Here is a 144,179-nt window from a genome sequence, read left to right on the forward strand (position 1 = left end):
TAATTAGCTTCCATGCGCTTAGACAGAGGTTAGCTTCGCATTAATGCTAACATTTCAAACTTTTTCAAGAATTATACAAAGAGTAAGAGCAAATCTGATGCTACTGTGCTTGTAGCAAGGCTAGGTTAGCTTTCATGCTACGTCAAGCAGGCTATTTAATAGCTGCTAACAAGCAAAATGTTATTTTGCCATTTTCTTGCGCTTGGAGAGTTAGCTTAGCTCTAATACTAATATGCAACGCTTTTTCAAGGATTACATGAAATAACTAGCTCTTGTTAACACTAGCAAGGCTAGATTAGCTTGTATGCCACATTGCCAAGCTTTTAAATGGCTAATAACAAGAAAAATGCATTAATCAGGGTTTTCTTGCACTTGGAGAGAGATTATCTTAGCTCTAATGATAAAAGGTCAATCTTTTTCAAGGATTAGCCATTGCTAAATTTCTAAGAGCGGACAAGATAACTTACCTTTCATATACACTACAAAACCTGCTAATTAGCTCTTGTTGCACTTGTAGAGAAGTAAGCTAAACTGCTAAATGCTCGGATCACAAATGTTTTCAAGGATTACACAGAGCTCTTGTTGCGCATATAGCAAGGCTAGGTTAGCTTTTATGCGATGTATCTAATCTTTTTCAGTTAATACAAAGAGAGGCTAACTTAGCTTTAACACGTAAAGAAATTGTTGATTAGCTCTTCTTCTGTGTTTAGTTTCTATGCTAAAATATCAAGCTTTATAACGAATTACATAATGTGTTGATTGGCTCTTGCAAGCTTGTAGATAGCCTAATGTTAGCCTTTATGCTAAGTCACCAAACAGGCTTATCTAAACAACCTTCTTGGCTTCTATAATTAAATAATTAAATTATATGACCAGAATTTACACTTAAGAGGTTATTAACAAAATATACAACCGAAAAATAATGATAATCAGACAAGCTAACATAACCTTTATGTTACAAACCACTGGACACAGGTTTCCTTTTAAAACCGATTTATTAAACTGGTCAAATGTCCACTTGCTAAATATAGAACAACAAAATGCCCGCGACCCTAGTGAGGAAAAGCGGCTCAGAAAATGGATGGATGGATGGAGAACAACAAAATGACAAACAATTTCTGGACGGGGCTTGACAACCACTGGCAAAATTTTAAAATAATTGTAATAAGGCATCTAATTTGTCCTTGAAAAATATGAATCACAATCTCTCTTTAGTACATTGGTTGAGAAATAAAGAGAAAAAGATGAGCTTTTGCATTCTTCTCCTTCTTGGCATCTTTTTATTTTTTATTTTAAATGGCACACTCTTCTTGACACATTCAATTTCATTCAAAAATTACTTTCCAGAGTAAGAATTACTCAGTTTGCATATGTTTTAAAAAAACACACAAAAAGGATGACACATAAAAAGGCTTTGGAAGCTAACGTTAGCCGGCCTGGTGTCGTGCAGTCGTGGCGCCGGCCGTAAATCCGTAAGAGCCACAGGGCACATTTGCAGAGTGGATGGCACAGTGATGGCAGACGCCCGCTAAGTGCTCCTGGGGCAATGACACAATTCCACGAAGGAATTAATGTTGGACGGAGGGGAGACACGTGAGCGGCAGAGCTCGGTGTCGTTCCGTGTCAAAAAGGGAACGGGAGAAAAAGGGCAACTGGGTTGTGCGGAAGGGTGGGGGAGGGAAGCAGGGATGCCAGGGTGTCTGTGCTGTCTGAGCTGGAATTTGAATTTGCAACACTCGTTTTTTTTTGCATCATCACACTTAATGAAAAAAAGAAACCCATCACGTGAGTATACGCGTCAGTTTTTTTTCAAACTGAATATTTTTCGGCTTGAAAAAAAACGACGTAGATTCTTTTGTTTTTAAAGTTTGAATTTCAATCTCTAACATCAAAATTAAAAAAAATTTACATCTACAAAATATTCAACATCAGCATCAATTCAGCAACAAACAATTCGATATCGAGATACATGTAAAAAAATCTGCTATCAAAATCCAGTTTGAATTTCTAACAGATTTTTTTTAGCGTCAAAATCAAACTTTTAATTTTAAAAAGCATCAAAAACTCAGTTTTAAAAAATGGACATAAATTAAACCTAATAAAATTCCAATTTGAAATTCTGCACTTGATGCAAATTTATACCCAGTTTTTCTAGCTGTCCAATGTTGTTGTTTTTTTAAACGAGATTCAAAGTTTGATTTTGGTGCTGAAAAATGTCAACGTTCCAAATTCCAACTCAGATGTGCCGTACTAGCGTCATCAGGTGGGGCCGTGGTGTTTGCTCACTTGAAGCAAGATCGCACTTGGCGGCCTTTGAGCGGCTGTGGGGGCCGGTAGTTGTCCACCATGCAGCACTCAGGCTCGCCCTCGGCCGAGAACAGCAGGCCGCGGAATTTGTCCATCTGCGGAGAGAAGAGACGGCCCAAACGTTGGCGTTTGCCTCGTGAAGATGACGACGGCAACGACGAGTGTGGTCCAACACGCATCATATACTGTTGTTTTTGCACAAATGCTGGTATTTACAGGTACGTGTCAATACATTACAATTGTGTCAAAAGCTTAATTTAGTTAGGTAGTGCAACTGAAAAAGTGAAACTCAAATCTATAGAGATGCATTACACTTAATGTAGTGAAATAGTTCATATTTTTTAATACTTACAGAAAACAAACAAAAACAAATGACCATCTCTATAAACTACAATATTACGTAACAAACAATCAAGAAACTATGAAAATGTTTTTTAAGGGAGAAATTAGGCAGAAATTTGCCCTCTGAAAAGTATTTTCCCAAGTATTTAATGAATCTATATCATGCATGAGTACTGAAATAAATGAACTTTTCGTAGCATATTCTAATTTAGTGAGATGTACCCGTGCTCAACTGCAGACGGGGGAGGCATTTTGGGAATACTAGCATTTTTTTAAAATGGGATTTTACATGATATAAGCGCTGTTGAGTTGAGTGCTTCAGTGTAGTACCACATTGTGCCACAACATGCCGGGCAGCACTGAGCTCTACCAAAAGAGATGAGATGCAGCAGAGTAAAGAGCAACATAAAAAGGCAGAGAAGGTCTCCTAGAAAGTAATAGTTGTTGTTTCCGCAGAGCAGAGAGAACATTCTGGCTGCTTGCGAGTACTGTTGTCTGCTCTGTTTGTATGTGTTGCTGCACCACGTGCGTTAAAGGAGCAGTGGTTTCAAGGTTTACAATTACTGTAACATTTACGCTAGTTTCCGTGAGCCTGTTTATGGCATTTGGTTGGAGCATCTGCCTCACAGTTCTGAGGAGCGGGGTTCAATCCCCGGCCCCGCCTGTGTGGAGTTTGCATGTTCTCCCCGTGCCTGCGTGGGTTTTCTCCGCGTACTCCGGTTTCCTCCCACTTCCCAAAAACATGCATGAATTGGAGACTCTAAATTGCCCGTAGGCATGACTGTGAGTGCCAATGGTTGTTTGTTTGTATGTGCCCTGCGATTGGCTGGCAACCAGTTCAGGGTGTACCCCGCCTCCTGCCCGATGACAGCTGGGATAGGCTCCAGCCAATCGCAGGGCACATAGAAACAAACAACCATTCGCACTCACAGTCATGCCTACGGGCAATTTAGAATCTCCAATTAATGCATGTTTTTGGGATGTGGGAGGAAACCAGAGTGCCCGGAGAAAACCCACGTAGGCACGGGGAGAACATGCAAACTCTACACAGGCGGGGCCGGGGATTGAACCCGGGTCCTCAGAACTGTGAGGCTGACGCTCTAACCAGTCCTCCACCGTGCCGCTGGAACATATTAGAAAGTTGAATTCTCTTTTGTTTGGTTTCAGTTTTACAGTAAACTAAGCTTGAAGCAAGCACACTTTGTCTTTTATTTGGATGACTGAGCGAGCGAGTCTTCTTTTGGCTTTCTCAAAGTTATGTTATATGATAGTCTCCCATTTCTTGACAGCAAGAGAGCGAGAACAGGTGCTAGAGAATACTTTGAAAAATTGTCTTTTTTAAAGTCTGTTTTCATAGCATGCGTGAGGGGTAAAACTGAAATTTTTATAACACAGGAAAGCTGGCAAAATCAATCGCATTATTTCTAGTATTTCCCACAACGTCTGGCTTCTGTGTTTAGCGAATGGCCGCTCTTTCTTCTGTGCGCAACTGAACTCAACAACGAGGCGTTAATGCGGCGCACCTGAGCCGAGCTGACGCCAATGGGGTCCTTGCACACGATCCAGGTGACGCTCTCCAGCAGAGGGGGCGTGGTCAGGGAGCCCTCGTACGTCCAGTAGTCCAGGCGGGCGGGCAGCAGGCTGCTCGGGTCGAAGCCCGTGAACGTCGTCTGCTTGCCCTAATTAAAAAATAAAATAAAATAAAAGCAAGCCATTAACACTGTTTGACGCCAAACCACGTGTGGAAAACGCGGTCGCCTGGGGAACATACTTTGGTCTTGATGGCACCAAAGGTGTCCAGAACCTTCTGGAGGCTGGCGTTTTCATTTCCAATCTAAGAGAAAACGCAACAACTGCTCATGATGTGATTTTGGAAGCTGTGTTGCCACTTTTCTTACCAACCTGCAGGAAAACGCCCACCACGGCCAGTCCGTTGGGTTTGCTGGCGGCCTCGCCGAAGTTGGCGTATTTGGTGTTCCAGTGAACCAGATGCAGCTGCAAACGGCCAAAGAAATGAAAATCAGCAATTATTATCAGCTTACACCAGAAAGACAAAACTTTGACAAAATTCAATAAACAACCAGGTGGACGAGTAGGTATAAAAAATACTAAAGGAATTTTGCTCGCCGTATAACTGCATGAAAAGACACGTTATGCCAGGTGGCGCTAGTTCCAAGTGTTTATATTTTGTAATTTATGTGTTATATCGTTCAATAAATGGCTGCCAGTGCATCTGTGAGTCGATTGTCGCTCTCCTTCTTTTTCACTTCATTTGCACAGCGGCGTAGCTGAATCTGGCTCGGAACTCAAATTTTGGCTCGCAACACAAGGCAAAAAAACAAACAAATTGAGCGAGTGATGGCTCGTAACTGGAAAAAACTCGGAAGCTGGTGCCCCGTTAAGTGGGGCGCGAATGCCACGCTCCTCACCTCGGCGGGGTACTTGTTCCCGGCCACCGTGTGCTCCGAGCCCTTGTCGTCGGAAGCCCCCCAGTGGAAGTGGAACTGCTTGAGCCGGTACACCCCCGACACCGGCCCGCCGCTCAGAACTGCGCACGGAAAGACACAGAGAGGGGGGGGGTGAGCGCCGGGCGAGAACGACGGCGAATCCTGGCGTTTTAGTGGACCAATCAAGAGATTGTAATCTATGATGTGATGAAAATCGACCTTGCATGTCCTGAAATGTGTAACTATTTGGAAGTTTGAATGTTTGCAGAAATTGCGAAGGAGTAAAATGTCTAAAACTGGGGATGTTAGTGTAACATGTAATAATGGCAGCTCCTCTTTTGGGATGTGTCATACTTCTATTTCAATTTGGCCCACGGGATGCATGACTAAAGGCCACAAAGCAAACCCAAAGGTGGAAAAAGGCACAATGAAAGATTGGAAATGAGAACGTTTATATTTGCGCCACAGCATCTGGCTGCGGCAGATTACGTAACCCTAATCTCAATTGGAAAACACACGCGTAATCTGGATGAAAAGAGCTCAAAAAGAACAATTTAAATCATCGATTTGGAGCTGCACTGAAAACAACAAATATTCTTGTGATAGTCTGAATTTTGGACTGTAAATTTGCAACCTTGTCATTTAAAAAAATCAAATTCACTACATTTTATGTTACGAAGTTGTCACTTTACAAAAATAAAGTTGACAATTGTAGCTTTATCCTTAATATATTATTATTATCTTTTTTTTCTGGTAAAATGATGACTCTCGCATTACAGCCTTTTACTGGCAATATTATGACACATAACATTACAACTTTATTAGTTATAAAAACGTTTTCTGTAAAAACTACAAGTTGATCACCAGAAATGTTTCTTTAGGCCGTTTTTTTTGTCATAATATAAAAACATAGTTTTTACTTTGTTTTTGTAACAGTAAAACCTAATTCTATAAAAACAACTTTATTCTTGCAATAACATCTTATTTTTGTAAAATTTTCCACAATGTACAATTTCTTTGAATATAAAGTATATATATATATATATATATATATATATATATATATATATATATATATATACTTGTAAAACGTAGTGAGAAAATAAGTCCTAATAATGTCTGAATTTCTTTGGAATTTTACGAGTTGTTATTTTCAGCAAATAAAAGCATAAAGTCCGCGTATTTAACGGTCCATGCAGCAGGAAGGAGATCTTATTGTACACCGAATTTCTCCGCACGTCCCCCCAAAAATATATATAGGGAGTTGATGACGTCATAGGCCCTAAAATAACAGCTAAAATGTGTGCAGGCGTACCGGAGCTGTCCTGGTCGTCCAGGAAGGTGACCTGGAAGGAGTGTCCGTTGTTGAGGATCTCCAAGCAGGTGCCGGGGTCGTACTTGAGGCTCAGCGGCTTGAGCGAGCCGTCGAACGACGCCAGGCCCGGCTCGATGTCGATGGGCGACTGCCGAGGACCGTCGGCGATGGGAAAACTGGCGGACCACTTGTCCGGACCTACAATTGCAAACACAAATGCAACATCTGCGCGTGCAATTGATGATGCCGGATGATGATGATGACGACGGATTAGGATGAAGGTGACGCTCACCGTTCTCGGCGGCGTAACCCCACGCGTGAGACATTTGGTCACCTTCTTTCCTTCTTTCTTTCTTTCTTTCTTTTCTGCAGATTGAGCGCTGCTGATGCCCGCCGCCACCTGACAGCTGCAAGTCGCCTTATATATAGATGCACGCGGACACCCCACCCCACTCCTCCTCCTCCTCCTGCACCGGCTTTCCAGACGACAGCGTCCGCTTCTTCTCTTTCTCTCTCTCTCTCTCTCTCTCTCTCTCTCTCTCTCTCTTTCTCTCTCTCTCTCGGTGCACGTGATCTAACCCAACGGGGCTACCCGAGCCGAGGCCGACGCGTGGGTCGGTCCGGGTTTCGGTAATTCCATGCACGTCCTCGTGCGCTCCATTCCAAGAAAAAGAAAAGTGTCTTTCATTTCAACGCCCTCTTTATGACGCCTCGCCTCCATCCACGTATACGTCAAAGCGGGGCCGCGATAATCAGGAGAAGAAGAATGATGACAATTATAATAACAGAAGCCGCCAAAGTATCATTTCAGAACCGAGCCGAGATAAGGAGAAGTAAAAGTCCAAACTCGGAATAACAAGGCGCTGCCAAGGCCTGACCTTCAGCATAGACTGACAAATTGCAGGGTTCGTGCAAAGCAATGCCGAGCGTGCCGTTAACCCGTTACGAGGCGTCGCTGCGCTGCAACAGCACCGCCTGCAGGCAGACGATGAAAACGCAGGCTTAGAGGAACGCCAACGCATAAACACATACGAGTAGGTGGATTGTCACGTGAATGACAGAAGGCCGAACATTTTTTATTCCATCCCATCCATTATCTGAGCCGCTTCTCCTCACTAGGGTCGCGGGCGTGCTGGAGCCTATCCCAGCTGTCATCGGGCAGGAGGCGGGGTACACCCTGAACTGGTTGCCAGCCAATCGCAGGGCACATTGAAACAAACAACCATTCGCACTCACAGTCATGCCTACGGGCAATTTAGAGTCTCCATTTAATGCATGTTTTTGGGATGTGGGAGGAAACCGGAGTGCCCGGAGAAAACCCACGCAGGCACGGGGAGAACATGCAAACTCCACACAGGCGGGGACGGGGATTGAACCCCGCACCTCAGAACTGTGAGGCTGACGCTCTAACCAGTCGGCCACCGTGCCGCAACATTTTTTATTATTTTTTTCAAAACAACCGGAAATCCTAGTTCCTCTTCCTGAGCGAAGTACTATTCCAACTTTATGCAAATTCAAGGGACGACACACACGTTTTTTTCTTCTAAATTGTCAATCATTTACCATTGCTTCAGAAAATACAAAGCGAAGATTAAACGAAGCAGATCATTTAAAATCTGAATAAAAGACGAGCAGCCGTATTTGCCTCGTGTTTTTATAATGTCCGTGTAACGTGTTCCCTTAATAATGCAGTGACGTCACATGTCATTCCTTGTGTCTGCTGAAAGTGAAACAAAAGCCAGCTGGCAGCCAGCCTTAGTTAATTTTCAGATGTAAAGACTAGAAAGCCAGGCGTCGGCGCGGCTCGTGTTGATGGCGTCATCAAGAATGGACTCCAAGCGCTCGGTAAAAACACCAAACAACGTGTACCCACACGGTGCGTCCTATTTTCTTTCTTTTTCTTTTTTTAATGATTAATTAATTCAAAAGGAACACGCGAAGTAGATCGCGACACTCTTTCTTTTCAGCGTCAGCTTCGTTCGATAAAACCATGGATAACATGTAGAATACGTGCACTTTGAGCATGTAGCATTAGCCCCCCGGGAGAACACAAGTCATAATATATCATCTATATGACAAAGCAAAATAATTGAATAACCCTTTACAATGCGTAACACAAGACCACAGCAATTGTATGAATTACAATGCAACATGTTGTTATCTGACTGTTTTTTGTATGTTATTAATCATGAATGATAATTGGTTTTCTTTTTGTGTTTCTTAGCAGGTCACATGGGTAAAAAAAAACAAAAAGGCAAAAAACAGACAAATGTCTTCCAAGTGGCAGCAAACAAGCACTTGAAGGCCAAAAACAAAGCCAAACCCATCCGGACAAAGCTTAAGCACGTAAGGTCAAGTTTGCCTCCTTTTTAAAAATCACTATACTAAATCTACTCTTCTTATCCTCTTGACAGATCAACGCCATGAAGAATGAGAAGGTGGAGAAACTGAACCAGATCTTCTGGGAAGTGCAGGGGGACGTGAGCGGCGTTTCCAAACGTGTCGCCTCGCAAGCAGAGAAACCGCAGCAGCAGGTGAAATCCAGCGGCCATTGAGTTATCCACATCACATTCATAAATGTCATCACCTTTTGCCCTCTTTAGATTGTCAAAGAGCCGCCAAAGGAGGCGGTAAATGTTGACAATGCTGCTCAGCTCTTCTCTCAGCTCTGATGGATTTTCATCATCATCATGTGAGCAATAACATCTTGAACATAATAAAACATTCACTAGACTGTAAATAACCATAACAGTTGTTGCTAGAATATTATTTAAGAGCGGTCGGTCAGTTGTTTCTTGCTTTCTTGCTTTCATAAAAGCTGCAATGCCAAACCTAGCCGCTTTCAATCATGTTCAAACCAATAAATGTAAGGACCGCAATTCAAGCAAAAACAGAGCTTCCCAGGTGCTTAAATTTTGTAAAATGTTTTTTTGTGTGTGTGTTGTATGCTTGGAAAATAGCATGCAATTGCTGAACCATTTATGATTAAATACTATATGCTCAAATCTGGGCTGTATAAATTGCGATTTCCAACTATCTCACCTCATTCTGCGAATAAACAATTGTTTGGGGGCATTTTTAATTTTTCTTTCTGCTCTGTCAAAATCTTCAGTTTGTTTACAGTTTAGGTGACGCGAAAGCTTGAAATGTGAACCAACAATGCATCGAAATAAAGATCTACCTTCTTATATGCAACACCAATTGATTTCAAAAGAGCTTGAATTTTGACTGAAGTGGTTAAAGTTATAGAACAAAATTCAGCTTTCTGAACAGTTCGATTTCTGGTGAAATTAGTCAAACAGATGCAAGGTGCAGAAAAAGCTTGACAATTAGCATAAAAGAAAAAATGGTGGCCTAGGATGTTATTTATTCACCCCGCAGATAACACTGATGATGGTGTATTCATATCAATGAAAAAATAAATGCAGTCAAGCCCCGTTTCTCGTGGGGGATATGATACGGTCCAGACTCACCCGCGATATTCTGTTATGATCAACATGTTCTCCGAGTATCACGGTCTAAGTCCAAGTGGCAGCAGGGGCTGCATTTTTCAAGAAATGTATCCCTTTTCATGGGATTCACAATGGATCTTGTATGCAACACAACTTTATTTTTAAAATCGAAAACTTCCTCGGGCGCTTCTTGAGGCTGCTCGGGATAGAAATTCAATTATGGAGCGACTCCTGAGGGCATGAAGGGGAACTCACGCCCACTCTGCAAGTGTGAGCGCGAGACGCTGTGTGATGCATCAAGAGCAGTGATGTTTTGGGGCTGTCGCTGGGAAACGCAGACTTTCAACTCTCTCCAAAGATTTTCGATGGGCTTGAGATCTGGGCTTGCCGACTAGGCCACACCAGGACCTTGAAATGCTTCTTACAAAGCCACTCCTCCGTTGCCCGGGCGGTGTGTTTGGGATCATTGTCATGCTGAAAGACCCAGCCACGTTTCATCTTCAAGGCCCTTGCTGATGGATGGAGGTTTTCACTCAAAATCTCACCATACATAGCCCCATTCATTGTTTCCTTTCCACGGATCAGTCGTCCTGGTCCCTTTGCAGAAAAACAGCCCCAAACCATGATGTTTCCACCCCCGTGCTTCACAGTAGGGATTGTGTTCTTTGGATGGAACTCAGCATTCTTTCTCCTCCAAACACAACAAGTTGAGGTTTTAGCAAAAAGTTCTATTTTGGTTTCACTGACCGTATGACATTCTCGCAATCCTCTTCTGGATCATCCAAATGCGCTCGAGCAAACTTCAGACGGGCCTGGACATGTACTGGCTTAAGCAGGGGGACACATCTCCCACTGCATGATTTGAGTCCCTGCATGGCAGCATAGTGTGTTACTGAAGGCAGCCTTTGTTACTTTGGTCCCAGCTCTCTGCAGGTCATTCACTTGTCTCTCTCTTCTTGGTGAAATACGTTTTTGCCCCACTGCATGGGTCTCACGTAAGTATGCACAGCAAAAAACACGGCAGAGTATATTTGCACCAGATGCATTTAATAAAAAAATTGTAAAACAAATGTTGGTAATTTCAATAAGCTCCCAAGTAGTAGTGGGCAAGTGAAGCCTCATGAAGCAATTGTCCCGAAAAAGCTTCAAGACGTCAGTCATCTGGTGACATCTGGTGGACAACTGAAGCCATAGCAACCGCTAAAGAGCACAACTGACGCACTGGCACAGTTTCTTTCCCATGACAGCAATAAAAGTTCAGAAAAGTCTGTATGGTCATTCAAGTGTTTTGTTCATTCATACCAAATAATGATAATATCGTCATTACAATAAAATATGCAGATGCTCTCCTCCATACTCTTAACACAGCGGTCCCCGGTCCGTGGACCGGTACCGAGCCGCGAGGCATTTGTTACCAGGCTGCAGAGAAAAAATGAGCGGTAGCCCATTCTTTTACGCTGCAGTAACAACTGGGTATTTACCCAGTAACTAGATTTAGCCACAGCCAGTCTGTGAGGGGAAAAAAAATGCCTACTCTAAACCGGTCCGCGGTGCAAAAAAGGTTGGGGAACACTGCTCTAAAACACATTCCAGATGAATCCAAAGAATAAATGCAAATTATATTAAGGGTTAAATGTTGGTTAAGGGTTTATTTTGAGCTTTATTTAAAAATGTACTAAAAGCCCCTAACAGGATTAGAGATCCTTCCTACTTTGCAAATGACCATGGTGTTGGAATTCAGAAACAGTTTTCTCAAGGAAAATCTTTAAATATAATGGTTTGTCATTTGGGGACTTGTATGGTTGACTTGGAATGATTATTCAATTATGGAAACATAAAATGTATGCCATAAACTGCATTAAACCTTATTTGGTGGTATGAGATCAAAATGATCCCAAACTTTAGTACGTCGCTTATTGGTGGTACTCGCCATGAAACTTGCCAAAATTCTCTGACTCTCCGAATCTCTTATCTCCTCACAACCCAATTTTGAAGCATCATGATGCATTTTATATCGCTAGTATGGCGCCAAACCACTCAAATCTGTCAAACCTGTCAAGCTGTCATTGGCTCACAATGCGTTGAAACGCCCTGAGCAAATGACACACGCTGAAAGACTGCGAACCAATGAAAAGCTTGGAAACATTTTGAAGAAATGAAGTGCGAAGCAAAACATTGACGACATTGAAGCGTCGAACGTCATCGGTAACGTGACACCGGCGTTTCCAATCACTCCGCTTGAGGAAGACTGAGACACAAGCTCCAAATCCTTGGTATCATTTGCCCATCACTACTTCCAAGTAAAAAAAAAAAAAAAAAAGCATGACTTTGCTCTTTTTTTTGGATTGAAAAAAATAGAAGCATTGAACCAAATCATAAATGTTGTGCATTGTTGCACCTCTACTGAAGAGCTCTCCTTTAGAAAAAGTATGATGCATCTCTCATTCCCATGAGCGTGTAGCTCAGGGTGACCATTGTCCGAACTCAGTGTTATGAACATGGCAATCTGAAAGGGCAGAAACCACGAGGTCGGGATCAGAACACAGCAGACACATTCAAGATCAGAGTAATCGCAGGATAGACTGCAATCACAACGCTTGGACCGAAGGAATAAAGAAGAGCTCGAGATCAAAGGAAAGGTATCTCCGATGAACACCTTGACCGCCGTGGACGTTTCTTGTTCGTCAACTGGAATCCAACGCACTGCTGCTTCAGCACCCTGAGTCCAGCCCGTGTGTGTGTGTCATGAGTGCTTTGCAGGGTTGACGTCCCGCACCTTGTCCTCCGAATTACGCCTGACTGCTCTTAAGACGCTGTGGGACTCCAACTCGTTGCCGGACTATCAACGCTCTACGTCGAGTTCGTAGCCTAACCACCTTGCCTAACTTTTTGCTTCCCGAAGACCTCGTGAGTTTATCTCTACCGCATTCTTGTTCTTCGTCCCCAGTCTGCGATATGCCCTCGGTCCCTGCAAACCGGTGATCACCTCTTGCGGCCCACCGACAACCCGGACTCCTACCCTGCCTCGTTGCAACCCTGCCAATCCCGGATTTAGTTCTCAGAGTTCCGTTGTTCGCTTCCGAGCTGCAATAAACTTTTGTTCACAAAGTCACCTCCCTGTCCTCTCTTCATCTGAGTCCAACTTGCAACCTGAATCCTGACACGTTATCTGGCGCCGACACACAGACGGTGACCGCGGGTCCTTAAAAAGTCTGACATATTTTTTTCAAATAAAAGGCCTTTTAAAAGTAGTAAATTCAGATCAGATGGGTCTTAAACGTGCTTTAGTCACTGTGAGAATATCAGGTAAACAGAATAAACTATTCTCATCAAATCCCATCCTGTGCCGCCATTTAGATTGTGTGATGCAAGGAGTTTGCTGGGAAATCCATTGTCGTCATTTGACATTCGCACAGCTTGTGACGCTCCGGCAACGCTTGGAGCAGAAGTGATCTGGGTGCTGAGGCCGGTGACGAGCCGTCATTCGTGCAGATCAAATGAGGGAATAGAGGACGTGTTCGAGGCCATGTATCCAGACTCCGTGTTCGTACAGGCATTTTTACATGTGGATCAGTCAAAACTAGGTACGTGGGCAAATGTGGATGGGCCATGCGTATTAAAAAACAACTCATAGCTGAAGTCAACAGGGGCCCATTTGGGATCGTGTTTGACGAGACACTGAACCAAACGACAAAACGCAAACAGTTTGACCTGCATGCGTGATATTGGTTCAATGGGCACGTTCGCTCAAGATACTGCGGCTCACAGGTCATGGGCCACGCCACTGCTTCAACATTTGAAGGTAAGTTATCAGTCTATTGATTAACTCTTGTGTAGTTTACATCAGCGAATCATATATATTCTGTATATTTGCAGGTGTGGGATGATAATTCATCACCTGACGGGATCTGACAAGAACGGGACCTCACTGCTTGTGTCTATAGCAACTGGAATGTTTTAGCAAGTTACTTTATGGTTACGCTGAGTAAAGCTCACACACGCACAAGCTCAAGTATAACAGTTGTGGAATATGCATAATCCAAGGAGAACATACCATGTGAAATGGTGCTCCACCACCCACCCATACCGTGACAGAAATGGCAACACGTTGAAAGTCGGGCACGTTTAGGCACCTCCTACTCGAACAGAGGGTGTATACGTGTGTATGGTATAAGGCAAGCAGAGTATGAGTCGACGTATGTAGTAGTATGTGTGTGTCGCAAAGATGATGCAGTTCATGGAGTGAATGGTATATCATATATATGGTGGGACTCATCAATTCTAGTGCTGGAACGAACACTCAAATGTTCAGAGTACTTTGAAAACAAAAATGCCAGAGGCCTCGGGGATCCGCTTGTTAAATTTATTCACTGCCAGCCTTTAGTTCGATCGAGTTTGTTACTGTACCTGTAATTATGTGTGTACGGGCGTGGGTGAGTAGTGTGACTTGAGCGTAAGGAAAAAGTCAGTCTGGGAAGATGGTGTTAGCATGTGTTGTGGCAGACAGCAGATCGTACGTTTGTGATGTTCTTGTGTTGCCGCAAGTTTAATAGTGCGCCTGAAAGTATAATGGCAACTCCCTCCTTGACCACTTCTGCGGGCACGACAATACCGTTGGCATATAGAGTAGCTGCCTGTTAATGGCAGGAAAGAGTTCATTGTCAAGCTGAGACAAGCACCCTGAACACGTTATCACACGTTATAGTTGCGCACACTGTTGTTGTATATTGTAGTCAGTGTATTTAGATTTTATCTGCAAGTGGCTACATTTTCAGTCGAAGTACTGTAGGTGAGGAAAAAAAATTGCGGGTAGCAAAGTTTGTGAAAAAATTTATTTAGGTAGTCTCCATTTTCGTTGAGGTAGTTAGCACCTCTGCCTCACAGTTGTGGGGACCGCGGTTCAAATCCCGGCCCCGCCCGTGTTGAGTTTGCATGTTCTCCCCGTGCCTGCGTGGCTTTTCTCCGGGTACTCCGCTTTCCTCCCACATCCCCAAAAACGTGTGTGCAAGGTCAATTGAAGACTCTAAATTGTCCGGTAGGTATGAATGTGAGTGCGCATGGTTGTTTCTATGTGCCCTGCGATTGGCTGGCGACCAGTTCAGGGTGTAACCTGTTATTTGGCTGAATTGAAATATCCGCACAAATAGTTGTATTTATTTTTTTTTCACCTCATCCTTAACAAGTGTGCGGCCAGTGTCCTGAAAAACAGGCAGCCGTGTCGCATTGCCCAGAAAACGTACAGGATTTGGGAATCTGGACGACTTGGGCCACGCCTTGGGCACAGCCCAGCGTGACGGCGACTGCATCTCCTCTAAAAGCTCCCACACCATTTGGACTTTTTTCCAGCCGGGACACAGCACGACAGCTAGCGGCCGCTGCAGTAACACACAACGCAAGCTGCTTTTTACACTCATTTCTGTGACCAAATGTGCGATGTTTGCAATGTGCGCTCACTCTGGGCAAGGGGATTTCAGCAATTGGTTGAGGAGGGGGGCCAGGTAGAATCGGGGCTGGATGCCGGCTTTTGAGATGATCAAGGCGTTTCCTCGAGTCGCGGCGCGCCAGCTGTAAGGGTCTGCGGAGGACAGGCCCAAGTTCTTCCCCGGCAAAAACTGGACAAAAAGCAGAAAGAAAAAAACGGCCTCTTAAATCATCATATGTGATACGACTACAGCATTAGTATTTAGTTTTTTTTTCCCCTTGAAAAGCCAGATGCTGACCCCCGGCATCACCACTCAGGAACATTCTGGACACTTTGTCAGGAACATTTGTCCGTTTCATTGATTGATGAGTTGCCGATTCATTGTTGCATAACTATCTATCTATATGTACAGTATACATATTAGTGGTGTGACTTTAAAGCATCAATTTAAAGCATCATTAAAAACTTGTCGGCTGTCTGCTCTATTAACAATCGCAGTTGGCCATCGTCTACCTGGCGGACGTCGGCAGCGATGGGGGCGTCATTCTCGGGAGGCACCTGACAACAAACTAACGGCACCTTCTTATCCTGACGAGCCTTTCATCATGCGAATGCCCGGTAAACATACGGTACACTGGATTACCGGGAGTGCCAGCTCAAAAAGGGACCTAGATCCAGGTGGCGCTGACACTGTTGAGGGTCACATGACATGAGATAAATGGCATCATCCTTCCATCAAAATACACAGTGAAAGTGTTCCTCAAAAATCAGACAAGTTTAGCTCCTAAAAAGTACTTTGCGTAGGATTGGAAGCCTCTGTAACATTATGCAGTTTGAAAATTAATGCTGCGCTTAATAAAAATGTATGGCACATAACATTTCAGTAGCACTTGTATCTAAGTAAAAGTTAAAAAAATAAGTTCTTATCGGGACACTGTGTCATGAGCTGCTCTGCAGTACTGTTGGAGCTTGGGTGGCGTTGTGTGGCCTCTCGTTTGGATGCAATACACAATGTCAACGCTAGCTGGGAGGAATACCTACACAGTGTCCCTTTCAGAAGGACTGATTGCAAATGTATTGTACTAAAAAGGTCAATGCAACGGAACTGTACTTAGGCAGTGATTCTTGTGCATACCACAAGAGGGAGCCTGCGCATCACTGCCATAGATTATTCCAGAAGAAGCTGAACGTGTTTTTACCTGAAAAAGACCTAAGCCAGGCAGCTCTCCCGGGGCGGTCCAATGGTGCCTGGCGAAGGACAGCATCACCCTTCACACAAATCTGAAAATGAAAATCATAATGTGTGAAATCATGGCCAACAGCGTTACCTGCATGAACTTCTGAAAATAATGGCATCAAAATGTTCCGTGGTGGGCGGGGCGGGGGTGGAACGTGTGTGCACCGCACTGCTACTGGCAGTCGGATTTCATGTGGCGTGCTTAAGACACTTGAGGGGAATGACTGCCCCCAGTGGACAGGTGTAAAGCAACACGTACACGTTCTATACGCTGAATTTTTGCGTTTGTGCGAGGTGACCTGGACGCCCTTGAAGTTCACACATAGCTCAATGACGTCGGAGTCGTCGTTCTCTCGCACGGCCGTCGTCCGCGAACTCCATCCTTCGACGTGAGAAGAACGTGAGTGACCGAGACTTCCGAGCGTGTGAACGTGCGTGCCTGCGTGTCAGGATGAGGCTCACTCTTGAGAAATTCACGCAAGTCCGTCGAGTCCGTATCTGCATTTTTTACAGGACCTTCCTGTACAAAATGATGGCAGTAATGACTGTGGTATATTCATGTTAATGGTAAGTGAAAGCTTGACTCGAAGGCAAAAACATGTCCAACAGTGATTTATATTCCAAACATGCAGCTATACCTTTCCTTCACTGGCGTAAGACTCATCAGCTTCGTGATGTCATGCATGGAAAGAAAATCAGGTTTTGATGTATTTGCACATTTCGCAGTACTCCTGGTATACTGTCACGGGGGTTCCATTTGATTTGACAGGTGTAAGTATGGCCGTCAGCAATGGTGTAGCGGTCCACTTGCCTGACTTTGGTGCGGGCAGCGTGGGTTCAGTTCCCACTCAGTGACGGTGCGAATGTGAGTTTGAGTCTAAATGTGCACTGCTACCAGTTCAGGGTGTAGTCCGCCTTTCGCCCAAAGTCAGCTGGGATAGGCTCCGGTGCCCTGTGACCCTAACCAGGATAAGCGCTGTTGAAAATGGATGGCTGCAGGTGCAAGTATGATGCTACTACGCGTATATCACCATAACATGTTTCATTTGCCTTTCATTATTCCAGCCCCTTTGAAGCCCTTATGTTTGTTGATTTTGGGGGGGGGGGGGGGGTGGTCTTCTCACGCATGCAGTTTAAGGATGTATAATCTCATTTGTCTGTTCTTAATTTGTGGGCTTGGTACAATCCTTTTTGTAGCCTACTGAAATTGTATTGCACGCATCTGCCACATCTGTCTAGGTGGTGGTGCACAATCCTATTGGAGAACCTGGAGATTGAAGGGTACTGGTCTCTTAAACATTGAAGATCTATTAGGACGATGGGGCAGCATGTTTTGTAAATGTTTGAAATGAATCTTTGCAGTTACGGTCGCGGATTTGCGCATTATACCAACGAAGGCGCCCAGATGGCCAGCGGATCTCTGCGACCAATCTTCCGCATCTCCAGGAAGAGGAAATTTGAGATTGACATGGTAAGAGTTATGGATAATATTTCACAGACCCTAATTAAGTTTGTCTGGGGCTGGCAAGTTGTCATTGTTGTACATACATGTCCAAAATGTAATCTCCGTCCCATTCACTTGAAGGAACCTCAGATCTCTTTGATGCAGGCCAGTCAAGGTGCGGTCAAGTCCCATCTTTCAGGCACGCATCAATATTTCATTGTCGTAAAGTTATGGAAGTGAAGCACATTTATGAGCTGATGACAAACACGCACTGGCTAGTCATCAGACAAATCTACATGGAGTGCCCACTTGACACTGTTCCATCGCTTACTAATTTGTGATTACTCTAGTGTTTTTTTGTGAATTTAAGACTTATGAAAGCCCTACAATGATCAAAGCATTTTTAGTGTTAAAATGAGACCTTATACCCAGAAAAAAATTCACAGAAATTCCTATTTCGCAGGTGGTTCTGGCACGAAACCAGCATCAAGTAGGAGGTATCGCTGTATACTGTACATGTATACAGTGTGTGTGTGTGTATATATATGATTTTTTGCATACTATTGTATCACTATCAAACTTTCTGATATTTGTAAAACAAAAACATGGTTTTTCATATATAAACAATCAGGAAATGTGATTTTGTTAATGAAGACTTCAAAATGCTTTGTATTTGTAAAAATAAATTGAAATTAAATCTTTATCATCCCATTTTATTTGATTAATTTGAGTATAATTTAATATAATTATTTGTCAATTTATTTTATCAACTATGTTTATTATTATTAGACTTAATTTTGTAAATGGATGGCTGCAGACTCTATTGGAGACTCTAAATTGCCCGTAGGCATGACTGTGAGTGCGAATGGTTGTTTGTTTGTATGTGCCCTGCGATTGGCTGGCAACCAGTTCAGGGTGTACCCCGCCTCCTGCCCGATGACAGCTGGGATAGGCTCCAGCACGCCCGCGACCCTAGTGAGGAGAAGCGGCTCAGAAAATGGATGGATGGATATAATTGAGATGTTTGGACCGAGTAAATAACAAAGAAGGCGATTTAATTAAACGTGACACAAACTTTATTGACCTCATAGGAACACAATGAGTTTAATATATATACACAATAAACAACAATAAACCTCATTTCCGTACAGCAATTTTCCTATATATACTGTACCATTATTTTTTCCCTCTCCTTTTCATAGATAAAAAGAAAATGCAAAGTACAGTAATCATGCCTTTTGATAAAAATATTTCTCCCAAAAAATGTAAATGTTTTCTGTACAACAGTTGAGGCCCATCGACAACAAACGGTCATTGAACTACTGTTGCCATGGTAACCACTACTCCCAGGCAATCAAAAAATGGACTAATGTAAGAAACAATTGTTAAAAGCCTTTTTTTTTTGTCTTATTCTTGATTGGATTTGAGTTTGTGTTGCTGCTCTGTGATTTAAAGGGCCAGCGCACACAAATCAACAACAGGGCACCACTTTGGAGTTATTTACCTCCACCAAGGACAATTCCTTTGTTATTTTTTTGGGGGAAAGGAAGGAAATGTTACACTTTGATGCTGATCTGGATAAAAAAAATATTTTTCAGCATTTTTGAAATGAAGTTTAATGACCAAAATTAGAGACCGAGTCCTGACACGAATAGCAAAAAAACAAGCATCATTGACAACCCCAATAACCGTTATAATTGCCAATAGTAATGGTTGAAACCAGAAATAAACCACAAACTATGATAATATTATTTCAAACTTATCTTACCACATGACCCTGAAAATAAACTGCTTGCAGATAATTAAATTTTGACGAAATGCACCAGAAATGCGCATGTTGTACGTGTCAATTCTGCAGTAAACTTAAAAAAAAAAAAAAAACAACAACTTGAAGCAAGCACACTCTGTCTCTTATTTGGAGAACTGGCAGCGAGTCTCTTTCTTTCTTTCCTTCCTTCAAGTGATCTTGTCCAAATGAGTCTCTCTTTTTTGTGACAGCGAGAGAGTGAGAAGAGGTGCTCAGGAATACTTGGTAAAATGTGTCTTTTGAAATGTTGGTGTGTTTTAAAATGCTGGTTGTTAAAGTGATCAATAAAGTTAAGTTGAATGTTTTAATCTTTTAATTTAATGTTTTGTAAAGCATGTGGGAGGGGTAAAAAATAAAAAATTAAAAACACGGGTGGTGTAGAATGTATCGCCACCGTGATTCATTGTACTTTTGTGAACTTGTTGGGGGGCGAATGTGAGTGCCGTGACCCTTGAAAGAGCAGCGCTCAGTTCAAAATCCAGCAAGGCCTGCAATGCAAATGGAGAGAGAAGAGCCATAAAGCCAAGAAGGTGATGATGATGATGATTAGGTCTCCGACGAGTGCTGGAATGAGTCGGATGAAGTCCGTCTGATCAGATCGCGTTTATGTCTCGAATGAGAAGCAGACCACGATGTTTCTTCTTGTCCATTTTGGCCAACAAAAGACACGTCAGCATTTGAAAGTGGAATTTGATTAGATTAGATCTGGGATTCCTCACTTGTGGCACCCGAATTAAAATGTAAATCTCAAGTAATAATGACATGTTGACATTTGTTTATTTTGACCGTTTAGCATAAACTGAATATTATCAGCATGCTGAATTACAGCTTCATCAGCACTTTTTGGGCACCCTGAGAGCGCAACTATTTTTTTAATCAATACACAAAATTTAAAGAAATAGAAGGATTATGAATAAATAAGTATTCTTGTAAAATAAGAACATTTTAACTATTAGGCTCACATGGTGCCATCTACAACCATACAGACCGTTTTTCACCTTTCATGTTGGAAAATATTGATTAAAAGTGAAATTTATATCCAATGCAGCATATTTTTATTATCCTAGCAGACCATGAATTGTCGTCCCTCCACCCCTCCCCCCCAAAAAAGCATTAGGAGATTCCATTTTGGGTGCAAAATGGACGACGAAAGACGTCCAAATCCAAAGTGGATCGGTGTACAGTCGAATGCACAACAGAAACTTTGCAAGTGCACAGGACCGTTGGCCTCTTGCTTGGGGGGCGGCAAATCGCCCCCTTGTTTTTTTGTTGTTGTTAGTTTTGTTTACATACTGTACATCACGTTTTGATCCAGCGTCTCTTCCAGTCCCGACTAGTCGTCCGTTCCCGCCTGCCGAAGAATTCCTCGGCGTCCTCGTCCTGCAGTCGTCAAGAGCGAGCTCGTTTAGCTAGATGACAATAAGTGGTGCTAAATTGTGGCTAACGGACAGCACCTAACCTCAAGTCCCCCCGCTATGTTCCGGATTTTCAAGCCATTCTTTTCTCAGTGTCTAACTGACCTTTTCGATTTTTTATTCTTGAAAAACGAGGCTTCAAAGTGTGTCATGCCACTCCCGCTTGAGTTGTGCCAGGATAATTTTTTTTTTTTACAGATTTACCTGTATTTTTCCTTGGGTCCCCTTCAAATGCTGCTTTTGTATTTGTTATTATTATGATTCCTATTATTTATTTATTATTTTATTCCTTTTCTATTTACTTTGTTGTTTTCTCTTTTTTTTGGTGTAATTGTGAATATTGTTAATTTCCCGGCGGCACGGTGGCCGACTGGTTAGAGCGTCAGCCTCACAGTTCTGAGGACCCAGGTTCAATCCCCGGCCCCGCCTGTGTGGAGTTTGCATGTTCTCCCCGTGCCTGCGTGGGTTTCCTCCGGGCACTCCGGTTTCCTCCCACATCCCAAAAACATGCATGAATTGGAGATGCTAAATTGCCCGTAGGCATGACTGAGAGTGCGAATGGTTGTTTGTTCCTATGTGCCCTGCGATTGGCTGGCAACCAGTTCAGGGTGTACCCCGCCTCCTGCCCGATGACAGCTGGGATAGGCTCCAGCACGCCCGCGACCCTAGTGAGGAGAAGCGGCTCAGAAAATGGATGGATGGATGTTAATTTCCCTCACAAGATGAATCTCTTAAAAAAAAAAGAAGCTAGCTTAATGCTAACAGACATGAACAATTGCTAACAGGGCTAACAAGTAGCATCGATGGTCAAGGTGTTATAACCGCTTTAAACAACTATATTTGAACACAAAAGGTACAACACATGTAGACAGACAATATAACATGACTCTCACGCGTATTTTCTTTATCCTTTGCAAAAAATGACGAATATTACAGCAGCTTAGAGTCAATTACAGTAGTTGTGAAACTCTTCTTCATTTGTGTCTACATGACTGCATTATACTTCCTCGGTGGTCAAGTCTCACACACCAGAAGGAATCGCAATGAATTAATCATGATGCAAAAAGTGCTTAATTATTTACATTCTATTTAATTATATCATTACTATACGTTTCACAAAGCACAATATTATATATTAATATAACATTACAAACATTTTGCTGGCTTTTTTCAGGAGGCTGGAATGGATTCATGGCATTTCCATTAGCTTCAATGGAGAGAGATGATCTGAGATGTGAGTGTTTTGAGTTACAAGTGTGGTCTCAGAATGAATTAAACTCGTATCTCAAGGCAGCACTGTACAGGCAAGTTTGCATTTGGAGTCATGCGCCTTCAATGTAAGTCACTGATGGTGTAGTGGTACACTCGCCTGACTTTGGTGCAGGCAGCGTGGGTTCAGTTCCCACTCAGTGACGGTGCGAATGTGAGTGCGAATGGTCGTCTGTGTCTATATGTGCCCTGCGACTGACTGGCGACCAGTTCAGGGTGTAGTCCGCCTTTCGCCCGAAGTCAGCTGGGATAGGCTCCAGCATCCCGCGACCCTAACCAGGATAAGCGGTGTTGAAAATGGACGAAATGGACGCCTTCAATGTAGTGCCAAAGCGTGCCGGGTGGCAGCACTGAGCACCACTGGAAGCGATGCCACAATTGATAGAAAAGAAGAGATGAAAAGCGCTTACCTCAGTTGTCGATGTCGGAAACATGGTTCTCCATCTGCAATGCAGAGGCGACCGGTTAAAAGCAGGAAGTTGTTTCACACAGAAACAATCCATCAAAACCACCTTCAGGGAATAAATAAACAAATGTGTGTAAAGTATGTCCCTCATTAGCGTCGGTGAGCGGTTCATGGCAAATAAATATTGCGCTAGGGTGGCACTGTGATGTCTTCTTTTGATAAACAGACTAAAACCGAAAAAAACTGTAAAACACAAAACCACAGAGGATTACAACCAGGGAAAACACTGGCACAGCCCTCTCCTGGTCTAAATCCTACCTCAATAATAGACGGAAATTAATCCACATCAAAAAATGCACTTCCTCTGTGCCGCACCTCTTTCCCATGGTGTCCACCAGGGTTTTACGCTGGGCCCTCTCCTTTTCACCTCTCCACCAACACAGTCTGAACTTACAACCCCAATTCCAATGAAGTTGGGACGTTTTGTTAAACATAAATAAATACAGAATACAATGATTAGCAAATCATGTTCAACCTATATTTAATTGAATACACTACAAAGCTATTTCATGTTCAAATTGATCAACTTGATTGTTTTTAGCAAATAATCATTAACTTAAAATTTCATGGCTGCAACACGTTCCAAAAAAGCTGGGACAGGTTATTGTTTATCACTGTGTTACATCACCTTTTCTTTTAACAACATTCAATAAATGTTTGGGAACTGAGGACACTAATTGATGAAGCTTTGTAGATGGAATTCTTTCCCATTCTTGCTTGATGTACAACTTCAGTTGTTCAACAGTCCGGGGTCTCCGCTGTCGTATTTTACGCTCCATAATGCGCCACACATTTTCAATGGGAGACAGGTCTGGACTGTGTAGTACCTGCAGTCTTTTACTACAAACCCAAGCTGTTGGAACACGTGCAGAATGTGGTTTGGCATTGTCTTGCTGAAATAAGCAGGTGCGTCCATGAAAAAGACATCGCTTGGATGGCAGCATATGTTTCTCCAAAACCTGTATGTACCTTTCAGCATTAATGGTGCCTTCACTGATGTGTAAGTTACCCATGCCATTGGCACTAACACAGCCCCATACCATCACAGATGCTGGGGTTTGAACTTTGCGTCCATAACAGTCCGGATGGTTCTTGTCGTCTTTGGCCCGGAGGACACGACGTCCACAATTTCCAAAAAGAATTTGAAATGTGGACTCGTCGGACCGCAGAACACTTTTCCACTTTTCATCTTAGATGAGCTCGGGCCCAGATAAGCCGGCGACATTTCTGGGTGTTGTTGATAAATGGGTTTTGCTTTGCATAGTAGAGTTTCAAGTTGCACTTACGGATGTAGCGCCGAACTGTATTTACTGACATTGGGTTTCTGAAGTGTTCCTAAGCCCATGCGGGGATATCCTTTACACATTGATGTCAGTTTTTGATGCAGTGCCGCCTGAGGGATCGAAGGTCACCTGCATGTAATGTTGGTTTTTCGGCCTTGGCGCTTACATGCAGTGATTTCTCCAGATTCTCTGAACCTTTTGATGATGAAATCCCTAAATTCCTTGCAATTGTACATTGAGGAACATTGTCCTTAAACTGTTCGACTATTTTCTCACGCACTTGTTCACAAAGAGGTGAACCTCGCCCCATCTTTGCTTGTGAATGACTGAGCAATTCAGGGAAGCTCCTTTATACCCAATCATGGCACCCACCTGTTCCCGATTAGCCTGTTCACCTGTGGGATATTCCAAACAGGTGTTTGATGAGCATTCCTCAGACTTTCTCAGTCTTTTTTTCCACCTGTCCCAGCTTTTTTGGAACATGTTGCAGCCATAAAATTCTAAGTTCATGATTATTTGCTAAAAACAATCAAGTTGATCAGTTTGAACATTAAATATCTTGTCTTTGTAGTGTATTCAATTAAATATAGGTTGAACATGATTTGCATATCATTGCATGCATGGTAGGTTAATTGACAACTCTAAATTGCCCGTAGGTGTGAATGTGAGTGCAAATGGTTGTTTGTTTGTATGTGCCCTGCGATTGGCTGGCAACCAGTTCAGGGTGTACCCCGCCTCTTGCCCGATGATAGCTGGGATGGGCTCCAGCACGCCCGCGACCTGCGTGAGGAGAAGCGGCTCAGAAAATGGATGGATGTATTCTGTTTTTATTTATGTTTAACACAACGTCCCAACTTAAATGGAATTGGGGTTGTACACTATTACGCTGACGACAATGCTAACATATAAACGCCATTGAGCCCGTCAATGACAGTTATTAGCATAGATTTTAGAGTCATTCGAAACCTTCAAACACATGCTACTTGAACACACGTGGAGCAGCAACACATACAAACAGACCATAACAGTTTAATTATCTATCTTTTGACGCCTGATTATTACTATTACCATAAATGAATTTTAAAAAAAGACGTAATTAACCAATTATAAGAAAAATAGCTAAACACAAATAAAGGACAGGATAATATAAATGTTTGGTGGGCCGGATTAAAGAACAGAGTGGACCGAATGTGCCTTGTACGCAATAGCCGACTCAATACGAGCTGGATTCATTCATCCATTAAGCATTCAAAGCCACAAAGTTTTTTGAGTGGCGCGTGAGTCACTGGGACCAGCGCATTAAATATGCGGAACAGCGGAAATTGATGACAGTTAGAGCTAGTTTCAATGGAACGTTTGGGAATATTTGTGTGCTGTGGGTCTTCCCGACGAAAGTTTATCAAAAGTCAAACTTGAGCCTCTTCGACTTCCATCGCAATCACCCCTCTGCCCCGCCGTTTTCTTTGACCCTGCGCTTCAATCGCAGCCTCCAATTGCACGTGCGGCTCCGTTTGATGCGAGCGTCAGTCCGGGCGCCCTTGCTCTCAGATGTGCGGCCGTGATTCCGCTACCTTTAACTTGAGGAGGAGACAAAGAGCTCCTCATTTTTTTTGTTTTTACCAGATGATGGGCACTCTCTTCCTCCTCGTACTCGCCCTCACCGCCGTCGCTCATCTCACCGGCCTCGCCGGCCATCAGCACACCGTCGCCGTCCTCCTCGCCGGAGTTGTCCGCCGCGGACTCGTTGTGCAGCGAGTCGCTGTTGTCCTCGTACTTCCTATGAGCCTCTGAGCACGCGAAGCGCAAAAAAAGAAAAGAAAAGCTAATTGAAAACACGACAAAATAATAGTCATTTTAGGATATCAAACATTTGGGCATATCATAGCATCAAAGCAAATAAATAGATGAGCTCACTGGAGCTAAGTCCAGAAGTTGTGATCATGCAGCCATGCCAGGACATCGCTTTTCTAGCCACCATTTTGTCTTTGGCAAAAAAAAAAAAGTATAGGTGTTTCCAAAATACTAGCGAATCACGCTAATTGTTGAGGAATAGCAAGCAACAGTAGTAGTCATCAATCTCACAGAGCAGAGAGAATATATGTGCCAGTGAGTAAAGCTGTGCCATATAACAATATACGTATATCGTAGTACCATATAAAACCGTCTATCATACGATATCATCCTCTATTGTTTATATCGTTAGATTTACCTTGACGCTACTGAGGGAATCCTGCAATTTATTTTCCTCCGCTTTGTAATGCGTTCACTGGATAAATGTTGGCCATACTTAAATGTTACTTGAAGCAGTAATTTGCACTTTGCACTTTACTGCATTCTTTGAAAACCGGTTGTAGCACCAGATATTTTGAATTTTATTTATTTGGCCATTGGATAGTTGTGTTTTATTTTATTAATCGTGTCTTCATTTAATGGTGTGGTCTATACAAAATGTGTATTTTATAAATACGTTGAGGAAAGATTACAGAAAAATTGCCATTTTGTGTAATTTTAAGGACAAATATTATGTCAGGATATATATCATTATAGGGATTTAAAATGTGGTCCATACCACAAAGCTCTAGCAGTGAGTATGTTAGTTCGATCTCTTTGCATGTGTTGCGTGTGTGTTCAAGTAGCAGTTGTTTGAAGTGTCTACATTATTGTAACCGCTATATAATGTATAATGTTTCTCATTATATGTTAGCATTAAGCTAGCAGACATTTGTCAGGCGAAATTATATGGTTTGGTTAAACATTTTGGTGTATAAAAATATGGATCTATTTTTTGTTTTATGTGGCCAATTTTGCCTCTTATTTGGAGAACTGTGAGCGTTTTCTCATTTTCGTTTCAAGTGATGTTATACGATAGTCTCCCATTTCTTGGCAGTGAAGGAGAAAATGAGAACAGGCGTTAAGGAATACTTTAAAAAGTGTCTTCAAATCAGTGTAAATGTGTAAAAAGCCAGTGGAATGGGTAAAACAAATTTCAAAATGTTTTTATCTGTTCTGTGTATACTGCAGATTTTCACCCATCGCAGGTGCATGCGTGCGCCTCCCCTTCCCGACGCAGGACTTCCCCTTCCCCTTCCTCACCGGACTCGGCTCGCTGCTGCATCTCAATCTTGTCCAGGCGTCCCAGCAGGGAGTCGATCTTGGTCTTGATTTGCGTCAGCTCCCTCTTGATGATCTGCAGCTGCTCCGTCTTCACTGCTGAGGGGCGCAACCGTGACGAGACGTCACGTACAAGTAGTAGCGCAATCGCCGGAAGCTAGGCTACATGCTAAGCTGGACTCTATTTCCTTCACGATCAATTTATCATTGGATTGTTGGTAATTAGCATCTTACTATCTTATGGATAAACCATAAAATTATACTTAGAGCAACCTAAGCAAGGCCAGTGCATTTAAAATAGCGGCTAGTTGGCTAGCTACATTTGGTTGACTCTCTTTCCTTAATGATCAATTTATTGTTGGATTGTGAGTAATTATTCTTTTAGTATCTTACTGATAAGGCATAAAAGTGATACTTGGCACAAGATAAACTTGGCCAGTATGTTTAAAAAGGCAGCTAGCTAGCTAGCTCTGGGTGAAGCTAACATGTGACAGGGTGAACAAGAAAAGAGTCAGACAACAAAACACGCATTTTGAGCATTTTCAGGATGTAAAGTTCCACAACAATAGGACGGAACACTTAGCATTTCCGAAGAATACTTAATTTGTCTGCATTTTTTGCTTGAGAAGTGTGGTTCCAAACCTCAACTGAGTTCTTGAGAGAGTGAGACCAGGCGCTAAGCAAAACTTTCAAGTGTTTTAGGAATGCAATAAAGATGACTTTAATAATCAATTAAACTGTCTATTTTTTTTTCGATGATTCATTCATTCATTCATTTTCCGTAGCGCTTATCGTCACTCGGGTCGCCGGCGTGCTGGAGCCTATCCCAGCTAGCTTCGGCCGAGAGGTGGGGTACGCCAGCCAATCGCAGGGCACATAGAAACAAACAACCATTCCCACCTACGGGCAATTTAGAGTCGTCAATGAACCTACTATGCATGTTTTTGAGATGTGGGAGGAAAGCGGGGTGCCCGGAGAAAACCCACGCAGGCACGGGGAGAACATGCAAACTCCACACGGGCGGGGACAGATTTGAACCCACAACCTCACAACTGTGAGGCAGACGTGCTCAGCAGTCGGCCATCATGCTGCCTTTTTTTCCCGATGATTAAAAAAATTAATTTCCATCCCTTTATTAAAAAACAAGACATTTCAAATTGAAATTGAAAACGCACAAACATAAAATTATTATGATTCATTTCAAGTGTAAAGAAAATTCATAGGATTTGCACAATTCTAAATTAAAAAATGTCTCTCAATGATAATCTTAATAATAATAATTTCTCTTAAGCGATAATCAGTAGTTGTCAATTAATTTGATATATGATTAGTTTGATTAATTGTTGCAAGTGTGTTTGAATAAGATTAAATGTGTTTAAATTGTGCTTAAAGTCTGTTAGGGGAAAAATAATAAAAATACGCTGGCGTCGGAAGGAAACCTTGCATCTCCAAAAGCGCCACTTTTCAGGAACCCCGAAAACGTCGGGCCGTTCACATTGCCACGTTAAACAGAGAAAGCCATTTTCAACGCTTGATATTGCTCGAGCATTTGGAAAAGAACATACCCACGTGGGCATTGACCAATACAATGGATTTGTGGAAAAAAATACGAAATGAACCAGATTTGGACAGACTGTACATGTTTTGGGCGTGACGCCAGTGATGTGTTTTTTCGACTGTACGGTATTTTGTATGCGTATTTTCACCCATCGCGGAAGGGTCTGCAACATATTTCCTGCGACAAATGGGGTTGACTGCATACATTTTTGTCACGTGTTATAAATAAAAGCCTCTTCTGGCATTCTATCCGGCGACGTTTGCTTGATGAAAGCGTTCGTCTCGCGGGACATTTCCCCTCGTTCAGATTTGGGCCTCCTCGCTGCGTCTGTTTACCGCTTCTCGCTCTTCTTTTTCATGACACCGAACTTAAGTTTTAGGGGGTGAAAAAACAAAACCCCCAAGAAGAAGCGGGAGATGTCGGACCCCCTCAGCAGATCACACACTTATGGACTATAAATAAATAACACAGTCTTTTTCTTCTCCTCACGCGACCCAGCGTCGTCTCGCAGACGCGCGGCTGAGCCCAAAAGACGATACGCTCCTTGACAGCCGTCGGATTATGACAGCGCTGCGGAGAAGACGCTTGAGCGCTCGGTAAACAAAACCAAAGGGTTTTCCAGGCCAAGGAGATGTGCTCGGAATCCAAACGTCCTTTTTCGCCGTTATTCATACCTCGCGAGCGTGTGTGCGATGAATAAAACATATTACACGCTCTCTGGCGAGGACTTTTTAATCCCTCACCAGAGTTTATTGGAGGTAAAAAACAACCTCAGCCGCACAGGCAGGAAGCGGCAAAAAATGGGCAGCCGTACGATTCACCTGCCGCTCGGGGCGGGAAAGCGCTAATTGACACTTTCTTGTTTCCACGTTATCAGCACTCGCCGAGGGACACTTACCACGATGATAAGAAGAAAGCGTTTATCGGGACAAAAAGGCGGCGAGCTGCCGTTTCATCCGAAATCGTTTTAAAATCGTGAGAAGTAATCGACTACAACTACACGACTGACAGATGAGCCGTGCCTGTTGAGGAGGAGCTAAGTTTAGCCTGGGTTGTTCGTGGAGTTTTTGTCGCATGCGCAACTACATGCGCAGGGAGGGTGCATTTTCAAGAAATCAAATCACTGCCAACCTATTTTTAAGAGGAGTTTGAAATATTAAGAACTGTTTGTACTGAAACATTTACTGAAATATAATTTGTATTGAACTTATATCTACAGTACATTTTTAAAATGTTTTATGTCACAGCGGCTTACAAAAATATGAATTATGCTTCCAGGAATAAAAGCTCTGTTTTGTTTTTGACGAGCATTATTTTAATGTTGGTCATGACGGCGATACTTGAATTATTTTTGGAGCCACTGATATCGGCAATTCCAAACATTTTGCGCTTTTCTACTATCCGTGCACAATTCACTGTACATTTGGAAGTCCATCTGGTACACTTGGGACCGTGTGTATAGTTGGAGAGTTGACTTTGACAGGTGACCAAAAAGTCCACGGTACAAATGATGCTATCACAAAGATTGATGTCACGCAATATGAATTTTTGCTCTTTTAGCTCACGTGGTGACCGCTCTTTGGAATGTCTTTTCTATTTGGGCCCAAGTGATTTGTCAAACATACCAAACAAATGGAGCACACGATTCATCGTCTGGAAGCCCGTCTCCAAAAAGCGTTTTATTTTATTTTTTTTGTCTTTCCGCTCGCCCGAGCGGAGATAACAGCGGGGCCGAGACGAACGCTGTGACCAATTACGGCGGCGAGACGGCAAAAGAAGCCATGTGCACGCGGCGGACACGGACCCAATGGCGCGTGAATGACTTACTGATGCTGTGGCACTTAATCACCGCCAGATGGATCCTGCTGCTCGCTTGACGAGGATTAGACTTAGATTTCCTGTAGATTTCCTAGTCGGAGCCACTGGAGCGCATTAACGCTTTTGAACTTTTTGTATCAAATTTGACCCATTGTAGACAACAAGAAAATAACAGAAATGTCATTCGTTCACTTCTGAAATTTGATGACATTTCTCAAAATGGGCCAAAATACACAAAAAGGAAAATTTACCAAATTCCCTTCTGTAACAGTTAAAATATAATAATAATAATAACAATAATAATGATATACTGTAGTGATCAATAAATAACCTTTTTATTGTAAAAATGAAGGGTTGTCGCCAAAGACAACATTCAGCTCGTGTTTCTCTCAACCTTCATCCTCGCTTGCAATCCTCTTCCTTCGTCCACTGCGCCCCCCCCCCCAAGTCATTCATCCAATCACAAATCGGACATCTTCACGGGCTCACAGACAACCGGATCTTATAAAACTCTCACTATCCCTGTAACATTACTGCAGATTTGCTATCGTACTTTTTTACAAATCATTCCTTCCTCCTGAAATGTTTTCAAAGTACTTATATACTATTATTTTCTATACTGTAGGCAACAGCGACCCTGCAGTTGTGTTACATGTTTTCCGAGGTCTTGAAGGGATCTGCATGCGATTGGATGAGCGCGTGTCTGAATCTGATTGGACAGTGCACGGCGAGCTGATGACCGCAAAAGAAAATGTTAATGGCATCGTCCGTGAGTCGACAATCGGTAGACAACTCTGAAGTGGTTTAACCTCTCGTGTGTAAATGGAAGAAAATCTGTGAGTCTATGAGACTGCACATATTTTTGATGGGTTATGTGTTAACAGTGTTCAAGAGGTAGTCTTGAGAACTGTCTGCATTTCCACCACATTTGCTTGCACAGGTTCACGTGCTTGTTGGTCTATGAGGAGTCATGGCGGAATCTCCAAAAAATAAAAGAGTACAACTACATAAGAATGATCATACATACTAAACACTAAAAACTACTGATCCTCGATGTTGTTATCCAAAAACCAGCATTGTAAAACAAAAATACACTTCTTCCTTTCCTCTGAAACATTAAGGATTAATCGTCCATCCATCCATTTTCCGTACCGCTTATCCTCATCATTTAGAACTGTCAGAAAGGCTATTCATACATTTTGAAATGATCTGTACTTCATAATTAGATATCAGCAATTATTATGAGGGTGTTCAAAATCGGACAGGAACACACTACAAATGCATTGAAAATTAAAAGTACGGAATGGTTACGAGGCTTTTCTTTCTCCCGCTCGCCCTCTCCGACAAGACAAGTTTTGGAGATTTGCATTCAGCCTTCAGCTTTTCAAAAGCACAAAAATTCCATTTGCGGCGGACAGAATAAAGCAAGAAAGCGTCAGGCCGTACGTACGTTTGACGGCGGGTGAGGAGGAGGAGGAGGCGGGCGGTCTGGAGGACGAGGACGACGAGGACGAGGACGTCTTGGCGGGGAAGGAGGTCTTGAGGCGGCGGGACGAGGCCGCCGCCACCCTGGAGCGCTTCGGGGGGACCGCGGCTCGCGGCGGCACAGCCGCCGCCGCTCGGCCGTGGTAGTCGAAAAGCCTCAAAATGAAAAGATTCAAAACCATTCAATTAGGCCTGGGAGATTATCGGAAAAGTCATGACTGATATTGAAATCAAATTTAGTATGTATTTAACTACCACAACTCAACTTTAATAATAACTTAATAAAACCAGAAAATTAATTAGTAATAAGTACAACAATAACAGAAAGAAAAGAAAGAAAGAAAAACAAATAAAAAAAAGAAAGAAAGAAAAACAAATAAATACAGCAATGACTCAAAATATTGGCATGCCTGACTATATTGTCAATCATATATATTTGTAAAAAAATAAATCCTTCTCTGGCATTTAGCAAATAGAAATAATGTTGGCAATCTAGACCTAAAACGGGAAAAAAGCTTTTGTGTCAGCGGCAGTTCGGTGATGAAGTGCTGCTTCCAAGAGTGAAAACACAATCCATGTTGCCTTTGCGGGGGGCTTGTGTGCGCTTCGCAGTTGGCACTCACACATCTCTAGTGGCCATGGTAACAAAATCTGTACTCGCCATTGGCCCATCAGTACAGTATATGAGGGCACGGTGAGCAGTGGCTAATTTCAGCAAGACAAGAAATAAGGTGAAAAGTATGCTGTAATTATGGATTTTGCCTGATTGTGACATAACAGTGCAGATACTTTACAGCACATGAAGCACACAGACTTTCTCCGCCTATGACTTGGTGGCTAGGCTGGGTGAAGATCCGCCATTTTAAAGTCGGCTACACTGAAGCACGACAATGTCAAAGCCAAAAGTGTGTTTAGCTTCTGATAAGCGGCACGGACCGGAAAAGCTGTCTACGTGGGAGCAAGGGATGCGTCACTTTTGTGTTTGCCGACGTGTAAGTGGAAAGCCGCACTCGGCGTTGGCCCAGCAGTAGAGGGTGGCGGGGTGCGCCGTGGCTCCAAACGCGGGTGTAACAAGTGCCTACTCAGTGGGCGGTAATTCTTCATCCTTTGTGTATTTTCACTGCAGAACATAAGGAAGCTTTTACAAAGACACGGGAACTGCTTTAAATTGTGAACAAAGAAGCACCATAATATGTCTGTCTCCTTTAAGGCACCTTGAGTGCAGATTTCCAGTGGTCGCTTAGCAACAGTCAACATTTGCATTCAAACCAATGTTTTCCAAATTGGACGCACTTGCTTTAAGATACCGCAAACCCTCTCTGTATTGGAACAGGGGGTTGGGGGGGGGCATCGTTCGTCCACAAGATACAGTATATAACAAGATAACAAGATCAGTTGTTCTTTGTAGAGGATAAAGAATACCTTGTGGCTTCATGGTTTTATTCAAGTTTGGTTTTCAAATATAAAAAGTTTAATTCTCTTTTGTTTTGAAGCAGGCACTCTTTGCTTCTTATTTGGACAGCTGCTCCAGTGACAGAGTGAGGACAGGCGCTAAGGAATACTTGGAAAAAGTGTGTTTCAATAAGTTTAAATGTGTTGAACGCTTGTGGGAGGGGGAGAAACTATATACAAAAAATAATTTAAAAAACAAACAAAAAAAGTTCTTTATTCTTCACCGATCGCGGGTGGGTCACTGGATAGCAGCTGTATTGAGATGCGATAGCATCAAAGCTAACAGCGAGCTGAAACGTACCTGGTGTAGAAGTCATCTCTGTAGTACTCGTAGTCAAACTCGTAACCACTGAGAGAGAGAGAGAGAGAGAGAGAGAGAGAGAGAGAGAGAGAGAGAGAGAGAGAGAAATAAGATGGCTCTTTATTGCGAGGATTCCATTCCGGAGCGAAGCGGCTCAAACCGGGGTGGCCGAGAGGAGGTTACGCAGCGAGTCGCACACATGATAGCGCGTCAAGAAATAAAGTCAGCCGGAGCGGAGGGGAGACATCGTGGGGGGGGGTTGGGAAATCTAAATCAATGCTGAGCACAAGCTGCTTTAAAATGCGCAGAATAAAATAGAAAGCTTGGAAGGAGCCCATGTTTGCGACCCTCACAAGAATTCTCATTAACAATTTCAATTTAGAGTTGTGGGGAATTCTCATAACATATCCCACATGCTCTCCCCGCGGCAATAAAATGCAAATGAGACTTTGTAATGAAAACAACCTATAAATGAATAAATTAGGTAAGTAAGAGCTTTGCAGAGATTTAGCCCTGTGAGGCTCAACTGGAGCAAACGAGCACCGCGCTCATCGGACTGGGATCTTCGCTTGCATGCCCAGAGTGCGTCTTTAAAAAATCATATCACTGAAAAAAATTAATTACCTCATTATTTAATGAGATACATGTTTTATAATACAATTATGCCAAAAATGGCCATGAGATCAAATGTAAAAACCATTATTTTATTTGTAATTTAATTTGTAATTATTTTATCATTAATAATTAATTTATTTATAATAAACAAAAATAAATGTATTAGTATTTTGTATTGAATTGTTTACAACAAATCAATTAACACATTATTTAATGATTAAAGTGATAGAAAATTAATTTAAAAAAATAGTTTGATTTAACAAATTTTAAACAACCAATGTATGCTAAATAAATATTGCAGCCATCTTGACAATGTCAATGCTCGGTGGGCCAGATTAAAGAACAAGGTGGGCCAAAATTTACATAATACACAATATGTAGGACAGAATGAGAGAATAATGACAAACATAGTGCACATTAATGGTAATGAATATACAAAAGGGCGGCACGGTGGAGGACTGGTTAGAGCGTCAGCCTCACAGTTCTGAGGAACCGGGTTCAATCCCCGGCCCCGCCTGTGTGGAGTTTGCATGTTCTCCCCCTGCCTGCGTGGGTTTTCTCCGGGCACTCCGGTTTCCTCCCACATCCCAAAAACATGCATTAATTGGAGACTCTAAAATTGCCTGTAGGTGTGACTGTGAGTGCGAATGGTTGTTTGTTTGTATGTGCCTTGCGATTGGCTGGCAACCAGTTCAGGGTGTACCCCGCCTCCTGCCCGATGACAGCTGGGATAGAGGAGCGGCTCAGAAAGTGGATGGATGGATGGATGAATATACAAAAGATGAATGAATATGGATACCTGTAGACCGCTGAGAGAGGCCTCTTGGAGACTTTGGGCCTGTATGGTTTCGGCTCACCGGCCATGTTTATGTCTGGAAACACACAATCAACAATCACATCACATATTTGACATCGATCCATTCATCGTGTCAGCTGATCGACGGTTCTTCTCGACTTCGGCGCGTCTCAACTCACGAGGGTTATTCCTGGGTCAACGAAAAGCTGGAAGCTTTTTTTTCTCCTATTTTAGTTTGAAACCAAGCTCAATTTTGAAAAAAATAATCCCTTCATTACCAGTAGGTGTCACTGGCTCACGTTTGAACCGGATGTATGCTCCGTAAACAAACACAGAGCAGCTCAGCCTCTTGACTCATTCAAAACGGCAACTGTTACTGTTGCGCTCGTCTCCATCCTTCATTTCCTAAAAACAAGACAAACTATTGATGTCGCACTTGCAGAGAAAATGATTTGATTGTGGACATTATTTGGTTGATTTGAGAATCTGGTAATTAATGCAGGCAGTTTGTCTTTCATTTAATTTGTGGCCACAAAGTAGGTAAAATTTGAGCACAAAGTACAAATGAATTCTATTCGTATCATACCTGGACACGTAGGTAAGTAAATCAAGCGCACCTTCTCTAGAAACGGGAAGGTATAGTAATCCGTTATCAACCCGAATTGCAGTTTCAAGCCCAGGTGCACTCCATTTGCTTAGCCAGATGTCCAAGTTGTTCATCAGAATGATATCAAATCCACAAATTGTATTTTGCGCGCGCGTTAGGTTCGTAATGTATTGAAACATATTGGAGTCATCAAGTCATGAAGACGCACTCCAAAAACACCCACGACTTGATGAGGCCCATGAATAATTCAGTTGTGAAAAACAAATATTCCTGACACTGAAGTGCAACAAGAAAGTAACTTTGTATCGAAAACAATGCTAATAACGCTCCGACGGAGCGCCGCTTGGCGATGCGGCGACGGGACGCCATCGGGGCTCAAAGCGGCAAGCATAAAAAGAGCAAAACATCTGACGCTCTCTGAAGCCTTTTCACTGCGAAAGGTCACGCGACCACCCAGTGATTCCAGTGATGCGGAATTGCTTCCGGCAAAGGTCGTCGCGAGGTCCTCCCGCTTTGAGGCTCCTGGGACGCGGGCGGCCGGGGCCAAATCGACTCACTCAAACTTTAAGCCCTTGGTCGAACTTTTGACACCATGCTCTGCCCACATTTCACGGCATACACCAAAAAAGCCAAGGCAAATTTATCCATGTAGCGCATTTCATACACGAGGTAACTCAATGTGCTTTACGTGATTCAAACATTTCAAAACATTCATGAGCTTCTTCCATTTGTGTGCAGCATAACAGCCATGATCTGACTGGGCTTATATGCCATTCGCCATCCTTTCATGTATTCAGGACCTAAAGCAACCATCGCATCGCCTGTGTGTCTACGATAGCTGCTTCCACTTTGGGAGACTTCCTCGTCCTGCCTGGAATTCACATTTTTGCGGTCAATCATGACGGACGCGTTCATGCCTCACCCGCGATATCTAAAAATCTACCAGATACAGACAATATAAAACAATTATGAAAAATTTTGCAAGTATTCCTTAGCGCCTGTTCTCACTCTCTTGTCTAAAAAGGAGGATTGCATAAGAGGAAACCAAGATCCTTCTCCAAATGAATAAAAGGCAAACCGTGCTTGCTGCAAGTTGTTCATTTGCCACTCCCAGTTGAAATCTGGAACAACACAACAATGTGGACAAATTGAGTATTTTTGTTCCCGGAAATATTAGTACTTTTTTCAATCATCTGATCAAAGCACTTACTAAGTGTCCAATTCCACTGTTCTGCCACATTATATACTGAAAAAGTGTGTTCATTTTGTTGCCTGTGTGTTTCCCCGTCCAGCCTGTTGCATGTTAGCATTAGCAATAGCTAGCCAGCTAGCCGCCCTTTTAAACATACTGGCCTATAGCTTGTGTTGCAACAAAAATGAACATTTCGCTCGAACGTTTACTGTGAAAGTGACACAGAAAACAAGAGAGAATTAAACATTGCATATTTAAACACCAAACTATTCAAGCAAACCATATCATTTTGTCGAACAAAAGTCAGCTTGCGTAATGCTAAACTTGAATGCAAAATGCCACACACAGAGCAGTAACGCATACAAAGATGCTCACAGGCATTTTTTCTCTCTGCTCTGTGGGAACAATGACTATTACTGGAGCTTAGTCGGGGACCTTCCCTGTCTCTCAGTCTTGCTGTTAATTATGCTGCATGTCTTCAAGTAGAGCTCAGTGCTGCCCGGCATGCTGTGACACATCGTGGTACTGCACTAAAGCTGCATTACTCTAAATGGACTTGCCTGTATACTGTAAAAAACAAACAAAAAAACAATCGCTTAAAGGTCCCGTATTTCCATCGAGTGACTCTCTAACATGGACTTGGTATAAAAGTGTCAATATCATTTCAAACAACACCTTGGTTTTGTCATCCGAGCATCCAGAAACGGCTCCTATGACAGTGACTTCTGTTTGACCCAGTTTTGTATCAGCTTTGTCCATATTTGGCTAAGACCGCCCCGTTTCCATGATTGGTTGTGAGGGCACACGTGTTTGTTACACCGACACCGGTAGCTCGGGAGCAGAGAAGTAGGCAGGGATCTTTGCTAATAAGGGTCGATAAATTCGAGAAATTCCGATGAGCTGATTTCAGGCCTCTTGGCACAAAAACATCTGCAACTCAGGAACGCGGGGACCATTTGAATTCAGATTTCTCATGTGTACTGCGGCACCATAGAGACAATGTAACATCTCAAATACTAGAAAATATGGTAAAATATGAGATCTTTAAACATTGAAATGCATATCTGTTGTTGACCAATACTGGCCACTCATGCCAGAGTAGCATCTGCTCCATTTGCACACTGATTGAGGAGTATCTGCAACATTTGCATAACCAACATTGTTCCAGATTATCCCACTACTCGTCACTTTAAACCGCATACACTCCTTGAAGTCTCGGCGCCCTTTGCACAATGGTCATTGCACCAGACTATTGCAATATTAGTCCTAGAGGACTCTGCATCTTTTTACACAATTGTCAAAAAAAATAAAATAAATAAATGTACCGGCATTACCAGATAACTAGCAACCCTTTACTGCTCAGTGACTGTTTTTTTTTTTTTTGTCAATGTCTTTATGTCTCAATTGACTGTCTGTTGTCGTACTAGAGCAGCTCCAACTACCGGAGACAAATTCCTTGTGTGTTTTTTGGACATACTTGGCAAATAAAGATAATTCTGATCTATCTGGGGACCTTGATGTACCAAGGTTCGCTGTCCTGCTGTGCGTCTGCCGCAGGTTGACTCTCAGTTTGCGAGAGAAACACTCAAGCAGGCCAGCTGTCATAGCGAATTCTCCCATTAATTACCAAGGAAAAACAACTCGCGGTGGCTCCCGGTGAGCGACTTATCGGAAGCTTGGCGACTGTTGCACGCCGGCGAGACTGTGTCGACATTATTCCACCGCACCTCGCGCGGGACCCGATCGATCGTGGGCATCGGGACCCGTCTTCTGACGTCGACTGAATAAAAACGGCGTCTCTGCCTCCCTGATCTTTGACTGACCCGGCCCCCCTCCGCTGCCGCAGCTCGGGCTGTCGGCTCATCGATTGCTGTGCCGTCCGCCCTGAACGAGACGCAGCGTGTTTGGAATCCTTCTCACAAGAACCCTCCCGACCCCCCCATCCCCCTTGTCCTTGTGCTTTTTGTTGATTTTCACCAGAGCGCTGTGACAGCACTGCCCTCGAATCGCCTGCAATATGTCGCCATGCGCAGCGGCTTCCAGACTGGATTTATTCAAAGCCTCCTCGGCCGTCGAGTTTCGCCAGCGTTAGAGCTGAAATGAATTTGAGATGCCAACGCACGGGTGGGCAACGTACGGCCTGGGGGCCACATACGGAGAATTCTGTAATATTTGTTGTATTGATTTAGACGATCGTTCAATATAGATGTATTTTTTCATCCATCCAATTTCTTTTGTGTTTATCGCAGGGCACGTAAAAAAAACAACCGTGCATACTCAACAAGTGGGGGGAATGGGTGTCAAGCTTCCTGTCATTTTTAAGAGTCACCTGGAAACTGTGACCAAAATAAATCCATAATATGTCTCAATTAAAAGCTTTTTAATAATAATAATATGAGATCGATCAGCTCAATATTGCAACTGTCCGAAGGTTGTAAAACCTGTTGGATTTTAGCCGGAACGGTGACAGATAATGTTAATGGCAAGGCCGGCAGCGCACAAAATAGCGAACTCGCTTTCATCTCATCTAGGTTTTTTTTTTTTTTGCACCTTCAGTGTAGTACCAATTTGTGCCACAAAATGCTGGGCAGCACTGAGCTCTACTGGAAGAGAGGCAGAGAAGGTCCCCTACTAAGCTCCAGTAATAGTTATTGTTCCCACAAAGCAGAGAGAATTATTGCCTGTGAGTACTGTTGTACGCTTTGGTTGTCTGTGTTGCTGCCCCATGTGTGTAATGCAGCAATTGTTTGAAGGTTTACAATATTCTTTAACCTCAATGCTAATTTCCCTGAGTCTATTTTTGGAATTGTGCAATATATGTTAGCATTGAGCTAGCTGTAACATGGTCACAGGGACCATGACTTGCATTCCACAGCCAAAAAAGGTTCGAAATGAGTTTAATGCTCAGTGAGCCAATTCACTGGGCATTTATACTTATTTTACACAGTTTTCCGGATGCTAAACTAGAGCAAATCTCTCTCAAAAAAAATTTGTTGTTAATATATTTGGGTGTTGTGAATGGATGAATTGGATTTAAATAGTTTCCTAAGGTAAATATTGCTTTAGATGGATGGATGGATTTTAGTCAGACTTTATGGAATGGACTAATCATGAAAAGCAAGATTTGACAGCACAATGACAAATTGTCTTTTGCTTTATGTGCCAGTTTTACAGCCAGCTTCAACTGGGCGTGACAAACAAAGCGCGAAGCACGTTTCATTTCCTCAAAGTGATTGAAGTTCATGTCTGACATGAGAACTCTTCAGAATCAAGAAGGATTAAGTCCACTTTCAAGATGGGAAACATCTCGCTCATCCATTTATTCAAGTTCTTCTCTGACGGATAAAATGTGGCCAGATTTGGGAGGAAAACAATTACTTGTCTTGTTATGCTAATAGTATCACATTGTTTGCTACGGTAACCTAGCAACAACTACAGGTCATCCGGAAAGCATTCACAGCGCTTCCATTTTTAATCTACATTTGATTATATCACTACAGCGGTTCTCAAAAACGTTTTTTCAATGCCTCTGTAACATCATGGACAGTTTGAACATTAACATTGTGCTTAAAGATAGGGACACACACACACACACACACACACACACACACACACACACACACTATTAATTGATTTAATTAAAATACAAAAGTATCTTGACCATGAGATCAACAAAAATGTTTCAAACAAACAGTTAAAGATTAAATGCAAATGCATTACATTTGAAAGTTGAACACAACTGAACTGCATTTAAGAAGTGAGTTATTTTGCATTCCATTAGAGGGCGCCTGCGTAACACTTTGAGAATCACGATCTTACACCTTTACTCCGAAATTGATTCAATCTATTCACCCCCAGTCACTGATGGTGTAGTGGTACACTCGCCTGACTTTGGTGCAGGCCACTCAGTGACGGTGTGAAAGTGAGTGCGAATGGTTGTCCGTGTCTATATGTGCCCTGCGACTGACTGGCGACCAGTTCAGGGTGTAGTCCGCCTTTCGCCCGAAGTCAGCTGGGATAGGCTCCAGCGTCCCGCGACCCTAACCAGGATAAGCGGTGTTGAAAATGGATGGATGGATCTATTCACCCCCCCCTCCCACCCTCAAAATTATAAAAACAAGATGCAATTGGTTGTGTGTTTCTATGTGCCCTGCGATTGGCTGGCAAACAGTTCAGGGTGTACCCCGCCGCCTACCCGATGATTGCTGGGATAGGCTCCAGCACTCCCGCGACCCTTGTGAGGATAAGCGTCTCAGAAAATGCATGGATATTTACAATGGTTCACTTATTTTTATATTTGTATGACAGCTAATATACAAAGACAATATATGTTTTTTTTTGTTTTGATAACAGTGTATGACAGTTAATATTTAAAAACAGATGCAATTACCAGTTTGACATTAACAGTGGTGCACTTAATTATACACTTTCATGACAGTTAAAACATGAGATGCGTTTAATGTTTTAAAAAATTTCACTTAATGTTTGAATATGAACAGTATAGCAGTTTTCTTATTTTCACAATTGTACACCCGACCCAAATGCAATTTCCATTTCGACATTCACTTATTTTTACACTTACATGACCGTTATCAAAATAACAAGCTACGTTTCACATTTTAATATTAACAATGGTGTTGTCGTTTTCCCACTTATATGACAGTTACAGTTATGATTAAAACTGACGTCACCGCACATCCCAGGTGATTGACAGCTCCACGCTGGCACGCGTTCATTATCTCGCGCAAACGCCTCAAAAACAAAAAAATCGAAATCAAAATCAATCAATCTCACTCACAGCGATGGTTGCGACGCTTGCACTTGTACATGGTCATTTTGTAGCAGTCCGGCGTGCCTCGGCTCCGCTCGGTAAGTCGAATTACTGTCCGTTCGGACGGAGGAAAAGAGAAAAGCAAGAAAAGGGAAGGAGAGAAATGGAGCAGACTCGTCTGGCTCCTCTCGCACGAAGAAGTGGAGCCGCTTCTTTTTGGAGCATACCAAGCGCCGGGAGGCGAAGGGGGTGGGGCGAGGAGCGCCCTTGTCTCAACATATGCCACTTAGAGGGCAAATACTGCATTATGAGGGAAACGGAACATCTATTCACTGAGTTTTATGCCTGGAAAGATGTTAAAGCCAGTCAAAGGATGCATTTAAAGCAGAGTGGAATCTACCACCACAGAGGCAACTGCAAGCTTCCTCCTCGCCTTTTCAACCGCCCAAAAGAAAACAACATCTCTAAATAAACTAATAAAGCAGAGACGTTGTTTAACTTTGCCACACCTTTTTACATCTAGAAAAATGAGCTGTACAAAAATAAAATAACTGTCGGTGATAATATTGGATTTAATGCTCACAGACCGTGACCGTCTGTCCAGCTTATGCTAACATGCTAGCAACATACATGCTAGCATAGCCGTTGTTAAGACTGTAAATGATCCATTCTTATATTTTTTTTGCCTGTATTGCATTTCTATTATAGTCTTCTGAAATGTTTATTATTTATACATTTGTGGATAGTCTAGTTATGGAACACCCAAATTCTTTTCTGTCTGCAGAAAGTTAGCTGTGGCTAATTGCTGAGCCACCAACAACTTGAGTTACCGGATGGTAATCTGTCCTCCAAACATATTGTCTGATTATTATCTCTCATTGGGGTTGTATATTAAAAAGCGGGCAAGCGGTTTACAGTTCCTAAATTGACAAGTACCCTCACGCTCCTGAATTGCAAGACCGTTGTGTGAGCTTCCGAACAACACTTACCACAAAGAGGTCAGAGCGTATTACTCCAATTCTAAAGTCTTTACACTGGCTTCCAGTCAGCTTTAGAATAGATTTCTGCTACTGGTCTATAAATCACTAAACGGTTTAAGTCCTGAATACATGAATGAAATGGAATCTAAATCCAGTAGGGCTCTGAGATCGACAGACTCAGGTCAAATAGTGGAGTCCAAAGCAAACATGCTGAAGCAGCATGTGGCGCGGTGATGCTGCACACAAACGGAAGAAGTTGCCAACACAAGTGACATCAGCCCTAAGTGTGCATGTTTTGAAGTCCAGGTTGAAAACTCTTCTTTTTCCCCGTGCTTTTTAGAGCAGTTCCACTTTTAAATGATATTTCTTGCACTGTGTGCTGTTTTATTTGTACTTTTTATTGTATTTTATTTTTTCTCTTTGTTTTACATGTTTATAAGATGTTTTTTCTTTGTTCTTAAATGCTTTTAATCATGTAAAGCACATTGAGTTACCTTGTGTATGAAATGCACTATATAAATAAATTTGCTTTGCTTAATTTTGGGCAACAACGAATTGTGAGATGGCTTATAGAACATTTTGCAATGTCTGTGAACAACAGGCACCTGGAAAAGTGATTGACGGCCACTCACCAGAACTGAAAAAAACAAACGTTTTTTTCAATTATTGTTGAATATTTTGGATTTTTTTTTCTATTTGGAGGATTGGAATGATTTTTGAAAAATGCATGTTCAGGTGTTTGATTTGAAATCATTACAATATGAAGTGTGTTGCACTACTACTGTATTGCATGCAAGCTGTTGCCTTCATTTCGTGTGGCCCCCATTTAGCGTATAAGAGCGCCCTCTGCAGTCCGCGGTGGAGTAACACAACAAAACGCAACACTCCAGATTGGCGCATGACCGTCAAAAAAGAAAAAGAAAAAGGCAAATTAGTTGATGTAAATCCATTAATTTTAATTTACGTCATCTCGTGATTTGGTATACATGAAAATTAAAGTATAAGGGAATTTAATTTTTTTTAAAGTTAAACACTAATAGTAAGTACAGTATTATAAATAAAAGCATAGAGTGGAAATTTGTAAAATTCTGACCTCTAGCGCAGCAAGTAAAGCAGTACAAGAATGGATGCTTCAACTTAAAAAAAGAATGTTGACAGGATGCATAAATAGCTGTAAATAAATAAAAAAATAAATGGATAATTTTTCTTTTGACTTTAATCTCCACTTGAAATTCTCTTCTCCTCCAGCATCGCATCAGGACATATCGGCATGCATGAACTATGATGGCTATTCCCCAGAAAATGGAAAGGCCAAGGTTTGAGACATCCAATCGATCGATGATAACGTCTGCGGGAAGTCGTGGAGCCACAAACGGCACCTGGAAATGGAATTCAAGCAGAGGCGGCCGGGATGGATAACTGTTGCAAAAGAGTCGCTCTGTGCGACATAAAAAGGCCGAACAACAGCATTTGAATATAATAGAAATATAAAAGCAACGCTACAAACTGTTTTACAGGCGCATGCCGCTATTTGTGACATGAATGGAGACTTTAAGCAGTATAAAACAAAGTATAGCGAAGCTGTTCATGGCCGGGATACGTTCCCGACCGACCCACGAGGTGAAAATCTGCTTCAAACACATTTCAGCTGATTAAAACACACTTTTTCTAGTTTTCCTTTGCACCTGTTTTCACTCTTGCTCGCACTGTTCTCCAAATAAGAGGCACAGTGTGCTTGCTTCAAGCAGTTTTTTTTGCCACTCCTAGTTGCAGTTTAGCGGCACGGTGGCCGACTGGTTAGAGCGTCAGCCTCACAGTTCTGAGGACCCGGGTTCAATCCCCGGCCCCGCCTGTGTGGAGTTTGCATGTTCTCCCCGTGCCTGCGTGGGTTTTCTCCGGGCACTCCGGTTTCCTCCCACATCCCAAAAACATGCATTAATTGGAGACTCTAAATTGCCCGTAGGCATGACTGTGAGTGCGAATGGTTGTTTGTTTCTATGTGCACTGTGATTGGCTGGCAACCAGTTCAGGGTGTACCCCGCCTCTTGCCCGATGACAGCTGGGATAGGCTCCAGCACGTCCGCGACCCTAGTGAGGAGAAGCGGCTCAGAAAATGGATGGATGGATAGTTGCAGTTTACTCATTGACACATAAAACAAAAGAAAAGGAAATATTGTACATTTAAACACTGAAATGTTCAACCAAACCATATAGTTTAGTTGACCAAAAGTATGCTCGCTTAATGCTAACCGATGATGTGAACCTCCATATACAAGCTGAAGGAAATTAGCGTAGATGTTGCGTGAAGTATAAACCTTGAAACAGGTGCTACTTAAATAGGCATGGAGCAGCAGCACCTACAAAAAGAGCGTACAGTGATACTCATATACGCTCCCTGCCCTGCAGGAACTAACGACTATTGCCGGGGCTTAGTCGGGGACCTTCTCTGCCTGTTGTTCTTGCTGTTAACGACGTTGCATGTCTTCCAGTAGAGCTCAGTGCTGCCAAGCACGTTGTGGTAAAACCTGGTACTACAGCGAAGGTGCGCAACTCTCATTTCAGACTTGTTGCCCGTAAACTGTAAAGTCTCATTGTAAAACGAGAATCTGCAATCTAGCGGGCTGCCGACCGGATTTGTACTATTTGCGTGCGGCCCCGAGGAAATGAGCACAGATGTCGGAGCGACAGGCCTGTCGTCATGTAGGGCCGAGCTCGCGGGTTTCTTGGGGATTGGGACGACGGCGGCGGAGGCCTGCCGGGAAAATGCATGATAAAATGAAGTGTACATTTGTTTTAATCAAGCAAAATGTCCTGCACATTGATATGATTGCATATTTAATAAATACAATTTATTAAATCCCTTTGGCCGTGTGAAAATAACATTTGTTGCCTGCCCCTGGTTCCTAAAATGAGACTTTTCAATGAACTATATTCCTTTAAATTCTTTGTTGTTGACTTATTTGTGTTAGTCCTCATCTCAACTGCACTTTTTGGTTGCCGCGTTTCAAACGCAGTCCTGTTAGCTCCTCCTACAGGAAGTTGCGTCATGCAGCTTCCTCCACGGGAAGGCTCCAAAGGAAGTTCATGTAGTTTCCCGTATACTGTATATAAATCTCAGCACAGTTGTGTTGGCTAAATGATTTTTTTATGATTATTTTTAAAAGATTTTTGGGGTTGAATCACTGTAATGCTTAGTGTCAACATGCTATTATTACTGTCATAAGGTAGTACGCAAATCTTGCACACACGATGCAGTGGACAAACTACAATCACAATAAACGTGTTGTTGAATTCACAGCACAGTATCATCGAGCTTTAGAACCTTAAAGCAGAATTTTCTGATTGGAGCGCATGAGAAGTGTACCTAATGAAATGTCCCTTGCCTTGTAACAACCCCCCACATCCACTAGGTGGCAGCCGATGATCACAGAGTCGCCACGTTCAACTCCCATTTCCGGCACATCCGCATGAAGATGTGACAGAGGCGAGCGTGACGTCATTAGCATCCCAATGAAGGCTCGCCAGATTTATTCTTCATTGTCCTCCCCATCCATCTTGAGTGCGACGGAAAGTCCACATGCAGCTTAAGGTCCAGTACGCTTTTCGTCTTCACCCACAAAACAATTCAGCACATTACGATGTTTTTCCACTACTAGTGCCACTTTTTGCTTACTAGTACACATCTAAACCTTACTAGTAAACTATGTGCTACACTACTAACACTACTCGGCCCAACTAGCAGCCATGTTTCACGCACTAGTAGCCCCCTGAACACTACTAGTAGAACTAAAAGGCCCACTAGTAGTTTTACCTGACTGAGTAGTGTAAAATCTCCTACTAGTATGCCAAAGTTATCGTAATAGTGTGCAGAAATGTCATACAGTGGTGGCAAAATAGAAATGTTACTAGTATGACATTCTACTGTACTCGTGCACTCAATTGCTTTACTAGTGCGGCCAAAGAGTGTACTAGTACATGGACATGAAGATGGATGCCGTCTATGATTCAGGCCAAGAAGTCCTTGTCATTTTTCAAAAGGTTTCTTGTAGTTTTGAGACAAGAATGGAGGTCCGAAATGTCCGATCTCCCAGCTGGCAATGCCCGATATCCAAACTGAGGCCCGGGGCCCGTTTGCAGCCCGACCTTCATTTTTAAGCGGCCCACAACATACACTAAGAATGAACTTTCACACGGCCCGCAAAACTATTAAAAAAAAGAAAAAACTGCAACAGAAATGTGTGTGTCGAAAAAGCGGGGAAATTGCGATACCCGTGTCCCCCATGGGTGTGACGCCAAAAAAACAACAATGGTCTTGTACTTATAATAATCATGAATTGGTTTGACATCAAGCCTTTCTAGATATGCAAATAAACTATTTACATTTAAAACAGTTACACAATTTCTCTTCATAATGTTTAATAAAGACAATTCAGAAGTTTCTGAGGCAAAAGCGGTTTGGCCCACACTCTGCTCTGTGTCAATGTATGATTTGTGAACAGATCACATTTAAGATCCGCAAGTAACTGCTTTAAAAGTTGTCATCTTACTACGGATTGCTTTAATTTTGCTTATGAATACAGAGACCTGCATAGTGCAGGGGCAGATCTAGTCTCGTGGGATTCAGGGCGGTGGAACACCCCAAATTTGTCTTACAAACGTTAACAGAAAGCTGTGTCGTAGCAGTTTTTCAAAAATAGACACTGTACAACTGCTGAAAGTTAAAAAATTTGAAATTGGTCCTTGCATCCTTTGATTCTTCTGTACACAGCCATCGGAGGGAAAAGTTTGGATTCTCCTGTCGTATACGAATACGGGGGAGGTCATTTTAGCTTTTCAAGGCTATTTTTACAAAAAATTTATATATTTTTGGGACACAAAAGAGTCGATTCTTTTTTTGCAGGAGAAAATGCTTCTAGTTTTTCTCACTGGAGATCAGAAATGTCAAATTTTTAAAGAGTACACAAGTAAGGGGAGGCCATTTTTGCCTGATTCTTGTATTTACCACTAGACATAAGAAGAGCTGATTCTTTTCTGTGGGAAACAAGATTTCTCTTAGCTTTTCTCATTGGAGCTCAGAAATGTCCAATTTCACCGTTTTTTAGTATATAAGTAACATGGGCCAGTTTAGCTTGACCAATTTGGCACTTTTGAGCAATAGCAATTGATTGCTTGATTCAGTGAGCGGAGAAATGTGGTGTCCTCATCAAATCAAGCGCGAGGTCCCCAAAGGCCACGGCCGTCACCTTTCAGGAAGCGGGGAGACGGTCCATACGTCCCGAGCAGTGCGGACGGCGGAAAAAAGGCCGTCCGAGGCGACGTGACGCCGACCTTCTGGGGCCGAGGCTCCTGCGCGGCATGGGCGCCGATGCGGCAGCCTAGAGCGAGGCGGCGTAATTGGCCACGCGGGATGGGCGACACCGAACGCGGCCCGCGGCCAGCTGCCGGGCTCTTTTTAACACTCTTTGATTAATTCATTCCGTCCAGCTTCACTCAAGTGCCGTGTCGTACGCATTTCAAATTTGCGCACTAAGCAGGAGAGACAGCGGCGGGGTCGCGGAAGAGCATCCGAGGGCGCGAGCCATTAGCGCCACGTTGCGAATCAGCACGAATCGAAGCATTGTGCTGCTTTTTCCTTTTTTTGCTCACAAGTCAAAGCAGTCGGGTCACTTCTACCTCAAGGCGTGTGTACTTTTTGTACTTTGGCTTCAGTACAGAATTTGAATCAGTGCTTTGACTTTTGCAAGAATCTGTACTTCTCCTTCAGCCCAGCGAACCAGTACTTTTGCCACCTGGCATTCCGTCATGCCGGTGTTTGGCTTCGGGGGCTCATGCGAGCGGTCGCGTCACTTCCAAACGAAGTTTGATTCCTAGCATGTTGGATAACTTTTCATGGAATAACTGTAAATGTACTCTCGATCAGTTTTGAAGGGGCAAAAACCTTGATCGTTCCCTCTGCCCACCTCATTACATTTTGCGAACACTCCACAAAATGCTGAAAAATTCTGGCTCCGCCCCTGCCAGTGGATGTAGAGTAATGGGCCATTGCAGTATACGTATATGTTAGACGGACCATCGTCTTTTTTTATTTGGACTAAGGATGGTTATCATTGTACGATAAACAATGACATCCAAGTCATTTGCCGCAAAACATTAGAAAGGAAGCGGCCTGCCTATTTGGTCAAATGCTATTGGCCAGACGGGCTTCCAATTCTTCAGGTCATAAATGATTGTGCGCCAAGACTCATCGTCGACTCAATAGCAACTAACTGCTTTGGTGAAGTAACTTCCAGGCTACATTACTTGTTAGTCAAAATGGCGGCCACTTTGGAGTAACGCGTTACTGGGCATTGTATGTAAAATCCCGCTCGGCGGCGTCGATTCCAAATTCCCCGTAAGGTGGAACGATGCCGGTCGGACTGCGGCGCCAACTGCTGGGTGGAGGCAGACGCGAGCATATGTGAACGGCCCCACGTACACACGCGCACACACACACCGAGAGCTCGGCGGACGCCCGCTGAGCATGGGGGCGCGCCGGCCGATTCACGCCTCGGCGTTTCTCGGCGTCTGAACTGCGGCTTTCTAATCCGAGAATTAGCTGCACTTGTATGCTGCCAACATGCCCGCTGCCCATGCGCGCTGTCGTCCGTCTTACTTTGTCCACATTGTGCCTCGTGCCCGCTGAGGCACTCACAGGGGGCAAGGGGGAGGGAGAAAGACGCAAAGAGACCCTGGCAGCAGAAGGATTGGGGGCTTTGGGGGGTTCCCTGATGTCCTTTTTAGCTTTAACCTTTACATATTGTTCATTTTACATGCACACATGAGCCAAGAATATCCTCATAATAATTGCCTGCATCTAATTATGGACTGGAGTGGACCCCCACTATTCAGGACCACGAATAGCGATAATCTGTGGATAATTGATGCTTATTACAATTGATTAGAATATATATACACACACACACACACATACATATATATATATATACACACACAAATTAGCCATGTGCTCGTTCTCTGGCTTGCTGCTCTCTTAAAAAAAAGGACTTCAAACCTCAGCTGGAGGAGGTAAGTTTAGATATGCTTTTCAAAAATTGTCAAGCTTTTTTAATATTTATTTACAGGTATTGTATTAGGCCACAAAAAAGTATAAATCGCGGCACTCCTTGGGGATTTTGTAAGTCAAGGTAGCGTTACATACTGGTTTAATTTTGTTATTAGATAATATTCAGTATCAGTGTGTAAATCAACCCTAGTACGAGTTTATAGTAGAAAATATGAATGATCGGTAATTAAGAGCAGAAGAAGGGTGGCCCCACAATGGAATTTTGCTCAGGGCCCCAGGGAGGCGTGCACGTGAAACGCCAAGCACGAGTCAACACGAGCAGGACGGCCGTGTTGTGTGTTCACTTGACCCTCCTACGCAACAGCTTGTAGGAATTGTTTTTGAAAAAAGCCCAACTTTGACTGTCCTTCCCCAACAGCGGCTGCCAATGGCGCACATCTGCTGCCTCCAGAAGCGAAAAACACGCTCGCCTCGCCGTGTCACGTCAGGACGCCGCCGCTCAAAGCGCTTGCTCTCACCGGAGATGAGGAGTAAAAAAAGAAGAAAAAGAGGGGAGGGCAAGAATGACATGCTCCCAAGCTGTCAGGGCAACTACATCATCTTATGTAAACCCCCCCACAGAAAAGCCCCTAAAAGCGGCGGTTTGGATTTTAAACGGCTGCAATTTGTACGCAGCAAATGTGGAGTCAACATTGTCAATCACGAGCGGAACAACTGCCAAAGCTGGAGCGTCGAGCGTATGGCGCGCGCAATGAAAAAAAACCAAAAAAAAAGACGAACATGCAACGAAAAGCATGTAGAAAAGGGCAAAAATCAGAGCGCAGGAAGCATCAAAGGAAATGTCATGAGTAGCATAAACAATGCAGCATGTAGTATGAAGTGAAAAGCTTGTAGCATGTAGAATGAAATATGAACCATAAAGCATGCAGAAGCTAGCAATCATTTCATTTCGCTTCTCTCGTGGGATAAATTAACGATCTACGCCACGAATGAAGCTCGTAGCTATGCAGTATTTTTTATTATTTTTTTTACTTTAAGTACAGTACAGTTCAGTTGTATTGAACTTTTAAATGAATTTGCATTTAATGTTTAACTGTTTAATTAATGTTTAACTGTTTAATTATTATTTAAGTGCATTTTTTAAATTGAACTTAGAGTGTTAATGTTCAAACTGTGCATATTGTTCCAGTTGATTACAATAATATTAAATATGCTTTTTAGGATAAAACCGCTTTCTCATTTGTAAAGAACACTTTGCTGTTACTATATTTTAATGTTAGTCATTATGGTGGTACTTGGAAGAGGAAGTATTTTTTTTTCCCAGCACAGATCTACAGCAAGTACGTAGCCAGTGTTGGGAAGATGACTTCGGAAATGTACTCGGTTACAATTACAAGCTACCCTGTTGAAAATGAAATTGTGCAACTATTTGTCATAGATTGACCCACAAAGTGGCGCTTCCAGGTCAGATTTGGAAAAAAATGTCACGTTTGAGACAGAATTGCAGAATGGCACATGAGAGAGCCAATCACAAGCGTCAGCTTTAGGAGGAGGTAGTGATATGAAAACAATAGTTTTTCAAATGTAACTTCAATTGTAATTATGGGAAACTGTAATGGATGTAAATGTAAACATTTTCTCTCAGTAATGTAATAGGTTAGAAGTAGATACATTTTGTAATTAAATGACATCATCTCGTTACATGTAGTTAGTTACTCCCCAACACTGAAGAACAAACCATAAAGCATGCGGCATTAAGAATAAAGCGTTTTGCATAACGTATGACCCACAAAGCGTGTAGCATATTATCTTAATAAAGTCATATTTATGACATCTCATGTCATTCGATGGCGCAGGTGTACGTAATGTTGTGCCCGCGTGAGCTGGAGATCTGGAGGCGAAAGCCAGAAAAAAGACCTCGGAGGACACCGATCGGAGCTTCGCGAACGCCGCCACGTCACCATCAACATCGTCACCCGCCGAGACGACAGAGCGCGAGACGTCTGCTCCTTACGCACAGGCTGGCGCCGGTGAGCGCCACACATTTCGGGGTTAACGGGACAACAAAGGTCAAGAACGGAAAGCTGGGCAGATCTCAGCACCAAAAGTGACGCCAAGGTTTATATGTTCCACAACGATGCCAATCTGCGATATGGAGACCACTGAGAAAGTCCATTTGTGACGACGTCCTCATGATTTCAGTATATCATACTGCGCGTATGCTGAAATATGTGCCACGGCTCCATCGCAAAACCCGACTTTAGAAGGAGGCCGCGGCGCTGAACTCGCCGCATCGCCGCACAGCCCCATTACAATAATTGATCGGCTCGCAGAGCGGGCGAAGGCTGGACTGGCAACTTTTTCCATTTTCGACTTCAATGGCACCGCCGACCTCGCAAATTATAAAACGTGTCCGACATTGGTGAGTTCCAACCTCACTCCTGGGCAAACGTTCCCGGGTGCACACGCTGCCGGATGGTCGTGTGTTACTTTTTGAAGACAATGAATGTGTCTGACTTACTTTTGGCCACAATGTGAAAATGGACAGGTGTCCCATAGTCTCTGTTCACATGGTGAAAAAGTCATATTCCGTTTGTTGGCCAAGAAAATGGACATGTCTCATTACTGTTGACCACATAAGAAAGTGGCCGTGTGCGCTGCCGTCCTTTATTGATAAGCTCGTGGTGGGAGTCAATAATCAGACCAGAAACAAAGTGAAATTTTGCATTAAGCAAATGAACAAAGTCACACACCAAACTCATATTTGTCTATCTGTCTTCTCAACATTTCAAACTCTTTTGATCTGTTTTTCAAGTGTGGGGAAATTCCAGCTTTTATCTCTGGAACATTTGGCCCTGGCTTCAATTGGCATTATAAAATCATTCAAACAACCTTTCAGTCAGGAAGTGTGAGCGCTATTGCTTGACACATTTTAAAAAGTTGAGATCTTTGGTGTGCAATGAAGCATCATTAAGTGTACCTCAAGCCGTGTTTAAAAGAATGGTAAAATAATTTTAGTCTCCAACGTGAAAATTGACCTTTGTCCAATTTCTTTTGGTCACATGTCCCACAATATTTGTCCACATAATGAAAACTGCTGTGTGTCTAATGACTTATGACCACAGGAGGTCTCGTTATTGCGTAACGTGACGCGAGCCGCGTCCTTAATTGACAATTAAGAGCAGCCAGGTCCCGGCGATCCTGAGCTGATGCTTTTCCAATTAGCGCGTAGACGAAGACGAACGAGCCACGGGACGATTCGGAGTTGAAGAGCCGACCTCTGCCGCAGGTCGCGACTCGCTCTCCCGAAACGTTTTATTAAAGCGGCGTTATTATCTCAACTGTCACATCTGCACACACGCTCATGTTGCTTTGGAGGATTATGAATCAAGTACGCATGATGAATACTCGTACTTGGGGTTCAGGAGCAAATATGGGCTTTAATTCACCCCTTAATTGATTTATTGATCAATTCAAAAGTGTGTCCCAATACTTTTGTCCATATTGTGTGCATCATACAAGTAAAAATCCTAAAAATGAAAGGTAGACTTAATGAGAGATACTCCAGTGAACCCCCACGCTTGCTGTTCGGAACCTGCGGATTTACCTATCCGCCGATTTTTATTCCCACTTTTTCAAGACTTTTTTGGGGTAAAAAAAAGTGTTTTTTAAATTTCAATGCACTTAAAATGGGTGTCAATTATCCGCAGATTTTGGCTATTCGGGGTCCGGCCCGGTCGCTCTGCTCCGCAAACAGGGGCGTCCGCTGTACAGCCTACACATAATAATATCAAGACTTCACTACCTATAATCCTTCAGTGTCACACGCCACCAATCAACGCTACAACGCAATTATTGACAACTTTTGTCCACATAGTGAAAAAGAACGGAGGCGCGTCCCATTATTTTTGTCCACGCATCCCACAGCATCAGTTAGCTTAGCAACACAGCGCACACACGCGGCGGCACGGCACGTTTGGCGTAAAAAGCGACGAAAAGCAGCGGACTCACCGAGAGGCTGTCCGGCGATGACCCGGGCGTACTCGCCCGCCACGGCCGCCCGGGCGTTGCGCTCGTTGACGTACTGCACGAAGGCGTAGCCCTTGTGCACGGAGCAGCCCACGATCTTGCCGTACTTGGCAAAGATCACCTCGATGTCCGTCTTCTTGACGATGGCCGTGTTGAGGTTGCCGATGAAGACGCGCGAGTTGAGCGAGCGAGGGTCATTCTTGTTGGTCACGTTGCTAGTCTGCGTTTTGCCAGTCATCCTCCACCACGCGCGCTCCTGACACACACACGCACACAACAACAACACAGTCACATGAAAGACACGGATGTACGCGTTAGCTACCATTTTACAAAACGTGTATGTACACTTGAAGTACCATTAACACTTGATATCATAACTCTCACATGAAAACCACTTTTGTACACTTTATGTACCATATTGTACCGTCCACAATCTGAAGAAAAACTATGTATGTACACTTGATGTACATTTTTTCTGATCTAACCATCAACACTCTCTGATGACAACCACATTTGTACATTTCATCACGTATGTACTATTTTGTACCGTCAACTCCAGCTATCATACCTCTCACATGAAAACCACGTTTGGACACTTTAGCTACCATTTTTGTCAATCATGTATGGACTCTTTATGTGCCATTTTGTGCTATTCACACACTCCAAAGAAAAGTATGTACACACATGCAACACAGTTGCATGAAAAAAATGTATGTAAACCTTTGCTACCATTTATCAAAACAATAAAAACAGTAATTTTCTATCTAAAAAATTGGTTGTATCATTTAGGGTGGGACGTCCCATGTACCACAAAAACAAAACCAACACCATAGTAGCCAAAGTTGCTACGTAACAACTTATCGAATCTTATAACCAATGTGGGTGTGCCTTTCTGCTGAGTTCTCACTAAAAGGGTTGGTGTCTTTTTTCTTCACTGACCAGCAAGCGTTTTCAGAATCTACACATCTGCTCCCGCTCCGTTATCAGACTTTTGCTCACCTTCCCTATTTGAGTACTCAGCTGAAATGACTCTTTTACAGTGTGTTAAATGAACCCACGTGTTTCTTTCTGCTATTTTTTTTTTTTTAGGGCTGTAAAGTGTCAATCTATCTGTGCCACCATCCCTCCGGTTGAGACATGTGACACAGCATGGGTCCCAGTCCTTTGTTGCGCATAGTTCCGGCACAATTATCACAAGATTGTATTATTCCATTAATGAACGCTACTGTACCAACTGAGAGGTGTAAATCATGGGATCCTATATATCCCGTAACAAAAGCAGATAAACACAAACCGATGTTTTCTACTTTAGTAGCACCAAATAATTTCACTTGTATAAACATGATTAGTAAAGGAAAAAAATTAGGACCACTGATCGACACACAGTGTAAAGTAACCTTAAAGGTCGGACCAAATTTTGTGCCAGTATCACGGAGCGACATCTGGTGGTGGTGCGGAGATGATACCCTTGAGGACTTGCACGCTGCCAGAACTAAGACAAGGGCGTGCAAAATCCTCTCGGACCCTCCCCACCCCGGTCACCAGCTCTTCCAGCTCCTTCCCTCAGGTAGGCGCTACCAATCAATGCAAACTAGAACTAGTAGACATTCCAACAGCTTCTTCCCTCTTGCAATCAACTTCTTAAACAGCTAATTTATAATTCCATTACAACAAGCTGGCAATTTTTTGACTTGAGTTCGTTGTCACATTTCTGTGGGGCCAATTATGTATTACTCGTGCACTCGCTGTAGTTGTCTCGCCATGCTGCACTATTTGCATATACTGGCCACTCATGCCAGAGTAGCATCTGCTCCATTTGCACACTGATTGAGGAGTATCTGTAACATTTGCACAACCATTGTCCCAGATTATCGCACTACTCGTCAATTTAAACCGCATACACTCCTTGAAGTCTCAGCGCCCTTTGCACAACGGTCATTGCACCGGACTATTGCGATATTAGTCATTCGAACTGCTCTAAGTGCTAGAGGACTCTGCATCTTTTTGCACAATTGTTTTTTGTCAATGTCTTTACGTCTCCAAAGTGTTCTGTAAATTGACTGTCTGTTGTACTAGAGCGGCTCCAACTACCGGAGACAAATTCCTTGTGTGTTTTGGACATACTTGGCAAATAAAGATGATTCTGATTCTGATAGACTGTTTGATAGATTACCTAAAGATATAGCTGGATTGTGCGCTATTATCACTTTGATATTGCATGTGTCAGTATACCCTATGCCTGTTCAAGATTTAATGGAAAGGGCACCAATGTTTTTGTCCAATCTAGAACATAGACAAAAAAGAGATTTATCCTGGCAGAGGCAAAATTATCCAACATAAAACATACATCGACGCCATAGGTGTTCCTTGTGGGGTACCTAATCAATACAAATTAGCTGACCAAGTTGCAGGAGGATTTGAATACTTCATATGCTGTTGGTGTACGATTAATAAAAATGTTGATGGGATAAACTATATCCACTTCAATGTACAGAGATTAGGAAATTGGACTCAGAGTGGGTTGGAAGCTGTGCATGAGCAGCTCAAGGACGTTCCAAGACCGCATAGCTGTCGACATGCTCCTCGCAAGAGAGGGAGGTGTTTGCGGTATGTTTGGAGAACAAACAATACTGCTTCAGATGGCAGCTTGACCAGAGCCATCGATGGTCTACGGACCCTCAATCAACACTCCTTGTGAGACAGCTGGATGGACGTTTTTGGTAAATACAAAACCCTAATTTCACCAATATTGATATCAATTGCTGTTTTTGCAGCCATTCTGACATTGTGTGGATGTTATTTTACCCCATGCATTCGGGCTTTAATCAGTAGATTAATCACCACAGCAATTACCCACATGGAACCGTATGGAACATATGTATCCTTTATTGGAGGTTTATAATAATGACGATGATGATGATGATGATGTTGTTTTACCTGATTTTTTTCCTGATCCAGGTGATTACGATGTTTAAAGTACAACATTCATGTATGACAAGTTTACTCTGAGTGTAAATGTATTTGTTTCATAAAAATGATTCTACAGTTAACAAAAAGCGAAATGAAGTGACTGTAAAATGATATGAGAATTTGTGCAAATACATGATAAACAGGAGGGAAATGTTAAATATATTGTAGAAGTTATCATTTATTTGCTTAGCTTGCATTAGTATTATGGACGATTTTGAGAAAGGGAGATGTCTCGCCTTCAAGAAGATGACTCAGCAGGAATCATCAGAGAGAAGGACGTGGCCGGGACGTGGCCGGTGTTGGTCCCATGTTTTGACCTTGAAACCCTATCCTTAGTGTGTTGTGTCTTGTAGCTTAGTATGTTATGTCTTGTAAACTTAGAAACCTCCCTATTTTCAAATAAATGCAGGAGCGACAGGAGAGATTGTTTAGAGCGTGTTGAGAGGCTGTGATCTGAACAATCTCCCATACGCCCTCCTCATGAGAAAAATAAACCAGCGTCTTCATTCCTTTTGTGTCTATTTTTTATAATGTTGGGTAAGATAAATCCAACAGTATCAAAACATGACTCTGATGAAAATCATGTACAGCATGTACACGTTATGTACAATTTTGTATTGTCCACACTCTCTGAAGAGAAACATAAAAAACACAGACAAAACAGTCACATGAAAAACATGTCGAGTATGTGCACTCTCTCTACCATTTTGGAAACAATGCATGTAGCATTATCTACAATCCACAGTGCATATGAATGTATGTGCACTTCATACACCATTTACAATGCATTTGTGGTGTGTGTTTACAACACAATGTGCAGTAACGGGACATAGCAGCTTTTCCGAAATTCAGCACGACAGACTTTGTTTTCAAAAGCTTGCACTCCCGCTTGAGGTTTCACCTCAGGCACGTTCCAGCGCGGCTGCTCGAATGCTAATAGCAGACGGGCGGGTGCGTGGGAGATTTTGGGGCGCGTGTCACGAGAGTTTTGCCGGAGCTTAGCGACCGCACTAACTGTCAGCGGGAGCACTTTGTTGTCCCGCTTAGCCGCATCGTCGCGTGCCTAATGGCCCGGGGCCCGCCGGCCCGTCTCATTTGCTCGCTGCTTTTTATTCAGACTTTATGCCTGCTATTAAGTCGTCGCACGCCACACACGCACACTCCCATACGCTAACATTTGCATAACCTACAAAAAAAAAAACTTGTTGGTTGTGAGGGGGGCGGCACGGTGGACGACTGGTTAGAGCGTCAGCCTCACAGTTCTGAGGACCGGGGTTCAATCCCGACCCCGCCTGTGTGGAGTTTGCATGCTCTCCCCGTGCCTGCGTGGGTTTTCTCCGGGTACTCCGGTTTCCCCCCACATCCCAAAAACATGTATTAATTGGTGACTCTAAATTGCCCGTAGGTGTGAATGTGAGTGCGAATGGTTGGTTGTTTGTATGTGCCCTGCGATTGGCTGGCAACCAGTTCAGGGTGTACCCCGCCTCTTGCCCGATGACAGCTGGGATAGGCTCCAGCACGCCCGCGACCCTAGTGAGGAGAAGCGGCTCAGAAAATGGATGGATGGTTGTGAGGGGAAACCATCAAAAGCTGAGTGGAAGGAAATGGATTTCCTGAGCACATTTAAAAACAACCGGGCTAACCAAAGTTGATTCACTACCAAGATGACGCCTACCAGTGTGGTCGCCTCGGTTACGCGCTCTCTAGTATTGTTTTTGTTTTTGTGTTTTTCGTTTGTCTTTGGAGACATTACACGACTCACTTACACAAGGGGAGACTTGCTAACCATCAAGGAGGCTACTCCGGACTTTCTTTCACCAACTTTCGCAAATCCGCTCAGTAACCCCCCCCGCCCCCCCGCCGGGTTACTTACCGGAGCGGCGTCCGCGGTTTTCGGCGCATGGAGGCGGAGGGGACGCCATAGAGGGAAGCGAGCCGGCATCCAGGTGAAACTTCGCAAGAGAGGACACAGATTGGCGTTCCCGTCGATCCACCTCGCGAATGTACGCTCCCTACCCAACAAAATGGACGAGCTTCATCTTCTGTTAAAGACCAGTAAAGACTTCGGACATTCCGCCGCCATGTGCTTTACGGAGACCTGGCTTTGCGACGCTGTACCCGATGCGCAATAACGAGACCTGCTGGGCTCGTCTGATCACTGCTTAATTCACTTAATACCGACGTACAGGCAAGAACTTAAATGCGCGAAGCCTACAGTGAAAACAGTGAAAAAGTGGACCAATGAAGCAAAGATGGAACTTCAAAGCTGTTTAGACTGCACAGCCCTGTATAATCGAGCTAGAAACCAGCTGACTAAAGAAATTAACATTGCAAAGAGGAACTATGCAGCAAAGTTGGAAAAACAGTAGTGCTAACGACTCCAAATGAGTCTGGCGTGCATTCCATTCTCTGACAAATTACAAGCGACGATTCCCCCCAAGATGAGAACAATAGCACACTAGCCAACGACTTGAATACCTTCTACTGCAGATTTGAAAAGGACACTTTCACACCCCACACCCATCCGGCCGCACCCCCGCCCACAATCACACCTCTGACCTCTGTGTTTACCATCCACGAACAGGATGTGAGACGCATCTTCAAACAACAAAAGATTAACAAAGCGGCAGGCCCAGACCATGTGTACCCATACTGCCTCAAAGTCTGCACGGACCAGCTCGCGCCAGTCTTCACTCAGATCTTCAATAGATCTCTGGAACTGTGCGAAGTACCATCCTGTTTCAAACGCTCCCCCATCATTCCAGTCCCCAAGAAACCTGCAATCTCGGGTCTAAATGACTACAGGCCTGTCGCCTTGACATCTGTGGTCATGAAGTCCTTTGAATGTCTCGTGCTGGACCACCTCAAGAGCGTCACAGGTCCCCTGCTGGACCCGCTGCAGGTTGCCTACCTTGCGAACAGGTCTGCGGATGATGCAGTCAACATAGAACTGCACTTCATCCTAGAACACCTCGACAGGTCAGGGACCTACGCGAGGATCCTGTTCGTGGACTTCAGCTCAGCGTTCAACACCATCATCCCTGAACTCCTTTCATCCAAGCTTTTCCAGCTCAGCGTCTCACTTGGCATCTGCCAGTGGATTTACAGGTTTCTGACGGGCAGGACACAGCAGGTCAGGCTGGGGGAGGCCACCTCATCCACACGCAGCATCAGCACTGGGGCGCCCCAAGGTTGTGTCCTCTCTCCGCTGCTCTTCTCTCTCTACACGAAAAACTGCACCTCAGCGCACCCGACTGTCAAACTCCTGAAGTTTGCAGATGACACCACTGTCATCGGCCTCATCAAGGACGGTGACGAGTCTGCATATCGACAGGAAGTGGAGCGGCTGGAGCTGTGGTGCGGCCGACACAACCTGGAGCTGAACACGCTCAAGACTGTAGAGATGATCGTGGACTTCGCCACAGCTGCCCCTCACGTTGTCCAGCTGCCTTGTGTCAACCGTCGAGACCTTCAAGTTCCTGGGAATTACAGTCTCTCAGGACCTGAAGTGGGCGACCAACATCAACTCCGTCCTCAAAAAGGCGCAGCAGAGGATGTACTTCCTGCTTCTGAGAAAGCACGGCCTGCCACAGGAGCTGCTGAGGCAGTTCTACACAGCGGTCATCGAATCAGTCCTGTGTTCTTCCATCACAGTCTGGTTTGGTGCTGCTACAAAAAAGGACAAACTCCGACTGCAACGGACAATCAAAATTGCTGAAAGGATTGTCGGTACCCCCCTACCCACCCTTGAGGACTTGGACGCTGTCAAAACTAAGACAAGAGCGTGCAAAATCCTCTCGGACCCTCCGCATCCCGGTCACCAGCTCTTCCGGCTCCTTCCCTCACGTAGGCGCTACCAATCAATACAAACTAGAACTAGCAGACATTCTAACAGCTTCTTCCCTCTTGCAATCAACTTCTTAAACACCTAACCTAGAATTCCATTAGAACATGCTGGCAATTTTTTGACTTGAGTTTGTTGTCACATTTCTGTGGGGCCAATTATATACCTTACTAGTGCACTCACTGTAGTTGTCTCGCCACGCTGCACTATTTGCATATCTGTTTTTGACCAATACTGGCCACTCTTGCCAGAGTAGCATCTGCTCCATTTGCACACTGATTGAGGAGTATCTGCAACATTTGCACAATCAACATTGTCCCAGATTATCGCACTACTTGTAACTTTAAACCGCATACACTCCTTGAAGTCTCGGCGCCCTTTGCACAATGGTCATTGCACCGGACTATTGCAATATTAGTCATTCGAACTGCTCTAAGTGCTAGAAAACTCTGCATCTTTTTGCACAATTGTCAATAAAAAAAGAAAAAATGTACCGGCATTACCAGATAACTAGCAACCCTTTACTGCTCAGTTTTTTTTGTCAATGTCTTTATGTCTCAAAAGTGTTCTCTGTCAATTGACTGTCTGTTGTCGTACTAGAGCGGCTCCAACTACGGGAAACAAATTCCTTGTGTGTTTTTTGGACATACTTGGCAAATAAAGATGATTCTGATTCTGATTTAAAAAAACACATACAAGATATCAAACTGAGACACATTTACAGAAGATAAAAACAATAAAACATTTTTGGGAGGACTTAATTCATTCCTGCTGTCACGAGCAGCGAGCTGTTAGTGAGCTAACACCGTAGGCTACCAATAACTTAATGACGTTGTAATAAATTGCAGATGATTATTTTTTTTGCTTATTAAATTAACAAATGAACATGATTTTGGTGTTTAATGTTGGCGGCAACAGTATATGATGGTAATACAAACTTCGGTCAGGACAGTTTCCCGGTAAAAAGTCAAAGTCACAACAAGGTTTATACTATGCACCAAGCTAACAATGCCTAACAAGGCATTAATGTCCAATGTATTATTGGTGCTGCTATTGTTTTTTGGGGGGAAGGCTGGAATGGATTAACAGAATTTTCTATCACTTCAATGGGGAACGATGTTTTGAGATGCAAGTATTCTTAGTTGTGAGCATGTTTCTTCTTTTCCTTTCGGCTTGTCCCGTTAGGGGTCGCCACAGCGCGTCATCCTTTTCCATGAGAGCCTATCTCCTGCATCCTCCTCTCGAATACCAACTGCCATCATGTCTTCCCTCACGACATCCATCAACCTTCTCTTTGGTCTTCCTCTAGCTCTCTTGCCTGGCAGCTCCATCCTCATCATCCTTCTACCAATATACTCACTCTCTCTCCTCTGGACGTGTCCAAACCATTGAAGTCTGCTCTCTCTAACTTTGTCTCCAAAACATCGAACCTTGGCTGTCCCTCTGATGAGCTCATTTCTAATTTTATCCAACCTGGTCACTCCGAGAGCGAACCTCAACATCTTCATTTCCGCCACCTCCAGCTCTGCTTCCTGTTTTCTCTTCAGTGCCACTGTCTCTAATCCATACATCATGGCTGGCCATCACCACTGTTTTATAAACTTTGCCCTTCATCCTAGCAGAGACTCTTCTGTCACATGTTTAAGGAAGAAATTAAACTTGTATCTCAAGGCAACACTGCATAAGAAATTTCCGCTTGGGACCACACGAGAAGAACGTGTGTGTGTGTGCTTGCGTGGCCTTAACATTTATCCGCAGCGTTGACAATTACATACACACGCCAGCTAATTGCAAAGCCACATTGGGAATTGATGATGTTCACAGTGTCCAATGAGAGGTGAACTTTGTGTGTGCGTGCGTGTCACGTCGTCCTCACATTTGCGTTTTTCCCCTTCTTTTCGTTTAATTCCTTCCGTCCTGGTCTGGTTTATTTCCAGCCTCCAGTGAGCTGGGAAATCTTCTGCAAATGACGAGCGCCCGAGTGTCTCATTTGCAGGAAAATTTCACATTGTTAGTTGGAAAAGAAAAAAAGAAGCTTGAGTTTAAGAATGCAAACTGCTTTTAGAGGTAAAAATTTAAATCTGGTACGAAGAAACTGCTATTTTTATATTTGTTTTTGCTGTTTCTTTAGATAAGGCCCCATTTTCACTTGCAAGAATCGATGTTGATATCTCGCTGAGTTTTCATTCTGGATTGCAAAAATCAAAACAAAACAAAAAAACCTTGGAACTGCATGGCGGTAGGTAGACAACCACAACGATCATTTAAAAAAAAAAAAAAAAAAAACGATGCTTGTGATTGGCTTTTTCTGTTCATGTGCCATTCCGCTGGAGTCTCAAACATGACATATTTTTTTCCAAAATATGACCTCGAAGCGTCAATTGTTATTATTTTATTTTATTATTTTGTCTGAGAATATGAAAAGGTTTGACTCAACGTGGAACTTTTGAACAAAAAAACCTGACTTTTAAACAGTTTCATCTTTATCATTTTGGAGGTTTTTTTTTCTATGGAACAGACAATTATCAGAATCATAATCAGAATTATTGCCAAGTATGTCCAAAAAACACACAAGGAATTTGTCTCCGGTAGTTGGAGCCGCTCTAGGACGACAACAGACAGTCAATTGACAGAGAACACTTGAGACATAAAGACATTGACAAAAAAACTGAGCAATAAAGGGTTGCTAGTTATCTGATAACGGCGGTATATTTTTTTTGACAATTGTGCAAAAAGATGCAGAGTCCTCTAGCACTTAGAGCAGTTCGAATGACAGTTTGAAAGACTAATATTGCAATAGTCCGGTGCAATGACCATTGTGCAAAGGTCGCCGAGACTTCAAGGAGTGTATGCAGTTTAATGTGACAAGTGCAATAATCTGGGACAATGTTGATTGTGCAAATGTTTCAGATACTTCGCAGTCGGTGTGCAAATGGAGCAGATGCTACTCTGGCATGAGGGTCAGTATTGGTCAACAACAGATATGCAAATAGTGCAGCGTGGCAAGACTACTACAGTGAGTGCACGAGTAACATATAATTGACCCCACAGAAATGTGACAACAAACTCAAGACAAAAAATTGCCAGCATGTTGTAATGAAATTGTAGGTTAGGTATTTAAGAAGTTGATTGCAAGAGGGAAGAAGCTGTTAGAATGTCTGCTAGTTCTAGTTTGCATTGATCGTTAGCGCCTACCTGAGGGAAGGAGCTGGAAGAGACGGTGACCGGGATGTGGAGGGTCCGAGAGGATTTTGCACGCTCTTGTCTTAGTTCTGGCAGCGTGCAAGTCCTCAAGGGTGGGTAGTGGGGTACCGACCATCCTTTCAGCAGTTTTGATTGTCTGTTGCAGTCGCAGTTTGTCCTTTTTTGTAGCAGCACCAAACCAGACTGTGATGGAAGAACACAGGACTGATTCGATGACCGCTGTGTAGAACTGCCTCAGCAGCTCTTGTGGCAGGCCGTGCTTTCTCAGAAGCCGCAGGAAGTACATCCTCTGCTGGGCCTTTTTGAGGACGGAGTTGATGTTGGTCGCCCACTTCAGGTACTGAGAGACTAATTCCCAGGAACTTGAAGGTCTCAACAGTTGACACAAGGCAGCTGGATAGTGTGAGGGGCAGCTGTGGTGAAGGATGCCTCCTGAAGTCCACGATCATCTCTATAGTCAGCGTGTTCAGCTCCAGGTCGTGTCGGGCGCACACAGCTCCAGCCGCTCCACTTCCTGTCGATATGCAGACTCGTCAACGTTCTTGATGAGGCCGATGACAGTGGTGTCATCTGCAAACTTCTGGAGTTTGACAGCCGGGTGGGCTGAGGTGCAGTCGTTCGTGTAGAGAGAGAAGAGCAGCGGAGAGAGGACACAACCTTGGGGCGCCCCAGTGCTGATGTTGCGTGTGGATGAGGTGGCCTCCCTGCCCGTCAGGAAGCTGTAAATCCACTGGCAGATGGCAGGTGAGACGGTGAGCTGGAGAAGCTTGGATGAAAGGAGTTCAGGGATGATGGTGTTGAACGCTGAGCTGAAGTCCACGAACAGGATCCTCGCGTAGGTCCCTGCACTGTTGAGGTGTTCTAGGATGAAGTGCAGTCCCATGATGACTGCATCATCCGCAGACCTGTAGGCAAACTGCAAGGGGTCCAGCAGGGGACCTGTGACGCTCTTGAGGTGCTCCAGCACGAGACGTTCAAAGGACTTCATGACCAAAGATGTCAAGGCGACAGGCCTGTAGTCATTTAGACCCGAGATTGCAGATTTCGTGGGGACTGGAATGATGGTGGAGCGTTTGAAACAGGATGGTACTTCGCACAGTTCCAGAGATCTATTGAAGATCTGTGTGAAGACTGGAGCGAACTGGTCCGCGCAGACTTTGAGGCAGGATGGGACAAGATTGTTAATCTTTTGTTGTTTGAAGATGCGTCTCACATCCTGTTCGTGGATGGTAAACGCAGAAGTCGGTGGTGTGATAGTGGTTGGTGGTGCGCCCGGGTGGTTGTGGGGTGTGAAAGTGTCCTTTTCAAATCTGCAGTAGAAGGTGTTCAAGTCGTTGGCTAGTGTGCTATTGTTCTCATCTTGGGGGGAATCGTCGCTTGTAATTTGTCAGAGAATGGAATGCACGCCAGACTCATTTGGAGTCGTTAGCACTACTGTTTTTCCAACTTTGCTGCATAGTTCCTCTTTGCAATGTTAATTTCAATGGGCAGCCGTGGCCCAATGGTTAAGATCATCGCCTGCCACCGTGGGGGAGCTAGGTTCCCGACCCCGACCCCGACTGGACCATCTGCCAACATCCCCCAGACTCACGGCTGTGGTGTCCTCGAGCAAGACACTGATACCCCAAAATGCTCCCCGGGCGCTTCAGCTGCCCCCTGCTCCAGTGTGTTCCACTAATGTGTATGTGTTCACTGTGATGGGTTTAATGCAGAGAACAAATTTCGTGTACATGCATGCATGTTCATGTCAATAAAAGACGATTCTTCTTCTTCTTCTTTAGTCAGCTGGGTTCTAGCGCAATTATGCAGGGCCCTGTCCCCGCTTCGATATGCGTGGTTGGCGAAGCTGCTTAAGTTTGGCAGTGAACCACGGCTTGTTGTTGTTGAATGTGCGAAATGACTTTGTTGGTACACATACCTCTTCACAGAAACTGATATAGGATGTGACAGTATATTCATCCAGGCTGCCAGCTGACTTTTCAAAGACACTCCTGTCTGTGCAGTCTAAACAGCTTTGAAGTTCCATCTTTGCTTCATTGGTCCACTTTTTCACTGTTTTCACCATAGGCTTCGCAGATTTAAGTTCTCGCCTATATGTTGGTATTAAGTGAATTAAGCAGTGATTAGACGAGCCCAGGGCTGCACGAGGTATAGCACGGTATGCGTTTTTTAGCGTAGTATAGCAGTGGTCCAAAATGTGATTTTCCCTGGTGGAAGATTCAACGTGCTGCTTGTATTTAGGGAGTTCGTGGTTGAGTTTAGCTTTGTTAAAGTCCCCTAGAATAATGAGGGATGAGTCCGGGTGTATTTTTTCAATTTCGTTGACTTGTTCGGCGAGCGTTAGCAGTGCGGCGTTCGTGTTAGCTTGAGGCGGGATGTACTCGCGAGCCAAGATGAATGATGCAAATTCATGCGGCGAGTAGAATGGCTTACAGTTCAAAAACAGCGACTCCAAATGCGGGCTGCAGTGTGTGCTGAGCTCCGTGACGTTCGTACACCATTTTTCGTTGATATAGAAGCATATCCGTCGCCTTTTGTTTTCCCCGATAACGCCGTGATGCGGTCTGCTCGGTGAAGATGAAAACCCGGAAGCATGACGGCGCCATCGGGTACAGCCTCACAAAGCCAAGTCTCGGTAAAGCACATGGCGGCGGAACGTCCGAAGTCTTTACTGGTCTTCATCAGAAGATGAAGCTCATCCATTTTGTTGGGTAGGGAGCGTACATTCGCGAGGTGAATGGACAGAAACGGCAATCTGTATCCTCTCTTGCGGGGTTTTGACCGAAGGGTCACTGGTTCGACTCCCCGGCTGTCGAAGTGGGCAAGACAAATTTGTTCCTAGTGGGCCTGGCAGCGCTTGGATGGCAGCAGCCGCCCATCGGTGTTCGAATTTGTGTGCGAATGGGTGAATGTGAGGCTTTGTCCTGTAATCGTGGAGCTTAAGTACACTCCATTTACCATTTAAACTAAACATATTATATACTAAGCCAAACATACACGTACTACTACACGCACACACACACACACACACACACACACACACACACACACAATAGTAATAAACATACTACTTCACGATACATTCAACATGAAACATATTAGCACACTAAACATAAGCCTTGTTTACATGGAGCCTTGTATTCCGATTAGAATCGGGTTGGAAGCCCAAACATTCTCCATATATCGAAATGAAAAACTCGAGTTGCAAACTGGACGTGACTTTTGCCAAAAGGAGAGCGAGCGGTCACGTGAGCGGCGAACGTTCAAAACGTTCTGCTGACGTCTTGCGTGGAATTGTAAAGCGTTGTCGAGCCCCTTGAAAAGCATTATATAAGTTGAATGCATGATTACTATCATCTTCATCAACGCCACAGCCTCCCTTGGTCCGGCTTCCCACAAACAGAGCACACCTCTGCTCGTGTGGCGATGCCGGGTTGCCGTGGTGATGACACACACGGCCTCGTCCCCGTGATCGTGTCTGATATAAAAGCTGCGTTTGAAGTCGCTCTCCGCAAAACTGTGGGCGCTGTTGGAATGCGCCGTGACGAGAGGTTCTCCCCATAACTCGGCCTCAACCTATCTCAAAAAGTAGTCAACGACGATGCTCGCTTGAAAATGAAAAATATCCCATGATGCACTGAGCCAGTTTCACTTTAATTTGATATTCCATTAATTGTTGCAGCTCCACACTCAACCTTAAGTATTGAAAAGTATCTGTATATATATTTACTTGGTATCAGATCGAAAACAAATCTTACAGTTTCGCACGCCAAGCGGTCCATCTCGAAATCTTCTCTGTACAACTATTTATGACATCCACTCAATTTATCGTCCTCACCCACAGGCTCGGCTGGATTCATTTCGATGCTTTTAAGGAAATGGAAAAAAAATCCAAAACCTTTTGGGGTATATCTGGCGGGCAAAACCCCAAACGTTTTTGTCCTGGTTTCAGGTGAAGACAAGTACAAGTACTCCCCCCGCATCCCTTACCTATTGTTTAAAACGTTACGAAAAGGTCACTTTGGTCAGCAGCTCGGCCATTAGCTGAAATGTAAATGAGGGCACCGAAAAGCGGCGGCGTGCGTGCGGTGGCGAGTTGGCACTTCTACGGCAGGAATTCTGCGCTTCAACGGCGCTGACAGGATTTCATCAATTCTTCATGCAGCTGCACGTAGAAGACCGAACTCATCTGGTCAAACAGCGCAGAATACATCAATCCCTCGCGGCTCTTAATCCAATTTGATCAGCGAGGATAGCGGCAGGTGTGTGCTGGCGTCGGCCGGCTCCGCGTGATTGTTGTGAACGCGTCGTCCTCTCCGCCGTTGAATCCCCGCTCCACTTAAAAAGCTCTCGCCGCACACGCCGCACGAGGAGGAAACAAATCATCTTCGGGGATAATGTCGAGACGGCGCCTCACGCCTCACCTGTGTCCCAAGTGGCGCCGGATGAAAAAAACACTCCAGGGTTGCGGGGAATACTTCACATGCTGGTTACTATAGCGATGACTCACATTTTGATGGATTATTTTCACTCTCTCCAGTGTCAACAAAAATGGCAGGCAGTAAGAAGGAATGAGATCATCAGGAATGATAACAATCGAAAATCCAGTCAAATCGTGCGATTGATTACTACAAATTTCCTTTGGCTAACTGCAAAATACAGCACATTTTGTCCACCATTAAATCTACAAAATTGTATCCTGACAACTCTTGTAAAGACCTCTCAAGTGAATTCAGAGATTTGTTTCTAAATACATTGTGCATGATTAAAGATAATTGCCAAAAACGTGCAAAGGCTTAGAACTATGCAGCATTAAATTCTGGAGATACACTGTAGCGTTATACTGCTTTTCACCATTTCAGTTTTCCAGATTTTTGGGCCTGTGGCTAAAACGGTGCCTGATCCAGTAACCAGCACTTGAAGTGATGAAAGACGAGAGCAACGACAACGAACCAACAGGAACTGAAAGAAGACAGGGAACTAAATACAAACAAATCCATGAGACAACAAGGCACACCTGGACAAGACACGAGTGGGTGCGGAGCTGACTGGTTAACTCCAGGAACAGGGCAGACGAGAACAGGTGGAAAAGAAAACTAGTGGACCAGACATGTACAAGAGACAGAAAAACATGGCAGAAGATGTAACAAAACTAAATCTACTCCCAACAAAGTCAACAATAAAAATGGATCATGACAGAAACAAACGAAGCTTGTGATGCTGTTTCACTTTGACGGCGAGCGCGTCACGCGATGACGTCATTTAGCGGGCGCTTCATGACAGGCAAAAGTTACACAAACTAATCCGAAAAGGCAAATGAAGCAAAAGGAAGCCAATTGACGCTTGGCCGAGTGGCCGCTCCTGTTTGTTGACTTAATGTGTCCCTAAATCACAAGAGCGCACTTGCTAATGGCGCTAAAGTCCACTTACCTTCTTCCGCCTCTGGCAGCCACTCATACTTTGAATCAAATTTCATTTCTGGAACTAGGTCTATGTTTGCGATACTAGGTCTTTAACAACCCACAGAAATATTCAATAACCATTGACCGTTGATGTAAAGTTTAAAGTCTCAGTGCTGTTGAACTGTTTATCGTCACTCATGGAATGACTCTTGTCCAATCAAATTGCTTGGTCCAAACTAACTGTTCTGTAATGCTGTATCATGTTTTTGCCACTATGAAATTCTCTGAACCTTGTGCTTCTTTTAACTAGAGAGAAGAGACTAGAATGCGTTTTGTTTGTTTGGTTGTACGGCAAGTCTGAAAAAATGACCACCACACGACGGTTAGCATCCAAATGGAGGCTTAAACTATTACAAAATACCAATTTTCCAAACATGCTCTCAGGGAATACTCAGGTGGCCTCGTTATCCCGGGAAGCACCACAGTGTTCTGTCAGGAGACATTTAATTTCATCTTGTTCCAAGCCAGCCGCAATTAGCAGTTTAGTAGGCCGCCGACGGGTCTCCTTTTTTAATTTATGTGCGCGCCTCGCTCCATTGTCGGAGAATGACAGACAATTTTTGCGGCTTCAAAAGCTTGGCGAGTGGCTCGGCGGGAATTTAAAGGCGGAACTCACGACCTTGTTTAACGGTATCCTTGTGCCGAGCGACGAAGCAGCGGGGACATTACTGGCGTCGTGTCGCCAAAACAGAACGCTTTCTTCAAAGCCTGGCCGCCAGCGCGAGGCCATCGCGCCTGGACAAGATCACGTTTGTTGGTCGAGAGGTAAGCAATTGGATAACTAGGTCAGTAGGCAGAAAGAAGGAAGAAAGAAAGGTTGGCAGATAGGTAATTAGGTCGGTGGGTTGGTAGGTAAGTAAGTCGGTCGGTAGGTAGGTGGATCGCTTGGTCAATGGATAGGGACGTAGATCAGTAGACAAGTTGGTCGGTCCGAAGGCTGGTCGGTCGGTACAGTAAGTAGGTTAGTCGCTCAGTAGGGTTGTCGTTGGTGGCTTGGTCAGTCGGTAGGGTGGTAAATCGCTCAGTTGGTTGGTTGATAGGCAGGTAGGTATGTCAGTTGGTTGGCAGGTAGTTGCTAGGTGAGTAGGTAAAGGTGTAGGCGGTACAGTATGTTGGTTGAAGTGAAAGTTGGTCAAAGCCTTGATTTGACCCAGCAGCCAAGAAAATGTTGGCTGCGACTCGTTTACAAGGCCACCGGCCTTCCGTGAGGTTCCCGTTTCATTCCAAAATCCGCAACAGGCCCTCAGCTAAACGTCCCCCCGTGTTGCCGCAGTCACTGGCAGAAATCACAGGCAGCTTTCTGCTTTATTTTTTGTTTGTTTTGCTTTGTGGCGGATGTTGCTGCCCTTTGAAAGCTCCTGTTTTTATGGTAACCACGGCAACCGAGTCACCACGCTTTGCGCCGCAAAATGTGACCAAGTGCGTGGGCGGAAAATAGCCGCGCGGGAATATTTGGCAATACTTTTTCAGTGCAGGTGGAAAAGAAACATTCACTCTTAAAAAGACATACAGTATATTACATATTACATATTAATACATACATTATTATTATTACATATATTTACAGTGCAGTTACATATGATCCTACTAGTGGCAAAGGTAAAATATTTCCACAAAATGCAGACAGAGGTGTTTACTAGAAAGGCCTATATTTTCTTGGTAAATAAAAATATTTAACAATAATGCATTTTTTTAAAATCCACATTAAATAGATAATACATGCAATACAACAACACACAATATAATAATAATGATAATAATAATACAAATAAAATACATAATTACATTATGTATTGTAATATATTTTTTAAATTGATAATTTCTTGTTTGGCCAATGTTGATATTTTTGCACTTTACCTTACTTTCTCTTTAAACTCCATTATTAACATCAGCTTTACAGATGCCACGTCTGGCTGCAGATGTTGTTTCTTGTGGTATTGACTAAGTAATTGACAGTGACGCACATTAGTCTTTAAATCTTATGTACTTCAAATTAATAAGGCAAGATGATGTATTTAAACCCCCAATCCTTTTTAAAAAAAAAAAAAACTACAAACTTAATTTAAAAAAAAACATGATGAATTGGGATAATAGATAATATATGAAGAATGTTTCTTTCTTCCATATGCATACAAGATGTGTTTAACTGAGGTAAGGGGTTATTGTTTCCACATGTCGAGGAAGAATACGCTGTTTTGTTTGAGTAAGACTTTTATTGAACTTTTGAATTTAAGAAGGCTCCTTATCATCTGCAGGGTGCGCGTTTAAGGGGAGGCGCGTTATACTCATGAGCCTTTTTCATATTCGCCTACTGAATTTCTAAGAGAAGACAAATATTAGCGCCAAGGTAAATGAGGAGAGATAATCTTTTATTGCCATTACTAACTCCTATTTGGCCTTTTAATGGCAGGAGGCTTTACTGCCAAAGCGCAATGTCACATTTAATTTGTCTTCAATTGCACGGAGCGATGTGATATTAAAGGAGAATTAAAAGAGTCTCAATATTTGCTTGAAATCGAAATCATTTACAAGAGCATGAACATCCATCCATCCATTCATTTTCTTATCCTGGCTAAGGTCGCGGGACGATGGAGCCTATCCCAGCTGACTTCGGGCGAAAGGCGGACTCCACCCTGAACTGGTCGCCTGTCAGTCGCAGGGCACATATAGACACGGACAACCATCCGCACTCACATTCACACCGTCACTGAGTGGGAACTGAACCCACGCTGCCTGCACCAAAGTCAGGCGAGTGTACCACTACACCATCAGTGATTGCAGATGAACAATCGGACTCAAATGACAAAAAAAGGAGCGTATTTTTCCCTCTCCGTCAGCAGGTCGTAATTGTAATTGTAGCTCAGCCAACATCCCGAAAATGCATCTCCCCTGCGGATAGTCCGCTGGCGTGGCCGCTTTAGAGCTCCTCGTTGTCAGCCATGAGTGTGCGCATGTCACGCAGAAATAGGTGGGAGAACAAGGAGGGAGAAAAAATAAAGTCGGATTTGACAGCCAACGTGTGGACCGATGCATCCGGCTGGTGTGGCCACTTTAGAGCGCCTCATTGTCAGCCATGAGTGTGCTCATGTCACGCAGAAACAGGCAGGAGAGCAAGGAGGGGGAAAAAATAAAAAGTCAGATTTGACAGCCAACGTGTAACTGATGCGTCCGGCTGGTGTGGCCACTTTAGAGCGCCTTGTTGTTGCGGAGTGGGAAAGCCATGCCACGACTTCCCGGCTCAAATATGTACTTAATTTATGTATAAGTAGAGGAAAGATGATAGATGAAATAGCATCCATTATCCAGGTTGTCGTATTGGTATTTGATTGACAGTTTACAGTCGCGTGGTCTAAATTTTTTTTTTTTTTTTTTTTTTTAAATCAGAGCAGTATTTTTTTTTGTACTTGATTTATATATGAAAAAAACAATTTAGGGTGACATTTAATTTTTTATTATTTTTCTTACCTTAATTTGTGGCTTCTCAATAAAGCATAAAGGGCACATTTTTGTAAAAATAGATAATAAAAAAAGCTCCTTGACATATCAAAAACTGCAGAGACGTTTTTAACAAACAAATAACAAAACTCAATCTACGCCGTTGACAACGTGACCTCCTTGGCAGCGGTAACAAAAAGTAAAAATAGTGCCATCAGTGATTTGAAAAAGATCCGTCAAATGCTAACCAGCGTGTGGGGTGAAGCAGTTTTCCATCTTTTGATGGCACATCTGAGCGACACGATGCGGGAAAGGCAAAAGGGTTGCCAGGAGATCAAAGCCTCGGCGTCGAAGCGCTGACAGACGAGGCGACGTCAGCCCTTCTAATCGGCGCATAAACAGCTTTTCCTGTTCATTTGCAAAGTATTAATCATAAGCTTTCCCTCTCGTGCAGTGTAATCACCTGAAACTAAAACCCTGCTTATTTGAAAGTTCGGCCTTTACTTTAATACAATTACGAGCGCCGCCGTGCCATAATCGAAGCCCCTTTCGCTTCGGGCTCCCTTCACGGGATAACCTCAGTGCCTCGGGCTCGCTCGCCCGTGTTCCCCTCCCTCACCTTTGCGCACCATCCATCATGGACGCCATTTGCCACGGTGACATCCGTCATCCAACATCCAGCACCTTTACCATAGGCGCATCCATCAAGCCGCCGTCCGCATTAGTTATCATCAGCCCTGCACAGACGACCACTGCGCGAGTTCACGGAAGACTGTTCAGTGACTTACAACACTGCCACTCAATTAGCGTTGTCTCAGGAGTCTCAATATGGACGCGATAACAAATACATTTGAAGGTCATGCATTGAAGCATAAATCAACATTTAACGTTAGGCCAATGTTATTTTCCTTACTTGTACAATGGTATTATTTAGTATGTAGTCGACTTTACACCGATTTTATCGGGCTGATCGGGATCGGCTGATAGTTAGCATTTTATGCTGATCGGCTGATCGGCTTTAATGTCATAATTCGCTACTACTGGGTGTCTGTTTCTTCGCTCCTGTGTGGCTGTATGCTAATTTTTGTGAATTTAGATTTTTAGCATTTAGCAGGCATTAAAGGCCTTTCCTTGACATGGAACCCCTTTCCTAAATTAGCATAGCCTTAGCAGTCTGAGTATGTGATTTAAAAAAAAAGAGGAAAAATAAATATAACAAAGATTGAAGCATAAATTATTTTTCAGCACATGCTAAGAAGTTAGCAATAGTTTGTGTCTCACAAGAGGACAACCACTTGAGTTTCTTTAGTTGTACTGAACTATTTATTATTTAAATACTTCATGTCATAATCTGAACTAAATTACACGATTAGTTTTGTTCGTACTAGTAAGTGTCTGTAGTTTCACTCCTGTGTGGCTGCTTGCTCATTTCGTTAGCTTTTTAGCACTTAGCTGGCATGACAGGCCATTGTCTGACCGACGATGGTGACACAACACTGCTGCTACATGAACATTGTCAGAATAAATAAAAGTCAACGGTAGATTTCTGCCGTTTCACTTTTTGCACATGCTAAGGCAGTTAACGGCTCAGAAAAGAGGCCAATATTATTTTCTTGATATCGTACTGCTATTTATTATCTGTATACTTCAGGTGCCATTCTGTGTGACTGTATGCTAATTTGGTTCAGGCTTTCAAGTTAGGGTTTCAAGCCTGGGTTTGGCTTTGTAGCCAGCGGTAAACTATTAAACAAGGGTGAAGGTTTCAAATGAGGTTTCCAAGGCCAGTGTTCGTGTATTTCCTTCCCTTCCTATATAATTGAATTAAGAAGTGTATGGCAACCTTTGGCCCAGCCGGTCTATATTAAGCATCCCTTTGGAAGCCAGCGGCAGCATAAAAAGTAGTTCATTCATGTTTTTTTTAGTTTTTTTTTTACTGTAATCGCACATGATTTGCCTAACACGATGAGGCATCACCTGGGAAAACTTCCAGTGTGACAAAGATGTCTCGTCAGCGTGATGAAGAGTGGCACGCTCGCTTCCACGCCGGGCGGCACACGGGAAAAAAAGGACGACGCGGCATTTCATCACAAGCCTTTCCGTCCTCCGCCAGCGGTCGTATGCCCGCGGGGACGGGGGGTAGCGCTTATTGGTTACTAACTAATCATTTAATGAGATAAATGAATACAAAAAAAGGAATAAATACATTTGAACTTACCAATTTTGGGTGAAAAACCGGTCAGTATTCTGTGATGATGAGGATGGTGGTGCACGGTGAGTTAGTAACCTCCTGGGAACGTGCGGCCTTTGCGGGGAGAAACGGCCCGCCTGCGAAAACGTCCGCCTTATGAATTTTAAAAGCATTTTGATGTCTCGCCACACCAACCTGCCACTGCAGGTTTTTCAAAAGGCTGCCGAGAACAAGGAGAATAACGGCTGCTTTCGAGTGAGACAAAATGAACCATTTGCGGGACACTTCATTAGGAACACTTCCACCGAAAACATCTCACAAAAGTGCACATTTTTTGGTTAATATTTCATTACATCTATTTATGGGGCAAGACTGAAGAAATGAAGACATAGGACATTTTCACTTGGGGTGTACTCACTTTTGTTGCCAGCGGTTTAGATATTAATGGCTGAGTGTTATTTTGATTGAACAATAAATTAACATTGTTCGATGAGGTGTACACTGACGATTTTACATTACAGGCAAAGTTTCACTTCTTCAGTGTTTTTCCATGAAACAATAAATAAAATGTTTCCCAAATGGCTGTACTCTTTTTTTTGCGATTTGTAATAAGACAGAGCTGATAAAAAATAAAGTCTGCCTCTAAGCAAAGAAAAAGACAACATTGCGTTGTCTTGATTGACACTGTCAGCATTATGTTATACTGGCAGCCGGTCCTAATATTTTGACCATTTTTGTCGAAGTGTGAAAAGAAGAATCCGTCGGGCGCTCATGAAATATTGATGTCGGCGGGCAAACAACAGGACATGTAATTATCATCAAATGGCAGCGTACGCAATCAAGCTCCTGGTGTCTTGGCGTCTGCGAGTCCGCCCATCGCCAAAAGGTCCTATGCCGCTAATTCCAGCCTGGAAGCCTCACCAAAATCTCTAAATAAGATAACCAATTTGGTCCTGAATTGAGGCAGCAACCTTTTTTATTCTGGTTTTGTACAGTATACTTACTGTAATGCCCTCGCAGGTGGGAAAGGACAGCCATAGTCACTGGTGCGCTTTTCTGCTGTTTATTGAACATCGGGAGAAAAGTAAAACACACATACATAATAGGCACGCTCATGCAGGAGCTGCTGTTGCCCACCATTCACAGCTAGACACTCACACACAGACTTTCTGATGTCACATCACAGCGGACCAGGCCACGCCTTTTAAAGGCATATGCACGGACACTTTTTCTTTGTATTTCGAATACATTTCCTGTACTTTGTGTTTAAAAAGTGTGTTTTAACGAGTTTAAAAACACTACTCACAACTTTCAGTTTCAATTTCAAGATGAACCTAACATGCACAACAACATTTACAGGCCAACTTCATTTGACTTTCCCAAAACCTTTCAGTGCACATGTCCAGCTGTTTAATATTGAACAAGTTTTTGTACAACTTATTGTTCTCCAAGGCCCGCCCGGCGCACACCGGCCGAACGAGATTGAAGTGGACCATCGCGAAAAAAATTACCGTCGGCGACTCTTCGCCGAACATCAAGCGATTGAGCGCCGCACATCTACTGGCACGCTGCAATGGAAAACTCCGACCCCTTATCGGGTTTTGAGGCTCCGCATACAATACACGATACTACAGATGATTCTTGTTTTTAATTGAACCTGAAAAACATGAGGCAATTGTCAAAAAAAAAATAGATTTTTTTTTTTATTGATTTACTTAAAAAAAGAATCGTGCCACTTACCAGTTAGCTGCTTCTAACTTTTTGTTGCTATTTGTTTTTAAATTACACTTGCATTGGTGTAAATTTTGAAATGACGACATACGTATATATAAAAAAAAAGTTCACTTATCGGTGGTTCAGGCCATAGCAGATTTTTTCATCGTACGGTAGGTACAGTACAGTATAGTTACTAAACTGCACGTCTCCAGTAAAGTAAACGTCAGTAGCTAATTGAATATAGTCTACCACTGCTAGTTAGAACGATTTGTAATCCATAACAGGTGGTTTGGATCGAGGGAGGACTGAAACAGCGGTTGGCATTCTTTCAATTGCTTTATTGAACAAACGGCAACAAAATACAATAAATACAAGCATATTCTTGGTCGACCTGCCGAATGCCTTAACTGACGCCGTCACTGTGCACCACAGTGGGACTGCCAGGAAATAGTACGTCCACATATGTTTACTTCCTCGGCACTCAACAGAGTAGACCTGTCTTTAAAAGGTATACACACATTCACCGTCATAGTCACCATGGTGTAGAATGCGTGGATGGAAAACCCAAGTGGACAAAAAGAATACCAGCACTTCAAATGCATATTTTGTATTGCTATGCAGAAGGCTTCAAAATGCAAATAGTAAATAAATAAATGTTTGCTACGTCAGAGATTCCGTCGATCGCAGTGGTGGTCAGAAATGTGACGCCCGCAATAGACGAGGGATTACTGTTGCCCTAGATAATTAGAAATTTGTTGTTTGAGAAGTGTGTATCAAAGTGCTGGCCCGTCGCATTAATCTGTAGCCAAGAATTAGCGCTCCCTTTCAAAAAGCTTGCCACGATAAACGGGGTTTACTGTAACGCTGAGCTGTATTTTCAATCTTTTCTTTTGATTTGTTTGTGTGCCGGTCCGTCAAAATATTATTTTACGTGAAAGCGGCCTGTGGTCCAAAAAAAGGGTCGGGGCGCGCCGGCCTATCACGACAGGTCTCAAAATAACCAGCTTGTGTGACTGCGAGGCTCGCGAATCAAAGGAAGCAAAGAGTGAGGCGACGCGGAGTGTTTACACGTTTTGATTTCCCCGATGATGCGGCTGACGTGGCTCAGTGGCACTTTTTGCATTCGGGGCCCTTTAAGAGGCGCTTTGTCGGGGAAATGAGCTATCGCCGGCGAAACAAACGAGGACTGCGTACAATTGCCATCTCTAATCACAAGAGGGCTGCTGCAATGAACACGCTTCAGCGCACAGACGAGCAGCGCTCGCTCCGTTTGGGGGACTTATATAAGACAACAAAGAAACTTTTTATGTGGAGCACCCATAAAAAAGAAAGAAAATCCCTTCAATGCTGAGTTACAAGTCTGCGACATTCCTAATTACTCCCTATGAGCAGTGGAAGGAAGTAACCAGATACAAAATACTTTGTTACTGCACTTGATGCTTACCTACTGTTGGTTTGCTATGCACACGCAATATCTTCCGGGACAAGAATATTCTCATATTCATTGCTGAAATCAAATTATGAACTACTGATCTTTTCAAAATGTATGAAAGTCTGTCTGACATTGATGGATTGAGAGCAAAGGTAAAGTATATTTTTTAATGTTTTGGGCTAAAACCAAAAAACAGATCACCTATCAAACAACATGAGGTCGTGTCCAATATATGCGCACAGGAAACGGGTGAAAGCACTTCCTTCCGGCTCAGAACAGCGGGAGACCGCGACAAAGCACACGTCGGACCTCGAAAAATCTACAATGTCCTTTGTTTCACACAAGATGTCACCACAGAGCCACCAAAGATGACAACAGGCAGTGTTAAAGCTTCCTTCCCGTTTAAATACAGTACATCATATATCATATCATATTTGTAGACATAAATGACATACATGAATTTAACGTTTGTCCGAAAAAAGCAAAATTGGAGTTAAGTTGGGCTTCAAACCATCACGTACGTCATCAAATTGTAGTCACGCTGGTTAGCACAGCACGCCGTACACAGGAAGTCTGCTCACCTGTTTTCCGGGACGTTCCGCCTATGTTTTAATTTTATGTTTTACAAAATAGAATCATCTTGAAAACATAAACAAGACACTTTAGTTTCCATTTTACATCATTTTCCAAAATTGGAAATGTATCAAATTTAACTGAAGTACATTTCAGAGTCTTTACTTTTTCAGTCCTTCTGTTTTTACCAGCGTTTAACAATATCTGTACTTATACTTAAGTGCGAGTGTGTATATGTGAGTACTTTTGCCACCTCTGCCAACAAGAAGCGCAGAGTGAAAGGCATGATGTCATCTTAGACTGCAAATGACAGCCATAATGTCTCCACTTTCAAAGGGCTCTTGATTTTACCAGCCGGCAGGAAATAATAGCCTGGGTGAGTAATGAAAAGGAAATATGGAATTAATCTACTCGCCGTGGGACATTTTTACGGTAAAATTAACGCTGATGGAACAATCATCTTGTTCAAGTTTTGCGATGATTGGAATTGAGATGAGACAGAAATAAAAAAATGAAATAAGAGGAGGAAAGTCAAAAGACGTTGAAAACTAGAGTGTCGGCAGATTGACGTCTCGGCGCAACTGTGCCTTATAATTTCCCCTTTTTTGACATTATGAAATTTTGCCCCAACAAATCGATTACCAGCGTCAGGGTTTAAGTGAAGGTGCAAATATGGGAAGTCATATATTACAACGTCACAATCTTTTTTTATCCTTTCGGATATTATGAAATTTTGCTTTGATGGGACATGATCAAATTTCAAGAAGCCATTCCATTTCCTGAGAATCCTGATAAAATTCGAACTATAATTATAACATTTTGGCCAAGTGAAAAAAAATATTTTGACTTTGTGAGCGTTCAAGTAAAGGTGCGATTCAAGGAATTCATATATTAAAAGTTTTTATTTCATATACATTATACCATTTTGCTTTTTATTAGACTTTATGGAATTTTGCCCCAAAAAGACCCATTAAATTTTGGGGGGAATTTTGTGAGGGTTCAGGTGAAGGTGTGAATATGGGGATTCATATATTAAGAGTTTACAAATTTTGGGGATAGCACAAAACTTTATATTTTAGAAATCATGAAATGTAGGTTTTAAAAAAAATAATTCTTACAAATTATGCAATTTGGCCCAGAAATAATGTGTTGAATTTCTTCCCTTTGAAGGTGTTTTTAAGGTGTGTTTCCATATTTGAAAATGCTACTTTTCTTGAACATTATGAAAAGTTTTTTTTTCCCCCGGTATTACCTTAGTGGAGAATAAAGCCTTTTTGTTCACTTTAGTCCACGTTTGATTGCTCAAACAGATTGAAAACATCCAAATAAAAAAAAAACCCAAAAAACATCTCAAGATGAAGGAAAATGGAGTGAAAGTGTTAGGAGCGTATATACAGTGGCTTTGCTTTCCAGCTTGTGCAAAGTGCTTTGCGTACAAGTGTTCTTTTAATCCTCCCAATAGCAACGCTGCTCACAAACACACGGCGTCGAAATATTCCAAATATTCACGTCTCTGGTTTCATGGAGGATTTGCTCTTTCAGGCCGTGTCCTCGCCCAATTCCTTTCCTCCTCTCAGCGGCCAATGAAAGGGGAACCCAAATTGCTTCGGAAATTCTTTGAACGCGCGGTGGCGGCGGAGCTAATTAGCAGCGCGATTACGCTCGCTGGGGCCAGATCCGCCCGACCAAATGGAAGCGCTAATTTGACAGAATATTCCGGAAGCGTGTCCGCAATTTGCGTGCGTAATTTACTTTTGGATTCCCAGACACCACGCCCGGAAACACAAAAGGAGCGACACTTTTTTTCATTTTTGATTATTGCCGCATTGCATTGTATTTTGTTTTTGTAACTTTAATCATCGGCACGGTGGCCAACTGGTTAGTCGTAATTTTAATCATCAAGTCAAACATGTTAAAGTCAAGTTTTACATTCATAAAATCATTTTGTGTTTCTTAAAAAGAAACACCATCTGTATATAAGATACTAGTTGCACAAACAATTTGGTTTAAATTTAGTAAGATTTGTTGAACCAAGAAACAATTCTTACAATTTGTGTGTATTGTACACCCCATTTTTTAAATGATCCTTATTCTGCTTACTTTTTGGACATAGTATTGTTTCAAAAGATAAGCAAAATTCAGGCCATATTACGATTGATTTCCCTTATTCACCAAAAGAACACATTTTCAAAACACAAAAAAAAGACACAAAATGTAAACGTGTCATTATTCCACATCTTCAATGACAACATTGCCATTCATCCATCCATCCATTTTCTACCGCTTATCCGGGTCGGGTCACGGGGGCAGTAGCTTTAGCAGGGACGCCCAGACTTCCCTCTCCCCAGCCACTTCATCCCGGGAGGCATCCGAATCAGATGCCCCAGCCACCTCATCTGGCTCCTCTCGATGTGGAGGAGCAGCGACTCTACTTTGAGATCCTCCCGGATGACCAAGCTTCTCACCCTCTCTCTAAGAGCCCGGACACCCTACGGAGGAAACTCATTTCGGCCGCTTGTATCCTGGATCTTGTTCTTTCGCTCGTGACCATAGGTGAGGGTAGGAACGTATATCGATCGGTAAATCGAGAGCTTCGCCTTTCGGCTTAGCTCCTTCTTTACCACAACGGACCGATACAAAGTCCGCATCACTGCAGACGCTGCACCGATCCGCCTGTCGATCTCCCGTTCCATTCTTCCCTCACTCGTGAACAAGACCCCAAGATACTTGAACTCCTCCACTTGGGGCAGGATCTCATCCCTGACCTGGAGAGGGCATGCCACCGTTTTCCGATTGAGGACCATGGTCTCAGATTTGGAGGTGCCGATTCTCATCCCACCCGCTTCACACTCGGCTGCGAACTGCTCCAGTGAGAGTTGGAGGTCACGGCTTGATGAAGCCAACAGAACCACATCATCTACAAAAAGCAGAGATACAATACTGAGGCCACCAAACCGGCCCCCTCTATGCCTCGGCTGCGCCTAGAAATTGTGTCCATAAAAGTTATGAACAGAATCGGTGACAAAGGGCAGCCTTGGCAGAGTCCAACCCTCACCGGGAACGAGTCCGACTTACTGCCAGATGCCAATTTTTTTATTTTCAAGCATAATGTTTTTCAGTAAGATGAGTTTGAAATGATGTAAACGTTGGTAGAGCTTAATTTATTAATACGGTAACCCCCCTGCATATTTACAGTTCACTCATCACATATTTGTTTTTTCTGAAATGCTCAAAGATGCCACAAGACACCCTGTCTAAATAGTAATTGGTACCAAGGAAGTATGTCAACTTTTTGTATGTTGGGGAGGGTCTAGTTTAGCCCGGGTTTTTAGTGGGAGTTGGTCTTTGCCACATTTGCATGAAATGCGCACTTCCGGGCAGGGCAATTTTTTCAAAATCAAATCTTTTGCAAGCCTTTTATTTTTAAGGGTAAATATTGTAAGATGAGTTTGAACTCATAGAAAAGTATTTTATTCGTTCCGTGACCAAGCTGGAGGCTCAATTTACTCAAGGGAATTTTCACCATTATACAGTAACGAATTGAAAAGCAATTCATCCATTCCCTCCTGTTTTCATGTGAAAAGTGTGATTTGTTGAATGATTTGATGTACTTGTTGAGATATGTCTTCTTCTCTATGTTTTAAGTCACCTGCCAAGGGACGAACAATGTCAATCAGCAGCATGCTAACTCGGGCACATTTACAGTACAAGTATTGTAGTGGGGTTCATTAATGTCTGAACTGTCCCTTTTAAATAAATAAATACATACATAGATACATAAATGTACACTCCATAACTAGATCTAATTTCTTTTCTTAATTCTATGAATCTTTTTTTACACTTGAGTTTGAAACAATTGAATTGAATGTTAAAAACAAGATTCATCCTCAGATGTCAAAACTGGAAGGAAAAAAGGGTGAGAAAAAATATCAATAGCGAGGATGAAGCAACGAGTGAATTATTTTTTTCTGGCCGCGAGACGTCAACAAGCTTATTGGATGTCGCGGGTGCAAACTGCGTCTAATTGTCGCCGTAAAACATTAGCAGGCTTCTACTTTAGTGAGGCAGATTTTTTTTTTTGTCCTTAAACTCGGATTAAGCTGAGAGGCCCGCTAAACATCAACACGCAGACACGCAATCACGCACACACGAAAGCATCACGGGATGGACAGGGAAAGTGTTCCGCTCGCTCACTGTGGGACTGCAAATTTGTTCCAGACATCATCGTCCTTGCCAAATGTTTTTGAAGGGGAACATGTTTTTGCCCCGGGGAGGTGCGCGCGGCCGCGGCTGGCTCGCCGGCTAGCCACGGCTCGCCAGCTGCACCTGAGCCTTCCTTCACAAAACATCAAAACAGTCACGCGAATGTGTCCCAATACATTTGTCCATGCAGCTTCAGAAGGACCAGTTTGCAGGACGCTGGCACTGCCAGCTGCTGGCGAGCAGCTGATCCCCGTGGGGTGGTTTGAGCAGGCCACCCGCAGCACCTCGCCGCGTTCCCCTTCACGAGTCTTTTGTTTTGTTTTTCCAGCTCCAACGCTGTGCCGACACGCTCGGGCACTCTTTTGTCCCCGATCAAAATTAATTAGAGCAAAGTCTTCTATATGTTCAGGCACTTTATACGTGGATGTCAATGCACCACACTGCAGTCAACATGAGTATGAACACTGACTATTGCGCAGATCTTTTGGTGTTTTTTTTTTATTTTGGGTTTACAGGCAACTTACGAATTTAAGTTGCGTGCCTTCAGTGTAGTACCACTTTGTGCCACAACATTCAGGGCAGCAATAAGCTCCACTGGAAGACAGGCAGCATAATTAAGAGGAAGAAGAAGAGGCAGAGAAGATCTCCAACTAATCTCCTGTAATGGTCGTCCACATGGAGCAGTTTGAAGAAATGCTTGTGACTATTGTTATCTGCTTTGCATGCGTTGCTGCTCCAAGTGTGTTCAATTAGCAGTTTGGTTTAGAATTATTGTGAGAGCTACCCGACAATGGCTTTTCCCATTAACTGTTAGCATTTAGCTAGCGGACTATTGTTCGACGAAATGATACTGTTTGGTGTTTAAATACGTTTCATATTCTTATGTTGTATGCTGTTTGTATTTGTTGCTGCTCCGTATGTGAAAAAGTAGAAGTTGTTTGAAGGTTTAGATTTATCATAATATCAAGGATAATTTCCATTAGCCTGTCTGTTAGCATTAAGCTAGAGAAATTATATGGTTTATTTCAACGTTTGTGTGTTTAAATATCCATTGTTTAGTTCTCTCTTGTTTTAATTGTCTCCGTTTTACAGTAAAGTTCAAGTGGGAGTGACATATAAATAGCTTGCAGCAAGCACACTCAACCTCTTATTTGGAGGACTGGGCGAGCAAGTCTTCTTTTCATTTCCTCAAAGTGATGTTATATGAAAGTCTAGAATTTCTTGAGCACGAGAGTGAGAACAGGCCCTAACAAATATTTTAAAATGTTTCAATGTCTTTAAAGCGTACAAGGGTATGAAACTAGAAAAAAATGCTTTTTTATGTCGTCAATCCATATTGCAGATTTTCACCTATCGCGGGTGGAACACAACAAACGGCAGCTCACTGTATTTGCTTTAATAGTGCCTCTGTATTAGCATTTAATTGAGCAGTGAGCACAAATGAGGTTCTTTGGGCGTAATAAGTCTAAGATAATATCACACACCCGATCCAATTTGGTGTGAAAATGAAACGACTTGCTGTGATTCAATAAATTGTCTAAGAAAACAGTCAACTGTTGTGTTTTGCTGATTTTCGTCTGGCAGTTCAACTTTAACGATGCCACTCAGCTCACTCACGCACGCAGACGCAGACTAGCGTGGAAAAGAAAAAGCCTCAAATGTGAATGATTCCGGTTCAAGCGCGACGAACGGACACAATGGAAATGGAGATGCAGGGATCAATAGGTGGCGTGGAAAACTCATTTGTGGCGTTTTTTTTACGGCGCTACTCGACATAATGTGATGAACGTCGCAATTAGACGCATGCAATGAATAAATTAAGGCCGCCTCGTGGCCCCGTTGCAGCGAGCTGTCAGCTCGGCGCCATCGGTTATACGCGCGGACCCGCTGAACCCGGCCGGCGCGGCGTAGGAATCCGCCAAATGGGCAAAGGTTTTGGGACAGCCACAGGAAGTGACCACACCCGCTTTCGAGTTCATCCTTGAGGTCTTTGACAAGCTTGGGTGAGGCTACGGCCAAGTTCGTCTACACTGCACTCATCCAAACGTTCCGAAGCGGAAGCAGTGCACCCAAGACAAATGAATACATATATTAATTAGACTTCAGCTTGTAAATACAGTTTAGGCTTTGCTGTCCTTGACCGCCCACAACTGGTTATTTCCTGGTCACAGCTCGGCCGGAGTCCATTTTCAAAGAAAATTCCTTCCCTGACGGCTCTTTAAACGTCGGCAACAGATTCCCGAAGACATCTGAGCTGATGTTTGGGCTTCAAATAGCTGCCACGTATTTGACGAAGGGGATCGCCCACAAGATTTATACGACGGCCGTTTGGAGGCCACGGCGCCGTCGACTGAGGCAAAATGCTCGCAGCTCGTGTCGCAGGAACTTTGTAACGTTCTCAACTGCTCCCTTGAACTAACATCACTTCTTGTCTTCAGTATAAAATACCCATTCGTCTTTTAACCCTTCAAATTCCAGTTTGTTTACACAATGCGCAGGTTGGAAAACAACCTCAAAAAAGACTCTTACGTACTCTCCCCAATACGTTTTTTTTTTTTAATATTGCTGATAGTAGATTCCATGGTCATCAGTGGTTATTTCCTTTTCTTAAAATCTAAATTGTGTCATTTATTTGCTCCATTGGAGAGCAGGAAGGCATTAAACACCATCTTCGGAAATGAAGACTATTACATGAAATTGGCGCCACCTACAGAGATCTGTTAGTCATTATGGTGGTTTACAAACCTTCAGTTCACAGAATAATGTATCTGACATAAGTGGCTGTAAACAGTTGGATTCCAGTTGACGAATAGAAAATCCCACGTCAGGGAATGAGTAAATTGTGTGTAAAAAAATAAAAATAAAAGCGAAAATGAAATGTGTGAGTCACGATGTTGTTGTAACGCCAAGCGTCCTGGTTGCAGCAGAGCATTGTCGGCGCACGGCAGCAGCGCAGAGTCAAGGCGCAACTAGCGCAACAAGCTGCTCTCTCCGCATGTTTTATTCATGCACGCGGGGAAAGCACCACTATCTCTTATTTCTCCCGACCGGCGCCGGGCTCGGCCCAGATAACGAGGAAGCGGCCCGAAAGGAGCAGAAGTGGGCTGGGGGTTGGGGGGAGTGGTACAAGTGATCACCACACTTCGAGGGAGTGCGGGGGTGGGAGAGGTGTCCAGAAACGACGAAATTTGAGGGGTTTTTACCCGACGCCAGCGATATGCTCGTATTGTCTATTTTGTTCTATGTGCTGCTATGGTTTGGTTAAACATGTTGGTGATTAAATATATGTTTAATTGTTGTTGGTTTTAAGTGTCACTTTTACAGTAAACTTCAACGGGGAGTGACAAATAAACAGCTTCAAGCAAGCACGCTCGGTCTCTTATTTGGTTTGAGTGAGTCGTCTTTTTGTTTGCTATACCATTTATTGATAGAGTGAGAACAGGCGCTAAAATTGAGTTTTAAAGTTTAAAACGTGTTTAAAGCATGTTAGAGGAGTAAAACGATGAACAAATATTTTATTTACATTGTCTCTATATCGCAGATTTTGAGTAAATGTTGACATTTTTTGTCCCATTTTTGCTGGATGGTGTCCTCTGACATTCTTCTAATGCCTGGATCAGACTACAAGACAAATTTTGTCTTTCCTGATTGCGCTATATAAGACGACTGCCGTGAAATCTTGCCGTATCTCGGTCAAACAGTGGTAATAATACACGACGTGTATTCCGATACCGCCGCATCCCGTCTTTTACGATCAATGGGCTTTATCTTGTCAAATCAAATACTGTCGGAGAGGCGGAACCAGAAAATGGGTCACGGGTCAAGGTGACCGGATAAACCCGTTACCATGGCGACAACAACAACAATGGATTGCACCCATGTATTGTGTGGGTAAAAAAAAAAAAAACGAAATGAGGAAAAACGTGTGGTGGTCGTCACCGTTGCTCGGGAGAGGACGTTCATTCAAGGACTGCTTGAGGTATGCTCACGTACTTTTAATAGGATATGGCTCGCAAGCAGGCAACAAAACGTTATGTAGCCTAGCAAGCTAGCGCTAGCACTAACAGTTGTACATACGTAAACATGCCGGCGTGCTGTCGAACCCTGCTCTAAATCTTCGCGAAACATTGGTTTGTGCGCATGAATAAATGTTGACAACGGCAAGCACGGGAGGCAAAGCGTCGGTCACAATACGCAATCCTATTGGCCGACGTCAAGGTGCGCTGTCGGAGAGTTGTCACTGATATGTCAGACTACACGGAAGATATCCCAAAAAATCTAAACATGCCAGACCTTTCATTCTGGCGTCGTAGGACTATCGTAGGGCCAATTTGTTGGTCGTGGATTATGTCACATTGCAAGAAATGTTGTCGTTCCCGACAAAATATGTCAGCCCCGACCTGGGAAATCACCCGCGATAGCGAATCGGCCCAATATCGGGGCTAAAATCCTGTAGCCTATCTAGGCATAGTAAAATATCTTCCTTGGCCCAATAAAAAAATAAATAAAAAACACTGTTCTAGGCGATACAGTGAAATAAAAATCATATGACACTAAGTGAGTTTTTTATAAATACAGAGAGAGTCCAGTCGATGACTCACAACAGAGTCGCGACACCTGCTGGTCATCCATCTTGCCAAACCACAACAAAAAAACGAAGACGTACGATCCAGAACATCTGCCGTTCAAACAGAATCAGACTTCAGCAGCAGGTTGGCGCTGCAGCTGATTAAACAAGGCTGGCGTCACCCCAGACGCACCCCCCGCCAAAAAAGAAGAAAAAGGAGAAACATTCCCGTCACGGCTCACGGAGCCAAACTGAAGCAAGACGAGATTCATCTGTAGCCACTCAGGTTTTCATATTTGCTTTGTATTTTTAAGTTGCGCTTCAGATAGAACATTACCGGAAGACTTATGGCGAGAGAAGCGGGGCGCACCCTCGAATGGTTGCCAATCGATCAAAGAATAGATATCCATTTTCTATATTTTGGCATTTGTTTTCTTCTTCACTGTCCTCATTTGGATCATGCGTGAAGTGGAGAACAGCTCTCAATGTTGGTGACAGAAGTAGGGCACACTGCATGTCACATGCGAAGCGGGGTCTATCCTTGCCGTTGTTTCGCGAGAAACACCCTGAAATGGTCACCAGCCAATCCCAAACAACGTACAAACAAGGATCCGCACTCACAACTGTTGGAAATTTCGATTCGTCCAGTTTCTATCGCTCTCGACGTCAATACTTTCGCGAGTACGTTACGAAGCCGACCCCGGCTGACATTTGGCGAGAAGAGCTGGGTACGCCCTGGACTGATCGAAGCTCACACGCCTATTTTGGGGATGTGGGCGAAGGGAAAACGAGTGTTGCCTGACCCCGTCACGTGATCAGAAAGCGGCGTCGATTTTGCAGCGGATCGAAAAAGGGCTGAAAAAGATCCCATTTTTTTATTTTCTCTTATTTCTGAAGTCAAGACTAAAATGTTATTTGTTGACTTGATTTGAACCACTGCTGAGTTGTAGTCACATGAAAAAGTGGATCATGTTGGGATTCCTTTATTCAAATAATTGACAATTTGGATGCGCTTTTTTTTCTACTTCAGGCTTCACAGATGTTTCGGATAGGGATTCGCTATTGGCAGATACTCAAAATCAAGTGACTTGGACTCGGTCTTGGGTGTAAATAAAAGCGATCGGGACGTCCAGAAAGAAAACCCACGCAAGCGCGGGGAGGACACGCAAACTCCAGCTGGGCTGAGATCGAACCCACAATCTCTTGAATGTGAGGCAAATGTGATAACCACTGAACACTGTGCTGCTGTCCAATATTCAGATTATATCCCAAAAAATGCCAACAACACAAAATACTTTGGCATCTGGGCCACAAGGCCAACCTATTTCCTAATATTTTGGTCCTCTTATGAAGGGGCAAATATTACAAAGTACAACCACAACGGCAAATATATTAAAACAAAAGTGGGCATAATTATCTTTGTTAAAGTCACGATGTTTGTACTGCGTGTCATCAGGTGTACCAAATGACGTGTCCATTTGTGCTGATCCCGACGTTGACACGCTTGAAGCCGTCAATGGTTTCTGTCAGGTGAACTTCCTGTCACATTTCCAAAATAAAAGCCGGCCCGCACTTTGCACTTCAAAATAAAAGCCAACGGTGCTTTTTCTTGTATTTGCGCCACCTCCTTCTCTTATTTGGCCAAATATTAATGTCGGATACCTGCAGGGGGAGAGGGGGGGTCTGTTCATCCGTGTTGACGCGGAAAAGAAAAACATCATGCCCAGCATCAAATAATCCAAAAATAGCTTAGTAAAAATAAAAATAAAAATACAAAACAAGACAAAAGAGAAACAACAAACCTGCGAGCTCGGTTGCAAGAAAATTCACCAAACGTCCCCCGAAAAAAAAAAAAAAAAGACTCCAAAGAAGTCGAAGCACTCCACTGCACAACAGAAGCAAAAGAGAGACAAAGAAATCAAAACAAAGACAGAAAAATACAAAAACAGGAAAGGAAAAACGTCCTCCCTTTCCCCCCCAAAAAAACAAAAAAAGAAAACAACACTAGACACTAAAAACGTCTGCAGGCTGTCAAGCCTGGAAAGCAAAGTGCGGCGTGCACGAGGCAGCAGAACAAGTGCATGCTGGAAACTTGAAAAAAAAGAAAAGAAAAAAGCACCACCACTAGAATGTCAACGCTCCATTCACACAGCAGCAGAAGGATGAAAAAAAAAGACAAGGAAAAAAACGTACTCACCGAGCGTCGGGAGTAAAAGCTGGCAGCGGAAAAAGCAGCTGAAAAGAGAACGCGACCTGCTGTCACGTGACCCGAGTGGAAGCGGCTAGTCCTTATGGCGCCATATCGCCGCACCGCGACGCCTGCGTGGGTGTGGACGGACGCCCGCCTGCTCGCTGCGCGCGTTACGGATGATGCTGCCCGCCTCGCTCTCTCCCATCGACGTGAGCCGTCGCTCCGGATGCTCTCGCGACACGTGATTGGCTAGCAGGCGAGGAGGGGGATGGGAGTGATGGAGGGGGTTCCATTTGAAGAAGACTGGGTGGAAAGATGAGGTACCAGCATGCAGACGTTGGCGCACCACCGAGGAGCTGTCCCTGGTCCTAGTCCTGGTCCTGGTCCTGGTCCTGGTCCTGGTCCCTGGTCCCTGGTCGGGAAGTTGATGCTACGCCTCAATGTGCTTGCGGCACTTTGACTTTTGATGAGTTTTAATTCGATCCGACATCAAGATATTGGCAATAATTTTCATTTGGGAATCGAAAAATGAAAAGTGACCCATTATTTTGGTATTTTGTTTTTTAATATAACACAAAAAAAAAAACTGGGGAGAGAAGGAATTAGTGACAATTGGTAGGGGAAGATTAAGTTCAATTAATAAAATAATAATAACAATAATAATGCATTTGATTAACATAGCGCTTTTCTAGGCAACTGCATGCATTATTCATTCACTAAGTCACACCCTAGCAGGTGTAAGCTACTGCAGGGGGCAGTCTGACAGAAGTGTGGCTGCCTTTCTGTGCCTACAGCCCCTCCGGCCACCACAAAGCATCCAAAGACATCCAACCACATTCCCTGGCAGGCAATGTGGGCTAAGTGTTTTGCACACACGAAGACTACGTGCGCTCAGACAAGGATAAAAACCGGTGACCCACCGGTGGCATACATGTACCATCTGTGCCACGCCTCCCCGAAATGAAGTAAATTGATTTAAGAGACTGGTCATGGAAGAAGTCAGAGGTACGGAATCTGTGTTATCATTTGTTCATTCTGTTTCCAATTGGCAATCGCAAATGTAACTTACAATTTCCTTTTATTTGAATCAAAAAACAAAACAGGTAGAGAAAATATTTTTTATCAACCCTCAAAATTCTTGAGTAAGCGGGGATAAGGTGCCAATAAGCGTTTTCACACAAACCAATGAAAAGAAAAAATGAAAAAAATGTTAAAAAGAAAAAAAAAAAAAAGTTTGTTAAAAGAAAATAAATTGAAAACATCCGCAAATAGGTGGATCAGCAGGTGCCGAAAGTATGCTGGGTACAGTTACAAACTTGGCCCCAAAACAAATTAAACTTGTAAGTTAAGGTACCAAATCTGTGTAGCATTTACTTTCATTTTCAATTGGCAATTGAAAATTCACGGTGGAAAATTTCCCTTGTGGCTGATCGATCATTCAATCACATGGAGTACCACAAGGTACGCAGCTTGGTCCCCGTTTGTTTGCCTCATTCTCCGTTTAATATTTACACACATTTGCCCCATATGGATGCTAAAAACGACAACATTGCTGCTATATTTTTGCTATTTCTTATATTTATCTACAATATATATATATATATATATATATATACATACACACACACACACACACACACACACACACACACACACACACACACACACACACACACACACACACACACACACACACACACACACACACACACACACACACACACACACACACACACACACATACACACATACGGCGGCCGACTGGTTAGAGCGTCAGCCTCACAGTTCTGAGGACCCGGGTTCAATCCCCGGCCCCGCCTGTGTGGAGTTTGCATGTTCTCCCCGTGCCTGCGTGGGTTTTCTCCGGGCACACCGGTTTCCTCCCACATCCCAAAAACATGCATTAATTGGAGACTCTAAATTGCCCGTAGGCATGACTGTGAGTGCGAATGGTTGTTTGTTTCTCTGTGCTCTGCGATTGGCTGTCAACCAGTTCAGGGTGTACCCCGCCTCCTGCCCGATGACAGCTGGGATAGGCTCCAGCACGCCCGCGACCCTAGTGAGGAGAAGCGGCTCAGAAAATGGATGGATGGATATATATATACATAGATGAGTGCTATAGAAAATTAATACATGGATAAAGCTCGGGAAAGCAAAGCAAAAGTATAATTTTGGTTGTTTAAGTGAAATATCCTTATGATTATTATTATGGGATGTCTGCCTTCCTGTTCATCCGCTGACATATGCTGCCTCCTGCGATCACGTCCACCCGCAGGTGTCATTAATTACACAGCCCCTCGTAATTTTTTTCCCCCTTACTTCTTACGACGCAGCGCGTCCCACCAAACCCTACGATCTCTCTCCGAGGTTCTCGGACAACGGCGAGGCGGCGTTGCAACAAATGAGACGGCGCTCACTCTGATGATGGATGAAGGGCGACACACATGCATCGGGGGGGTTCCGTGTGCGACAAGTGCAGTCAGAGGCCAAAGCGTCAATAACACATGATTACCTCCTCTACCTCTGCTGCATGCGAGCATACAAACGCAACAACATCAACGTCCCCAGGTGAGTTTGTTTAATAAATGAGCCAGACGTTTGCATGAAACCGCTGAGCTGTTTCAAATTCAAAATGACATTTAAAAACCATGACATGAGGATAATCCTTCAGTATGATATAAACTTGGATACATACACGTACTGTGGTCCACATTTTGTGGCCTCGCTATAAGATTGTTTTATGGGTTTTTAAAGTATACAAGCAAGTCTCAATTTAGAGTTGTGGGCCTTCTGTGTAGTACCACGTTATGCCACAACAACATACCGGGCAGCACTGAGCTCTACGGGAAGAGATGTTGCGTAATTACGGACAGAACCCAAGCCCACCTAAGGTGGCCAGATCAACCCGAAGCCCCTGGCTGTCATTTCGGACTTTTAATTATTTTATAAAAAATGTTTAACTCGCTCTTCTTTCTCATTTTCGTGACGTGTGTACACTTAGGGACGACAATGAGGCGCTCTAAAATGGCCATGACAGCCCAAAGCCCGCGCTGGCCGTCATGTCAGATTTATAAAAAATAAATTAAAAAAATGTTCTTACCTCCTCGCTATTCCACCTTTCTTCGCATGATGTGGGCACACTCACAGCCGACTACGAGGCACTCTAAAGCGGCCAAGCCAGCGGACTATCTGAAGGGAAGATGCATTTTTGGAGAGTAGGCATACTGCAGCTACCTAGCCAACTCCACGTCGCAATTGCACCAGATAATCGCTGACACCAACGAAGGCCCGTAAATTCTTATATAGTAGGGGAGGGGCGACTCATCCCTGATGGTGAAGTGCGTCACTAGGTGTCGTTTAAGCCACACCCCAAAAAAAATCTGAAAAACTGAAATGGTTAAAAAAAAAAAAAAAAAAAACACAGTTTAATGCTGTAACTCCATAATTCAGTACTACATAGCTCTTAGTCTTTGCACATTTAAAGCAATTATTTTCAAACATGTATAATATATTTTGAAATACATCTCAGAATGGCGGAAGGAGCGTTTTTCTAAAAATGTTAGGGCAAAATTCCTTGCAGATGAAAGTGAGGAAAGCTTGGCGATAAAAACAAACAGTGAAGATAGTAAAGTTCAGTGCAGTGGAAGAAAAAAAAAGATTAAGGAAAAACATTTCTTTACATTCTGTTCTATCATGTTTTTATACAGTACAATACTTTACAGTACTATTTTTAATATATATATATTTTTTTTTGGAATGAGTCGAACTGGGCGGTCCCACCAGTGTGGAGTTGGCATCTTCTCCCAGTGCCTGGGTGGCTTTTCTCCGGGCACTTCGGTTTCCTCCCACATCCCAAAAACATGCACGGTAGGTTAATTGAAGACTTTAATTGCCCATAGTTGTGAATGTGAGTGTGATTGGTTGTTTGTTGTTGTTTGTGCCCTGCGATTGAGTGGCGACCAGTTCAGGGTGTACCCCGTCTCTCGTCCAGAGTCGCCTGGGATAGGTGCCAGCACACCCGCGACCCGTGTGAGGAGAAGCAGTATGGAAAATGAACAAATGAATGACGTTTTACAAGGACATAAATGTAATAAAATGGCCAATCGGAAGGTAGTAATTGGTATTCTAAAGAGAGCAGAACATATTACTCCAATTCTAAAGTCTGTACACTGGCTCCCAGTCAGCTATAGAATTGACTTTAAAGTTCTGCTACTGGTCTATAAATCACTGACTGGTTTAGGTTACATTCAATACATTCAAGAAATGCTTTTGGAATATAAATCCAGATCTGTAGACTCAGATCAGATAGTGTAGCACGGAGTCCAAAGCAAACATTTAGCTGTTATGCTGCACACAAATGGAATAAGTTGCCAGTGTTTTGAATTCCAGGTTAAAAATGTTTTTTTGTCCTCAAAATTTCAATTGAGCTCTTTTAAAAATCTTTTTTTTTAATCTTTCACTTGCAGTGTATATTCTTATTTAAATTAGTGTATAATCGTTATTTAAATGTCTTTAGCTCTTGATTTTAAATGTTTTTACTTTTACTGATGTAAAAAGCACATTTGATTTATCTTGAGCCTGAAATGCATTTATCTGAAAGCCATTTATCATTTAAGGGTAATGCAAGATGAGTTTGAAATGATATTAAAAGTGGGTATATTTAGGGTTTAAACTATTAACATTGGGAATTTTACTGTAAACCCTTTTTCATTACTTGTAAATTTTGGCTTTTCATGTCAGTGAATAGCGAATGTTGTGTACAAAAGAGCAGAACGCTACAGGGCTGTTCACAGTGAAAACTAAATTCACAAAAAATGCTAACAAGTCGCAAGCGTGACTATGCGGTGAATAAACGCACAACAACGTTAGCTTCAAGCTGTTTGTTTGTCAGCAGTCTTTCATTATGTTGTTCACCGGCCATGATTAAAAAGTCAACAATGATTTACTCCTGCCACTTTTCTGCATAAACGTAATTAAAAGCGCTAACGTCGCCTCGGGTGACGGCCAAAAAAAAAAAAAAGTCCAAATGAAAGCAAAGTTATTCTTAAGCAAACTCCACTTATGCATGTAGTGACTAATTAAGAGCGGCTCATTTATTACTAATCATCACGCACAAGCGGCCTTAACGAGCGCACGGCGACACTCACGTGCACACGCACGCATGCACACAGACACACACACATCTAATCACCATCAGCCAGCCAAAAGGCAAAAAATCAACGAGACAAATATAGAACCTCCAATAAAATTTTTCAACATTTTCTTCTATTAATCAGTGATGGGTTTAATTACAAAAACATTTCCAGATGACAAGACTACGCTAATTAGAGGAGCTAAAGCATAAAAGAGACAGATGTTGTGAGCTGCGTTTGCTGAACGGGGGAATTTGGAAATTGATATGCTTACCAGGCCAAAATGAAATCAAGTCTGAGCAGCTGATTCCTTGGCCACATTCCCACACCCAAAGAAATGTTGAAGCTACTGCTAGAAATAATCAAATAAAGCGCCTCGTTTTGATCCTGTCGAGCTTCTCTCAACAATTAGTTGGCGATAAGTCAGGTGTTTGGATCGTTACGTTTACCGAGGTTATGGTTTTACCCCAATTTATGAGTTTGTTGGTTGCTATAGCAGTTAGCAGGATCACACAAAAAGTACTTTGCTCAGTTCCTCGGCATGGATCAAGGAAAGCACAACAATTGGGGGGCCGTTTGTGGATAAAAGGTCCACGATTCACTTTTATTAACAAAACTAACAAAATCTGGGATTTTCAATTTTTTTCCCCAAATATTAGCAGGTATGTGCTTTTGATTACTGTATTTTGTTACCATTTGTTTAACAAACCAATTGAAAGAGCACCAGCGGCAGTTTCCATCCTCCCTCTATTCAAACCACCTGTTATGGATTACAATTTGTTCTAACTAGCAGTTGTAGGCTATATTCAGTTAGTGAACCATGTTTACTTTATGAAAATGATTTTTTTTATGTAACAAAGAAGAACCCATGAAATTCTGATGATAAAGGTGCGTATCGAGCTAGGCTTTTTTCCCATTGAGCATTTATATGTAAATTTTTCTGTGATTAATACATGAATCTTAATGATAAAATGCTGGTTTCATTCTTACATACAGCTGAGCTAGGTACAGTCATCACATACAGTGCTACTGACTATTCTTGCTGCTTTTTGTTCCTAATCTACTCTTTATTGCTGCATTGTTTTATATAACTTTCTACTGATTATGTATATATTCATACACTTGATGCACTTTTTTTGCCGCAGAGAACACTGCTGACTATTCTTGCCGCTTTTCATAAGCCCTTCTGTATACAGGTATGTACTGTAGTATATCTTTCTATTCATGTACGTTTTCCATTCATATCTGCTTCTACAGCATTATATGTATATACCGTGTATAGATTTTACTACATACAATGCTGCCCACCATTTTTGCCGCTTTTGTTCACATTCACATCTGCATTACTAGGGTCTATTTATTCAATTATTGTACAGTTTTCCATACACATCGGCATAAGCAGTATTGTAATTTTATCCATCTATCCATCCATCCATCCATCCATTTTCTGAGCCGCTTCTCCTCACAAGGGTCGCGTGCTGGAGCCTATCCCAGCTGTCATCGGGCAGGAGGCGGGGTACACCCTGAACTGGTTGCCAGCCAATCCCAGGGCACATAGAAACAAACAACCAGTCGCACTCACAGTCATGCCTACAGGCAATTTAGAGTCTCCAATTAATGCATGTTTTTTGGGATGTGGGAGGAAACCGGAGTGCCCGGAGAAAACCCACGCAGGCACGGGGAGAACAGGCAAACTCCACACAGGCGGGGACGGGGATTGAACCCGGGTCCTCAGAACTGTGAGGCTGACGCTCTAACCAGTCGTCCACCGTGCCGCCACGTAATTTTATATATTTTTCAATTTATTTTGCTACATTACACATACACAGGATTGACTATTATTGCTGTTGTTCACATTCCCATCTGCATAGATAGCAATTATTATTTGATACTCTATATTTTTGGGGGAGGCAGAAATGAGGTTGACTGGCACGTGTCTGGCTTCAGTTAGTCCAGCAATTCCGTTGCTACGCGCCTCCAACAATATCATTATGAGGGTTTTTTTTCTTCATCATTTGTGAAAAACTAATTATACGCGTCTGCAACGGACGGCGGCGCAGACCCGACCAACATCTGACCTTGACAGAACAAGTGAGACTAAAATAAGCACATTGTATTCGTTAGTGATTGACACTCGCCGTACACTCATTAGGAACTGACGAGAACCCCTCAAACACTCAAACATTACAAACAACTCTAGATGTAGAATCAGAATCAGAATCATCTTTATTTCTTCTATAGACACTGAATTATTATCACTATTATTATTTTAGCTACTTTTTACGTGCACTTTAGGCCGTACGGGCCTCACGGCGCTAACGAATCACGTAATCAGATTGCTCGGATGTCATTCTTCATTTGTCATTTATAATTGTGATGTATTTAATTAAATTAATTGATCTCATGAAATAGAATTTAAAAAAAAACTGTGAATTTGTTTCCTGTAATTTAGTTCATCAAACATGGGTTCATTAATTATAATTTACTTAATAATAGATCAATCTAATTAGTTGTTGTTTTAGTAGCAAAACTACATATTTTTCCATGACCATATTAAGTTTTCTTTTGTTTTTTAATCCATGATGTTTGCCTCTTCCCCATCATTGCAGTTCCTTTTTGTGTATTTTGGGGACATAAAATACACAATCATAAAGGTCATTTTTCAAATGTCATAAAATAATAACTAAATTCAGTATGATCGTATTCATGTAGAATTGCACAGCATCACACTGGCAGCTGTTTCTAATACTTTGCCTGCCTTAATTTGCAACACGCGCCGTATTTAGCCACCAAGGAAGACATGTAGGCGTAAGCACGTTTCCATACTTTCTATATATGCGGAGAGAGGAGTCTAATTTAACGTTAATCTCTTGGATTAAAAAAAAAAAAAGACACCTCTTTAAGATTTTCTGTTAATATGAGACTTTGCTACGTTGTGGCTCTCATTATGCACTGCTTCACATGACATGTCATGGTGAATTGTCCTAAAAGAGAATTGAAACAGCATAAGGAATTGGATAATGTGTCTCCACATGCACAGAAGAAAAAAAAAAAAAAGAAAAACACTTCTTTAGAAAACTTTTCCCAAGGACGGCGATGAAACAATTAGCATGAGCAAGCAAAGCCAACATGGAGATGCGCAATGAATTAATCTTTTGCCGCCTGGTGACACATTGTCCCTTTCTTAGTTTGCCATTAAGGACATCTCGCTATCAATCACAACGTTGCTTCATTATCTCGCCGCCCTCCGCCGTGCCTCGTTGTTCGGGAGAAATGAAGGTCGCTCGGGGTACGACCGCCGCAAACAACTTTCAGTGCACGGGAAAAAAGTCAAATCCCGTGAGGTGAACTAAAACGAAATGGAGTTGAAACAGACCAGCTTGACGGAAGCATCAATTTTCATACTTCGACACTCACACACACACCAAAGTCAGCACACCCTGCACATTTTTGTAAATATTTTCTCATATATTTTCATGGGAGAACACGAAAGAAATGATAGTTTGCTTCAATGTAAAGTCGTCCATGTACAGCTTGTATTAAATTGTGAGTCCAACAACAAAATACATTTTAAAAAACAACAACAGGTAACACAATACCAACATTGATCTGAATGGTCGACGTGAAAATGTGTTTTCAAATGACAGAATTTTTTCATTAATTTGATTTTTCTGATGTCTTTCCCTTTTTCAGTTGCATGGATTTTTTTCCAATATACTGATTATCGCATAATTTTATCTTATCGTTCTTTTAGGGGATACGCGCTAACCGGGGGTTCACCGCATAGGCCGACTATATCACGACTGATGATTGCGCGTTAGTAGCAATCGGAAGTATTCTCTGGCGAGCATCTTCAGTTGCCGCTTATTAAAGCTCCATTGTGGCTCAAACTCCGCCTTCCTTAAAGTGAGGCGCCCGCTTTCTTTCTTTTTTCACAGCTGCGGCGGGCAAAGCATGCTGGGAACGCCGGCGGTGCCGCCAAACAAAATTAGCAGCTCTTTACGCCGACAAACCTAATTAACATCTCGAATCTGACAGCACACCTGTTCGCCTTCTAAAAAGCTCCTCCGGCCCGGGGGAGGAAATCTGCTCGCAACTTTTATGGAGCGTTCCCTGCCATATTCAACGACACCAAAAGCAGTTTTAATGGTTCTAACACTTGCTCGCCTCGCAACGCATGGAGCTGCATCTTAAGGCGGCCATGTGTGTGTCCGTGTGTGTGTGTGTGTGCACCAATCCACCATAATGAGCTGGTGGAATCTTCCTGCCTGCTCCGACGGACGCCTTTTCTAAGCCAGACCCCTGGGCTAAAGGTTAGCGTAGCAACAGCGGCCCGCAGCCAGCTCTACGCTAGCCGGCGGCCGAGCGGGACGACATGCCTCGCCGACCGCCGTCTCGCTCCGCCATTATCGTTACGTGACAGTGCGGGAGAGGGTTGCATCCGATTTGACGCCAATTATTTAGGAGTAACTTACTGGAAAGGAACAGAAGATGGACTCTACAGCGCCAAGCCTTTTGGGATAGGAAACCTGTTGTGGATTTTGCCGTTCAGCTGCTTGTTGAATAATAGTTGTGCGAAAAGTACTGAAATGCACACTCAAAAGTTTACAGAAGCTCAAATTCAGTTAACTTGTAAAGACTGTAGTGCATTTTTGTTTCTAACAGAAATTAGCATAGATGTTACTGTAATTACAAGACAAACAATTTAGACTTAAAACAAACACAATCGAGCATAAAACAAAAGAGAATTAAACATTGTATATTTAAACACCAAATGTTCAACCAAGCAATATCATTTTATCTAACTAAGGTCCACTAGCTTAATACTTAACAACAAAACACCATAGTAGGCCTAACTGAAATTCCAGAAGTTGTGAAACAGGTCTCAACTCTGAAAATGTTGAAACCTAGGCTGAAAAAAAAAAAGCTGTGGATATGACATTTGAACAGATTTCAGCTGTACTGCTTGCTTTCAATTAAGTTAATGAATGATTCTTTTTGTTTATGGAATAACTTTGTCTGATTTCGTGTAATTTTAAGTAGCTGTAAAGCACTTTGAATTGCCTCGTGTACAAATTGTTCTCTACAAATAAACATCAAATGTAACATCTTGTCTAGATGTTACAGTAATTACAAACCTTCAAACAACTTCAACTTTAACACAGCGACACATAAACAGCATACAGCAAAAGAAAATCAAACATTGTATTTGTAACCACCAAAATGTTCAACCAAGTAATTTATTTTTGTCTAACAAAAGACCGCTAGCTCAATGCTAACATATGATGTGAAATGTCCTAGGTGGGCTAACGAAGGTTTGCATCGATGTTATGGTAATTCTATACCTTCAAACAACTGCTACTTTCCACACATGGAGCAGCAACACATACAAATTGAGAACTCAAAAACAAGCTCTGTGCTGCACGGCATGTTGTGGCACAACGTGGTAAGACACTGAAGAGGTAAAACTCTAAATTTGGACTTGCTTGCATACTGTAAGAGCCCATAAAAAAACTATAAAAAATTTGTGATATAGCGAGGGTCCACTGGATATGAATTTTTGCTTTCTGGCTATTGAATCTATCTTGTGGAAGTTTGTCGGTGGTACCGCCAGCACCACAAGTTGAATAAGCTCGCCCGTGAAAATATCGCAGCTCATTAGCATCAAGCGTCCGGCCGGATGCTAAATATAAGCCGCGATTGGGGAGGAGGCTGACGTGGGTGCTGCCGGCTTAGGAGCCCGTCGTCCAGTCACTGGCGGGCTTCATTAAAAGAGGATTGGCAAACCACCACCTCGAAGAAATAGCACAGCATCAACCCAGATCATCCTTTTCCGTTTTACATTCAACGAAAATGATGCGCGGCTCGCTGTCGTAATTGCGTTTTTTTGTCATCTGCACCAATATTCTTTATTTGAATTATTCCACCCACTTTTTTGTCCTTCCACATTTCTCAAAACGTTCAAAATTCATGAAGTTCAGGAAATTCTGGCTTGTATTTTTCACATTCCTAAAAAATTAATGGAGACATTTTACAACTGTACTACCATTTAATTCTGGTTTCTTTCGTTTGACATGCAACATTTCTTCCATTTTAAATAAGCAGTTCAGCTTCGGCTCTTCAGCTTCCACGCAATTTCTACAGAAATGAAATTCTCAAGTTCATTGTACTATTTGGCGCACTTGTATACCAAGTTACCTCACTATAGAGCCAATGAAAACGCTATTAAAAAATTTCACGGTGTCACTAGTTGTCTATCAAGAGCTGACTAAAAAGGAGAACAAAACACAGTCATAAAAGTGCTTAACCCTTTAAAATAATCAGCTCCATCTCATCGTGCAATATTTAATCTCCTTGAGTGCCGGGGGCCATCGATCGGCGCCCAAATGGTGCTGAAGACGGCGTGAATCAGTCGCGCGCAATTACACTGATTGAATGAAGAGCACACGGAGCCGCGAGGCTCAAACAAAGACGAGGAAGCGGCGAAGTCTCGATGAGTTGCTGCGCGTTGTATGAACTGTTTGCTTGCATGCGTTGCTGCTCCGTGTGTGTTGAAATAGCAGCTGTTTAAAGCTTAAGCATGACCATCAGTGCTAATCTCCGTAAATCCGTCGATGGCGTTTAGCATTATATGTTAGCATTGAGCTAGCGGATGTCTGGGTCTGGTAAGTACAGTATTCCACTGGATAAACGGGCGTCGACTGTGTATTTATTTCTTCAGCTGCTATCCGTGCCGTGTGATTTTATTGTCGGCGACAGTCGTCTTCTGCTCGTGTGCGGCAACAAGTGAAGCGCTCGCACCGTCGGGCTCGGCCTTTGCTCCCCGCAAACGAGCCAATCAGGCTTGATTAACCTTTTGCAAGAGTGCCGCCGGACACGTTTGTCATGCCAAATGTTTTCGCACTTTGCTAATGGAAAGAGAAGAGAGACACACACAAAGAGAGCGAGAGATGAGGAGAGAGAGAGAGAGAGAGAGAGACAGAGAGAGAGATGAAGTGTTGCCGAAGGAAGACTTTTTACTACTCTGATGACAACACACACTAGAAATGCGTCAACTTATTACACTCTCTGTGTGTACCATTAAGTGTGTGTGTGCAAGTGTGTGTGTGGACCATGAAAGGTGCGCTCGTACACCACGCAAGTTGTGTTACTGACACCTAGAGCTTGTCCATCTTCTCGTCTGTTTGCAACAAAGCCGCAACACGTTTCAAAGTGTGCAGATCGACGAAGGCGATGACGCTTGGCCTCCGTACGCCACTTTCCCTGCACCGGCGCTCGTTTTGGCCCGAGCACATCTGCAATCGACAGACGCCAACATCAGTGTGCCATCCTCATCCAGCTGGAAGGATCGAAGCCAGTGCGACCCGTCCAAAAAGGGGGCGGCGGGGATTCTTGGAAGAGGAGAACGGCGAGCGAGGTACGATTTCAGCTGCGATTGGCCGACGGGCCGTTTGGCATCGAGCGGCGAACAGGTGCGCGGCTGGCGAACTTGATTATTGTGCTGATGAATAAAGCGAGGCCATCTAGTCGTGAGCTGTTTGTGCACATTTCAAACGTCTTTTGTGTAAGCGTTGTGATGACAACTGAGTGTGCGGAGGACGAGGCCAGGGGGTACGCCAGGCGGTTGGGGGCCACAACCACAGTACACGGTTGTCTCCACTTGTTCGGGCAAATATTCTGGCTTTCAATGAAGTCCCAATGAAGGTAATTATTGCTGTTGTGCTTCCAGTAATAAAGGTCAAAAGCTTGAACTGAGCTGCTTTAGTGGAATTGCCTCTAAATGAAGATTTATTGCGCCTGCGTCAAATAATGCGGCAAGACAAAGTGGAAATTCCCAACACGAGGAGCATTTGGGCCGGATCTGGATCATTTGAACAATTTCCTACATTTTTCAGGCATTCATACAAAATTAGATCAAGTGACTCATTTAAAGTTTTGAAATCTAGACCCATTTTATTTAAAAAATTTATTTTAAAAATGTATTAAACTTCTGCTCGCTTTCTTTTTCCTCTTTTATACTTATTATACGTTTTAAAATAATTGATGAATTTTCAAACCCACCCTCCCACTTAAATATGTATTGTGCATTGTGCTTGCAAGGGAACTCCCCTGTTCAAATGGTATCCATAATCGAAACAACACAAGGCAGGCACATCAGGCATGCTGAATTAGTAATATTCAAATTGTAAAATTATGACAATTACTGAATGAAGGTTTGATGCCAATCCAACCCTGGCGGAGGACTGGCTGCCATTGTGTTCGGTGCAGATGAGAATAAAGATGCAAATCCAGGATTTTATTTTGTCATTTGCCTCAATTTCTTGATGAATAATCAATGACATTGAAGCCTATCGAAGTCAATTAATTTGCCCGTTCAATCTTGCTATTTGGTCCAGGTAGAATCAATGACATTTGAATTTTTTTGTTGTGTTCATGGGATGTTACATTTTTTGGGGCTCCTTTTTCTTCATTTTTCAGGAAGTCATTCATGAATCTTAATGAGCAAATTGCAGCATAATGAGTCCATTTTGGACTCTTCCTCCTAACCATCCAGTCACAGGCGACGAGCAGGCAGAGTTATTTTTGCCGCATGAATAGGGTAAAAAAAACAAAAAAGGAAATGTGTTCTGCAAGTGGACTGCGGGAAGTAAACTGGCCGTAATGGGAATGGAAATGTGCTCCCGCCATCGGCTCACTTTTGTTCTGAGCAGCACTCCGAGTGGCAATTACGGAGGCGGCGCCTTTTCTGTTGGCGCGCCTCTAATGACGCCGTCGGATGCCGACGCGGCTCGGTGAATGCGCAGACATTTTGATTCTCACGCTCACGCACGCACGCTTTAATCCTGCTTATCCTGAGACGACCTGTGCTCAACAATCGGAAATGTCAGCATTTGTTTGTTTGTCAGCATCCACCATTTTGTCATCCAAATCTAACTGACAATAATGTTGTTGTCGATTATTTTAACAATAAATACTGTACTATTCAATGTCCTCAGTTTCAGATTTGGGTTTTTTGCTGTTAAGACTACATTTCAATACACATTTGGGAAGTACATAATCATACAAAAGAAAATTGACAAACTAAGCAGTCCTCTGACTAGCCCTCAGCAAGACCGTTAATTTGAGGTGTAACCCGATGTGATTTGCTTCAATTTGGATTTTTTGCATTGTTACGAGCAAATTTTGAACTCAGGTAAGCACCTTAAATTTAAAGATGAAAAGGAAGCAGCCAAGCGGCTACCTAACTTGTGTGTCTGCCAAGTTTGGAGAAAATCGGAACAAAAGTTTTTTTTGTGGTTCACATTGCTGTAACCTTGACTTCGGACTCTGACCTTTACACATTGGCACAGCCAAAGCTCTCAAACCAAATAAAGTCCCTGGTGAATATCAAGAGTTTTTGTGGTGATTTGTACACGTGAAATGCACAGAAGTTTCATAATTTTTAAAGTTTTTTTCTTTCAAATGGTTTGATCCTCACATCAACTAAGTGCAATCATTCACCACCCGGCTGCTAACCTTTGACCTTCGCATCATTCTCAGAATATTTGAAGCCACTGTTAGGGTTTCAAATTTCAAATTAGGCGTCAAACAAGGGTCACTCTTTCAAATTTGTGTTTAAAACATGATTCAGGCTTTAAAGACTTTAGGTATCAAATGACCATGTCAGCAAACGCAACATTAATTTATAAGTACGTATTAAAATAAGTCAACTAAAGGCCAAGTACAGTACAATGGCGTTTGCGGCAGCCAATGGGAGAGCAGCATATGAGCAGCACCCCTTTTTTTTTCTTTTCCTTAAAAGGCCTGATCTTCACATCGACTAAGTGTTGCCCCTCCATTGCTCACCATTGACCTCATCAGCACCGCGAGGAAAAAAAAGGCTGCGGTCGTTCCACGAAGAGGCCCGAGCGAGCTGCACGTGAAAGAAAGGAAGGAAAAAAGGGGTTCAGCGAGGTGGGCGGCCCGAGAGCGGACGAGAAAACCACGAAATAATCGTCAAAGTGATTTTGCTGTCGAAAGCAATTTTAAGACGAGCAGCCGGGAAGCGTTCGGAAAGCATGTCGGCCTGCAAGTGGAGCCAAATGGCAATTTCTCCTTTTTCTTTGCATTCTTCCACAGTGTTTCCTGCTTGACCGGAATCTATTTGTGGTGGTGCGTATTGGGCGGCTATACGAAGGCTTTTGGCTGCTGGTGGTGGCATACAGGTGTTGACATTTCACTCTATGTATTCAGTTGTTTTTTTTGGGGGGGGGGGGGTTCCACAAATGCTGTACTTAAATTAAGGTAAAAGCAGCAGGAGGAGAAGATGGATTCTCAAAATTAAATGTTGATACTTTTGATACTTCATTCATTTGAGAGGCTGTATTTTCAGTTTTGTGTTAGAAAGGAAAATCGGTGGTATGGATCATTAGCAGACACACAAATGGAGCGCAACGCAGCACAATCCCCGTGCGGCAAAAGCCAACATCCATTAGCGGCGGCCAAAATGTAATTGTGGCGGCTCGCCACATTTAAATGTATGTGTGGGAAGCCCGCTTCCGGGAGCAAAATGTGCAGCCGCAGCATTATCACAACGCAGCCAGCGCGAATGGCGAAAGGCATGAACAATTGATTGCCCTGATGTCGTGATCTTTGCGTTTTCTCTTCTTTACAACAAGCTTTTCTTTGAAGTTCCACGTGCATGTAGTGCAATGAACTCTCGTCTTGTTTTTGTCTGTTTTGTTTTCTTGATAGGAAACAAAATCACTGGCAATAAAATTAAGCTTAAGCATGCCAAATAGGACCTCAAGTATGATGGTGTCATGTGTGTGCGTGTTCTGGGTTTTGTCTTCCCCCCTGTTTCACACACACCTGCTCCTGTGAGCATCTTCACCACCTGTGCCTCGTTCACCCTAATTACCTATTGTATTTAACCTCGTGTCTCATTCCCTCTCGTTGCCAGTTCGTTGTACCTTGTCGTCGCGTTCCAGCATTCCTTGTTTCCACGTCACAGACTCAGTAAGACTTGACCCTGTTCCGATTATCGACCTTGCCTCCTTGCCTCATGTTTTTGGATACTGTTGCCTTTCTTGGATTGCCTGCCTGTGTACCGAGCTCTGCCCGTCTATTAAACCTCTCTTTTTGGAAACTGTCCATTTGTTTTGGAGTCGTGCATTTTTGGGTCCTATCCTCTGTTCCGTTCATGACAGAACGAACTGGCCATAACATGGACCCAGCAGACTCAGACACGGTGCGCAAAGCCCTTCAAGCGCAGGGTCAACTCCTCTCGAAGCAGGATGAGCAGATTGCTGCCCTCCAACTTCATTTAGAGGGACTGTCAAGGCATCAGGAAAATATAATGAGACAAGTGGCCTCGCAGTTTGAACTTCTTATGAAAATTATTCAAGAGAAGGAACCAGTTGGCACCACACCCAATACCGCCACGGTATTTCCATGTGAAGCAGTTACCATGCAGGCACCTGCCACCTCCGCTGCTGTCTGCCCACAGCTCTCTCGACCGGAGAGGTTCTCTGGAAATTCTGGGAACATTAAGCCGTTCATCACGCAGTGCGAACTCCACTTTGAGCTGCAGGCAGCTGCCTTCCCCACCGAGCGGGCAAAAATCGCTTTCGTCATTTCCCATCTGACTGGTCGTGCGGAGGCGTAGGCTACTGCTGAATGGAGCCGCAATTCCGCCGCGTGTCATTCATGGGCTTTTTTTGTAAAGACTATGGAGCAAATTTTTCAATTTTCCACTCCAGATCGTGAGGCAGCTCGCTCCCTTGTCACCTTACAACAAGGCAAGCGCAGGGTGTCTGATTACGCGATTGAGTTTCGCATTCTAGCAGCTGAGAGTCATTGGAATAATCAAGCACTACTCGATGCTTTTTTTCCAAGGACTATTCCCCGCCATCAAGGATCATTTAGTCCCGCTAGACCTGCCGACCGACTTGGACACTCTCATCGCTGTCGCCGTTAAAGTCGACAAGAGGCTTTTGGATCGCGAGCTGGATGGAGATCGGAGGAGGGCTGTGTCACCGCGCACTTGGAGGACGAGCCTCGGTGACCAGCCAAACTGGTCAACCCACTGGCTAGCGTCCCCACGGATGAACCCATGCAACTGGGAAGGTTCCGTCTCTCCCCTGAGGAACGTCAACGCCGGCTGAGGGAAGGGCGGTGCTTCTACTGCGGTCAGTTGGGTCATTCCGTGAGCAACTGTCACGTCAAAGTTGCCGGTGCCGGTAGCAAGGGCACAGGAGAGGTGAGTCTGAATTTCATTAAGGAAGACCCTACACGGGTTCTTCCTAGAGTGACACTATGCTCTCCTGATCAAGAAATTCATACACCTGTGTTAATTGACTCTGGTTCTGACGCAAACTTACTCAACTCCATCCTCGTTAGACGTATGCACCTTAGAACCTTTGAAATAAAACCCCACCGCAACACCTATGCTGCAGACGGCAGTTTTATGGGCAAGATCACTCACCGCACCCAAACACTCACATTGACATTTCCTGAGTTTCACTCGGAACGCATTAGTTTTCATGTTTTTGACGCCATGAATCATGACCTTATCTTAGGGAACCCATGGTTGAAATTACATAACCCCCACATTGACTGGTCCTCTGGGCAGGTTATATCATGGGGCAGCAATTGCGCCCGGAACTGTTTCAAGCCGCCGTGTGATGTTCAGGGCTATGTTTCTAAGGACAATCCACAGACCCCATCTGGGGATCCTGATTTATCTCAAGTGCCCACCTGTTACCAGGATATTAAAGATGTTTTTTCCAGGTCCAAGGCCAAATCCCTTCCACCCCACAGACCTTATGGCTGTGCTGTTGACTTGCTGCCTGGAAGCACACCCCCACGAGGGAGGTTGTTCTCTCTTTCAGGGCTGGAACACAAGGCCATGAAGGAGTACGTGGAAGAATCACTGGCAGCCGGGATCATTCGCCCATCTTCATCCCCTGCAGGAGCAGGATTTTTCTTTGTGGACAAGAAAGACAAGGCCCTGCGACCATGTATCGATTACCGGGGTCTCAACGAGATCACGGTAAAAAACCGGTACCCTCTTCCTCTCATCTCCACCGCCTTTGAGTTCCTGGAGGGAGCCAAGATTTTCACCAAACTGGACTTAAGAAATGCATATCATCTAGTCAGGATAAGGGAGGGGGATGAATGGAAAACAGCATTCAACACACCAACGGGACATTATGAATATTTGGTAATGCCTTTTGGGCTTACTAACGCTCCAGCTGTTTTCCAGAACCTTGTCAATGATGTCCTGCGTGACATGTTGAATATTTATGTTTTTGTATATTTGGATGACATTTTGATATTCTCCCCGGATGAGAAGACTCACATTATTCATGTCCGTTCTGTTTTGCAGCAGTTATTGCAGAATCAACTATATGTCAAGGCTGAGAAATGTGAGTTCCACAAGGCGTCCGTTTCTTTTCTGGGTTTCGTCCTGGCTCAAGGTGAAGTCAAAATGGACCCTTGCAAAGTCGATGCAGTTATTAATTGGCCTACTCCCACGTCACGCAAAGATGTACAAAGGTTCTTAGGGTTCGCAAACTTCTACAGAAAATTCATCAGAAATTTCAGTTCTATAGCCTCTCCTTTGCATGATCTTACCTCGCCACACAAACCTTTTGTATGGAACCCGCTTTGTCAGGCAGCTTTTCAAAAACTTAAGTCGAGCTTTACCTCCGCTCCCATCCTTACTTTGCCAGATCTCAAACATAAGTTTGTGGTAGAAGTCGATGCGTCTGTTGCCGGAATTGGAGCAGTGCTCTCCCAGAAATCTCTCAAGGATTATAAATTACATCCTTGTGCTTTTCTCTCCAAAAAACTGACCCCAGCTGAGAAAAATTATGACACAGGTGACCGTGAACTGCTGGCAGTCAAGGTGGCTTTGATGGAGTGGAGGCACTGGCTAGAGGGGGCACAGACTCCGTTTTTAGTATGGACAGATCACAAGAACCTTGAGTATATTAAGACTGCTAAAAGATTAAATGCGAGGCAGGCTAGATGGGCTCTGTTCTTCACTAGATTTAATTTCACGTTATCCTACCGACCTGGTTCTAAAAATGGTAAGCCAGATGCTTTGTCACGTATTTTCTCTGAAGAGAATTCTTTGTCCGACCCTAAGACTATTTTGCCCAAGTCATGTTTCATTTCCGCTTTTGTTTGGGAGATTGAAACTGCGGTTAAAGGAGCTCTGAAAAACACTCCCAGCCCTGAAGATTGCCCTGAAAACAGGCTTTATGTGGTTCCGACCTTAAGGGGAAGAGTCATCCACTGGGCTCACACGAACCGAACTGTATGTCACCCAGGCATTGCCAAGACGCAATCAGTGGTCGAACAGCGCTTTTGGTGGCCTAATGTTAGGAGGGATGTTATCGATTACGTCAATGCTTGCCAGGTATGTGCTGCTAACAAGCCCTCTCATCAACGTCCTTCTGGGGAGTTGCGACCCCTGCCAATACCACAACGTCCTTGGTCAGACATTTCCGTAGACTTTGTGACAGGATTACCGGCCTCTAAAGGCAATACCATCATTCTTACAGTTGTTGACAGGTTCTCTAAGATGGCACACTTCATTGCACTTCCAAAACTCCCCTCAGCTAAAGACACTGCCGAGATAATGATTAATCACGTTTTCAAGTTCCATGGTGTGGTGTCTGATAGGGGTCCGCAATTCATTTCGCAATTTTGGAAGGAGTTTTGCAATCTCATAGGTGCTACCGTCAGTCTGTCGTCTGGGTTTCATCCTGAAACCAACGGCCAAACCGAGAGGCTGAACCAGTACCTGGAGACTGGGCTCCGATGTCTCGCTTTACAGGAGCCGCGATCCTGGTCTCAGAAACTGGTTTGGGTCGAATTCTCCCACAATTCCCTCACCTCTGCATCCACTCGTCTATCGCCTTTTCACGTTGTGCATGGTTACCAACCATCTCTGTTTCCTGCCATAGCCCCAGAGTCCACAGTTCCAGCGGCATTAACCTTGGTGAGACGCTGCAGGAGGACCTGGGAGCGAGCCCGCCAGATGCTGCTGCGCCAGGGACGGTCCTACAAAGCCGCTGCTGACCGTTGGAGGACACCGGCCCCGAACTACAAAGTGGGTCAGCGAGTTTGGCTCTCGACCAAACATATTCCACTCCGGGTGGAGTCCAAGAAGCTCGCTCCCAGGTTCGTTGGGCCCTTCCCCATCACAAAGATCATCAACCCTGTCACCGTGAAGCTGAGGCTCCCAAGGTCGATGCGGGTGCACCCTGCTTTTCACGTCAGCCTACTCAAGCCAGCCCGGGAGTCCCCTCTGGTCCCGCCTTCCAGGCCCCCACCTCCCCCCCGGTTTGTGGATGGGGGCCCTGTCTTCTCTGTGAAGCGGCTGTTGTCGTCTCGTCGGAGGGGGAGGGGGTTTCAATATCTGGTGGACTGGGAGGGCTATGGGCCTGAGGAACGTTCATGGGTACCGTCTGCGTTTATCATGGATGATTCGCTCATTCGGGACTTCCACGTTGCGCATCCAGAGGCCCCAGGGCCATCTGGGGCCAGCCGTTAAGGGGGGGTACTGTCATGTGTGTTCCGGGTTTTGTCTTCCCCCCTGTTTCACACACACCTGCTCCTGTGAGCATCTTCACCACCTGTGCCTCGTTCACCCTAATTACCTATTGTATTTAACCTCGTGTCTCATTCCCTCTCGTTGCCAGTTCGTTGTACCTTGTCGTCGCGTTCCAGCATTCCTTGTTTCCACGTCACAGACTCAGTAAGACTTGACCCTGTTCCGATTATCGACCTTGCCTCCTTGCCTCTTGTTTTTGGATACTGTTGCCTTTCTTGGATTGCCTGCCTGTGTACCGACCTATGCCCGTCTATTAAACCTCTCTTTTTGGAAACTGTCCATTTTGTTTTGGAGTCGTGCATTTTTGGGTCCTATCCTCTGTTCCGTTCATGACAGATGGAATCAGCTGCATTTTTGTCGGGTTCATCGTATTCTTCAGTTCATGGAGATAATTGACGGCCATTATAATTGCAATGAAAAAAACAATTTTTTTAAGCCCAAAAATTCAGGGATAAACCACCAATAAGGCTTTCAGGCTTGGTTCCCCACCACAAATATATGAAAAAAAAAAAAGGACAAAAAATCCAATATTCATGTTTTTTTCGCTTTCGCTTCCACGGCGACTCGTCCAAGGTCACCGTTTGATTTGTCGGCGCTCTGACATCGGCCATCACCTTAATTGAACTTAAGTGCTGGATTTATCTCTTTCTTTCTCTCCCATCACCTCCATTCATCCTGACTCGTCAGCCGTCTGTTTCCTCAACTTGCCAGACGGCGGCCAGGTGAACAATTGCGATCGGCACGCTAAGTCGGACCGCTCGCACCACGGGGAAACGCTGAGGTTCGATTCAAAGGAAGAAGACTTGGAAACAGTCTGTTAGGAATACTGATGCGATGGAGAAAGTACCGTGGAGATTAACGTGGTGGAGCAGCACGTGGTTCTTCACCCAAAGATATTTTTGGGAGCACCTTGTTCCAACAACAGTGAACCCTCATTTATCCTGAAGGATACGTTCCAGGCCCACCTGCGATCGGTGAAAATCCACAATATAGAGAAACTACTTTTTTTAAACAGTAGTAACTTAATGCTAACATATAATGTGACACGCCACAGACAGGCTAAGATAAATTAGCATAAATATTACGGTAATTTACGGCTAGTTTTATTCCTCTTCCAACTTTTAAGTAAAAATATGCGATATATAGAGAACATAGAATTTCTTGAGTGGGAAATCGTATCACTTTTCAGGGGGGGGGGGGGGGAGAAAGTTTACTGGAAAACCAACACATAAGACAAAAGAGAATTCAACATTGTACGTTTAAACGCCAAATTGTTCAACCATGCTACATAATTTCATCAGTATTTAATACTGAAAACGGACACATTTTCTGGGTTGCATGAAAAAAGCTTCTCAATTTTGTTTTCATTACCGAAAAATACGGATTCAAAGACAAAATCCATCAAAGAAGCTAAAGCTAGACTAAATACTTTAATATGCAAATTACTCATCAATTAATAGAGGAACGATGATTAATATCTGAGCCAAAATTATCATATTTCATATCAAAACCACATATTGTAGTAAAAATAAAAAACCCAAAATATAAACTGACTTAATATACATTATTACTTATTTATTTATTTGTTCATTTTAGGGCAGTATTTGGCCACTTTTTCAGTGCTTTTGGGTTGTGTAGAATAAAGGGGGAAAAAAATTATATTATAATATGTGCAATGAGTGTGACTTTTCTATTATTCTCATATTTTGACCTTCGGAATTAACTAGATAAGGCAACCAAAATATTAGGAACAGCTTTCAGCATGACGTACTGTAGCGCATTTGCACACCAATTACAAACTGCAAGTGGTACCTTCAACAAGTGTACAAGTATACACACTGTTTGTTAACACTATCCATCCAATCTCACTCGCGCTCATCCTGTTCAGGGTTGCCGGAGCCTATCACAGCCGACTTCGGGCGAAAGGCAGACTACACCCTGAACTGGTCGCCAGTCAGTCGCAGGGCACGTATAAACACAGACAAACACGCACTCGATTCACACCGTCATTGAGTGCGAACTGAACCCACGCTGAAGTCAGGCGAATGTACCGCTACAACATCAGTGACTACAAGCAAACACACTTAGCCTAATTTTTACGTGAAACACACACACATAGACACGCAGGCGAGGACATTTTAGGCCTTTGAGCAGTCATCCTCCCGCAGGAACGCGTTTGTTGGTGACAGCCGACTTCCTGTTTGTGTTTTTTTCTGGGCTAATGCGTCTTGACACGACGACCAAATATAAGCACAACTTCAACTGTCGGCGCAGCAAACGGAGCCTCCGAAGACCACGCCGCCGTGCTTTTAAAATAGCCGCATGAAAAAAAAATACAACGAGGGGGTGGAAGAGATGCAGCGGGAAGAAAAGGCAGAGAAGGTCTCCTACTAAGCTACAGTAATAGTAGGTCCCACGTCTTACGAGAGAAAAAAACACCCATGAGTATTGTTGTATGCGTTGCTGCTCCGTGTTGTTTGAAGATTTGGAATTACTGTACCGAGCACAAAAACAGTAAATATCTAAGTCTGTCAGCAAATAACAGAGGACAAATTTTCCCAAGAAATTAGTGAATAAGTAAATTCACTAATAGCTAATCTGGAATATGTGGGGTAACACTGAATATATATTTTGCCATTCGAGTAACTACAATTGGTCCAGACAGCGCCCAATGAAGAAACATTTGATATTTTGGAAACCATACCGCTTGGTGAAAGTGGAATTGACGACAAAGCATTTGGCCTTGACGGAGGTCTTGCCTCAACTCACATCAGAGTTGTTGCTGTGTCCTTTTCAGCACTTCTTTTACTGAATCTCATGAAAATATTTTTTTTGTTGTCCTGTCGTTGAGAGCGGGAACGGCGTGGCGTCGATGGCTCTCGGCCGGCGAGAAAAAGGTAAACACAGAGACTAAATCAACGTAAAAGAGGCAAAAGCACGTCTGACTAGTCGTTGCCATGCCGCTCGCCACCTCTGTCACCACCTTTGTGCGCCCATTGCGCATTAAAATCCATCTTGACGCGCACGGGACACTTCATTAGGGACACCCGTGTTATCTATTAATCACTTGGGTCAAATTGAACACTTCATGTCCACTAAACACAACCACGTGATGAAATTTGACCAGAAAAGGCTGCTAAAATTATCATTTATTGGTGAAGCAGCATGTGGTTCACTCTCGTGCACTCTGTTCCGAGGCAACAACTGTATGTTTGTGAAGGTGGAAGTTGAGAGTCACCCTCTCAGGGTCCTGGAGCATTTCCACTGGAATCGCCATGTGAACGAACGGCAGGAACTGGTGTCAGAAGTGGGATCCCTCTGCCGGATTGAACACGTTCACTAAGACGGAATGCCTCAGCTAAGAACCGCCGTCTCAGGATGCTAGATGATCTCAACTGGGATCTCCTCGTGAACGCCCAGGATTGGTGTCAGAAGTGGGATCCCTTGTGTTGTATCAGGCTACTTGGGCTATAATTTATTTTGCAATTATACCATACAGAAAAAAATACAAATATTCTCCAAAGTTGTGTTTTCGTGGCACCATTAAGACGTTTGAATGGCGGCTTGAAGGATTTCGTGTCTTTGACGTCTAATGGCGGCGTCCAATTTTTTATGACCCGCGTAATAATGTGAGCTATTAATTGAATATTGTTCATATCGTTCTTCTTGTTTGCAGCGGTGGCCAGCGCCAATCAAAGCTGATTAATAGATTGCTGCTGCAAAGTCGCTCTAAGACTCCCTCCGATAATTATGGATTCTCCGGCAGTTTTGCTTAATTATGCCAAAAGCCAGCAGTTAATCGTCATTATTCTCTTCGGGTGTCATGTTAGTTCCGAAAGGTGCGTTGATAAGAAGCCATCCGAGATAACTGCCCGAACGGAGCAAATTTTGAAGACAAATGTTTTCAGGTAACGAGATTTGATGGCCTCTCTCTGTATTGATGCGGATGATCGAGCTGCGTTTATTCCGACTGCTTCCACTCTACGGGAAAGAAAAATTTGTGTCCATTCGTCTTCTGTCCTCTTAGATCTCCATTTAGCAAGCTCACCGCTAACAGGAATTGCCGCTACGAATTTGGAATAGCAGTGCTGAGGATTCTGAACCATCTGAAGTAAACAAACCAAAGAAAGTCACAGAAAACAGACGCCACACCGTCTCCACTGGGCTGTCCTAGTGAACGGCAGGAAGTGGTGTCAGCAGACCCCTTTTCAGGATTCTGGATCACCTCCACTGGGCTCTCCTAGTGCAATGATTCTCAACTGGTGGGTCAGGACCCAGAAGTGGGTCATGGACCCATAAGGGAAGGGTCGCGGACAGGTAGTACGAAATTACAGCGGGACCACGACGGTACAACATTTCGACGTTACAAATGTTACCAAGTGGTTACGCAGCACAAGAAGGCAAGCTCGGTTAGCGCTGCAATTACTGTTTTAGATTCTTGTGTTTTTCATACACACACATACTGTAATTATGATTTTACTACGGTGTAGTGTAGATTAGTGATAAAGTACGGCGCACAGCCGACTAGCCTCCAAATACTGTCCCTGTCCAGTGAAATATTTCAAGTGTATCCCAGGTCGGACTTGGCTTTTATTTGGAAAATGAAATTATTTTGACAGCTGCATCTGTGAGAAACGTTTTTACTTTGGTTGAGGCAATTTGCAAAAAAGAAGAGATCAATGGCTAGATTTTAGTGAAATGCTGGAGCCGTATTTTGTGCAATTTTCATATTTTACTACTGTATATCCATTGCACGTTCAGTTATCATGCTCATCCTCAGTTTCTTAGGAAAGTGCTCTGAAAGGTACGTTGAACATGTACGCATGTGTAGTTACGTTTTCAAAACATGATATACAGAAACTGTTTTCAAGGGATTTTTTTTTTAAACAATGCATTTTCTTTCTCATTCTAAACTTCTGTTAAAGTGGCTCGCGACTCGGCGACAATAGGAAAATGCGGATCCCGGGGTGACAAAAGTTGTGAACCAATGCCCTAAATTAACGAAGCTAACCGGTGTCAGAAGTGGGATCTACATGTTTCATGTTGGTATATGGTAAGTAATAAATGGTCCAAATATTCTACAATAATATTTGTACAATCAGTAAAAGTAGGAAGTACAGTATATTATTGACAGTGATATATATAATAACATACAAGTACACCCAATACATTCGGTGTATCAACCATCTGTTGATACGCATAATATTTATGCATAATACTTCAACTTCACATTGAAAATGGAAGATGGTAAAATCGTGAAAATGCTAAAGTGCTATGTCACGTCTGATCAAAGTTCAAACTGGCATGGATTAATAACATTAATGTATAGGATGTTTATTAGTATGCATAATATGGACTGCACATCATATGTATAACATACCTTATTTTCTCTCAGCTACAGTGCAGCGTTGTGTTATAAATATTGCGCTTCAGCATGATTTGTTGACGAGTTTAAATAGAGAAGACAGCCTCGCGTTGGCATCAGCGTGGATAATTCTTAATTCCGACAGCAACAAAAGAACTAAAGCTCTTTAGCGTGTCTCCAAATGACAGGAAGTTGATAAAATTAGGACTAAAAGTATGCCACCGTCGGACGCATTTTTCCCTACACACGTGACAAGACGCCAGGAAAAAAAGAAAAAGAAAAAGCTGCATTCAGATGCAAATGTTTGTTGGAGGGGTTGAGTCAATAAGCGTCAACGCCATCTAACATCGCCTTGTTGTCGCCGCGCTAATCTGACGCTCGCCACGTTCCTTCCTCCTTTCGCCTCATTAACATATTTGAATGTGCAAATCTCCTCGCGACAACAAACTGATGACAGTGAAATGATAAATGGAAGTCACACTTTTTGTTGTGGTCTATAATAACAATAATGAACAACCAAATGTCAGTGAGCCCAAAAATGTGAAGCCTTCATTAATCAGCTGTTTCATAAATGTCAGCAGATCGCAAATTGACAGAGAACAATTTTGAGACATAAAGACATTGACAAAAAACAGTCAATGCCGGTACAATTATTATTACTTTTTTTTTGACAATTGTGCAAAAAGATGCAGAGTCCTCTAGCACTTAGAGCAGTTCGAATGACTAATCTCGCAATAGTCCGGTGCAATGACCATAGTGCAAAGGGCGCCGAGACTTCAAGGAATGTATGCAGTTTAAAGTGACGAGTAGCGCGATAATCTGGGACAATTTTGATTGTGCAAATGTTGCAGATACTCCTCAGTCAGTGTGCAAATGGGGCAGACGCTACTCTGGCATGAGTGGCCAGTATTGGTCAACAACAGATATGCAAATAGTGCAGCGTGGCGAGACTACTACAGTGAATGCAGGAGTAGTATATAATTGGCCCGACAGAAATGTAACAACAAACTCAGACAAAAGAAATTGGCAGCATGTTGCAATGGAATTGTAAGTTAGCTGTTTAAGAAGTTGATTGCAAGAGGGAAGAAGCACACAAATCTGACCTTTTTAAATTTCTGCTCATGTGTGGTTGGCATTCGCCGCAAGGTTAATAGAGTTGAGTGAAGCTTTGGAATATTACACAAAACCGTACAGTTCTATTCACATGTTCATGAAAAATTTCCTTAAGCCCTTAAAGTTTGTTTAGCCATTTTCTAGGCGGGGCTGGAGTAGTCAGCCTTCATTTCTTCGCATGTGATGTGTTTCCCTGCCTCAAACCCAGTTTCGAGTCTGCACTGGAGCAGCAGCTAGTATCATGCCGTGTAACATCCCTTTACATTTCATCAGGTTCGTCACTCAACTAGTCTTTTTCTGGATGGATTGGACACAAGATGGTGCATTTTACGTCTTTTAGGATCCCAAATTGACCTCAATTCGGGATTGGGGGTGGAAAGCCGAGCCCCTGGGACAACGTGCAGCACATGCGACAAATGCTCGTCGGTTCTGATGCGAGCCGACAGCGCGCCCACTTACGCTCTGGGATGCCTGAGCAGATCACAGCCGGGCCGCTTGACAAATGGAAACTCACTTTGTCCTCCACGGGTTCGGTCGTTATTTTATATATATATATATATATATATATATATATATATATATATATATATATATATATATGTATAAGTTTGAACCGACAATTTAAACTTTTATTTCATCTCAAAGTGACACGCGAGGCTGCGGAGATGGACGGCACCTGCCATCGTGGAAATCTAATAACTGTAATGTCGTCGCAGCACAACTATTAGCGGAAGCAGCTCGGTTATTTATTGACTTGTACAAGAATTGTCTCAGTGGGATAATGTTTCACCAAGCAGGTGACGCATGAATAAAGCAACAGAAGAAGGAGAAGAAGAAGAAGAAGAAGAAGTCATGGCTGCTGAAAAAAGGATTTGAATAAGGCAGCAGCGGTGGGAGAAAAGGGAAGAGCGATCCCAACAAGCGGGAATGCCGTCGGATGCCACGCTGAAGAAGCGCATTTGAAGCCACCGTGGGAATACAGGCAAGCGAGGGTTGGGATCAAGCGTGGGGGAATTGAGAACGCGGGGCCTTGGATCCACTCCGGCAACACAACTCCTGGGATTACCGAGGGAGAATAGGAGGCCGCTAACTCGCACGTGCGAGCAAGTTGGGAGCAAACGCCAAGCTCTTAGGATTATGCCAGAGAACGCAGATTGGGAAGCACCAAGTATGATCACCAAAGCTGCAAGCAGTGACGAAATGGCCCTCCCAGACCCTTGTTCAAGGCCAGTCTCAAGATTATCAAAGGTTGATGCCATGTTTAGCCCACGTTAGATTTTGTAGGGGAAAAAAAAAAAAAGTTTAGCATCGCCGATCTGTCAAGTACACCTGCTTCCAACAGGACCTCGTTTGGCCGAATTTACATAGAGGAGCTCAACCGAGTACGAGCCGCAGAATCCGCCTAAATGGCCGACTTCCTGTTTGTTTTGAGTGTGAGACCTTTTCATGCCTTGTGTTACGATAGACATGCCCACCTAACTTCGTTCTAGTCTTTGAAACTGGTGTGTGGGTAATTTTTTTTCCAGCTTTCCAGAGGCGCTCCAGAAGGAATTGGCCCAGAAAGTCTACTTCAACGCCAAATGTCTGACTTCCTGTTTAATTTCAGGCGTGGGTCTTTGAGACTTTTTCGTGCATCACATCTTGACAGACGTGTCCATCCAATCTCGTGTCGATCGGTGAAACTGTTGTAATGTAATGACCCTCCAATTGTTTTTGTTTGTTTTCTGAACCAAAAAAAATAGTTTCAACTACGTAGATATACAGTATGTGCAATTTAAAAGGGGCTACATTAAAGAAATGCAGCACATAAGAAAACACAAGCATTTATTTTGTGTCAGTGACGCAACAATGGGAAAAGTGTGTAAATATCACGTTGTTGAATGAGGCCAATTATAGGGAACAGGAAATAAGATTAAAGCGCTCTTCCTATTTGCTGTAAAATGTTGCCGAGCTCAAATGAAAGAAATCAATCCCCTGCAAAATTGTCCTTGATTAATGCCCTGGCGTTTTGCACTTCCTTCCTGGACGTCGTTTGACTTAATGGCGTCCCGGCCTGAACGCGGTGACCTCTACTTGCAACAATGTTAATGAGCACACGCGTTTAAGTCCTGGCCCAGGAGCATTATTGGCAAAAAAATAAAGCCCGAGTGCGTTAACGGCTTCCATTTCGAGAGGTCCGAACGATACTGAGCATCAGCCGTAAATATCAAGGTCGTGGGCAAAGTCGCACGCATGAGCTAATATAAAATTGCAAGAGGCCGTTTGTCACTGCGATGCATTATGGAGGCAAAGCATCAAGCTACATGTCGCGATGACTAACATCGGACTAACTTCTCACTGCTCCTATGCGGCTGTAATGCTACATTTTCATGCAAATGCTGTAAATGACGTGTCAAACTCAAGGCCTGCCACATCATTTTTTGTGGCCAACAAAATTCAACTCAAGTTTATTTACAGTATGTAGCCCTTAATAACAAATGTATTACATTAGATTAAACAGGATGAGAGGTAGAAAGGTGGGTAGGCGCCTGCGGGGGAGTGGTCTTCCTCGGGTCCTGTTGGGGTTTGTTCATGCGGAATCCTTTGCGGCAACAGCCTCACTTTGCTTATCGCCGCCTAGCCCCCCCCCCCCCCTCCCCCCCTGCAGTTATACAGGCCAAAGTTTAGATATCGGAGGGTGAAGCAGGGCAAGGGCCGAGAAACAAGTCTTTCACGATTAAAACCAGACTGAAACATTTCTACAGAGGGAGCTGCTCCAAATGTCGCAGGTAGAGCATTCCGAAGTACTGGAGCCCAAATAGGGAAGGCTCCAGAGCCTGCTGACTTTTTTCTTTGGAGCTCTCGGATCAGCCAAAAGACCAGCTTGTTGTGTGTGTAAGGTTTGGGATAGAACACAAGATACCGCTAAGTCAGCAAGAGAGGAAGCTGCTAAGCCATGTAATATTTTATGAGTAAGTAACAAAAACTTCAAATCACATCTCAGGTGGACCAGAAGCCAGTGCACGTCAGCCAGTATCGGAGTAATATGATCAAACTTGCTTGTCCTCATCAAAAGACTTTCTGCGGCAATTTGTACAAACTGCAGGCTTTTAATATTCTGGAGACCAGCGAGCAGCACGTTACAGTAGTTGAGGCCTAATGTAACAATTACATGAACATCTTTGCGGCACTAACGGATAGAATGGGCCGTATCTTATCAATATTGCATAGATGAGATGATGCATGATATCTTTTTGATGTGCAGTTGAAAGGAGGGAGTTGAGTCAAATATAACCCCGAGATTTTTTGCTGAGTCACTTTGGCGAATGGAGCCTTTGTGATGTCCTGAAATGTGGACCTGTCTCTGGCAGGACCAAAAGGTTGGCTCCGGGTAAAGACGCAAAAAGTTAAAGGACAACTAGTTTTGAATCTCACAAGACACAAATTAAGTTTTTCTACTTCATGTTTCTTGCTAAACAGATTTGTTCTTTTCATTTTGGCATAAAATCTGTACCAAAGTTGTAGTTTTTCTTCACCTTTACAGATATTGCAAGCATTCTTTTCACCAAATCCCTTCCCAACATAAATTGAAAAATCCTATTAATACTTGGGTGTAAGTATTTTCCATGACTTCTGACTTCAAATTCATTTTGCCGTTCATAATCGAGATCATAAGAATCAAAGGCAGGCGCATTTGTGTCAAGCTAATAACATGATGGGGGATCAAATATTTTGATCATTTTCAGTCGTACGATGAAAGCGAGAGCAGTTTCAAAGCTCTTGTACACGTTCCACCTGATGTCAACGGTATTTGCGTGTTCTGACGGGCCGCTTGCGCTAATCTTCCCTAAAGATGACCTTTGATGGCGCTGACAGCTTCTCGGGGCCGTCGGCGCCGTAATCCTTCGCCTCTTATCTGGGCTCGCGCAGATGTCGGCTTAAGACTTCTTCCGGATCGGGAAAGTTCTTATTTACACAGCGGCGCCTCGACACTGAACATTTAACAGTGGAATTGTAAAAAGGATCTTTCTATTTACACGCGTCACTTGCTAGTAAGCCTTCTTGAGAAGATTTCCTTAAAAGCGTCACTTGGGGAACTACTTAAGAGCTGGTAACGCTTAACTAATAATATCTAGTATTATTGAGCCTTTTCTGGACATGCCTTTCTTCGGGCTTCTGATTGGCTAAAATGGCTTCATGCTTCTTGCGGTTACAGTGTCATTTAAGAGAGATTTTTACGACCCAGGATGAAGGGAAATTGGTTGTACGTAGAAAACAACTCATATTAGCCGAACCTAATTCGATCGGTTCTGGATGTGACTGTTCTGAACTCCTGTTTCCATGCCAGTGTTGCACAGAGCAGAATAATCCCGGCCACCGCTGTTTAAAAGCGACTTCACGAAGTGTAAACGAAAACACCACTGCAGAGGGCGGCAAAGTGTGATGGCGACAGTCGAAGGTTTGGGTTAGGCGTGAGCAGCCACCTGCGACGTTAGCCGCCAGGGGGCTGCTCGCGCAGCAGACGGCACCGCGAGAGTCTAACATTACGCCCGTGCCATATGCGCCGCTCATTAGGCTTGTAATGAGTGTACAAATCATCTGTGTGTCTACATCGGGCGGGGAGATGCAACGACGTACACTGAGCTCACCTGAAACAGATGGCTCAGCGATATCAAAATACAGACATCTTTGCTTTAAATACAGTGAAGGAGTTACAATTAGATTGAGTTACAAAAATGTATCTTAAGTCATCTTTCCGCATTGAAATGAAAGGAAATACCATTAATTAATTCCAGACCCCCAAATATAATGTAATGTTTTTTAGTATGAATAATAGCACACTATGTTATTGTAGTTCATAAAAATATACAGCAATAACATAATTAAATAACAGTTAGTGCATAACAATTTCATGCTTTAAAGCCCATTGACATTGTGCTGCTCCTTCTGGTGTATGTTATTGTAGTTCATAAAAATATACAGCAATAACATAATTAAATAACAGTTAGTGCATAACAATTTCATGCTTTAAAGCCCATTGACATTGTGCTGCTCCTTCTGGTGTATGCACCTTGGCCACCAAGGGCAGTATAATACTTACATCATAAATACAGTACATGAAAAAGACGGTCTCTTCAACACTCAGCAAGCTGCAGGGTTTTCTGCCCGACAGTGACAATATGCTTGTGTGTTGTTATATTGTCTGTACACGTGTTGCTGCACCATTTGTGTTCAAATATGAATAACTACTGCGACATCGATGCTACTTTCATTAGCCTGTTGACAGCATTTTGCATTGCATGTTACCATTAAGCTGTGGTAAAAAATGAATTTAAATGTTTTAATTATAACAAAAGTTTTAAAACTTTTTTTTTAGTCGCTGCAATGGAAATTTAACAGAAAAGGCTGGTCCATGCGATCAGACCATAACATCATTGATCCCTGGACTTGGTGAAGCAGCATGCGGCTCACCACCCAAAGTGATTTCTGTGTTCTGCGTCACTGTCAACAATTGTATTGCTTGTGACCACCGGGGCGGCTCAGTGTTGAGCCGGACAGCTCCCGGAAGCCGTCGGGCCCTGCATTGCGTGCATCTGCTGTCTGCAACGTCTCCCAGGAATAAACGCGACGGGCATTTTCAACGGATTTGGCGACGATGATGCATGACTTGGCATTGCTTTTGACGCAATCTCACTGAACCGCATCTGGCCTTATCACGGGTGTGTGTGTGTGTGTGTACATGCGTGCGTGTGTGTGTGCGTCTCAGTGAGAGAAGACTTTTGGGTTGTATTGTTCTGTTCTTTGGTCCTGCTAGGAAGTGACAACAGCTGTAAAGCATGGTGAGGCAGGATAAATGTGTGCAGGGGAAATGGCAGAGTAATAAAAAAACACACACACACACTCGCACAGGCGTTTTAAAGTGCGATGCACTTTGTCTCGTTGAAGTGACGCGACGTGTGCACTCGTCTCCTCCTCTTCCTTTTCCTCTTCCTCATGTCTCCCCCGAGAGCACTTCCCAAGCAAGCGAGCGAGCGAGGAACATTTTGGAGAAGAAATAAGAGGTTCTTCCAGGAAATGAAGCGTCTCCTCAGTTTGAAGTCTGTGCCGTAATGTTCCGGCGGTTACATAACATTTGGCGCGACAGTCAAGCCCCTTTTTTCGGGTGGTGATACGTTCCGGACCCATCGAGCAATAGGAAGCAACCTGCAGTAGTTTTACAGTTTTATGCCCAAAGTCAACTGGGGTAGATACCAGCGCACCTGCAACACTACCGTGGATAAGTGGTATAGAATATGGACGCGTGGATGGATGTTATCACCTTTTTTTGAATTGTCATGAACATGAATGCGTGCACACGAAATTTGTTCTCTGCATTTAACCCATCACAGTGAACACATACACATGTTAGTGGAACACACTGGAGCAGGGGGCAGCTGAAGCGCCCGGGGAGCATTTTTGGTATCAGTGTCTTGCTCAAGGACACCACAGCTGTGAGTCCGAGGGAGAAGCTTCCGGAAACATCCGGAGCGGCTCGAGGGCACTCTGGAGATGCACGGCTGCAGGAAGGGGCACACTTCTGGTCGGAAGTGATCCAGTCCGCTATTTTAGAGAGAGGTGATCCGAAACCGAAACCATGCCTGAAGTTGCGCCGCTAAATAAACCCGCCAGTTATGTTTTCATCATCACAGTGAGTTTAGTTGAGTAAATCTCTGGCTGAGTAGACGACATTGCGCTATCACTTTCAGCATCAGTAGAGCGCGACTGTGTCATTAATCCAAGAAACAGAAAAGTCATCGAGCCATCATTGCCTTCTTAGATAGAAAGCAGGGAAATAGAGCACCCAGCATAGCCTAACAGATTGGAAATCAACTTGATTCATAGTGTCAGAGGTATTTATTTCTGGATATTTATAATTTGTGGATTGTTACAGTATATTACGATTTGGTACGTTGCAATAGGTTGTGTTGAGGGGTACACAGTATGTACGGTGATGTTATATAATGGGTTGCGATGTGTACATTACCTTATGGTGGGATACGATGCCTTGCGATGCCGTATGTTGTTGTTGTATGTGGTATGTTGCGATGTTGGATTACCCTGCAGTCTGTTGACTTTTGATGTGTTGAGGGATGTTGGGTTTCGTTGTGTCGGGTTATGTTTGGTTGCAGTACATTGGGTTACGTTGCATTGAGTTACGGTGACCTACATTACTTCGGATAAAGTTGCCGTATGTTGGTTTAGGTTCAATTTAGTTACGTTGCATCGCGTTATGTTGGGTTACATTACATCGAGTTACGTTGGGTTAAGTTGTTTTGGAGCATGTCGAATTAAGCTACGTTGCCTTCAGGTATGTTGGGTTACATTGTGCCGGTTATGCTGTGTTGCGTTTGGTTATGCTGCATTGAGTTACGTTGAATTAAGTTACGCTGGGTTACGTTATGTCAGGTTACGCTGCGTTGGGGTATGTTGGGTTATGATCTGTTGAGTTCCACTGAATTGAGTAGCATTGTGTTGCGTTACATTGCGTTTGCTAGCGTTATGTTGGGTTACATCGAGTAGAGTTGGGGTGTTGTAGTATGTTGCACTGAGCTACATATTGTTAAATTACGCTGAATTGAGTTGGGTTGCGCTATGTCACGTTACAAAGCATTGTGATACACTGCAGTAAGTTACGCTACGTTACATTCCGATGTACTATGTTGCGTCAAGTTACATCGAACATACGCATCGCAAGTTACAGTATGTCGCAGTATGTTTGGCATCGTCGTAGTGTGCTATGTTGGGTTACTTTATGTTGAGTTACCTTGTGCCGGGTTATGTTGCGGTACGTTTAGTAACACAGCGCAGGGTTACGTTACGGTACATTGCGGTTTATTGTCTGATGTTGCGGTACTTTGGAGCGCGTGACTTTAAGTTATGCTTGCTTGTGTTGCCTCATTGTGTAGCATTTTGTTTCATAACGACAATTTTGGTACCCGATTTCAGTTTGACCACTCGTGCAGGACAAGGTGTGTGTGTGTGTGTGTGTGTGTGTGTGTGACGAGCATCCTTCTGTCGCCTGCTGAGAATCTCATTAAATTCGAGTGAAAAACACATTAGGCGTTGTTACATGTGGACCAGGCATTGAACTACAGATGATGTAGAAATGTCTCTTTTTTTGCCGGAACCCCTGAAAGGTGGCACAAGGGGACTCGCCTTGGCGTCGCCCAATCTCAACTGTGAAGTGACTGAGTGAGTTAGCGCTGCACTTGTGAATAATGCAGGCAGGATGTCCGTAACGTGGAGGGAGGGGCGGGGTTGCGGGGAGCAGATGACGGCGGTATCGGCTGAGAACAGCAGGTGCCCTTCATCATCGTGACACGAGAAAGTCGCGAGACACAGCAGGTGGGTGATGCAGATGGAGGAGAGCGAGGTAGGGAGGAGGGGTGCGTTTGTTCTAGGCAAATAAAGCGCAAAAGCATGTAAGCACACATGTACACAGTGAGTGTGTGCGTGTGCAGAGGAGAGTCTTATCCGCCAGGGAAATTACCTCCACAATGTGCTGTTTGAGGGCACTTTACTGACGGAAAAGCGTCACTGGAGTGGAACTGAAGAGCACGCTGTGTCAGTGGCATACACACATAATACGCACACACACGCTCAATATAACAAAATGGACCTATCAACAATCCCCACAACACACAAACAATTCCAATTTAGTCAGCACCTTTTGCGCGATGACCATTCCCTGCATGAATGCTGGAATTTAGCCTCTGAGATTCATGTATTAGTCACAAAATTGTGGCAAACGCGGGGCAAAAAACGAATAGCGAAAGGTAGATGTGCATTTCCACAACAGGAAGAATAGATTAATAGATATGAGATTGAAAGCCTTCTTGGCCAGACCTTTGCGATGCTGGAGCACGGGACCACTCTGAACGGGTTTGTGTGTGAAATAATTGGATCTACTGTACCTGTACTTAATATTTTACAGGATCCCCATGTGAAAGAGACTCATGTTTATTATTGTGGTTGTCATAGAACCTTCTAGTGAGAGTTGTTCCTAATATTTTGATAAAGGACTAAAAGTCAAGCAAGAAACACAAAAACAAATAAGTACGAAGATGTTGATGTCGTGTTATCTAAGGACGACACGTCACCTCCCAGATTACCTCTTCTTCATTTTCCACCTAGTAGGCATTACGCTTTATTAATCTCGGGCGAATCAAATGAATGACTCGACCCTGAGAATAGCTCCTTCCGTCTGTTGCCACGGAAACCTAAAGGGCCAGCGACCACGGCGACATCGAGCTGTCTGAGGTAAAGGACAAGTAATTACGGACGTCAAATGTCAGACGCGCAATCTTCTCGCGCACGAGCGAGGACGAGGCCAGTCAATCGCCGCGAGCAGAAGTTGCTGCTAATTGGCCGAGTCGTCAGCCGCTGAACGGGAAGCCCGGACCTGGATGTCCGTCCCACGGGAGCGCTAGAGAAGATAAGTGAGTGCATGAGCATAGCGCTAATTACCAGCAGAGAGTTAGGAGGCTTTAAAGGATTTTTTTTCAGCAAATTAGGGAGATGTGCTAAAAGCTGTAATCACACATTGACAGCGTGATTTGACTTTTGGCTCATAAAACAGGCCAAAGCGTTGAGCCAATATTGACGATATGTCTGATGAAAATGTATTCAGACCCTTTGCTGTGACACATATATTGAGCTCGGGTGCTGTCCATTTCTTCTGATCATCCTTAAAATGGTTCTACACCTTCATTGGAGTCCAGCTGTGTTTGATTATACTGGAAAGCCACACCCCTTGTCTATATAAGACCTTACAGCTCACAGTGCATGTCAGAGCAAATGAGAATCATGAGGTCAAAGGAACTGCCTGAAGAGCTCAGAAACAGAATTGTGGCAACGCACAGATCTGGCCAAGGTTACAATTTTTTTTTAAAAAGTTTCTAAGAGCACAGTGGCCTCCATAATCCTTAAATGGAAGACGTTTGGAAGGACCAGAACCCTTCCTACAGATGGCCGTCCGGCCAAACTGGGCAATCGGGGGAGAAGAGCCTTGGGGAGAGAGGTAAAGAAGAACCCAAAGATCACTGTGGCTGAGCTCCACAGATGCAGTCGGGAGATGGGAGAAAGTTCTAGAAAGTCAAACATCACTGCAGCCCTCCGCCAGTCGGGGCTTTATGGCAGAGTGGCCCGACGGAAGCCTCTCCTCAGTGCAAGACACGAAAGCCTGCATGGAGTTTGCTAAAAAACACCTGAAGGACTCCAAGAAGGTGACAAATTAGATTCTCTGGTCTGATGAGACCAAGATAGAAATTGTTGGCCTTAATTCTAAGCGGTATGTGTGGAGAAAACCAGGCACTGCTCATCACCTGTCCAATACAGTCCCAACAGTGAAGCATGGTGGTGGCAGCATCATGCTGTGGGTGTGTTTTTCAGCTGCAGGGACAGGGAGACTGGTTGCAATCAAAGGAAAGATGAATGCGGCAGAGTACAGGGATATCCTGGACGAAAACCTTCTCGAGAGTGCTCAGGACCTCAGACTGGGCCGAAGGTTCACCTTCAAAAAACAATGACCCAAAACACAGCTAAAATACCGAAGGAGTGGCTTCAGAACAACTCTGTGACTGTTTTTGAATGACCCAGCCAGGGCCCTGACTTAAACTCAATTGAGCATCTCTGGAAAGACCTGAAAATGGCTGTCCACCAACGTTCACCATCCAACCTGACAGAACTGGAGAGGATCTGCAAGGAGGAATGGCAGACGATCCCCAAATCCAGGTGTGAAAAACTTGTTGCATCATCATTCCCAAAAAGACTCATGGCTGTATTAGCTCAAAAGGGTTCATCTACGAAATACTGGGCAAAGGGTCTGAATACTGTGATATTTCAGTTTTTCTTTTTTAATAAATCTGCAAAGATTTCAACAATTTCGTTTTCTTCTGTCAATATGGGGTGATGTGTGTACATTAATGAGGAAAGGGTTAGGAAAATGAACTTAACTGATTTTAACAAATGGCTGCACTATAACAAAGAGTGAAAAATTTAAGGGGGTCTGAATACTTTCCGTACCCACTATATGTTAGTACTTTTATTAATTATTTTTTCCTTTTACATTTATTTCTAATATTTAAATGCATTTATGTATAGTATATTAACTAAAATGTTAATTTTTTGGTCGTTGTAATTATTTATTAATTTGAAATCTTCCCTAATTTTAAAGTTTGTAGTTGAACAATGGCAGCAATGGATTGTTTTTTTCAATAGTATACACTCTCCATTTATTTAAATTAACCTATGTGTATCTATTTGTATTTCTATTCTAATTTTTATTATTTTATTTAAACATTTCAAATTTTAATTTTTTAATTGATTTTACCACTTGCTAGTTGGTGCATTTATTTTGTATTTGTTTTCATTACATTTTTCCCCCCATTTTTCATGAATTCTGTAGCAAGTCAGTGGGTGAGGAGGATGGAAATATAGATCGCGAGTGGAACGGAAATTTACCACAACCGTCTGCAACGTGTGTTCAGATGAGAATTCCTTGGTGCAGCAGCATGTGGTTCAGGTTTGTTTTTTGTTTTTTTTTCTGGCTCCCTGTTACAAACATCTGTAAACAACTGTAAGATAGTAATCACGAGGCCGCTCGAGAAAATATTGCCACGATAACACTGCAGCCATAAATAAAGTGAAAAGTGCATGCAAAACAACTGTGACCTAATTCGATGTTTTTTTTTTTTTTTTAAATGTGTACAGTGGGACTTTTTAATCAGCCGTCAAGTGGCGCATGAATCATTGCGTTGATGAGACGCTCAAAGGAATAACAAAAGCAGTGATTTCAATCAAAAATAGGAGCTCTTTGATTCCTGCTGCCTTTTGTTAATTTTAATTTTTTTTTTCAAATGAGCCTGAGAGAAATGAGTGTGCAAGGTCTCCACATAGAAGACAATCAAAAAAATAAAAAATAAAGGCCAAGTGGCACTCGTTGTCAAGTTCTGACGTCAACATTTGATTCTTTGCGAGGTGCCTCGCACTTCGCCGCCTCGAGTCGACCACTTTACCAACTCGGCGCAGGCATAAGCGAGGACACCTCAATCAAACCACACCTATTTGACACCCCGCCGCCGCTGCCAGCATAATGTCGACGCATACTTGTGGCTTGTGAAGATAAGTGACGCCTCAGCACATTGGGAGGCCCTTCAACATTTATTTAGATTATAAATTTATCACTTCCGAGCAGGTCGGGTGATCTGGAGCTCTGGAAATCAAAGGAAATGCAAATGATGTGTTGGAGGGGAAATTAAAGAAAATGACTTTTTGTGATAAGAATGAATTTCTGAGAACTTGACAAATTATCTTTAAAGGGAACATACACTATTTATATTATTATATTCTGATTTTAGTAGGTTGATTGAAGACTCTAATTAGTCCATAGGTGTGAATGTGAGTGTGACTGGTTGTTTGTTTCTATGTGCCCTGCGATTGGCTGACGACCAGTTCAGGGCGTACCCCGCCTCTCGCCCGAAGACAGCTGGGATGGGCACCTGCACACCCGCAACCACAGTGAGGAGAAGCGGTACAGAAAATGGATGGATGGATATTCTTCTTTTAGGTCAAATTTCGAGATGAACCTAAAATGCACTATGACCTTTACAGATGAACTTAATAGAACCTTCTTTAAACTTTTGTCTCGCTGTTGAATGTTTCAGTACCTTTTGCACAACTTCATTTCTCTAACAGAGAGCTGAATGGCCAAATTCACAACACGTGTTTCTCCCCCCCCTTTTATTGGCAACGACATCCATTTTGCCTTTCTGTGACTTTCCAGTCTCTCTGATGCAACTGCCATTCCCTTTGCAGACATCCTATTTGAAGGCTCGCAATGCGACCCAATTGTTGGGTCTTTGTAGAGCTTGCCCACCTATCAAGTGTGAAATCTGCACTCCTGCGCTTATTATGTAAATAACTTCAGTTCGCTGAGCCCTAATTGTCAGTGCTCCAGTCTTTAAATACTGCCGCAAATGCTAGGAGACCTTGACTAGTCGGGCCTGAAGAGGCCTAGCGACACTTCTTTTGCCTTATAACAAAAGACAAGGTCATTAAATACCTCTCGGAAAGAAAAAAAAGTCACAAAAGTAGGACGCACATTTCTAAGGATTTATTGAATGCAGTGACAAACTCTCTTGAAATGTTCTAGCAAACGGGAGAGAGATCTGTGTTCAGGCCCGTCATCACGTGAAACCTGTCAAGTTTGATATTTTTACCTGACTGAGCCCTAAAGCCGACTCTGCTCCCGACAAAACGGATCGTGCTTCGTCCTCAAACACACTTCAGCAGACAAGTCGGGTCTGAAGGCCAAGCAACACGATCACAATAAATACATACCTAAAAAGCAAAAACAAAATAAAAACAACAACAACCATAACCTGAAAACTAATTTCTCATTTTTTCCCTTCAACTTTTCAAGAGGTTTTCACAAAGCCAAGTACAAGCTGCTCCGGCTGGGAACATCACAATTGGCCGGTTTCACCGTTTAAGATCTTACAGTGTCAAAATTGAGGACAAATGCCTCACTTTTATAACTCTGCCCACGCCTCGTCGGATAAGTCTCAAATTCCCGCAACAACAACACAACCCAGAAGAAACTGAGATTACAAAACCAAAGACCCAAGGTCCAATGTGGTTCTCCGGGTCCATATTATTGAAGTAAGTGTTCACAAAAGGTGTTGTGCAACATGTTCTCGGCAGCGAGCGATGAATAGATGCTCTTCTCTTACGTTTTCCTGAAGGTCGCAAGTATTTAAGGCGAGTGACAATAGAGTTATGAAAGTGAAGCTGAATAGCAGGCGACATTTACCCATCCAGCACCGAGACTCGGCCCATGTGAGTGAAAGCCTTGAGAAACTTGGACAGTTACATAAGCGTCTTTTCAACAACGTCCATGTGATACGCAATTACTTCTTTCGTAAGTCAATCACAGCAAGAACAACACCGAAATGATCAAAATGTAACGGCTTTTTCCTTGACACATGTTCAAACTCTTGACAAAACTTTATGAATCGATTTCTGCTCACTAAAAATCAAACATAAAACTTCGTGTGGGTAAAACGCACACTTGGGTCAAATGAGAGTATTACTTGGCTAAATAGTTAGCTTCTAGCCTCTCTGTCAACCTTTCCAATTATCTATACACAGTGATGGTCGTAATAGTGTTACTAATGTGGTATTTTCATCAGTAGCACGTAATCAGATGATTTACTTTGCAATTGTACCTTTCAAACACTTTATCATTACTTCACATCTTTTTAATGTTTTACTGTTCTTCTTCATGAGGGACTAAGGATGATGACTGGCTGAGGTAGTCCGTTTGGATTGTAAGCCAACAGAGGTAGACTTGGGCGAGTGTTGTTGACACGAACGGGAGCAGGGGTGGTTGGACAGACTCGCGTTCCAGCGAGTCGACACTAGTGAGCTGTGAGGACCGACAAATTAACCGACAACAGGAATGGCGAGCCCACTGAAATCTACAAATAAAGCAGCCTCTTTTAACTGGCAATATAGAAATGACTTTTCCGTAAACTAAATGAGCGTCAACTCCATATCTACTGTACTCCTCAACACCCTTACCCGTGGAAAATAAGCACTCATATACCAGACTGCTTTTCGTGGACTACAATTCCGCACTTAACGCAATAATCCCCTCCAAAGTGGTCACTAAACTCACCAACCTAGGTTTCACTTCAAAGCTGTGTGACCTGACCGATCGTCGGCAGGTGGTGAGGCCACTGAGCCCACTACTATATTCCTTATGCACCCACGATTGTGTGTCGAGTGGTGAAGATCGCTGATGACACAATTGCTTGATCACTGATGGAGACAAGACGGCATACAGGAGGGAGGTCGACAACCTGGCACTGTGGCACGAGGAGAACAACCTCTTGCTTAACGTGGCCAAAACCAAAGAGCTGCTAGTGGACTTCAGAAGGGTGAAGCGGGCGGAGCTTGCCCCCATTACTATTGGTGGTGCTGCCGTGGAGAGGCTGAGTCAGTTTAGGTTCTTGGCCGTCAACATCACAGAGGACCTTAAATGGGACACTCATGCTGATCAGGTGGTGAAGAAGGTGCAATAGCGTCTCTTCCACTTGAGAAGACTGAAGACGTTTGGCACGGGGCCCAGTATTCTGCGTGCTTCCTACAGGGGCACAACTGAGAGCGTCCTAACAGGATGCATCTCAGCGCGGGATGGGAACTGTACCGCTCACAGCCGCAGAAAAATCCAGCGTTGTTAAGATCAGAGGCTGTGAGCTCCCTTGCATACGGGACATCTCAAATAAATAAGGATCCCGGCCATCCCAAACATGGTCTGTGGCAGCTGTTACCTTCCGGCAAGTGTTACTGCAGCCTCAGAGCCACGACTAGCAGGCTAAAAGGTTCTCTCTTTCACCCGGCCATCAGATTTACAAATCAGATCTAATTATACATAGTAGTGTTTTATGTTTATATGCTGCACTAATTTCATACTTTTGCACTTCAGCACACATATACATATTATTCTGCATCTGCTATTAAATTTATAGCTGATTTCTAATTGTATTTTATTGTGTTTGCCATGTATTGTGCATCATATTGTTTATTGTCGGGCATGCTGTTGATCGAGTTCTTTTTTATGTCGTATAATGGAGATGCAACAATAAAGCAATCTGAATCTGAATTAAAGGAACAAATGTATACGTCTAATGCAAATTATGCAGTGGAGTAAAGTGATTCCCCACTGATGAAGCATCTTTCACCGGCACACGTTTCTACCAAATTGGTAGCAATTAACGCCAAAGGAGACGCAACCAGATTGACTTCTCACTTCGTCCTACAGCAACATTAGAATGGTTTGTATTTGTGTACACTGTTGTTTTTAGTAATTAATAATATTAAGTGTCTGTTTTAATTATAAGAGGGGTTACCAATATGGTGCCCGCTGGCACCAGGTGGCCCACAAGGATCACACGTTGTGAGTCCCTCAAATCTCATGAAACATTTCTCAACAGCACACGCCAGTTTGATTCATTGAATTTACAGTCCAAAGTGTTTAAAGCAACATTGTTTACCCGTTAAGAGAATATTTTGTTGAAAATACTGAAAGTACAGTATGTACAGATTGTTTAGAAGCTGTGTGAGTTTTTTTTATTTTTATTTTACATTATAATAAATTAAAAGCACTTAGTGTTGCAACTTTTACTAGTGAAGAGAATAGAGGAATTAGAGCTACAGTATGTACAGTTCTGGTTTGAAGTCTAATAAATATTTAATGAAATAAAGTAACCGTCTACGCTATGCTACTCTACGTAACGGGTCCGCCAAACCTCCTCAAAAAAAGTTTTTTTTTTTTTTTTTTTTTTTTTAAAAGCTAACGCAATAATTATTTTCCCTTGTAACTAATTATAATAGTTTTGGGGAAAGTAATTAGTAACTGTAAATAACTACTTTTTAAAGTAATTTGCACAAGTTTTGCTCTGTTCAACCAATCAGAGGATGGAAAAATGCTGACGGCATCGAGGGCCAGTGCTCTGGCCCTGTGAGGAGGAATCTGAAATCTGATCAGTTAAAGAAATAGTCCCATTGCTAACATACTTGGAGCGACATGGGAAAGCACTCCTGATTATGAAGGCACGAGGCAGATTACATTGTCATGGCAACACAGAGGCTGACATCTGATTGGACCAAAAAGTAAATAAATAAATAGACACGTACCAGAAGCAGTGCAGTCAAGACAAGGGCTATAAAATGAAGAGAATAGTCCGTTGGGAATAAATTAATAACATTTCATGGAACAAAGGGAGGGTGTAACTGTAGGTCAATGATTCTGATCGCAAAGAAGGCCTTCATGGCTTCGAATGCTCAAACTCATTGTCAAACCCGCCTCAAAGTTTCGTTAAGCAGATTTTGATGACTCAAAATCAAGCACAAGCTTCTTTGTGTGGTTAAAACGTACACGGCCAAATTGCCACAAAAATGAGCTAATAAGGCTTCCAAATGACTTTTAGTGGGTGGACAATGGAGGCGGCACGAGGGACGTCTTAAGAATCCCCAAAGCCAAGCGGCGCGTCACATTTGTTTTGTCGTCGCCGCCGCGTAGACGGCGAGCGACTAATCCCGCTTTCATGCCTCCCTCGGCAAATGAAGCCGTTCTCTCGGCGGCCCGCCGCAGAAAACAATTATTAGCTTCGGATGATATTACGCGGGCGATCTGTCACTGTAACTGCGTTTGATGGCGCTTTAGATACATAACGCGATGCTTTGGAGGAGATAAAGCTCAGCGGCGGGTGGTCACACCCGGCAAGATTTTCTCTGCCGGCCTAGACGCTATCAGAAAATCTGATCTACATTTACTACCAAAATTCAAACACTGCAGATGTTCAGATAAAACTGAACTGCTTTACTTCCAACAGTCTGTTGTGTTCATTTTATAGTGTTTCTCTTAGCTGCACTCTTTCCAGTACATGTATGCAGATGTTAGATTTTCTTTGTCCAATCAGATTTCAGCCTATTGTGTTGCCATGTCAATCTAATCTGCCTTCAGAATCAGTAGAGCCGGGCAATGTAACTTCAACTATACTAGCAATGAGAATGTTTCTTTAATCAATCAGGTTTCGAACTCAGCATTTTCCATCCTCTGATTGGTTGGTCAGAGCAAAACACGCCTGTAGCAATCCGCACACGTTAATACACTTAATCATCGGTAACTCTGGTGAGTATGACGTATTTTATTGAAATGTTTTTTTTTTTTAATGCAATTAGATAAATATTGATTGTGAAGTGCTCCAGATGATGTACAACTGTATATGTGGCACAGCTGAGTGCTGTTATATTGCCTTTTTGAATAGTATTGATAGTCTGTGTAATTGCGACGAGATAGATTGTGATAGATTGATATTAAAAGGTGGATTTTGCAGGGTAAATCCGCACTGAAGCCCGAGTTACAAAATGCATGGCTCGCCACTCATAAGGCTTGATATGCCACACACCTTCTGGCGGTTATGGCGGAACTCAGGAAGATTGGTTCAGGGTAGATTAACGGATCGAAAAACTGACTGGATCGACGTCTGCTGGCGTCACAAAGTCAACGCTCTGAGAAAAAGCGGCGGAGATCGCGCCGCATTGGTTTTTGACTTGGGACTTGCTGGAGACTTAAATGTTAAGACTTGAAAATTACATGCGACTTGATCCCTGTTAAAAAGTCACTCTCAAACAATCACACACTGTCACACTATCAAAGTACATTCAGCACAGATTGATAAGTCAATCGATTTATAATTGGGTTCACAAACGAATTAGTCTCTTGCTATAAACTAGTGAAACAGCAAGCTAGTTAGCTCATCAAGCTAGTTGGTGTAGCAACTATTTACAATATCAATCCATCCATCTAGCCATCGATATGATTACCAATGGGAACACTGTTAGGTTTTCAAGCTTCAGCTACTTAGCTTGTCAAACTAGCCTCTCTGGCAACTTTTGAATTTTCAATTCTATCTAAAGGCGCTAGCTAACTTATTAGGCTCCCATCAATCAACTTATCAACTAGTTAGCTCATTTTGCCAACTCTTATTAAAACTAGTTAGTTGGTTAGCTATTTTACATATTGTTACATCCATTCGTCTTTTTTCATGACCATCAAAGAACTTTTCACAGTTCTGCTGCTAACCAGCTATGCTATTAAAAACAGGACATCTCTTCTCTGTGTGCATCATAGCAGGAGGAAGAAGAGTTTTGTTCTTCCTTGGCCTCACAGTGAAAGATTTGCTGCCTAATAAGGCAGGCCAACCTTGTGTGTGTGCGTGCGGCATGTGCACGCTAAAGACAGATGGTTGTGGGACGACCCAGTGGGCTAATTCTGCCCTCTGCACCAGAGATTCCAAATGACCACCCTGCCAAACAGACTTATCTCTCTTAGCATATGCTCCCTCATATTAGCAAAAACACATTAGCGGCTGCTAATTCAAACACATTACTCGCATCTATTTTGACAATATTTGCCCGTCAAGGTCAAGTGCGAGACGTGGGCGACATGCTGCTCAAACAGGAGAAGCTCAAACGTGCTCTTGTCGCTTTAGTTGACCCACAGGCGGGCAGCACATTTTCCACCTCTTAATGCCACCACTCGCACTTTGCAATTAAAGAAACCATTAATCAATACTATACAAAAACACAATATAACAGCACACAACTCTGCCAATTACATAGTTGGGAACTGTTCACAATCAATATTTATCTAATAACATAGAAATATGATTATTTAAAGTATTAACGAGCACTTCGTTATACACGTTTCGGTTGTGGAACCTGGATGAAACAGTTTTGCTCAGACCAACCAATCAGAAGACAGAAAATGCGATGTCATCGAGGCTGGCCCTGTGAAGATGAATTTGAAATTTGATCGGTTAAAGAAACAGTCCCATTGCTAATATACAGCTCTGGGGGAAAAAAATAGTGTCTTGGATTTTTCCAATAGGCATATTTTTGAGTAAAAACACTTTTTTTTTTTTTATTTTTTATTCAAAGTACTGATAACAAACAAGTGTTACTCTTTAGAGCAATAATTGGCAGAAAATGAAAAATGGTCAAGTGTTTTTTTGTTTTTTTTAAATTGTAGCTGAAGTTACACTGACAGATCAGATTGAAATGACAACACAAAGGCTGAAATTGGACATTTAATATCCACAGGAAGCAGTGCAGACAAAAGTAAAGCTACGAATGACTATTAAGAATAAATGAATAGAATTGTTTTAAAGGAACAAATATCAGTTTGTAAATATAGGTCAGTGCTTCTGATAGCGTTTCCTGTTTCTTCCTACCCCTGGTTTGACTGCTGCGCGCCTTCGGGAGGAGACAGAAAAAGTCACCGGCGGTGTGGAAAATGTGGAAATTGTGCTGCGAAATAACCAACTGGTGCACTTATTGCCGCGGGGGCCAAGTGTCCCATTTTTGGGGAGATTCTCGGCCGGCTGTGTGGCACGATTGAGGCGTGCGAGCGGCGTCGTAGCCCTCGAGTTATCACCGGTCAGTGAGAGCCTCCAGCGCCTCTCTGGTGGCGTGACTGCAACGCCAAATGAACAATGAGATTCAGCCATGCGTGCACTATTATCATTTCCAAGCCAAGACACCGCGTTGGTGTGCACATCGATGCGCTCGGATGCCTTGCGACGACAGTTGATGATACAGAGCAAAAAGGGAGTCTGGCGAGAGGATGCTAGGAAAAAATAAATCGGTAGTGATCCCTTTCCTGCCAACTCCGCCTAATTTCTGGTCGTCACTGGCTCAAAAAACTTATGACATCATTAAAACTGTTATTATCTAACCACTTAGATGTCTGTCATTTTTTACTTTAATTACAATAGGCTGTTTTAGAAATTGCTGGAAGTCGCTCCTAAAAAGAAAGACAAGAAAAATACAGAATAAGAAGAGCCACAAATGACAGATTTTACTATTGGACAATTTTGTGGATTTTCAAACAGTTTGGTAACCTAGCACCTCTCATTTCTGGGGAAAATATGAAGCCAATGTTACTAAAGTGATGTTAAAATCACAGCAACTTGCAGTGATTTCAACCTTAACTTCATAAGTGAGCAATAGAAAAATTAAAAGATGAGATCACATCAAAACCCTAATGTAAAAGTAACACGAATAAAAAGGTTATTCCCCCCCTAAAAATTTACTTTAGACAGGGCTTTGGCCTAAGCACAAACATGGCAAAGAGCATTTTCAGCAAATAACCGATGTTTCCCCCCCCAAAATCCACAAGTCAAATATGCGGGGGAACACTGTATTGGGTGTATTGCAGTTTTTAGTGTTAACATTGCACTGGAATACAACAAGTGCATAAGGGCATTGAGGGCAAATGACAATTAGGAGGTATAAAAGAAATGACAACTACCATTGAACAAGGCCACATTTCTCCAAGTTAAAGTTGATTGACTTTGCTGTTTAAATGTTTAACACATTTTTACATGGAATTTAATATCGAACAGAAATGCTTTTTTGTACTAGCCAGTTGCGGGCATATACCAATGATCAGAAGGGTACCGCCTCTGCCTAAATTTGGGCCAGGAAAAACGCTGGTGAGCAACGTAATCACATGCGCCACAAAACCAACAGGCTTTGGGGAATTACATTCAAATGAGCCATTGATGCAGAAACATCTCAATCTCTAATGCCGCCCCCCACCCTCCCAATATGTCCCTATGCTGTTATCAGACTAGCTGGAAGCTTCACTCAGGTGTGCCGCGTCTTGATGCGGAGGGTTGAATATGACTGCCTCCGGCGTTGTCGCGCGCCAGTCCCCCCAGGTGGAGTCGCCGTTATCAGGGCCCGGGCAGGCTTCGGCGAGGAGGAGCGTTATAAAACCAGCGCTAAGAAACGCGATAGCTGGCGCGTGTGCGGCCATACACTACCTTTACACTCCTGAATAATACATAAGCATGTATCTGCCGCTAGGGCTGCGTGTATGTCTAGGTGTTATAACACCAACTTGTATCGGTGTTGCACATGTTGACTGTCTGTTTCCAGTATCAGATTGTCAATTTGTAACGGAACACAACGCCGGAGGAGACAACAGCGGACACAATGCTAGAAAAAGTCTATAGACGTGGTGTATGGACATCGCCAAAACAATCACTCAATCAATCCTGGGATGGACTAGACACCTGAGTTTTAGCACAGCAAGTATCCTGACGATACAGGGTATCCTCGGTTTACGACGATGTTATGTCCCGTACGAGGGGCATGCAAGACAGCACCAGGAAGAGTTATTATTTTCCTCAAGTTCAAAGCAGCCATGAGACACTCAGACAACCCAAGCAAACATTTTCAACACGTCTGTGCGAAAAGGTGCTCCACTTACCCGATGATGGAGGATTATTTCCCAGTCTGTCCCTTTAGAAGCGACTACTACATCTTGCGATAGTCTCTGTGCAACTATTTACGACATCCACTCGATTTATTCTCTCCACCCGGATATTCCGCTTGTTTCATTGGAACCGTTTGGAGAATATCTGGCGATGCAATCCCAGACAACCATTTTCTTTTCATTGTTTTCAGGTCTGGTCAGCGAGTAGTCAGTCACGTTCTGCCACCTGAAAATAAGATGAAAACTGTAACTACCACTTGAGATAAAGACTTAACTTCTATCATGGCTCCCTTCCAAGCCTCAAAAAAATATATATATATATATATTTTTTTTTTTTAAAAGGAAAAAATTGATCCATTTTCTAAGCTTGTCAAAGCTTAAGTGAGCGGTCCGCTAACCTTGCGATGACGTTGCACACAATTAAACACAGAAGAATAAGAAGCCAAGAGGGCTTTAAATGCCTAATGGCCAGAAGTGTTTGACTCTATGCACTGACACGCCGTTTAACACGTTTTGTGCGTGGCGCACCTTTTCACGAGGAAGAATGAAGGCATGACGCTAACATGGATTTGAGTAGACTTGAAAGATGGCAATTTAGCAGGCTAGCGGGCATCCAACCAAGCCTGCATGCCTCTCGAACGTCATTAAAAGAGCTTTTCGGAGCAAGATCAGAAATTTCCGGTGAGGGTTTTTTTCTGCCGGGATGATTTATTCTTGGAACTAGCCACCTTGTTTTTGCGAGGCGAGATGAGCTAATGATTCTCTTGGTGGAAATCAATTTCACACTGTATGGCAGCGGCATCCCCTTGGAAGGGGAAGTCATTTTTTGGGGGAATGACTTGTCTCACTCGAGCAATTCCTCTGTAGCTCACCTGCACGGCTCGGCTTATCCTGTTTGCCCGGGGAACGTCTTTAACGGGCTGGCTAAGCAGTCGCGTTTAAGGCTTAAGCGGAGTGGGTCTCGAGGGAGCGCCAGCTGCGAAGACGGCGAGCTCGTTCGCATTCGATAGCGGTGACAGACGTGCAAGCGGCGAGGATCCATCAGTGTAAGCAGAGTAGAAATAATGCACGGAAAAAAACAATGGTGGCTGTTTATTCTTTTGGGACCTATCTGTAGCGCTGACTGACTCGTTGTTTTGACACATTCTTGGGTTTGGCAGTCACTGTGCCGCCGTGTCTGTCACCTGCTCTGTGATGGTGACAAGTGCAACGACTGCTAAATCTGCACTCGTTCCTCACTTGTGCTTCCCAAACAAAGACATTCAGAGATCGTTGACACACAGCATACCGATTCACATCCCTGAATTTAGACACCAAAGCCTGGTAATGACTGGAAACATCCAGTAGGTTTCCTTGGATGGATTCCTCAAACTCGAAGACAAAATAAAGGTGTAAAAAAAAAAAAAAAAAAAAAAGAAAAAAAATGGTTTGGAAGGACTTTAGGACCTTGGTTACAGAGAGAGCACAAAAATATACAGAGAGATGCAAATAGTTGAGGATAGGTTCCACAGAAAAAAACATGAATGGGTAAATTTGTGAATAGCAAACAGTGAAAATGTGGTGGTTCACTGTAGTCAATAATGACATGGGATTGGATTTCGATTCAAAGATGTACCAAAGAACGATTGCAAACATCCAGGATTCCTTTAAAGACCCCAGAAAGTGAATTTAGAGATTTGTTTCTATATACACATTATAAGTTTGAAGATAATTGTTGAAAATGTGCAAAAATTGAGAACTATGTAGTACCTAATTTTGGAGATATAGCGTAAAACTGTTTTTCACCATTTCCTTTTTTCTGTTTTTTTTTTTTTTTTTTTTTTTAGGCATGACTAAAACAGTGCCCAGTGACGCACTTTGGAGTCTGGCATGAGTCCCTCCTCCACCACTATGTAAGAACATGCCTTTGTTCGCATCAAGGGAGCGAACAGAAGTGGTAATATGGAGGTCGGTGAGAGAAGGACAACCAAGATAATGAATTGCCATAAATGTGTGTAAAGATCCCCCCCAAAAATTATAATTGGTTACACAGAAAGAAAGAAAAAAAAACACAAATAGGTGAATTTGTGAATAGCGAACCGCGAATAGGCGGGGGTTGGCTGTACTCAAGGATGACATGACCTTACATAACCTCTTTTGGGCTGACACTTCAAACAACAGCAGTAGAGGAAAAGACTGAAAGGCACTTCCCCTGTTTTCTCAATTGCTCTCACTTGGTCAAATGACGTGGAAGGGTTTGTTTACTCGTGGTGCCATCGGAGCTATTGCTGCTCTAGATGAGAGTTTATGGTTACCGACTGCACTACAGTGAGCTTCACTAAGGTGCTCCCTTTGGATTTAGACTTTTTAGTCTTTTTAAATCATTTTCAACACACTCGTTTACTTGCGCACCTCGCGAGACGAGGGCTAACGGAAACTCTTTTAAACACTGTTCCTGTCGAGATGTTCCCCGAGATTCTACAACTTACTTGACTTATTGCTATTTTTACCGTGCAAAAAAACAAAAGAAATGATATGCAGCGGCGCCTCCGCTGTGCCATGGCAGAAACGAATATAAGACGACACGAGAGAAAGAAAGCAATTTAACGATGAAGTCACCCCGAGAGAACCTTCAGTCTGTCAAGGCCTGGGCCATCTTCTTGAAGGATTCTGATGGTCTCGCCAGCAAGAACAAGGTTGCGAGCGATACAATCTCAAATACACGGGCTATTTACACAAGATTGTGCGGGATTAAGCCCACAGCGTCGCTCCTCTTGGCCTTTTTGTCATGTGTGTTTGTTCACGACGTTCCTGATGATAATCCAAGTTTCCTGCCAGGAGTTGCCATAGTTCCCAAATAGCAATGCTAATGAGCGGCAGCATAGACTTAGAAGTTGCCGTCTTTGGATAAACACTGAATAGCGAGCCATCTGCAGGCTCTGGATGCATCCTGTGCCGACAATAGCGGCGGGCTTCACAAATGCAAATGAAGAGAGGCTCCCAAACAAACTTAATCAACAACTAATAACGCAGCTGTTTCAAAGAGCGAGCGTGCCAGCCGCAAATCGTCTTTCCGCAGCTTTTATTGGAGCAAATTAATGATTTAGCCTGGCGTTCACTGACGAAAAGCCGCTCATTGTGACCAATCAAACACCGTGCTGATGGATGTGGGAATTAAAGTGCACAGAGGAATGGATGTGATATGCGCAGGAAGCATTTCCGCGTTGCATCTTGGCACGCCGTCTGCTTTGTAATTCCGTTTGATTTATGGCTCGGCCGACGCGCTGCTTCCCAGCTATGATATTGGAAGCTCGGAGCTAATGAAAGAGCTGTAAATCATTATTTTCTCAAAGAGGAGCGACGCTACTCCCTTAAAGATTAAATTCCAATCGGAAGTTGTCGTCTGTGGCTTTTTAATCAGTCAGTGTGAGCGAGGAAGGCACTTTAGCAGCCGTGTAGTCACACTTTAATGGCTGTGACGCAACAAATCGATCGGCCAGCAGCGCAACACATCCCTGTGAATTACAGCAAAGATCGTCAATATGCCAAAGAGGAAATAATTCCGCTGTGCGTCATTAAATAAAACACTTCCTGTTTGAAGGGGGCACGACCACTTGAAAAGCCAGTCGAAGTGATGGGGAGACAAGCCCACCGAGATGACCATCTACCGCTAGCCACCGAGTGCCGCACTGATGGATCACCAAGTTTGCAAATGACAACCGTCCCGTTGGTCCCGATCCGTCAGAGAGTTCCGACGTTTTCACGCCACCGTTGGTCAGGGAGAAACAAAACACAGGCTCTTAATTGCTTTTCAAATTTCTTCTTTGAGCGCGAGCCCACCCAATTAGCTTCAGGAATATGTTTGTTAGCTAACCGTCTGGACTTGTGAGGGTAAACAACACAAATTCACACCTGCACCACAGACTTTATACTTCAAACGGGATGAGTTCATTGCTTTGGCGTTGTCTAATGATGAAATCCTTAAACCTGGCGGGAACATTGCGTCTTTCCACCGCATCATGGGGACTGATTGCCAGTTAATCACAAGGCCCAAGCGAAAATAGGAATCCTAGGCGATATGTCAGAGATTTGGGGGTTTATTTCCTTCTGTCTTGTGAACAATCCCACCTGTGGGTCTTCCCTTCTAAGCAAGCTTCCAAGCCTTAAATTCCTTCAAAACGAACCTACAGCTGCCTCAAAATCAGTGAAGAATCCAGTAGTTTTTCGTCTTTTTTTCTAAAAAGTTGGGGAATTGATTTAAGAAAAACCTCTGGCTGTTTCTAATCATCCTTGGCACTATGAAATTACAAGTCAACTGTTCGAGAGGTTAATGGAAAGGGAAGAGAATTGGATTCTCTGGTGGTCAATGAAGTGAATGAGTGGCTAGAATGGCTCCTTTTAAATGTAACCACATTTTAGCAGTGAGAATAATTGTTTTGCTCATTGTTGTTCTTGTGTTTACCACAGAGGTGTCGGTACTGTTAATGCATCTGATTGGTAGAAACGTTTTGGTTTACGTTCTTGCCATCAATAAGAGACGCAAGCAACCATTCACACTCACAATAGCGTCTATGGACATTTTTGAGTCTTCAATTAACCTAAGAAGCATGTTTTTGGAATGGGACGCCCAACCTCAGAACTGTGAGCCAGACTTGCTAACCATTTTCTCCTGGCATCTTATTTCGCCTCGGACTGGGTCACCTTCTGGTTCCGACCCAGGAACACTCCATCCAGTCATGTCCATGCTTTAAATAACCAAGCATCTGACCTCCATGCCATTTTAATTCCATTACGTCCACTTGTCGCGCGGGCTCATCCTGTAAGAGACAGATGGCTGGATGAGGCCATAGAGACGCGGAGGACGCAACGGGGCCACGTCTCACATACATTCCTTTGAAGTCGAAGGAAAAGGGACACTAGCGTGCTCTCTGCCCTGTGGTGTGGCTCGCTTAATAGCCACTTGATCACATGCGATGTCTTTTCGGAGGAATAATCACTTCTCCAGGCATTCGGCAAAAACAGAGTTCCACATTAGGGACAGACGGAGCCCGGGGATACGCTTTCGCACATCAAGGTCGAGAGTTCAAAGCCGACCAGCTCGCCGAGCAACGCGGTCGGCGGGGCTAAGGCGGGCGGCGGTCAGAATGCCCTTGAGCCAGACATCTGACGGTGGTCGCCTCCCGAATGACGATAACCTTATCCGGAGAAAGTGCAGCTTCTGTGCTCAGCAAAACCTTCACCCGACTTAATTAATGCTTGAAAACTAGCAACCTTGGGTGGAGGATAGGCAGCCTGCTGTTACTGGAGGTGAAAGACCCTGAAAACTGAAAATAAGTCCTCCAG

General features: G+C 43.4%; 3 protein-coding genes and 3 long non-coding RNA genes across 19 annotated transcripts; 4 read left to right on the forward strand and 2 right to left on the reverse strand.

The window, feature by feature from the left end:
* Positions 1-976: 976 nt before the first annotated feature.
* On the reverse strand, positions 977-6,866 carry LOC133470302 (carbonic anhydrase 1-like). Its single transcript, XM_061758522.1, has 8 exons — positions 6,704-6,866; positions 6,412-6,609; positions 5,079-5,197; positions 4,552-4,644; positions 4,421-4,483; positions 4,173-4,328; positions 2,287-2,402; positions 977-1,538 (listed from the first exon to the last, which is right to left on the reverse strand). Exons 1-8 carry the CDS (start codon positions 6,735-6,737, stop codon positions 1,529-1,531), a joined length of 789 nt encoding a protein of 262 aa, XP_061614506.1. The 5' UTR covers positions 6,738-6,866; the 3' UTR covers positions 977-1,528.
* A 920-nt stretch (positions 6,867-7,786) lies between these two features.
* On the forward strand, positions 7,787-9,612 carry rbis (ribosomal biogenesis factor). 3 transcript variants are annotated; one of them, XM_061758525.1, is made up of 4 exons: positions 7,787-8,256; positions 8,636-8,757; positions 8,826-8,945; positions 9,015-9,612. In XM_061758525.1, the coding sequence occupies exons 2-4, from the start codon at positions 8,644-8,646 to the stop codon at positions 9,081-9,083; spliced, it is 303 nt and encodes a 100-aa protein (XP_061614509.1). In that variant the 5' UTR covers positions 7,787-8,256; positions 8,636-8,643; the 3' UTR covers positions 9,084-9,612. The 3 variants fall into 3 exon arrangements, with proteins under 3 accessions (XP_061614509.1, XP_061614508.1, XP_061614507.1); XM_061758524.1 differs by having other exon boundaries at positions 7,792-8,287; positions 8,639-8,757; XM_061758523.1 differs by having other exon boundaries at positions 7,808-8,287.
* A 3,628-nt stretch (positions 9,613-13,240) lies between these two features.
* LOC133470165 (uncharacterized) lies at positions 13,241-13,869 on the forward strand. Its single transcript, XR_009785891.1, has 3 exons — positions 13,241-13,447; positions 13,511-13,665; positions 13,740-13,869. It is a non-coding gene; the product is annotated as an uncharacterized LOC133470165 (long non-coding RNA).
* Positions 13,870-14,677: 808 nt separating this feature from the next.
* LOC133470162 (RNA-binding Raly-like protein) lies at positions 14,678-90,031 on the reverse strand. Of its 11 annotated transcripts, XR_009785885.1 has the most exons (13): positions 89,776-90,029; positions 53,967-54,240; positions 35,346-35,418; positions 33,932-33,979; positions 32,144-32,334; positions 27,300-27,416; positions 25,827-25,993; positions 22,868-22,901; positions 16,485-16,566; positions 15,929-15,975; positions 15,799-15,854; positions 15,318-15,475; positions 14,678-15,238 (listed from the first exon to the last, which is right to left on the reverse strand). XR_009785885.1 is itself a non-coding variant. In XM_061758198.1 (10 exons), the coding sequence occupies exons 3-9, from the start codon at positions 54,220-54,222 to the stop codon at positions 22,869-22,871; spliced, it is 885 nt and encodes a 294-aa protein (XP_061614182.1). In that variant the 5' UTR covers positions 54,223-54,240; positions 75,115-75,224; positions 89,776-90,018; the 3' UTR covers positions 20,532-21,153; position 22,868. The 11 variants fall into 11 exon arrangements, 7 of the variants coding, with proteins under 7 accessions (XP_061614184.1, XP_061614182.1, XP_061614181.1 ...); XR_009785883.1 differs by having other exon boundaries at positions 15,799-15,975; XR_009785884.1 differs by lacking the exons at positions 15,799-15,854; positions 15,929-15,975.
* On the forward strand, positions 16,600-18,874 carry LOC133470163 (uncharacterized). Of its 2 annotated transcripts, none has more exons than XR_009785887.1 (3): positions 16,600-17,803; positions 17,885-17,993; positions 18,108-18,874. It is a non-coding gene; the product is annotated as an uncharacterized LOC133470163 (long non-coding RNA). The 2 variants fall into 2 exon arrangements; XR_009785886.1 differs by having other exon boundaries at positions 16,600-16,922; positions 17,762-17,803; positions 17,885-18,874.
* A 2,114-nt stretch (positions 90,032-92,145) lies between the features above and the next one.
* LOC133470233 (uncharacterized) lies at positions 92,146-104,251 on the forward strand. The gene is made up of 4 exons (XR_009785916.1): positions 92,146-92,337; positions 93,531-93,636; positions 96,047-96,097; positions 102,097-104,251. It is a non-coding gene; the product is annotated as an uncharacterized LOC133470233 (long non-coding RNA).
* The last annotated feature ends 39,928 nt before the right edge of the window (positions 104,252-144,179 follow it).

The sequence above is a fragment of the Phyllopteryx taeniolatus genome, chromosome 20 (assembly GCF_024500385.1).
Source record: "Phyllopteryx taeniolatus isolate TA_2022b chromosome 20, UOR_Ptae_1.2, whole genome shotgun sequence".
Taxonomy (NCBI): Eukaryota; Metazoa; Chordata; class Actinopteri; order Syngnathiformes; family Syngnathidae; genus Phyllopteryx; species Phyllopteryx taeniolatus.

Bases quoted from the DNA above. Each gene is read 5' to 3' on its own strand.
- LOC133470302 (XM_061758522.1), bottom strand. From the start codon at position 6,737: ATGTCTCACGCGTGGGGTTACGCCGCCGAGAACG. The intron at 4,645-5,078 runs GTGAGGAGCGTG...GGCCGTTTGCAG, and splicing joins GGAACAAGTACCCCGCCGAG to CTGCATCTGGTTCACTGGAA. The intron at 4,484-4,551 runs GTTGGTAAGAAA...GTTTTCTCTTAG, and splicing joins TGGTGGGCGTTTTCCTGCAG to ATTGGAAATGAAAACGCCAG.
- LOC133470162 (XM_061758200.1), bottom strand. From the start codon at position 54,222: ATGACTGGCAAAACGCAGACTAGCAACGTGACCAACAAGAATGACCCT. The intron at 27,417-32,143 runs GTACGTACGGCC...TGCGCCCCTCAG, and splicing joins CTCCTCACCCGCCGTCAAAC to CAGTGAAGACGGAGCAGCTG. The intron at 25,994-27,299 runs GTGAGGAAGGGG...TCGCGTGCTCAG, and splicing joins GCAGCAGCGAGCCGAGTCCG to AGGCTCATAGGAAGTACGAG.
- rbis (XM_061758523.1), top strand. From the start codon at position 8,224: ATGGCGTCATCAAGAATGGACTCCAAGCGCTCGGTAAAAACACCAAAC. The intron at 8,288-8,635 runs GTGCGTCCTATT...TGTGTTTCTTAG, and splicing joins AAACAACGTGTACCCACACG to CAGGTCACATGGGTAAAAAA. The intron at 8,758-8,825 runs GTAAGGTCAAGT...TCCTCTTGACAG, and splicing joins TCCGGACAAAGCTTAAGCAC to ATCAACGCCATGAAGAATGA.